General features: G+C 30.8%; 6 protein-coding genes across 6 annotated transcripts in view; 3 read left to right on the top strand and 3 right to left on the bottom strand.

Moving 5' to 3' along the window:
* Window positions 1-2726: 2726 nt before the first annotated feature.
* On the bottom strand, window positions 2727-23420 carry LOC134699309 (phosphatidylinositol transfer protein alpha isoform-like). The gene is made up of 10 exons (XM_063560922.1): window positions 23303-23420; window positions 15589-15619; window positions 13095-13282; window positions 12408-12507; window positions 11757-11834; window positions 11110-11190; window positions 10500-10577; window positions 9641-9736; window positions 8447-8569; window positions 2727-5428 (listed from the first exon to the last, which is right to left on the bottom strand). Exons 1-10 carry the CDS (start codon window positions 23332-23334, stop codon window positions 5375-5377), a joined length of 861 nt encoding a protein of 286 aa, XP_063416992.1. The 5' UTR covers window positions 23335-23420; the 3' UTR covers window positions 2727-5374.
* Window positions 23421-23603: 183 nt separating this feature from the next.
* On the top strand, window positions 23604-47844 carry LOC134699241 (conditioned medium factor receptor 1-like). Its single transcript, XM_063560850.1, has 11 exons — window positions 23604-23763; window positions 29579-29654; window positions 30299-30447; window positions 35788-35924; window positions 36684-36795; window positions 37562-37721; window positions 38457-38636; window positions 43420-43509; window positions 44093-44237; window positions 45280-45395; window positions 46325-47844. Exons 1-11 carry the CDS (start codon window positions 23635-23637, stop codon window positions 46444-46446), a joined length of 1416 nt encoding a protein of 471 aa, XP_063416920.1. The 5' UTR covers window positions 23604-23634; the 3' UTR covers window positions 46447-47844.
* Window positions 47845-49224: 1380 nt separating this feature from the next.
* On the bottom strand, window positions 49225-73771 carry LOC134699298 (vacuolar protein sorting-associated protein 53 homolog). The gene is made up of 20 exons (XM_063560906.1): window positions 73626-73771; window positions 72768-72898; window positions 72288-72441; window positions 71599-71714; window positions 71004-71123; window positions 70569-70647; window positions 69307-69450; window positions 68756-68898; window positions 68209-68347; window positions 66440-66556; window positions 64761-64852; window positions 64220-64462; window positions 63426-63656; window positions 60758-60836; window positions 60002-60150; window positions 59356-59425; window positions 58107-58192; window positions 54930-54981; window positions 54029-54133; window positions 49225-50048 (listed from the first exon to the last, which is right to left on the bottom strand). Exons 1-20 carry the CDS (start codon window positions 73725-73727, stop codon window positions 49881-49883), a joined length of 2520 nt encoding a protein of 839 aa, XP_063416976.1. The 5' UTR covers window positions 73728-73771; the 3' UTR covers window positions 49225-49880.
* Window positions 61598-63353, bottom strand: LOC134699270 (uncharacterized). Its single transcript, XM_063560878.1, has 4 exons — window positions 63318-63353; window positions 62923-63219; window positions 62629-62639; window positions 61598-62252 (listed from the first exon to the last, which is right to left on the bottom strand). Exons 1-4 carry the CDS (start codon window positions 63351-63353, stop codon window positions 61598-61600), a joined length of 999 nt encoding a protein of 332 aa, XP_063416948.1.
* Window positions 73772-73856: 85 nt separating the features above from the next.
* On the top strand, window positions 73857-100471 carry LOC134699299 (probable ATP-dependent RNA helicase DHX37). Its single transcript, XM_063560907.1, has 28 exons — window positions 73857-74112; window positions 76169-76351; window positions 76894-76994; window positions 77449-77854; window positions 78277-78425; window positions 79368-79460; window positions 79751-79847; window positions 80718-80831; window positions 81430-81531; window positions 83380-83463; window positions 83817-83941; window positions 84099-84109; window positions 85903-85978; window positions 86525-86621; window positions 86875-86964; window positions 87654-87761; window positions 88865-88989; window positions 89464-89560; window positions 90294-90359; window positions 90971-91237; window positions 92657-92719; window positions 93513-93669; window positions 94337-94457; window positions 94675-94738; window positions 95513-95627; window positions 96328-96634; window positions 98798-98895; window positions 99886-100471. Exons 1-28 carry the CDS (start codon window positions 73954-73956, stop codon window positions 99963-99965), a joined length of 3555 nt encoding a protein of 1184 aa, XP_063416977.1. The 5' UTR covers window positions 73857-73953; the 3' UTR covers window positions 99966-100471.
* Window positions 100472-104091: 3620 nt separating this feature from the next.
* Window positions 104092-114791, top strand: part of LOC134699258 (uncharacterized) — a 13230-nt gene continuing 2530 nt past the window's right edge. Inside the window, exons 1-2 of the mRNA XM_063560868.1 lie at window positions 104092-104157; window positions 112791-113126. Of these exons, the coding sequence (XP_063416938.1) occupies window positions 112796-113126 (331 nt within the window). The 5' untranslated portion in view covers window positions 104092-104157; window positions 112791-112795. The remainder of the gene's footprint in view (window positions 104158-112790; window positions 113127-114791) is intronic.

Here is a 114791-nt window from a genome sequence, read left to right as displayed (position 1 = left end):
TAAGTATTTCAGGACATTTGATTTATTTTAAGAAATATAGGAATTAAAAACTGCAAGTGCAAACAAATTTAATCATTACATAATCAGGTGATATTTTTTTACGCAAACATCGTGGTGATGTTACTGATAAAAATCACTCCATCAATCCTCCAGCCCTTTCACATATTAAGCAATTGAAAGGGTTAGTAACATCTCAGGATTGGATCTACTTATTATTGCAGAATATTCAATGAATTTACATTCATCCTCTAATTGAATATATTGGATAATCGAATATTTATAGCTGACATTTTGGGTATCCGATTGGCTGGAGTCTACTGTATTCATGTTCGTTATGATATGATCTTTCTAATTTTAATGCCACATTAGAGTTCTGACCCCAATTTCACGGTCCACTGAACATAGAAAATGAAAGTGGGAGTGAGGCATCTGTTTACTGGGGACACCTTCTTGTTATACTATACATAAAACTTCTAAAACAAAATGCTGACTCAGTAGTATTTATTCATCTAGACATAAACAAATATTTTTGACATGATTGTGAAATATGACATGTACAAAATAAATAGCTACAGAAAATATCTCGTTTCACTTAAAATCAGCAATAGTTTTCATGGGGTCTATATAAATATGGTTTGTATTCTGGATCCTGATAGTCCATGAGAATTTCGGACCTTATCAGTCCACCCAGAAAATCATAACACAAAGTGGTGCTCCATTCTGTTAACCAAATCCTTCAACAGCTATAACTTTGAATATGAAAATATTAATTATTTACATTTTATCTGACCTTTGTGTACTCATTTTGTTTTAATTTGTTATGTTGGTTTATGAATTCTTCTAATGGTTTAAACCCAAGGAGGATGCACACAAAAATAATCTTAGATATTTTGAAAAAATAGTTAGAATTTAAAAGATATTTTTCCATAAGTAGAATTCATAAATTGTTATAAACCATTTTCATAAATCTTCTTCTGAAGCTAAGCATATCAGCAGAAACATTTAATGAACTATAAACAAAAAATGCTGAGTACTGTAAAATTCAGAAATTATTGCGAGCATTTATTATTGCGATTTTGTCAATTTCAACTTAAATGCGATTTTAATTTTTACAATTTTGGGAAAAGTCATGCTTTATTCAGTTAAAAAATTACAAAATGCGAGTTTTAATTATTGCGTTTACAACTCGGTCGCATTATTCGCAATAATAAAAACCTCGCAATAATTTCCGAATTTACAGTATATTCCACTTTTGTAAGTTATGCTTCTTTTAGTTTGATATTGGGATGATAAAACATGGAGAAATGTGTAATCTGACATGAACACCAGTAATCAGTTATTTTGAATATAAAATGCACAAAAATATAATGATTTGTTTTTTCATCAAAAGAGGCTTTAACCACGTTAACTGAGAGAACATGTGTATGCAACCTGCAAGTTTTCTTCAGGTTTACATGAAATTAAACTTTGTTATAGTACATCATTTAAATTCCACAAAAACACTGGAATCTGTAGTCTTGGCATTTTATATTTTGTTAAGCTTTCAGTACAATGAAGGTACAGTTGTATGATCATATCTTAAGGAAATCTATCAAGCTTTTATAATTAATATACAAAGTTTTAAATAACAGAATTTTTAGGTAGTGAATAAATAACACTCATATCTTTGTACTTGTATGAAGATAATGGATTATACATAAACTAAAATCTACATCAATTTACAAAACTTCATTGCACAAAATAAATCTTCACGAGTCATCCTTAGAGCTTATACCCGGTAAATAAACTAGTAACGTAATTAGAAAACTGTAGTTGGAAAAAAACAGAAATCCGTCCAAAATTTTGAAATTTATAAAACTGTTTTTACAGGTTTTTAAAAAAGAACATCCCAGAACTTGCCTTAACAAACTAAAATGTGTTCGTCTCAAATTCAACAATTTTGCAGGTTATATGGACTCATGGAGAGATGTATACTGCAACACATAGAGTGTTATATGCAATGTAGATAACAGTTTTTTATTTACCGTCAAGAAAAGATAAATTTGAAGTAAGGCCCTACAGAGTCGAACATCCTTCACATCATTCTTCTCAATTATATGAGTTCCTGACCAAATATCTTTCCATAACAGAGCAGGAGAGTAATATGTAACAAACTTAACAAAGGACGGACAAAATCATTCTAGTGTACAACCCAAGGAGTGGGTGGGTAGTGTTGGGAGTATAATACAAATGTATTTCATTAGCAAGTTTTGGTGCAAACAAGATTTTTCATTTTCAACACGAGTATCTGTGTTGAGGACACAGTTGATACATTTATGAGCACAAGAGCAAATACTATAACATAAACAGATTAATTTTTAACAGACTGTTGTTTTGAAATTAGGTAATGTGGGATATTCTGATGAAACAAACATTTAACTATAGCCAAATGTTAATGTACATTTGATGCAAAAATCATTTTGCCAGTTCTTGTTTTTAAATTAACAAATCATGACAAATAGCAATAAGCAGTATTATTGTTACTAATTACATGTGCAAAACGACAACAGAAAATGATAGTTTATCCATTTTCCTAGTATTTGCCCCTTTTTACAGTGTTTGCCTTTCTAAAACCTTCCATTCCTTCCCCTTTTAAGAACCTGTTTTACGTAGTGATGATTACAATCTCCAAAGAAAGCGAAAAGGGAAATTGATAGGTTTCCTGATATCAAAATAATTAATAAGAATTTGAGAAAATATTTATTACGTCTAAATTCAAAATGGACCAATACAAGCTAAGTTGTATTGGTGATATAAATTTGGTACAGAAACAAGGTTTTAACTGACTTCGTCTTTAAAAATGTGTATACATTAATAGCACTTCTATTAAATAAACAAAGTTATAACAAAGTTTATATTACCCAAGGTCTCTGTTATTTTTTTTACATTTATTAAAAGCACAAAAATCAACAGTATTATGAATATAAATTAGTACAGTAGCACATGTAAACATAAGATTCCTCCAATTTCAAGACAGTATGAATACATGTGAACTACAAAGAACTTTTAAATAATACATTACTACACAAGGCATTGATTCAACGTTTGAAAGCTTTTAACCTCGAAAGCTATCTCTTAAATCTCTTAATTGACAAAATAGAATAGTACTACATTGTATGATATAAAATATTAAATATACAAATTTGTGCTGCACTAAACTAAACATTTCACAGGACCTGCCCAGAACCAAAAACAAAATCATATACTGTTCATCCTGATTCATTTATTTTGAGACATTATATTTGGTAAAAATATCACAATACTCTTATGAACATTGTTAGTCTTTCACTTTTAGTCTGTCAAAGGGAAGTAACTCATGAATTTTATTTTGTTTAAAGGGAAAAAACTCATGAATTTTATTTTATTCAAAGGGAAGAAACTCATGAATTTTATTTTATTCAAAGGGAAGTAAATCATGAATTTATTATTTCATTCAAAGGGCTCATGACTTATGTTTATTCAGAGGGAAGTTATATAACAAATGTGTGTGCTAAGAAGGGTAAGAATTATACCTACATATATAAAAATACAGAAAACAAAAATAAAAATGAAGAGTATATCATATCACAATGAAATTCTAGTAGATACATGGTTTTTATTACGCCAATTCCTTAACAATAATGATACAGCAGTATAAAAATACTTTTACCTAATGTTACACAACCTAAATATTAAATGCATGTTATTGTTTTATTGATAAAGCAATTCTTAACAATTACAACCCTTCAAAATAACCTCTTATTAAAGGGAGAAGAAAATACACTATATTCTACACTGTATACAGGTATATGAACTTTTAAATTTCTAATAAGAGGTAGTGGTTTTGATTAGTTACTTTTTTGTTTAATTCATAATTTTCAGTTAGCCTGAAATTTTGAAATAAGTAGAGAAAATCATTTCATTTCGTAATCTTTTTACAATAAAACTTAATTTAGTTGGTAGCCTTTTGGCGAGCATTACTTTAGTAAATTCTCAATTACTTTTGAGAATTTACAATTATTCAGCCCTAGTTTTTCTGTATTCTATCACAATATGTCTCTTTTTAAATCTGAATTAACAATTCATGACTTATGACAGATTTGAAGTTTGTTATCTTAATAAAAAAACAAAACTCAAGCCTATTCAAAATATATTGTAATTTTGATTTTTATGTTTTTTAAATTAAGAAAGCTGTAAACAAACATAACTTAATACAATCATACATGAATGTAATGAATAAACGTCACTCACTATCACATATATAAAGTCTTTATATATAATATGGCAGTATGATTTAAAATTGATTGTATGATTGACGAGTGCAAAACTGTATATCGGGCTATTATGGTGAGTTATTGATTTCCCACATTTTAGGATTCAAGATAAATTGCTACAATATCCTTCCCATAAATTTAATCTTTTGAGAAGACCAGAATCAGAGACATGAAAAAAAGTTTAAAAAGAACTTTATGATCATGTTTTCACCTTGAAACTTTATTCAAAGGTAATATTTTTTCTCTCTTGAAAATTATAAATCTCATCATTAAATAACTCTTAACATAGTATCATGGTTAACTCTTCCTTGTAAGAAACCTCAAACTGACTCAGTAGGCACAATTGGAATACTTGTAAAGATACACACCTTATCGCTTTTTCGTAATCTGCAACACTATTATGTCATGATGTTAAAACATTATGGGAAAGTCTGTGTTGCAGATTGGAATATCTGGTATATGTTCAAATATATAACAGAACCCCAAAATTATCAAAAGGGTTCCATTAAATTTACATTGCTAATACTTCTTTAAATTTCATGAATTTCTATGGCTATGTAGATAGTTATAAGCAGTAAAGCAATCTATAAATCAACACTAGTTTTTGAAGTTTAAAATAAATACAAATAATGGGATGAGCTTTATTTATGAAGGATTGCTTGTTACAATGAAAAATGTTGTGTTAATAAATGTACAACATATCAAACATACAAAAATCATTCAGCAAAAAATATTTGGGTGTGAGTCCAAAACTTTTTAAAAGGCCAATTTACCGATGATTTCAGATACTGATAATTAGTCTAATAAAATCGGGTAAAATTGAAAGCCCTATAGTGAGAATTACATAATAAAACTGGAGATGTGGAGCTGACGGACAAAGGCAATGTAAACAATAATTAGCAAACATTAACATAAAATACTGGTTTTGTGCATTAAGATAATATCACCATTGTACTTTTAAAGGTGGCTCTGTTCTGTGAAACAAATGAAACAAACATATAAAAACAAAAAAGATTGCTTTCATCATGAGAAATAAAAACAAAGGAATGAGTGTATAAATTAAGTATCTAAGATTCCTGTCATTATTTTTCTTCATCAGTGCCTTTAGTTCCCTTTATACTGCCTTTTCTTCTTGCCTGGAAATTAAAATGAAGTTTAAATAAAGCAAAAGAACTTTCTTCTTACCTAATCTCGCTCTAAAGAGCCTATGTCGATCACCTTGGTCTATGTGCATATTAAACAAAGGACACAAATGGATTCATGACAAAATTGTATTTTGGTGATGGTGATGTGTTTGAAGTTCTTACTTTACTGAACGATTTTGCTTCTTACAATTATATCTATCATGAACTTTGCCCATTAGTAACAGAGAACTATATTTGGTAAAAATTTACATAAATTTACCAAATTAATGAAAATTGTTAAAAATTGACTATAAAGGGCAATAACTCCTTAAGGGGTCAATTGACCATTTAGGTCATGTTGACTTATTTGTAGATCTTACTTTGCTGAACACTATTGCTGTTTACAGTTTATCGCTATCTATAATAGTATTTAAGATAACCAAAAACGGCAAAATTTCTTTAAAAATTACCAATTGGAGGGCAGCAACCCAACAACCAGTTGTCCAATTCATCTGAAAAATTCAGGGCAGATAGATAATGACTTGATTAACAATTTAACTTCTTGTCAGATTTGCTCTAGATGCTTTGGTTTCATAGTTATAAGCAAAAAACTGCATTTTACCCCTATGTTCTATTTTTAGCCGTGGCAGCCATCTTGGTTGAATGGCCAGGTCATCGGACACATTTTTCAAACTAGATACCCCAAAGATGATTGTGGCCTAGTAGTTTCAGTGGAGATTTTGTAAAAGATTACTTAGATTTATGAAAAATGGTTAAAGATTGACTATAAAGGGCAATAACTCCTAAAGGGGTCAACTGACCATTTTGGTCATGTTGAATTATTTGTAGATCTTACTTTGCTGAACATTATTGCTGTTTACAATTTATCTCTATCTATAATAATATTCAAGATAATAACCAAAAACAGCAAAATTTCCTCAAAATTACCAATTCAGGGGCAGCAACCCAACAACCGATTGACCAATTCATCTGAAAATTTCAGGGCAGATAGTTCTTGACCTGATAAACATTTTTATCCCATGTCAGATTTCCTCAAAATGCTTTGGTTTTTGAGTTATAAGCCAAAAACTGCATTTTACCCCTATGTTCTATTTTTAGCGGTGGCGGCCATCTTGGTTGGTTGACCAGGTCACGCCACACATTTTTTAAACTAGATACCCCAAAGATGATAATGGCCAAGTTTGGATTAATTTTGCCAAGTAGTTTCACAAGGGGAAGATTTTTGTAAAAGATTACTTTAATTTACGAAAAATGGTTAAAAATTGACTATAAAGAGCAATAACTCCTAAACGGGTCAACTGACCATTTTGGTCATGTTGACTTATTTGTAGATCTTACTTTGCTGAACATTATTGCTGTTTACAGTTTATCTCTATCTATAATAATATTCAAGATAATAACCAAAAAATGCAAAATTTCCTCAAAATTACCAATTCAGGGGCAGCAACCCAACAACCGATTGACCGATTCATCTGAAAATTTTAAAATGCTTTGGTTTTTGAGTCATAAGCCAAAAACTGCATTTTACCCCTTTGTTCTATTTTTAGCCGTGGCGGCCATCTTGGTTGGTTGACCAGGTCACACCACACATTTTTAAAACTAGATACCCCAAAGATGATTGTGGCCAAGTTTGGATTAATTTGGCCAAGTAGTTTCAGAGGAGAAGATTTTTGTAAAAGATTACTTTAATTAACGAAAAATGGTTAAAAATTGACTATAAAGGGCAATAACTCCTAAACGTGTCAACTGACCATTTTGGTCATGTTGACTTATTTGTAGATCTTACTTTGCTGAACATTATTGCTGTTTACAGTTTATCTCTAACTATAATAATATTCAAGATAATAACCAAAAACAGCAAAATTTCTTCAAAATTACCAATTCAGGGGCAGCAACCCAACAACCGATTGACCGATTCATCTGAAAATTTCAGGGCAGATAGATCTTGACCTGATAAACATTTTTACCCCATGTCAGATTTGCTCTAAATGCTTTGGTTTTTGAGTTATAAGCCAAAAACTGCATTTTACCCCTATGTTCTATTTTTAGCCGTGGCGGCCATCTTGGTTGGTTGACCGGGTCACGCCACACATTTTTAAAACTAGATACCCCAATGATGATTGTGGCCAAGTTTGGTTTGATTTGGCCCAGTAGTTTCAGAGGAGAAGATTTTTGTAAAAGTTAACGACGACGGACAACGACGGACGCCAAGTGATGAGAAAAGCTCACTTGGCCCTTCGGGCCAGGTGAGCTAAAAAGAATACAGTAGAAATGATTTATAGAAGTATCTCCATCAGTATACATGAACACTGTGAAGATAATTTGTGTTATTGGCTATTTTCTTGCCTATAGCTTTGTTTAATACTTACACTGCCAAAAGTGTTGTAGAAAATTAGTTTGGATTGAAAATCACTCAAAATGGTGTCAAGTTGTTAACTGTTGCACTACTGAATAATTTTTGTTTATATATATATATATATATATATATATATCCAACTAATTTTCAATTTTCAGGGTTGTAACTAGAAACGAAACACATTTTTCTATGCTCATTTAAAAATTTTCCATCATCTATTGTGGATTCATTATTGTTCGTTGGATACCAAGTTTTGTAGAATTCATGGTTACCAGGGACCCACAAATTCCAATGTTCAAAGATTTAATAATTTTTTATAGGAATGTTTGCAGCCTTTGGCCAAACCACGAAATCAAATATCATAGAAAATGCAAATTTCACCCAATCAGTAAGGGTTGGTACAGATGAAAATAAGTGAATCCACATTTAATTTTATTTATTTTATTATTTGTACATGTACTTCTATTTTTTTTTTTTTTAATATATCCAAATTAGAGACACTTTCTATCTTCAGGGTTATAACTTGTAACAAAATATATTTCTCTTTGCACATTTTTGAATTTTTCTATCATCTTTTTTATTTTAATTCATCTCTATTTTACCACACTTATCAATTAATTTATGACAGATCTGACAAACAACAAACTTCCTACCTCATCTAATTCGTTCTTTGTTTCTTCTTCTATCCGTCTGATATCTTCCATAGTAAAACCATGCCATTTATCCATCCAACAAAACACTTGTCTATGGAAATTTGTAAATATTCTTTTTTCTTGCTGTAAAAAGAAAGAGACAAAAACTAGTTTCAAATATTGATAAAATGCTTCACTGAGAGCAGCCTGATATGACCGCAGAGGTTGATCCCTGAACAATTGGGTCTATAGCATAACTCTAGAACAGTTAAAGTTAGGTAAAAAAAAATTAAACTTGATCTATTTTTTTGTCATAATAACCATTGCAGATAAGTTTCATTTCATATGGTGAAGGCAAACTTAAATAAGAGAACAGAAACAAAATATTCAGCATTTTTTCCGTTTGTAATGAGCAAAATTTTGGAATGGTAAAAGTAATTCTACACAAATTTAAACTTGATCTGTGTTTTGTGGTAATAAGCATTGTGTTTAAAAATTATAACATTTAGTTGAGGCAAACTAAAGTTGGAGAACCAAAACCAATTTTAGGACGTAGACATACATACAAATAGACCAGGGTAAAAGTTATGCTACAGTGCAAGCATAATAACCTATTTTACTAATATACTAATTAAAACGAAGATGTGGTATGATTGCCAATGAGACAAATATCCACTAAAGACCAAAATGACACAAACATTAACAACTATAGGTCACCGTAAGGCCTTCAACAATGAGCAAAGCCCATACCGCTTAGTCAGCTATAAAAGGCCCTGATAAGACAATGTAAAACAATTCAAACGAGAAAACCAACTGCCTTATGATAGGCCTTGAAACCTCGCAAAACAAGTACCCTTTATCTTTTAGTTATGTATCCAATCATAAGTATACTGACTGTGTACTGTGGATTTATTAATATTCGTTGGATACCAATTTTCGTGGATTTCTTGGATACCGAAGAACCACTAATTTAAATGTTCAACGAATAACAAATTTTTTTAAGGAATGTATGCAGACTTTACAAAAACTACGAATTTAAATATCCACGAATATGCAAGTTTTCCTCAATCCACGAAAATTGGTATCCACGAAAATAAATGAATCCACATCCAATATATTTATATTTACACATAACATCTACCTCAATCCACTAGTTATGGATCAAATAAAACTATACTGACTGTGTCAATAACTATTTAAACATGAAATACTTACAGTTTGTATAAATTTTTCTACTCTGTTTTGTAAACCAAACCATTTAAATTTACAGGAAACCAATTTATAACAACACATCACAGGGTCAGCTTTTTCCTACAAAACAGAAAACAGATTATTCTTTAATCATGTATTCACTATAACTTACCTTAACTTGAAATTTAGAGTTAAGTTATAATGAAAATAGTCTTTTTCCCCCCTATTTGTTATATTTTAACCTTCCTTTACTGTTACATAATATATTTGCTCTTTGTCCTTTTCTTTGCTGCTGCATGATATATTTGAGCTATGACCCAGTTCTTATTTGCTACATGACCATAGAACCTGATTCCATTATATTAGGTCTGAGACCACAATTATTTCGTAGTGCATTTCTTTTAGAACATAAATGAAAATAAAAAAAAAATCACACCTGCGCTTTCTCAAAGAATTTTTTACAGTGTGTTGTACTACTTTTGGGACAAATTATATCAAAATTATAGAAAACTTTATTGTCTCTAACTCAAAATATGGACAATTTTATGTTTGGGGCGTCTTGAAATCTTTTGTCAGCTTCCAGAGTACTAATTTTGAACCTTTTTCAGCTGGACCAAATTACTACTTTCCTTTAATATTCTGGATCCAAATTTTTTAACAGTGTAATTTCACCCCCCTACTTGCAATTTGAGGCATTAAACATGGAGAAATAAATTTGGAAGGGGTATAAAACTTAATGGCAAGTAACCCACTGTCAACACTAGGGACTATATTTGTGAACAATGAAAATCAAGGGACGAAAATTGTGGTCTAAAACCATTATATATATATATATCCCCTTCAAGAAATATAAACATTTCATTATGATTGTATCAAGACTCACCTGCCAATTTCCTACTAAGGGACCTCTACTGGTTTTCTCTGATTTATACTTTGATGGATCCCATTCTAATTTGTAGTCCTGTTAACAGAAGAAAAACATCATATGATATAAACATTACAGATTCAAACTTTCATAAATTATTAAAATTCTTACTCCTTACTTCAAACATTAACTTTTTGCTTGTTTGTTTATAGGTGAGCCTTAAATTCCTCACTTGGTATTGTATATGTAAAAACAAAAAGGTCACAGAAGATTTTCAGCCATCCTTTTTGTGACCCATATCATGACTTGCTTGGCTAGTAATGACTATTAATTATGCAATTGAACAGAGTAACTTCCATTATTTAAAGCAAAAATTTACGCCCGTAACTGTTAAACTCCTGAACTGACAGTTTTACCTCTTAATATATATATCATTTATATTGCAAGTAATCTTGCAAAATCTGGAGATGTTTTTCAATAATTAGTTGAGATAAAAAATTGTCCATGTTTTCAAAGACTTCATTGCTTTTAGAAAATATAAATATGGTATAACCTATAACTTTGTAAAACAAACTGATCGCAACATCAATAAATTTAATCCCATTTCACAGGTATACACAAAACTTACATCATGTTTAATAGGATCATTGGCTATGTCTATAGGTACAACTTTTCTAATTCTCATATCTTCTGGGATTAAACCATGTACCTGAAAGGATAAAAAAAATATCCAACTCATAAAATGAATTTTATTTTAAACATTATTTTAATATTCAAATAAATAATCTGGGACTAACTTCCCAGAAACCAGCTTAAAAATCTTACAAGAGAGTGAGAGGTTAAATATTGTTTGACTATATTTAAATTGACTGGCATTCTTTGTACTTGTTTATATTTGATCCTGTTTTGTCAATATAAACACAGATATGTCATGCTTGGTGGTAGAAAATTAGAAAATTCAACAACCTGATAGATAGCAACAGCAAAAAGGTAGCAGGGCTTTGAAATAGTTGTAAAACTGATTTTGTACTGATAGTTATGCAACTTTATATTAAATATCATTGATAAATCACAAGCAGGTCCTATCAAACTGACTTAAGCAGTAACATTAACATTTTTTTTTTTATTAATTCAGCACTCAGAATTTAAGCTGTAAGATAAGATCATTTATTTTGTTTAAATACATCACCCTGTTTATTAGCAATGAAAACAAAATGAAACTCAATAATGTCACTAATGCATCATGTTTTGGAGAAAAAAGGGACATAACCTTACATTTTCTTTATTGCCTTTATCATCCATGTGCATGGTTTCAATCTTTATATAAAAAGCATCTTTCATGTAATCTGGATTCTGAAAAAGAGAAGAAGGTAATCATAGTTTGAGAATTTGAAAATATGTTTTAGACATGTCATCAATATTTATCAACACTTTAAAATGTTAAACTATTATATCTCATTCTATAACATAAACAATAAAATATTTTCCTTACATTTAAGTGGTGAAGGAGAACACAAAAAGATCAAAACCAGTACATATTGACTTCATATTTGAATTACAGTGCAACCTACCTAATCTGACAACTGACATCCTTCTTTAATGGAAACATTTTCATGTCCCAAAATCTGCCTATCCTTGCAGAAACAAACTGAGTATTCTGACACTCTGCTTAATCCGACATTTTTTTCTGGTACCCCAGTGTATCTGATTAGGCACTGTATTTACAATTGTGATTTTAGGACCTTTTATAGCTGACTAAGATATTAGTTTTGCTCATTGTTGAATTTTGTAAGTTGACCTATGGTTATTAAGATTCTATGGCATTTGGTATATGGTTGAGAGTTGTCTCATTGGCAATCATAGACATACCATATCTTCTTACACTTATTTCGATATATATTAAATGTTGTTACTAAGATTACTTACTGTAATAATAGTTCTACAATAAGGATAAGCATTCCAAGCTTCTTCATGTATCTCCAGAGATCCTTTAGGGGCTATCAAACGTATAAAGGCTGGAACTCGACTGAAACAGACAAAAACAGAACATTGACATTTTGTCATAGATACATTGTATTTCATTACATATTTGTATTTATATTCAAAAAGTTTATTATTGTGGTCTTCTTTTAAATCATTCTTATGAAATCTGCACATCTATAAATCAATAAAATTACATTAAGAAATTCGATAGCTTTCAGGCATTACCAAAAACAATTGTAGAATGAAATTGAAACTAAGAAGGGCATACATCTGTATATTTTTCCAAATATTTCTTCTTTTCCCATTGAAAATATGGAACCTAATATAACTTGTTTTGAACTTTTTCTAATACAATCTTTCCATTGGGGGGCGGGGCTTATCAGGGAAAAATTTAGTTGATAATATCCAGAATCACTGAAGAATTACATGAGCCCCTCTTATGAAATTGTTTTGATCTGCCACGGGTGAGTAAAGTGTGGACAAAGTATTTGTTTTTAATTAGTTCATGAAAAATGCTTATCTTGATAAAGGGTAGATTTTATGTGTAAATCTTCACAATGCCAACACATTCTAAACTTGGTAAGAGGTAGATTTTATTTTGAAACCTGAGCAATACTAACACATTCTTACCTTGATAAGTGGTAGATTTTATGTGTAAACTGTCCAGTGGTATATGTTTTACCATTAGCCTCTAACTTTGACTTAGGTGCGTGATGAGTTTCATCAAAAGGTTCATTGACACGAACTTCAATACCTTCACCTCCTCCTGTCTCGTTTTTACTTGCTTCAGCGACTGACCATAATTGAGCAACTTGATACTGAAATATAAACCAGTTGATTAATTCATTGCATACATTGTATCACTTCAGTTATTAATTTTCCATATACTTGATAAGAAAAAAATTGGACAATATTTGTTGACAATATAGTTGGACAATGTTTAAAATCCATGCACATATGGACCATAATTTGGTATTCGGCCTTAGGTTTCTTTTTGTATCCTTTTTTATAAGTTCTAAAATTTTAACTTTTATTTTGTGGGTTGTGTTGGTGTTAGAATAGTATAAATGGAACAATTGAGTTTTTCGAGAAAAAAATAATACATTTTGATTCACCGTTTACGTGACAGGAAACCAATCTTTATTTTCTTTATTTTGCACAATATAATTCAAAATGCATAAATAAACACCATTACTAGTGTTACTTGCTTCATGTTAATATTTAAAATCTATTTTCAATGTTATATTAAAGTTTTTTTTAAACGTGACAGGAAACCATAAGTATTCGAAAGCATTTTTTTAGTTTTATTTTATTGCAAAATCTGCTTAAAATAATCTGAACAGTATACTTTTTCTTAAAATCCATCTTAAATGTAACAGTATTATAAAACTCCTAAATATGTGCTTGTTTTGAAAACAGTTAGTACAATTTATTCAGAATTTTCCATATTTTCTTCATTGATACAGGATACCATAATCATTGTATATTGATGTTTTGGCCAAAAAAATATATTTATATTTGGTTTTGAAATTCCAGTTATATAAAATTTATTCCAAATCATTGGCAATGTAAAATTCTTTAAATCCAGTAAAGAAAAAAAACTTTTAACTTGGAATTAAAATCTTTAAAATAGGCACCATGCGATATTTGTGACCTGTACACCATCTACATGGTTTCCACATTTTAACCTACTTCAGTGGTCTAAAATCAATAAAGTACTTCCTTTCAAGTCATGCCTGGTAAAAGTTTACTTTTCCTTTGACAATTTTATTGCCTATACCTATAAGCTGTATTGCTTTTGGTTTGAAATAAACTATTAATCAATTGCGTTTCTGAAAAGTGTTTGCAGAACATGAATAAAAAAAAATAATTAAAAATTGTGACAAAGTTACCAACTTTGTACATTCCAAGTGTAACGGTATATTAACATGCATTTTTCATTTCATTATCTTTATTCACCTAAAATATCCAGTAATATTTACTGCTGAGGCAAAAATCAATTCAACGAACATCGGCACCATGATAAGAGACGTAATTTCGATTGAATTTTCCAAGGACCCTTTACATCGTTATTGGGAAACGTAGTGTGTTTAAACGTCGGTCAAATCTGAAATCGATTTTGTCAAGTCATTGGGCATTTATTTTCACACAAGATCGTATGTATAATTATGCACATAGAAAAAATAATAGACCCCCGGCGCAATCTCTTTGAAAATTGTATTTTCCTTTTTTAAACAAGTCGAAACAAGTCTACAGATTATGTTTGCTAACATCCCATTGGAAACAAAAACAATGTTTAGATTTTAGAACTAGTATATCGTATGTCCGGCTGTAATGGCGTGATCACATGTTAGTCACATGTTTCACATATGACCGGAAATAATTAGAATTTAAGGACACAAACAATTTTAATAAATAACTGGACTTCTGTTTCGTGTGAAATGTAACGCATAACGATAATGTCATTTTCTTACTTAATTATTACGAAGATCAAAAACAAGAATGTTAATCATCTCTGATTTACCTGCTTGAACATCTCGCGAGAGTTCATATTTGCATATTGTTTTTAAGAATTCTATTACAAAAAAGCAGATTACATCATCTAAAATTTGCGTTACGAAATCGGACACAAAAATCACGCCACTGTTCTTACATCTGCTACATAAATACTTATAGTTCTCGGCATTTTCTTCTCACTATTCTTATTGGTTGATGTTCTTTGTTATTTGAAAGCAAAAGTTACGAATTTGCCGGTGACGATTATCTATAAATCAGTCAGCGTTATGCTCTTGGGAAGCAAAAAGTAACGCGAGAAACGACACAAAAATACGGTTGTAGAATCTTTGAAATTCGTATATTTCAATTTTTTTTCTAGGGAAGAGTAGCATACACTTGTATTTTGATAAAAATAATGGCATCTTTAGATGTAGTTACAACTTTTCTTACAGTAATTCACATTTTATCAAAACAATAATATGTTATGTATGCTATCTTTGACAAAACATGAAAGTATGGTCATGTTAAGAAACAGCTCTCAGCAAATTGATTTTGATTTTGTTTGATTTTAACTTTCAAAGGATTTAAACAATGCTTTCCATGGTAACAATAACAAACTTGTACTTACCTCATCCACTGTCATAGGAAGTACCACACGACTGAAAGAGAAAGAATTGGAAAGGTGTAAATAATCAGATACATTGTATGGCTTAGTTAATAGACTACTACTACATGTATAAATAAAACCACTGATTTCTCAAAATCTTTTTGATCATTGTGGTCATTTTTAAGACCACCAAGACAAACCAAGATAACAAATATGGTGGTCACAGGGAAAATTTAGTGGTTCTGTATCAAATGTTTACTTCTATATAAATGTATGCGTATGGAAGCACCAATGTACCTAGTTCAAAAGTTTAAACTGAAATCAGATAATAATCCTTACTCCTTAAGAGGTGTCACTCAAGGTAATCTGATAGTTCCTAAGCCAAAAGCTGAACTATTTAAGAAATCCTTTGCTTATTCTGGATCAGTATTATGGAATGGACTACCACACAAAATGCGTAAGGCTCAAAACACTTTTACTTTAAGCAAAGTATCAAGAAGTACCTAACACAATCCTGATAAGAAATGTTTGCTACAATCATGACAATGCATTTGTAATGTATATTTTTTATTTTCATTTGATTTTTTTTTGACTACATGTATACTTCCTAAACAGCATTATATCTTATGTTAATAACAATACATTGAACTACATGACTGTAAATTAACTATGTGTAAATATCTGTTTTGATTGTATTGTAATTTGTATGTGAGGGCCTCAGGGAAGATTAGTTTATTGTAACTAACTGAGTTTAGCCTCTTTAAATAAAGAATTTATTATTATTATTATTATTATAATGTGTATTTGCACATGTATATGTTTGCAGTCAAATTTTTCCACATGTTTATCAAGATAAAGCCAATCTGCACAATAATAATATTCATTGAACTTTATTTTCAACACTATTGGTTATTGTGTGGCAGTCAGTCTTTATAATCTCATTTTAAAATTACTCGTGTAAAAAATTCATACTGGAAACACAAACTCCAGTATTTTAATTGGTTGATTTCTGAGTCAGAGTATCATTATTCCCTCGAAAGATTTTTCACTGTAAGCCCAAAGACCAACAGTTTTTAGGAACACTAAAACCATGTATACATTTTCTTGAATAGAAAAATTGCATTTACAGAATTTACTCTTTTCAACTTGACTGATCCAATAACAAATTTCAACAATTTTGATCTGAAAAATAAAAAAAACTTCTCTGTGATCTTTAAATATAACAGGGACAAACATAATAATATTTTTGAAGAAAAATGAGAAGGTAAAAAAACAAACATTTCATAAGAAAAATGAGAAGATCATAAAATGTTATCTATGTGTTAATTCAGGATAACATTTAAGGAAATTTGGTCCAAAGAGAATATGAGATTATATTTCAGTTGCATTTATATCTAGAATTACACACTTTTAACACTTATATTTGCAGTTGTGTAATATAATATTCAGAAAATTATACATGTTATACTTGAGCAAAGTTTCTGAGAAAGGGTGTATATATTATGCTGTTGTGAAATTGGATTTGGTCAAGTCCAATATGGACCATAATTTGGTATTCGGCCTTTGGTTTCTTTTTGTATCCTTTTTTATAAGTTCTAAAATTTAAACTTTTATTTAGTGGGTTGTGTTGGTGTTAGAATAGTATGAATGGAACAATTGAGTTTTTCGAGAAAAAATTAATACATTTTGATTCACCGTTTACGTGACATGAAACCAAACAGGAAACCAATCTTTATTTTCTTTATTTTGCACAATATAATTCAAAATGCATAAATAAACACCATTACTAGTGTTACTTGCTTCATGTTAATATTTAAAATCTATTTTCAATGTTATATTAAAGTTTTTTTTAAACCTGACAGGAAACCATAAGAAACCGAAAGCATTTTTTTAGTTTTATTTTATTGCAAAATCTGCTTAAATTAATCTGAACAGTATACTTTTTCTTAAAATCCATCTTAAATGTAACAGTATTATAAAACTCCTAAATATGTGCTTGTTTTGAAAACAATTAGTACATTTTATTCAGAATTTTCCATATTTTCTCCATTGATACAGGATACCATAATCGTTGAATCATGATGTTTAAGCAAAAAAAATGTATTTATATTTGGTTTTGATTTTCCAGTTAATATATACAATTTATTCCAAATCATTGGCAATGTAACATTCTTTAAATCCAGTAAAGAAAAATCCTTTAACTTGGAATTAAAATCTTTAAAATAGACACAATGTGATACTTGTGACATGTACACCATCTACAGGGTTTCCACATTTTAACCTACTTTAGTGGGCTAAAATCAATAAAGTACTTCCTTTCAAGTCATGCATGCTAAAAGTTTACTTCTCCTTTGACAAATTTATTGCGTTTCTGATAAGTGTTTGCAGAACATGAATAAAAAATATTAATTAAAAACTGTGACAGGATTCCAACTTTGTACATTCCAAGTGTAACGGTATATTAACATGTATTTTTTATTAAATTATATTTATTCACCTAAAATATCCAGTAATATTTACTGCTGAAGTTAAATCAATCCAACGAGCATTGGTACAATGATAAGAGACGTAATTTCGATAGATTTTTCCAAGGACTCTTCACGTCATTATCGGGAAACGAAGTGTGTTCTAACGTCTGTCAAATATGAAATCGATTTTGTCAAGTCATTGGGCATTTATTTTCACACAGGATCGTATGTAACATTATGCACATAGGAAAAATAACAGACCACCGGCGCAATCACTTTGACAATTGTATTTTCCCCTTTTAAACAAGACGAAACAAGTCTACAGATTATGTTTGCTAACATCCCGTTGGAAACAAAAACAATGTTTAGACTTAGTATTTCGTACATCCGGCCGTAATGGCGTGATCACATGCTAGTCACATGTTTCACGTATGATCGGAAATGGTTAGAATTTAAGGACAAAAACAATTTTAATAAATAATTGGACTTCTGTTTCGTGTGAAATGTAACGCATAACGGCAACGTAATTTTCTTACTTAATTATTACGAAGATCAAAACAAGAATGTAAATCATCTCGGATTTACCTGTTTGAACATCTCGCGAGAGTTCATATTTGCATATTGTTTTTAAGAATTCTATTACAACAAAGCAGATTACATCATCTAAAAATTGCGTTATGAAATCGGACGCAAAAATCACGCCACTGTTCTTACATCTGCTACATAAATACTTATAGTTCTCGGCATTTTCTTCTCACTATTCTTATTGGTCGATGTTCTTTGTTATTTGAAAGCAAAAGTTACGAATTTGCCGGTGACGATTATCTATAAACCAGTCAGCGTTATGCTCTTCGGAAGCAATAAATAACGCGAGAAACGACACAAAAACACGGTTGTAGAATCTTTGATATTCGTATATTTCATTTTTTTTTCTAGGGAAGTGTAGCATACACTTGTATGTTGAAAAAAATAATGGCATCTTTAGATGTAGTTGCAACTTTTCTTACAGTAATTCACATTTTATCACTTTTCTATAGTTATAGGAAACGGAGCCCAATAGCAAATTATGGTCCATATACATGTTAGGATGAAAATGCTTTTGTCAAAGGCTGTATTTGCCTAGATATTCTCAATTCCTTTACCTACTCCATGTAGAAATGTATGTGGTCTACCAAATTATACAGAAGTTAAATGTATAAAATTTGAAAAAAAAACATGTTTCTTTTTAAACTTTCCCCACATTGCTTCTGGTCTACAGTATCAGCATGATCAGGTGACCAAGTGCTTTATTTTATCAACCATCCCTTTCAAATTATCTGTTTTTCTAAATTTGTGTTGCAACGATCACAGAACTTTTCAAATGTGAATGCAGAATTTTGAAATATGCATCATTCATATGTAATGTTCATATAATTACTTTAAATAACCTTGATAATATATATAATACAATTTATCTGATACAATTTTTAATATATTTGGAATATTTTAGATAATGAATATATTAACCCAAGGCTAACTAATCTATGAAGCATGTACAAGTTAACATTGTATTATAGCAATATTAGACTATCTCCTCATGTTATAGGACATAACACATGACCTAGATAGAAAGGTTTATATAATAGGAGGAAGTTTATCATACAAGTACAGTTTTGTGAAGGAATGTAAGTCAGGAAAGTAGGTCAAGCAATCGCAAAGATAAATTAGACATAAAATGTACATCTATGTGTATACTTTAAGGATCTTGAAAGGTATTTGAAATCTGGTTTCAAATCCCCCCAATCCCAAGAAAAAAGTTTCATAGAATTCGACCCATGTGTCTCACTTGTGATTGAAGTTTTCAGTGTAAAAATAGAAAAAAAAACAAAAAAATGAAACCATTTGCCCATAAACTAGTATTGATATTGGCCAAGCTAATTTTCAATTTTCAAAACATTCCATGAAAGTTTAATGAAGTTAGTGTTATGAAAAAAAATGAAATCCCAGACTGTAAAAGTTGAGTTTTATATACATGTACAAACTTGATTATTTCAAGAAATATACTGCTATTGAATTATTGTCTTCACATGCCCTAATTCACAAGGTATGAATTTTTAAGGAAAAAAAATAATATAGCATACAGAATCTGTCACTGAGTTGGTTTTGTATACCTATTACCATGTCTGTTAATGTTACATATTTTTTTTAAATCTTTATCCCATCCCATGATATAAATAGGCTTACAATCATGCACAAATGTATACCACATACTTTGCTTATTATATAAGTGGACACTTTTGACAAATATATTAAGAGAAAAAGATATTAAATACACAACAATGTTTCATTTCTTATTTTTACAATCATAGAAATATTCATTTTAATGTTTTATACAATGACCCCCTATTTCCTAATAGACTTGACAGGTAACCACTAAATACAATGTATGTGAAGCATGTATCTTTACAGGTCACTAACTACATTTTTACTTGAACACCTGAAATCAATTGCACTTTTTGGTGGGGTTCATAATGCTCGATGTAATTTCCCAAGCATGTTTTGAAGACAGTTATTTGTTTTTTTGTCTATTTAAAAAAGAAAGTTTTAACATTTTAAATGATTTGTTAATTCATCTTTGACTTAAGAGTATTGCTTAAAAGTACTCTCCGTCTCATTTTTACATGTTTTAAGACTTGTTAATAAGTTGTTATACATTTGTACTATGAAAATTAGAAATTATTGAATCTGGAATAATTTTGAATTCTGAAAATTTGAGATAGAAATTTTCTTGATTTATCATGTTTATTGATGATTGTTGCTTAATTTCCAGGAGCAAATAATACATAAAAATTCAGTATTGAAAATATAAATCTCACTCACTCAAACAGACAACCTTTTTGTGTTTGGAAAAGGTGGTCCCCAACTTAAAGACCACATTAGCCTCTGAAAAAGGTCCCTTTTTTGTCTTTTATCGATATTTACACTAAACCTTTATTTTAACAAATACAGAATCCACCTTTGGCAATCATGAATATCATCATGATCGTCAAGTCCGCTGCTGGATAACTCGGACTAAAACAAAGTCGGACTATAACAAAATCGGACTATAACTAACTCGGACTATAACAAACTCGGCCTACCATTATTTATATGCAGAAATATATTGAACAAACTCGGACTACAGTACGATTAGAAGATTGTAATAAAAAATATTTATATATTAAAATAATATACGAATTTATGAGATTATAATGAATATTTTTGTAAAAAGAAAATCGTATATAGAAATGATTAATATTTGTTATATGAGTTGAATTAGATGTTTAAATGAGGATAATTAACTTACATTGGAAATATTATTGTGATTTATGATGTTTATTGACAAAAGATATTTTAATGAGTGGCGTGTGCTCGTGTTTTTATTGTGTTTAATCCTTGGTGTTTATGATTATAGAAAATAAACAAAGAGAAATTTGATTGACAGTGAATGGCTTCATAACAATTTCACTAATCTGTAATGGATTCAGCAATTGAAAAGTAATTATATTCAAATGGTCACATCAAACAGATACAATATTTTTAATTAATTGTTTGTTGACATGTACATCTATTGAAATAAAATTTGTAAACCCTTTGTTTTCTTTATTAAATAGTATTACATTGTGCAGATAAATCACACCAAGAGACCACCATACAAAATATGATCAAAAACCAGAAATGCTACAATTCACTGAATTGTCTTATAATAATTAACACAAAATTTATAATAATAAAAAAAAACCTGAAGTCCAGTCATAGCCAATACAAGACAAGACACATTTAATTGGATATTTAGTACCCAATTTCGTGTAATAACAGATAGATTTGTCCTGACTTGGGTGATTAGATAGGTGTCAACAGTACATGTGCCAGTTGTTTGTTTAACCTATGATGATTAAAAAAGGTATCAACGATACACGTGGCATGATGTCATAATCAATTAAGATATGCATATAATAAAAACATATTCTGAGAGGGACATTATTACAAATAATAATACTGAAAAGACAAATCTGTGGAAATTTTCATAAATGAATTTTAAAAAGATTTTTTTTTGTACTTTTATTTTAAAAATATCTTGTTAACGTATTTTTTTTTTATCCCCTTCAAAAAAGTTCAAAAATAAATTATTTAATTAATTGAAGATAAAAATTCATTTAAATTAAGAATTGAAAATTAATTTCGAATAACAACAACAACCAACATTATACTTATATTCTTCTAGTAGTCCGAGTTTGGTATAGTCCGACTTTGTTATAGTCCGATTTTGGGAAGCCGAGTTTCTTATAGGCCGAGTTTGTTATAGTCCGATTTTGTTATAGGCCGAGATATCATGGATTCGTCAAGTCCTGAATGAATTAACATAAATGACCTCTTTTCAAGTCCCATTTAGCTTTTTAAACAAGTAAACAGATTACTAATATGGGGACGAAGTCCCCAATTACGGTAGAAAAATCAATGAAAAAAAAAAAAAAAAAAAATATGGGAAAATTTCCCGAATTTTTCATTGTACTAATGAACTCAAAATCGTTAACTTTGTTTTCAGATCTAGTTCCTGTTCCGGTTTTCCCGCATTTGCGTAGAACTCTGTCTTGTTTGCATGAGACTTGGATTTTTTTTTTTATATTTATCAGTCTAGTAAAACATAAGATTGGATCTCAATACAAATTCAATTTTAATAATTGTTTGATATGAAAAAAAAACGTTACGTTACCTGATGAAAGCGTTTCTTTTGTTTACATCGAATATGACGTCATAACTTAAAGAACGTCACAGCTAATTCCCTAACAACAGAACCAAAATCGGGAACGTTACGTACGGTATTTCGGTTTCTTTTATCAACATGATTGAATTAAGAAAATAATACATACAGACTTCGTCCCCATTCACAGGTTATGCCTGCCTCATATTACTAAATATATATGTGATTTTTAACCTATTTATTGACCCTGCTTTAGAGTACACTTAGTCATCCTTTGAGATTCCATTTGAACTTTTGCTACTGGCATATACAACAGCAATTTCTAGTTAAACTAAAAGCTGTTACAGTTATCTGTGTTAAAAAGATACAAAAGAAAACTATTGAATGAATGGGATTAACATGTTATTGATTTTAGATCAGGAGTTTTGATCAGTAGTGATTGACATAATCTGGTCTTGATCTCCGTCAAAAATACACTTTACCATACATAAAATAACTCAAAATTCTCATGCAGCTTCCAACACCCAAAAGTAAACATTAAACTTACTACTCGCTAATGTTTGGGGACGTAGGAGGCATATTTAAACGTATTTTTATAGCCGGTCTTTCAGAAATGTGTTTCCCTGGGTGGACCGAATGACGTCATGTGCGGACAGCTTTTTCGTTCTGCACTGAAAATATATGAATTTCCGGTCATTGATACTATTTAAATAACACGTAATTTCTCAAATTTTATCATTTCATAATTTATTTAAAAATACAAGTATCAATAAAATTAAAATTTCGTATTTTTGTCTCACTATATTTACAGAAAGTTTAATCAGCAGCTCAAAGTTCACTAAGGTCAGAGGTCAGATTCAATAACAGCATCAGATAAAGATGACACTATTTGAGACGATCTGTGTGATGACAGCAACATTTGCAGCTGTTTACATTTACTTAACAAAAAATTCGAACAGAAAATCGGTTGAAGATTTCCCCATCAGGTTTTCAAATGATAAAAATAAGGTAAAAAGTAAGAATGACTCAGAAGGGGAGACAATTTTGTGCTTTTTTTTCTTCCTAAACACCACTTTTGCTAATGCATCATATTTCTTAAATCTACATATGTTAATAAAAATTCCCATTTTATTTATAAATTTTACATCTCCTTTATGTTTTCTATGTAAAATGTCATCTCATTATTCTTTTAAACTTGCTTTTTCAAACATAATATATTTTAAAGTTTGAAGAAATGTATTTTTTTCATAGATGGAACTTTTTTTTAAAGATAAATAAAAAGGATGAAATTTGAAAAAAATAGGCAGGACAGGAGTTTTGAGTAAAAAAAAAAAAAGGCAGGATGAGCAACTTGGTAAAAAAAAAAGGCAGGATGACAATTTGTGTAAAAAAAGTCAGGATAAACTAGTAAAAAAAAAGGCAGGACAGAGATTACAACTAAAAAAAAAGCAGGACAAAATTATTCATCCTAGCCCCCCCCCTAAAAATCAAATGGTAGCTCCCTAATGAATCAATAGGTGATACACAGTAATTATGGTCTCTTACCTATTGTAAACCTTAGTGTTAATACTCAAAAAAGTAATAAGAAATTAATGAATTATAGGAGACAAATTAAAGTGCCTATAGAAAATCAATCTAACAATCTGCTTTTTGTTCCTCCCAAAGCTGGTCTGGAAGCTGCATGATGTTTTTTGTTGCCTCAAGAGTTGTAGATGTGATGTTTTTAAATTGCCAATCAAATATTGGAATTGTTTTCCTTTTTAACTCTATTTTATACATTTTGTAATAAGTAGGATGAAGGACAAAAAATTAAGTAAAATTCTAAACATTTTTTTTCATTTAAAATTTTATTTTTACACTATTAGTTGTTACTTTATGATATGGAACAAAAATCAACCAAGGAAATCGTTTAGTTTTCACCCGACATGACTATAAAAATATTTAATAGCATTGAAAAAAACAAATTATCTCCCTTTTGGGTAAAAAACGCAATTTTTTTTTGCATTTTAATTGAACTATCATTTTTAACTCATTGGTGACATATTTAAATTTTTCTTTATTTTTTTTCAAATAAGCTGTTCTTAACCCACATAATTGTAAAATTTAAGCTATTTCTGTAATTTAGTTCTTTTTTTATTTCGATATTACCTCTGTCTGGCATGTCTATTTTTCCTATCAGTTCAACAGAAAAAAAGTACTTAAAGCTAAGATGCATGCTTCTGATGCAAGTATATGATAGTTTAGTTCATTAGAAATAGCGAAATCCTATATTTAAAAAAAGTGATTTCTACCCTCCAACCCCCAGTCATAAGAAACGTCAAATTAAAAAAAAAATGGTGTATGTGTGTTTTTTTATAATTCAAGGGATAGTTATCATTATAAAACTTATGTACATATACTTTTTTCTGAAGAAAATTCTATAATTTATTCATATTTAGAAGAAGTTTACTTAATTATGATTGCTTCCTTGCAGGAAGCAATTCCCCTACATATTTTCTGTATGCAAAGTGACCTCAGTGTGACCCATCTCATAAATATTTGGTGATCGCAATACGCATGGATGTCCTTAAAATAAACTATTATCTGAATTTACATGTTAAACACGTGCTCAATTTCCATGCTTTTTTGTTGCTAGTTGACAAACAGGTGACAATCATTAAACTTCAGCTTCAAAACACAAACTTTAATTATCTGCCATAGTTTCACAACAACACTGTCTGATCAAAAAAAAAATTGACGATTTTACGAAATTTATGCAAAAAAAATGAAAAATTCTTGAATAGAAGACTAAGTTTATGATGTTTTTATGCATTGGTTCAAGAATTGGAAGAACATTATTTTTCACTGGTCACTCGTTTCTTATGACTTTAATAATGAACAAAAAATACATAGAGGGGTTTAAAAAAAATTTTGGGTGTCAAAATGTCAAGTGCTACCAGATATAACAAATTTCCTCAAAAATACTGTGAAGAACAAGTTTTTAAATTACTGTAAAGTTATTGTTTTTGGTGCATATCAATGTTTTGCCATCAATTACACATATTAAGCGTGGCGTCTGCTGAGTCAATGCGCAGATAACAAGTAAAATAAAAAAAATACTAAACTTCTGAGGAGTTCAAAATGCAATCATTAGTCCCCTTAAAAATGTCAAATTGTAAAATCAAAAGCTCAAACACAACAAACAAAGGGAAAACCACTATGACTTGTCAACTGATGAACATGTAACTATGTGTATTGGGAACATCTTCTTCACAGTGTGGGAACGGAACTGTACGGTTTTCTAATATTTTGGTCATTCGGGAGACTGTCAAGCGGTGCTCCGACATTCGAAAAATAACAAGTTGCTTGATGGAAACTTTGACGAACTCTTATGTTCCTATATAACGTTTCTGCTTCAAGTTTTGATAGCTAAAACATTCTTTATGTAAATATGAACCAATAAAATAATAAGAAAGATATATGCATCAAAACGTTTTCCTTAGAATGGTGGAGCTCCGTGTAAAACGATCAAAATTGTCACACAACAGCGATCAAAAATGTCAAATAAACATTGAAAAATCATTGTTTGCTACAGGGATTTTCACATGTACCTTTTCTGATATATAGTCTTACCTGTCTGAAAGTTTCAAAGCCATTGTCCCAGTAGAAATCCAAATATATTCATTTTCTCCATGTCGGATATTTTTTTTGACTGTACAATCGCTCGCAAGTTGACTGTAATATCACTCGGAGCCTTCCTGTAAATCACTTGGAGCTTTCCTGTAGAATTGCTTGGCCAAATTTATTAAATACATTGCATATGCATTGCATTGGTTGTTTATTGCTGTCCTATTTGTTCATCTATGGTATATGAATTTTTCAGCACAGGATCGGGATATTGTAACTTGATATGTACCATAGTTTGTTTGAAAAAGTGTGAGGGAATCGACACATACACCAGAGTTCAATATCGACCCTCTGATTGGTTACCAGAAGATTGAAAATGGTCATGTGGTGTATGTTAGATACCTCACACTTTTAGCAAGAAACTACATTGTAACACATTTTCTTTCCTGTGATATCAGTTGAGAACTTTGACACATGTCATTTACCAAATGAAAAAGTGATTGGCTATATGTGTAGATACACCATAGGATGAACTAAATTTCAAAGCAAAGCTTTATCGTGAAATTTAGCCTCTCTTATGGTGTATCTACACATACCCAACACTTTATAATTTGGTATAACAAGGAATTCGAATGTGGAATTGTGGTAGCTAACCACTGACCCAAGAAAAGACACGTTTATGTCAATAAACATGATATTAAAATAGAAGATATGGTATAATTACAAATGAGATGTCTGTTTATTACAAGCTATACATGTAGCTACTGCAGTAGAAAAAGCTCCAGTAAAATTAAATTTTATCAAGGATAGGAGAGGACTTGTTATCTGAAAGACCGAGAAAACACAAAATTCTTCAACATTTTTTTTTTATATCAATGTCACGTTTCAGGAACTTTTTAATATTCCCAACTATAGCATCCGACAAATGAACAAAACAGTTGTTTTTATTTAGAGAAAACAACATTTTATCAAACCACATTTATATTTCAACATAAAAATAAGGAGATGTGATATGATTGTCAAAGTTAAAAAATAAATGGATTTAAGCAATTATAGTCGGCTATAAAAGGTCCCGAAAAGAAAAATAAGAATCAATACCTTTCGAATTTAACTGACAGCCTAATTCATAATAAAACAATTTACGAAAAACATATATGACAGACACGAACCAACGACAACCACTGAACTACGGGCTCTTGACTTAAAACACTGGTACATAAAGAATTTGGCAAGGATAAAAATGTTTGTGTGCGCTCATTTCTCCCCAAAACTATCACAGCACAAGACCAAACTATAAAAATCAGATGAATAATCGGATCATCATACTATCATTGACGATATCAGACCAGGTGCGGATCCCGCCTTTCTACAAAGGGGGATCCAAACCACGGAACAACATAAAAATCGAAAAAAAAATAGGCTTCAACCACCAAAAACTCCCTCTCCCCGCATACCAGATCCGCTAATGCAGGCTGCAGCCATTCAAATAAAACGTTCAAAAATCATTAACACTTTTGAGTGTGTAATTTAGGTTAAAACAAAAATCGAAAACAATACCAAAAATCGTAACAGAAAAAGGAGAGAAAAATCATACCAGATTTTATTGTATTGGATTGCAGTAGTTTTAATAAATATTTAGATAACAAAAGTATCATGGAAAACATAAACTGTTCATGAATGTGGCAGAAGAAGTTGAGCATTATCTACTTAAGAGTTATAATTAGTCATATGCCACTAGAAACTATTACAGCAAAATGCATTGACTAGTTTGCTTGCTAGCTGGACCGTGAAGTCATAAGAAGGTTAAGTAGGTTACCCTCCTTTCGGAGTAGTCTAGTTGGCCAAACGATGAAAAGAAAAGCTCCGAGTGATTGTACAGGAAGGCTCCGAGTGATATTACAGTCAACTTGCGAGTGATTGTACAGTCAAAAAAAATATCCGACATGGAGAAAATGAATATATTTGGATTTCTACTGGGACAATGGCTTTGAAACTTTCAGACAGGTAAGACTATATATCAGAAAAGGTACATGTGAAAATCCCTGTAGCAAACAATGATTTTTCGATGTTTATTTGACATTTTTGATCGCTGTTGTGTGACAATTTTGATCGTTTTACACGGAGCTCCACCATTCTAAGGAAAACGTTTTGATGCATATATCTTTCATATTTACATAAAGAATGTTTTAGCTATCAAAACTTGAAGCAGAAACGTTATATAGGAACATAAGAGTTCGTCAAAGTTTCCATCAAGCAACTTGTTATTTTTCGAATGTCGGAGCACCGCTTGACAGTCTCCCAAATGACCAAATTATTAGAAAACCGTACAGTTCCGTTCCCACACTGTGATCTTATGTGTTTTAAAATTATATTCTACAAATTTACATGTTTTTTTTTTTAATTTTTATTATTTTCAAGATTTACAACAAATACAACACATCAAACATACATACAGTAATATTAGCGATAAATTTGAATATATATTTATTTATGACAATAAACATTGTTGTAAATTCATTTTTTCTATTTATATGAGAAAAAAAAGAAGTAAGAAAATACAGAAGAAAAATATAATTAGAGTTAAATGTTCATGTACCACTGTGTGGCACTTGAGAACTGTAAAAAAAAAAAAAAAATTTTTTATAAAAAATAAAAAAAAATATCCTGTAAGATTTTCAGTACATAATAAATTGTGCTATTAGATACAATAATATTTTATGTTAGTTTTGACAATAAATATAGATTGTAAAAACAAATGACAAATTGAATTATAAAAATAATACTTTAAATGCATTCCACATGGTATCAAAGTGTTTTTGTCTCTTATTTTTGACTGCCATTATTTTTTCTAAATTGTACATATATTTTAACTTTTCTTTAATGGCACTGACTGAAAGATCTTTTGAAAAACATCTACTGTTGTATATATATTGTTTAATGTATAGAAAAATCAAATTATATGGGTCACCTTTTTTAACTTTTGTTACATCTCCAAAAATAAAATTCAACTTATTCAATGGCAGGCTTACCCCACCAGATAAAAACCAATAATCTACATCTTGTAAAAAATTTTGGATAATCTCACAATTCCACAGAATATGTTCAATGGAACATTGAACAAATTTACATGTTGCTCAAAAGACTGTAGAGCTATAAATGCAAATAACCTAGACAAATTAATAAGTGGTTAACTTACATCCCTTCTAATGTTTCACAGAATGAAGAAAAGGATCACTATGATGTAGCTATAGTTGGAGCAGGACCAGCAGGGTCAACATGTGCTTATTTTCTGGGTAAGTTCATTAATTGGAACAGTTTAGACAATGCTGTACTTTTGAATATTTAAATGTTTCCATTAATATAGCTATTTGATTGGTTGCATCACTATAAAAATAAAAGTAATTTTAAAATTTCAAAGTTCTTTTGTCTCTTCTGTGTCAAAATTCAACCTATTAATACTTCTAACCTGACAGTGGCAGTCTGAGTGAGGAAAGACATAAGGTTTATTTAAATCCTTTACTTTTCTGTGAAGTCTGCTGCAGCATATTTTTTGCGTCCTTTATACCAAGGATTTGTATAGTTAAATCCTTGTTTATACTGAAAAAGAATACATTTTGGCACTAAATGTATTTGATATAGCAAGAAACACTATAGTACAGAGTGGTGTTCTGGAGGTTTTCACTAAGAAAAAGAGGGTGGACATTTCATACCTTATATTCATAAGAAAAAAGAAATAGATACTGTAAATTCAGAAATTATTGCATGCATTTATTATTGCGATTTTGTCATTTTAGTCTAAAATGCGATTTGAATTTTTGCGATATTGAGAACAATCCTGTTCAATTCATATAAAAGAAAACATTGCAATAATTTCTGAATTTACAGTTTACAATATGTATATTAAAAACTTTTTTTAAGACATTATTTTGTATTACAGCACAGAAAGGATGGAAAGTGCTGCTACTGGAGAAAAAGAAATTTCCTCGGGATAAATACTGTGGTGATGCTGTGTGTAGAACTGCTATAGAAATACTGATAGAGATGGGAGTTTATCAACATTTGATCAAAGAAAACAAAGCACATGTTGTATGTATGTCATTCAATAGTAGGTCCCGTAAAATATAAGTTCAAAATGGAAGAAATTTTCTGTAATATTATTTTCTTACAAATTTGTTTCTTGTCACTGAATAAAGTGCACAGAAAAATCTGGAGGTCAACACACAGTCTTTAACAACAAATAATTGTGTATACAGTATGTCCAGCTCTAAAGGTGAGACGGAAGTTTTAAAAGATATGCAGATACAGTCATAAATCTGAATGTACAGTAGTTGTCGTTTGTTTATGTAATATATACGTGTTTCTCGTTTCTCGTTTTGTTTATATAGATTAGACCGTTGGTTTTCCCGTTTGAATGGTTTTACACTAGTAATTTTGGGGCCCTTTATAGCTTGTTGTTCGGTGTGAGCCAAGGCTCCGTGTTGAAGGCCGTACTTTAACCTATAATGGTTTAATTTTTAAATTGTTATTTGGATGGAGAGTTGTCTCATTGGCACTCACACCACATCTTCCTATATCTATAAACACTGGTATTAAAGAGATAATAGTAACTGCAATTACGATTATCCCAATATGGCGACGGTAGATATAGGTAAAATCTTTACACTCATTTTTCTTAAATGTAGCATGCTTTTGTCAATAGTTACTCAGCTGCAAGGTTTATCTATACCATTACATCATATTTGAATCGTAACGGTGCACTGGAATCGTCTGAGCGCTTTGAAAATTGCCATTGAAAAATTTGGTATGATAATCGTAACTCTATGGTATTTTTCTTCTTTGATAATCGTAATTTTCTTTGTAGGATAATAGTAACTGAAACATAATAAATGTGTCTTTCAGCATTTCAATGGTATTTTGTGTGCTAAAAATGCAAATGTCAAGTTAAACGATGACATAAACGCATATAAAAATAAAAGAAGAAACTTACAGGTTAATATCTAGGACAAATATACAGTCATGGGACAAAAGTGAGTTCCCAGTAAAAAAAAGTCCTATCATTTCAACTTATATATCTATTTATAACTGACAACAATATGCATAACCTTTTAGTTTAAACATATTTTATTTGCAAAAGTAGCAAAAGGGATTGGACACAAGTTATAACAACATTAGAGACGTCCTCTCCCAATATAAATATAAACAAAGTACATTAGATAATGGCGAAAAAAAACACAACATAGTAGTAATGCATGTAATACATTCTTCAAAAAAAAATTAGAAATAAAAAGAAAAAAGAAAAAAAAATACAATATAATAAGGAATAATAATGAAACAACTAGACTGAAGTGAAAGGTTGTAAAGTAGAAATTTAGGATATTAATTGATTGTTTTAAATCTTTGTGTTATTCTGATATAAGATTGTACGGACTCAAAAATGTCTTTGTTTTGCTGAAAAGAAAGGTCACCGTCAGTCACCAGCTAATAGAAGCTCAATGGATATAGCATAACTTTCTAATTTTGAAAACAGTATTACTCTGGCTTCGTTGTGAAGAGCGCACTCTAAAAAATAGTGTATTATATCCTCAACAGGGTGGCCACAGCTGCATGCGGGACTGGGTTTAATATTAACACGATGTAAATCTGAATTTAAAGAACTGCACATATTTCTGAAACGTGTATGATTGATATTAAGTTTTCTATCCCCACAACTAAAATAGGAAGGTGGCTGTATCAATTTGGACTTCATCTTTCGTTTTAAAATATTTATGTTTTGGACGTACGTATGTCGGAGGGAAGGCTATTCCATTCAATAGTAGTGGATGGGAAAAAGGATTTTCTAGTTATGTCTAGTCTATAACCGGGTACTACATAATTATTACTGTTTTGCAAATCGTAGTTAGATACTTGACCAACAAGCGGGGGCATTAAATCACAGAGAAAATCAGGGGCAGTCCCATAATGTAAAGAATAGAACATATTGAGCTTTCTGGATTTTCTTCTGTCCACAAGCAATTGCCAGCCAGTTTCAAAATATATAGCTTCCCTACTAGCAAACACGGGCAACCCAGTTACTAACCTCCCTGCTTCTAACTGAACATATTCTAAATTGTCGGCTTCTTGTTGAGTACAACCATCCCATAACTCACATGCATATTCCATAACGGGTCTTATAAAAGTTAAATATATACGAGCAAGATAATTTCTATTCAATACATATTTCAATTTTTTAAGAACATTTAATCTCGTGCTTGCACACTTTAAAATATTTTCTATATGTGTATGGAATTTACCATTGGAATCAAAAGTAATCCCTAAGTGTTTATGACAGGAGACAAATTCTACTAATTGGTTTTGAAATTCTATTTCAATATCATCTGGAGAAGTATGGCAGGAGAATATCATAGCCTTTGTCTTATTAGGGTTAAAGTTAATAAGCCAATCTTTAGACCATACTGAAATGTGTTCTAAATCGCTGTTTAAGACCTCCTCTATAGTGTAAGGGTTATTGCTGGAATAAGAAAGAGATGTATCATCAGCAAACAATCGAGTTGGACTTGTCAAATTATCAGCTATGTCATTTACATAAATAAGAAATAGTAGGGGACCTAATACAGAGCCTTGCGGAACTCCTGCATTAGTATTATCAAAAGGCGAATAGGCATTTGAAACAAAAACGCTTTGTTTTCTATTTGAAATATAACTTTTAAACCATTTATACAGATTTCCATCAATACCATACGCTTTTAGTTTTATTTAGAGGCCACTATGCCATACCCTATCAAAAGCTTTCGATGTATCACATAATATAAGAGATGTTATACAGCGATCATCAAGTGACATGCATATCCTATAATAAATTTCTATTAGCTGGTGAACCTTTTGATATATACATGTACCTGTTAAAGATACGGAAAATGAAGCAGCTGTCGAGTCAGCTATTGTGGTAAGTAGATATTTTGAATTGGATTGTGCGTGTTTAAGTCCGTTTTTGTTCGGTTTTTTTAGGGGGAGGGGGAGGATGGATTAGCTATATCCCATATCCCAAAAGTGCAATCCTTTCAATTCATTGCTCAAAATGAAAGTCACGTATACCACATTTTCATATGTCATATATATGTTATGCCTCCAATATCACGTTTATATTAAAATTCTGCGCAAAATGAACAAAAGTTTCCGTCAATAACTTTATAACTGCATTATCGGATTAAACAGTTGATACTTTTATCGGTAGATATGAGTGTTCATATTTCCCTTTTCCTTAATTCAATAAATATAGCCGTCCATTTTTCCCCCTTTGATTCCCTTTTTTCTATTTTATACTGATATAATATATGATTTTAAAAATTAAATTCAAATGTTTTGATCAAATACCCATGTATTTTAGGACGTTTCTTTAAACAGTGTGGATGGTAAAGGATCTAAAATAGTTAAAGTTTATTGTTACTATTGTTTATTGTTACTATTGTTTATTGTTACTTTTGTTTATAGTTACTTTTTTTTTCTTTTTTTTTTTAGCCTTACCTATAGTCTTAATACGAAGCACTTGACTGACTGAAAAAAACACACACAAATATGTATATTGATAAATTACATCAGAAGGCATAACATGTACATCATCACAGTCGAAACTTGTTTAATTACAAAGATTTTTTATAGATTTTACAACAAATATTTTGTGCTTCAGAAAAATGCATGACAATTAGGTTAGGCTAATTTTTGTTTTCATTTAATAGAAAATAACTTATTATATGGCAAGTATGCAAATACAAAAATGTTCCTTGTTTAGTACCTTCAATATTTGTCTCTACAATATCTTCCATGCATATGTATGCATCATACTTTTCATATACCGAGTATTTATGAATTATTGAATTAGTCTGTGTCTAATATTGCGGAATATGCGTTATTGTATTCTCCACTTTGCAGTCATTCTTTGAATAAGTATTTCTTGTAAGATAATTTAAAGCCACATCAACTTCATTTCTTCATTTTCGGGCTTTTGGCCAAACTATAAGAGAACACAAATCCATGTTTGTCAAAGAACTCCACGTTACTTAATTTCATAATACACAAAAAATCCCAACCTTTGTCTATTTTTATATAGCATTAAATGTTTAAAGGATGTCATATTGTTATAATTCAAAATTAAATTTGTGTTGTTTATAGTTATTTTCTGAGATATCGAAATTTCAGTGACAGTCATGAAGTAGCTAAAATGCCAAAAAATATGGTATGATTAACAACGAGACAACTTTCCACAAGAGATCAACATGACTCAGATATTAACAAAAATAGGTCACCGTACGGCCTTCAACAATGAGCAAAGCCCATACCGCATAGACAGCCATAAAAGGCTCCAAAATGAAAATGTAAAACACTTTAGATGAGAAAACTGACGGCATTATTTATTAAAAAACTAAATTTTATGATATACTAGTATGTAGATATAGGAAGATGTGGTGTGAGTGCCAATGAGACATGCAACTCTCCATCCAAATAACAATTTATAAAAAGGTAAACCATTATAGGTCAATGTACGGCCTTCAACACGGAGCCTTGGCTCACACCGAACAACAAGCTATAAAGGGCCCCAAAATTACTAGTGTAAAAAACAATAGCATAACATCACAACATAGAAAAACACACGTTAAAATATCAATTGGCAGACTTAACTCAATCAAAAAACATAAATTAATACACATATGTAGCTGTTTTCCTAAGAACTGTTAATTATATGCATAAAAAGAAATGTCATAAGATGTTGGAACGTTTCGTTAATAATTCATCGACATAACTTCATTATATGCTATCAGATATATGTTTACAGTGTCAATATCAATAAAACACTTTCCAGTTACGATTATCTTTCCATTTTTAAATACCATAATTACGATTATCGTTTTTTCCGAGTTACGATTATCATCCCGAATTTTTCGACGGCAATTTTCAAAGCGCTTAGACAAATCCAGTGCACCTTTACGATTCAAATATGATGTAATGGTATAGATAAACCTTGCAGCTGAGTAACTATTGACAAAAGCATGCTACATTTAAGAAAAATGAGTGTAAAGATTTTACCTATATCTACCGTCGCCATATTGGGATAATCGTAATTGCAGTTACTATTATCTCTTTAATACCAGTGATAAACAGACTGACAGAGTCATCACTCATAGATAGAGCCATGTCAAAAAGAGAAAAAAAATTGACCAAAGAAGTCTACAAAATACAGCATAGAAAACTTAAGTGGGAGTCAAAAGAATCCCATAAAAATCGTTGATGATCTCATGGTGCTCTGGAAGGTTAAGCAGATAACTGCTCCTGCTCTTAATTGCCCTAATCTTACTTGTTCTTAAAACTAATTTCAATTTCCAAAGGTTGTGTAGCTTGATTTATTAGTCAGAATTTATTATGTTTTTTTCTCAGATGGAGCGTAGGGGTTTATGTAGTCCTGGTGGATTAAGCTATGTTTGGGGAAGAAAATTAAAATTTGGAGAAATACCAGTGGCCATTGCTTGTAAAAGAATCTTATTAGATGAGAGTATTGCCATGGCAGCAAAAAGGTAAAGATGTTGAAGCATGTACTATATATGCTTCAAATAAAAAAATAAGCAGTCATTTACATTTATATAATATATTGTTTATTGTTACATCTTTTTGGAAACATAATTGTGGAAACTGTTTATTCATATAGTGACACAAACACTGACACATTCACAGATGTAAATATGAAAATTTAGATTTGATTTTTTTTTTTTAACTGAAAGATTTTTTTTATCAACAGCAAAATTCTAAGTTGCTCTCATTATGAGTTATGATAAAGTTGATTCCACTACAATTACTAACGCCCATAGACTACCTAACTCTTTACAAGTATCACTAATAAAAACCAAATTAGTTCAAAAATTGAATACATGCATGTACCAACATGGCAGTGTCATATGGTGATTGTAATTGCACATTATGATACATAATATCATGCCAACAAAATGTAGTCAGTAATTATACATACAACTAAAATCAAAACATATAATAAAACAAATATAACATCAAATAAATTCACATTAACAAGATAAAAAAAACAAACTTGGGAACACATCTAATTGAGTCTGCCCTGTCGTACTGAATGGTTATATCCCATGAAGTGCAGGAATACAAATAACTGTCCATGGGCAGACAACTAGAAGAAATTAATTTCAATCTAATTCAGTTCCTTCAAACAGTTGAAATTATATTACATGTATTGTAAATTGTATTTATATGCTCTTCATTAATATTTCAAATTTCATACTATTCCAAAAAGAATAAAATGTATTTTTAAGGATGGGTGCAGATTTAAAAGAGAATTGGCCAGTGACAGAAACTAAATTTGATGAAGATACTGGACTATGGACTGTATACAAATATGGTACAACAGACACATTAACATCCAGGGTAAATAATTGTTATATATAGAAGCAGAAATTGGGTAAACATAAATGATAAAGCAAACCAGAAATATAAACCCCAAAAGCCATGACACCTTGTGGTAAATTTATAGTCATTAAATAGACATATAGATTCTACCACTACATCAAGTGCCAGATAGGATACTTATTCACCTGAGACAGTTAAATTTTTAAAAGTTTAAAATTTGACTGCATAGAGTGGATAAATGTCGTATTGCACTGGTATAGGTGGTGGAATCTGTTTCTTAAATGAGATTTAGATGATATGCTGACAACTTTAATCCTTCTTTTCCAACAACCTTCAAAAAGATGTGATCTTTTGGGCGACATCATCAGTCATGGTTGCCTTTTTTCATGATGTTTCAATAGGAATTTCAGAGGGAGGCAAGAAAATTTGATGTCATCATTGAATTTTGAGCAATGAAGATTTGATAAAGTATTGAGATTTTTAGGAAAATCTGCATGTAGATATATTGAATCAGATATCAGAATGTGAGTTCTTATAATTGCACTACTCAACAAGTTTCATTAACCACATCAATAAAATCTTGCAATAATTTCTGAATTTACAGTTCTTGAATTTGAAATGTATATCAAGAATTTTTTTTTAAATACTGTGAAACCTGCATTTATTATTTCAATAACAAAAATTTTGAAAAAATTTAAACTATTTTTATCTATTTTTTTTAGTTACAAATGAAATAACTGAAATTATGCTGTTATAATCCATTTGTCTGTTATCTTATATAAAGGTGTTGGTATGTTCTGATGGTGCCCCTTCAAGACTTGCTACAAAATTAGGTTTAGTGACACGCCCACCAGATAGCACATGTTCCAGAACATATATAGAAGGTGGTACACATAAATTTGATGCTGATGGTGTAGTATTTTATAATAAAGAATTATTGCCAGGTAATTCAAAGACTCCTCCGAAAAATGTCCATATTATTCTAATATGCCTAAATATTTAGCATTTTAGGTGTTTCCAATTAGTTATAATTTTAGCTTACGTTTCATACATCGATTTAAAACTAAATATAGTTTAACTGATCTATGGGTCATCATAGGTCAATAAAGAATCCATTGTCATCACTTTTCATCTTTTTTTTTCTCTGTCATTTTTCCATTGTTCGATTATTTTCATTTTATTTTATCATATTGCATTATCAACTTGGCAAGCTGATTAGCTTCTTTATTGCTACTCACACTATCAGTTTCATTCATAGTTGAGCTCTACTGTTTAAATTTTTAAAATGAAAAAAATTGAATTTTGAATGTTTTCTGACTAAAAATACATCAAAACTTTGTCCATTTTATATTTACATGTATTATTATTTAGAAAAATAAGAAGATGTGGTATTGATAAGACAACTCTCCACAATAGACCAAATGACACAGAAATTAACAACTATAGGTCACTGTAGGGCCTTCAACAATGAGTTAAACCCATACTGCATAGTCAGCTATAAAAGGCTATGAAACTACAAATGTAAAACAATTCAAACGAGAAAACTAACGGCTTGATATTTGTTTTTTTCCCCATTATGCGTCTCTTAAGTTTCTTAGTCATTATTTTATAATATGTATTTTATAAATAGGGAGATTCTTTCCTTTTGATTCTTTAACTATATATTTTTGTTTCTATAGGTTACTCAGCATTATTTAGACATCCTAATGATGTATTGAGCTACTGTGTAAATGTCATTCCTGGTAATCCTAAAGTAGTTCCTGAAAAGTTAGACTATTGGCATAACTGGTTAATGAAAAAAGACCAAAACATTAGCAGAGCTCTTGGGGATAACTTCAAAATGGAAAAAATGAAAACAGGTCAGTTGCACTATACTGTGGATTCATTTATTTTCATGGGTACCAATTTTCGCAGATAAAAAAACCCTGCATTTTCCTGGATATTTTATTTTGTTGCTTTGCCAAAGCCTGCATTCAATCCTATGGAAAATTAGCGATTTGCTCAACATTTAAATTCATAGTTCGCCTGTATCCACAAAATCCATGAAAAATGGTATCACAAAAAATAATGAATCCACAGTACTTGATATTTTCAAAGCTGTATTTATAAAAACAATATTGAAAATAAGTCTCCTTTCCAATTTGTTTGTAAATCAAAGTGCTGGATAGCACCTCTGGAAAGTTTGCAACTGTAGCTGCATGTATTATTCCAAAAAGGTTATAGACGTGTATTATTTCAAATATGTATTTCACCACAGCTTTGATGTTTTAAACTAAACTTTGTCTCGTCAGTAATCATCAAAAATCACTTTTTTATGTTTATCATAAGTTTTTATATTTTCTCAAGATTGCAACCTTAAACTGTCATGACTGTAGATCTAAAATAATGAAATATACATGCAGAAAGCTCTGTCCATTTCTTTAAGTACCCATGCCATGTCAACTTCAAGGGCCTGTGAATTAGTATTTTTTTTTTTATTTTTTTTTTTTTTTTTTTTTTTTTTTTTTTAACACTTGAATATAAATTTATTGCACTAAAGCTGTTAACAATAACCTTACCGCTACAGCTTTAACTGTAAGGTACCCTGACATAGTTAGTATCTATAAGAACAGGGTTTCATATAGATAAGTATTTTTTTTCTTAAATTTTATATTAGTATATTACAATTAAATACAATGTTCAATAATAATGTAATACAATTCAGTACCCTGATCTGAAATAAATGATATATTTTCCTTCTATACATGTAATCAAATTAAATAACGCCCATTTAATACTCTTATCCGAAATTGAAAGTTTGGTGTCAATTATCTCGTTTAAAAATTACATGATTAAAGAGTGTGTGACATCGATTTTCCTGATCGGATGGTTTACTTTGTTTAAAGGTGAGAGAGAGCATGCTTTTTAATGGATGTATGTTGAATTAGGCTACTTTACTTCTTTTTTATTTGGATTTTAAACATTTTAGGTGAGTCTTTTCTTTATTTTTATTTATTTAGTTAAAGTGTTTTAGAAATATCTTCTTTAAGAGTGTTTTATTTTGGAGAAATTAAAGTTTGAAGCACTTGGACTGTAGTATATTCTTGTAGATTGTAGGATCTTAAGTATTCGTCCAGTTCAAATTTAAACAGATTGAATACATTAGTAGATTTATTTCTTTGATCGGATACATAGTATGATTTGTAGATAGCAAATCCTATAAGTGTCAGAATTATATTGAATCCGATATACTCATTATCTGTTATTTTGTAGCCTATTACAATGTCTTTTAAGTTAATGTTTTTGTTAAAATTCATTTGAGATAAGATTTTATTAATGATTTCCCAAAATTCTTTTAGAAATTTACATTCGATAAAAAAGTGTTGATACATGTCTTTGAGTTGACAAAGTTGACAAAACGGACTAGTTACGATTTTCCATTTATAGAGATTTTCTCTATTCGGTAAAATGCAAGTTATTAGTTTCCATCTAAACATTTTAAGTTTATTAAGTTTTAAATGTTGGTGTATAAACTTAAACATATATTTGGTAAAGTCATAATTTATTTCTAATTCATTTTTCCATTTATTTATGCCAATGTTTGGAGAAATTTTTTTTTGAACGAGCAATTGATACACGTTTTTGTTGCTTAAATTTTCAATTTTAATGTTTTCTTTGTTTATATTGATAAATAATCTGTTAAAATTTACTTTTGATTTGATGGATTCTTCTGTAGCTAAAATTTTTAGCCATGAGGTTGGAATTGAGTTTTTTACTTTTGAAATTTCTGCTATCCAATTTTTAGTGTTTCGCAGTTTTCTAAAATTTTATCTTGGGCAATTTTTCCATTATCGTCAATAATATCGTTAATGTAAATAAAATCACTGTGTATCCAGTTATGCATAATAAGCGGCTTGTTTTGAAATTTTATAAATTTATTACCCCAGATAACTTGCTTTCTTATTTCGACAAAGTTTTTCAATTCTGTGATGTTCGTTTCATGAAATAAAATCCAACTTTTTATTATTTCTAAGTAAAATTCTGGAATGTCCTTAGTTATGTAATCTAGTTTTTTTAAAGTTTGGTTGTTTAAATTCATTCTAAAAATGAGGAAATTAGAACCTAATTTACTTAAAAATAATTTTGGTATCAATGTCCAATTTTCTTGTTTTGCCTGTAGCAATCTAGAGACCCATCTTATTTGAAGAGAGGAGAAATAGCTTTTTATGTCGGTCATTTTAAGTGAATTAGTATTTTTCTATTGGTTTAGATCCTTCATATTTGTTTTTAGTAAATTAACACGTTAGTTTTTTTTATGTGTGAATTGTTCCACGTGTTTCATATCGGGGCCTGTTAAAGCTTTCTACATGTATATGGTACAAACATTTCTCATTATTGACGACCTTTATTGTGGCCTATAGTTATTAATACATTTTCATTCTTTGAACTGTTTTGGATAGCATTGGATCTTTGCAAAAAATACTGCATCCTTACTTATAAATAAGACAATTACAGTAACTTAAATCAATACAACTGTAAAGAAAGTGAATTTGTACATAAAAGGCTTTTATCAAAAATAGGGAACATATGTCCATTGGACTCAAATGGTGCCCTCGCTATAGCATTGACGTTATAAACTCATGAACTGTAAATATGACACTACCAAAATGTTTACTTGATCTGAATTATGGGTTAATAAACATTGTGTATTCATTCTAATTATACAGTATTGTGCAATAGAATTGTAAGATCTTGACATTTGTTTTGTGTCAGAAACCAATATGTTATGTCAACAATTTGATCGCAATCCAAATTCAGAGCTGTATCAAGCTTTATTGTTGAGTCCATACTTGTCCCAACTGTTCAGTGTTCGACTTCTGCGGTCGTATAAAGCGGTGCCCTGCAGAGCATCTGGTTTCATTTGTAGTAAAACACAACCCTAGCTAGACCAGTAAAAATAAATGCACAAATTCAAACTTGATCAGTATGTGTGGTAATGAGAATTGTGTATAAGTTTCATAACATTTGGTTAAGACAAACTATACTAGTACTTAGAGAGCAGAAACTTAAATTTCCAGCAACTTTTCTTTTTGTAAAGTAGACTGGTACAAATTACGCAACTAAAATTCAAACGTGACTTGTGACTTGTGATTATAAGCATTGCGTATCAGTTTCATACAATTTGGTTCAGGCAAACTTAAGTCATAGAACAGAAACGAGTTTTGGGATATACACTGAGGTACTTATAAGTAAGGGAAGAATGTACATACTTACAGAAGAACAAGGATAAAACTCAATATGGTGGGGCATAACAACAGCAGTATGACCACATGAATAAAAAGTTTATATACGCTAGACTCATGAAATTTTTTGTTGTAAGCCATTCGTTTGATATATTATGGTAATCATTGCCTCTGTGTTTGGATGACAAAGCAATTGAATTTCTATTTAAATAGGGCATGCTATGCACATGTCTGTAATCTATATAAATTTTGAGGTGAAATGCAGCCATTTAAGCCAAAGGGTAGTACCCGGTACACATCATCATAATTTCATGAACCTTTAATCATTTCTACAGCACTTGTCTTCATACCGTAAGCTATGTTATTCAAGAAGAAGATGCTGAACTGGTTGCTTTTAACATGGATGCTATCTGATACGAATTTGCGATAATACACCAGAGGTGGTACGGTGTAAATTATTGGAAGAAGACTGAAGAAGAATTGACGTTGGGTCAATGATTTTCTGCTGTCAGTTTGATCCACTTTAGCATGCTGAACGAGCGAAGGCCCTTATATCCACAATGGAATGTATTTAAATAACGGAATTAAAAGTTTTCAAGTGATTTTTGGCATCAAAACCTTTCGATCGATGTTTAGATGAAAACGATGCATTTTAAAATTATTCTTTTTTATGAAAGCCGGTACCGTATTTACCTGTACTCGTCCTTTACTGAGACATTAGACATATATAATTATCGAGTACATTTGTATTTTATATTCTATCACCTGTGTTTTGTTGTAACAAACCATTATCACTTGTCAATTACCCGACGGCTTGCACCTCATTTCCCGATTTTTTTCGATACTCTCGGGCTTGTACCACGTTTACGTACGTACATAGTAAACAGGTAAAAGTAGAGCGGAAAATGTTCATTCATGAAATTTCTTGAATGGAACTGACGCAATGTGGCGTAGATTTCTTGTGATTTTCTCTTCAGCGTATGGCAGATCCGCGAAGTAGTGTTTGAGATACTCATTTTCAAATGAAGTTAAATTCATCTGAATCGTCGGTGAACATTCAATTCTTTTTTTATTAAAGCTGTAATCTTTTCAGTCAAATGAGAAGTTACTCAAAATTTTAAAAGAACCAGTTCCAAGAATCAAAATCCAAACACTTGCACTAGTACTAAATTATCTCGGATCAGAATAAATGGCGATAATCTGTCACCATAAATATGAGGCCGATGGCTATGGAAAGTAGCAATAGCAAGCTATAGCAAACTTTCCAAAAAACAACAACAGTAAGATGTTTATATATTATGTATTTGAAGGCTTTTTAATGAATTCATCTTAAATAGCATTTTTGGTAAAATCAATAAGTTTAAAAAAAAACCAATAAACTGAATAATTTATCACATGACCTATATTTTATATTTTATAGCAAGTTTAAGACTAGGTGGAGAAAAATGTACATATGATGATCATGTTCTAGTGGTGGGTGATGCTGCAGGAATGACAGATCCGATGACAGGTAAAGCAACAGTAAATACAATTTCAAAACACTTTGATTCTAGTCTTACTGGCGAGGGTTTTTCCAAAGACAGGTGTAATGTCACATGCTTTTTTGAATTAGTCTTATTTTTGATGGTATAGCTGAATCGGACACAATTAGTAGGTTCTGCTGACTTACACTCATCACCACTGATTGATTGATTGTTGGTGTTTCATGGCACTTTTAACATGCTTAGTTTTATCAGTATCACAGTAGCAAGTTTTTAAAGTTGAAGGAAGGCGGATTAAAGCTACATTTTTTGCTCAAGAAAACTTGTAATCCTAGTCAATTAAGATACAAAAAGTTCAAATACACCTGCCACAAAAGTGGTTCCATGTCACAATTTTTTTTTTTTCACCTTGGGTTTGAAACACACTGGCAACTTAAGTTGTAATCCAAAATTTTCTGACAGTATATTGTCATGTAATAAAAGTTTCTTCATGAATCACAATACAAGTTCCAAATGGAACATGTATTCAAGAATATTATTTCTAATGGAACAAATATAACTATATTTACTAAGTTTTAGAGTAAAATTTATTGAATAACTTTTTGTGTACAGGTGAAGGAATCCACCATGCCATGGAAGGAGGTAAAATAGCAGCCATTTTTCTGGATGAAGCATTGAATCATGGGAATTATGATGCAGAATGTATGAAGATTTTCCATCAGCGATGGATGTCTAAATTTGGAGATGATTTTAAATGGTAATAGTTTATATTCTGAATATCTCCTAGTGGTTTTCACTTTGTTACCATTTTCTTTTATTTTAGTTGCTTAATGCTTAACATACAGATGTAGGTTTCAAAAATCGTTCAAGGTAGTTTATTTAGCTTTATATAAAATCAAGCAAGTTTTTATCCACCTCGAGGAACATTCAAAAATTAAAAAAAACTACTGAATTAAAAAAAAAGATTTGTAAACAAATGTGATCTGCTATTGTAAACACTCTTACTAAATATAAGTTATTTTCAAAACAATGCTGGCTTTTGAATTGTTACAGCTTATCATATGACTTGCCTTACATGTCTATGGTATTCTGTTTCATAATGAACATATTCCACAACTTCTTATAAAATGTCTTTTTCTTTTGGCCATGTTTTATTTTGTCATGAAATGTTACAAATTTCCAATACTGGTACTTTGTATTATGTAACTTTTTTTTTGTAAAAATAGGATGTTGTATTATTGCCAATGAGACACATTTATGTATAATGGTCCAATATCCAAAATCTAACATGATTTGATTCAGCATATCAAAGAACCAAAAGAATTCAATTTGTGATGAAATCAAATAAAGTTCAATTTTGGACCCTTTAGAACTCAATGTTGACCAATTTGATGAAGTGGCCCAAATATCAAAAATCTAAATACATGGTTAGATTCAGCATATCAAAGATCCCCATATATTCAATTTTTGTTGAAATCATACAAAGTTTAATTTTGGACCCCGATTTGGACCAACTTGAAAACTGGGCCCATAATTACACATTCTATTCTAAAGTTATTATTCAGAAACCATCTGTCTTTGACAAAACTGACGACGACATGATACCAATATATGACCAAAATTTTTTAATTTTTTTTTGCAGTTGTTTAAAAAGCCAGACATGAAAAAACATATCAAAATTTGAGAGATGAGAAAACCAAAGGCCTGATTTATGTACTAAACAATTAAATGAAAAAAAATAATATAATAAACAGCAATAAACAACAACCACTGAATAATCAAGCAATGTTTCACTTCAGGTCTATGGTATTCAGTAAGATGATTTACAGATTCCCCATACTCCTTGATGCATCTACAGCTGCACTGCAAAGAAAGGGAGATAAATTTGTTGCCAAATGGGCTGATATAATGACAGGTAATTATAACATTAGTCACCATAAAATTGAGAATGGAAATGGGGAATGTGTCAAAGAGACAACAACCCGACCAAATAAAAAACAACAGCAGAAGGTCACCAACAGGTCTTCAATGTAGTGAGAAATTCCCGCACCCGGAGGCGTCCTTCAGCTGGCCCCTAAACAAATATATACTAGTTCAGTGATAATGAACGCCATACTAATTTCCAAATTGTACACAAGAAACTAATATAAAAATATTACAAGACTAACAAAGGCCAGAGGCTCCTGACTTGGGACAGGCGCAAAAATGCGGCGGGGTTAAACATGTTTGTGAGATCTCAACCCTCCCCCTATACCTCTAACCAATGTAGAAAAATAAACGCATAACAATACGCACATTAAAATTCAGTTCAAGAGAAGTCCGAGTTGATGTCAGAAGATGTAACCAAAGAAAATAAACAAAATGACAATAATACATAAATAACAACAGACTACTAGCAGTTAACTGACATGCCAGCTCCAGACTTCAATTAAACTGACTGAAAGATTATGATTTCATCATATGAACATCAGGCACAATCTTTCCCGTTAGGGGTTTAGTATCATACCATCATAACATCCATACTTATGGTACAATTCTCTCTAAATTTTAGAAATTTGTGAATTTTCACTGAAAAGTACAAATACAAACTTAATCAAGATTATAGTTGATCATATTGCAACAGAATGTCATGTATATGAGATGAATAAAGGTGCTCTTGATCTGAAAATATGCTTTTAATTGGAGATATTGAAAATCTTACAAGTATGAATTATTGTTATCTTATTATTTCCATGTACTGGTATGCCTCCAAATTCTTTATTTACCTATACATGTTTATCTTTACCATATATGTCTTATTTAATCATTTTGAGAAACAATAATTACATAACTTTTTTTTTCCAGGCCGAATTCCAAAGATCTACATGTTTAAACCAGAATTCTCATTTACAGTTATATATGAGTTGGTCCGATTAATATTGCATCGACTCAAAGGATCAAATGGTAAACAGAAGAAAGCAGAATAAATTTGACAACAATAAACAATATCATAAAGAATTTCAATCAGTATTATGAACTTTTTAAAAGTTATTATTGTTTAAGATTGTTTTGACCATTTTGCCCATTATTGCCAAAGAAAAGTGTTCAGAGTATACTTTAATTTTTATATACTATTTATTTATTAATTATGTGCCTTAAAAGGATAAAAGTATTGTTGGATTGTATTTTATGTTTTTTTACAATGATGCTATATAATAAAATTGTTTTGCATTCCATGTATGATTTGTATGTTACCTAGTCAATACTTTTATATTTGAAATCCTATTTTATGTTATTTTGATTGGTCAATATGATTCAGAGATGATTATTTATGTTATTTTTTCAGAGAAAAATATTGCAGTCATTTATTTAAATTTAATTGCTAATTCCATTTTTAGTTAGTAAATGAAAAAACCTCGATGAAGTCACAGGACAAAATTATGTCTATGAGCTGATAGACAAAAAAATTTCAGCCAATCATAAGACGTGTTTTATCCAAAATTAAATTAATATAGAATAACATCCATGTATGATTTGTATGCTGCCTGGTCAATACTCTTACATTATAAATCTATCATATGTAATATTGATTGAAAAATATCATTCAGAGGTGTTATGACATAACATTTTGAGTAATGGATTCCATGTTTGTTATGTATGTTGCCTGGTCAATGCTTTTACATTTAAAATCCTATTTTATGTTATTTTGATTTGTTCATATTATTCAGATATGTTTTATATAAAATAATAGTTTCCTGCATTCCATAACTGATTTGTGTTGCCTCATCAACACTTTTACATTGTAAATCCTTTTTATGTTATTTTAATTGGTCAATATGATTCAGAGATGTTATAAAATAACATTGTTTTGCATTAAATGAATAATTTGTATTATACCTGGTCAATAGTTTTACATTGTAAATCCTATTTTGTGTTATTTGGTTGGTCAGTATATGATTCAGAGATGATTAAGGAATTTAGTGTGTACCTAATTTCAGAGAGAAAATATATTGCAGTCAATCATTTGAATTAAATTGTGAATTCTATTTTTTAGGATTAAATGAAAAAACGTTGATGATGTCAAGGTCACATGACAAACTTATGTCTGAGCTGATAACAAAAAACTTTCAGTCAATCAGAAGACATGCTTTATCCAAAATTAAAGAATAACATTTGTTTGCATTCCATGTATGATTTGTATGATGCCTTGTCAATACTCTTATATTATAAATCCATTTAATGTTATTTCGATTGTACGATGTGATTAAGAGATGTTATGAAATAACATTGTTTTGCATTCCATGTATAACTAGTCAATTCTTTTTCATTGTAAATCTATATTTATATGTTATTTTATCTGGTCGATACAATGCAATTTATTTGATGTTTATTTTACTAGCAAAAATAAAGATTCTTTATTATATTTCTTTCTTTTTTGTGAGTGCATATTATAACTGAGCTTACTACCACTTATGAATTAGAATTTAATTATTTTTTAAAGAGAATACATCAAGGAAACAGCAACCAGACAAAAAAATACTACTAGAAATGACATCTAGAGATTAATCTAGAAATAAACTTCTTAGATAAGCAATAACTATTGTAAACAAGTTTAATGGTACTTGGTTGAGGCAAACTAAATTTCATCAATGTTTCCGTTTATATAAAGACAAAAAAACGGAACAACATTTTCAGTCAAAGACAGTAGATTGCCCTTTGGATCATCAAATAAAATTGAAAATGGAGCAATAAGTTTTATAACATTTGCTTGAGGCAAACTAAAGATAGAGAAACGAAACGAAAAATTCACTCAGCAATTTTTCCATTTATAAAGGGACATAACTCTTAAACAGTAAAGTGATACCACCAATATCAAAACTTGATCTGAGTTTAGTGGTGATAAGCAATGTGTTTAAGTTTCATAACATTTGTTCGGGACAAACTAAAGTTAGAGAATGGAAAACCAACTTCGGGACATACGTTATGACATACTGACAGACAAGGGTAAAACTTAATGCCCCCTCCACTTTGGCAGGGGCATTAATATATTTTACCAAAAAAAGGTGCAAGAGTTTCTCGCTACATTGAAGACCCATTGGTGGCCTTCGGCTGTTGTCTGCTCTATGGTCAGGTTGTTGTCTTTTTGACACATTCCCCATTTCCATTCTCAGTTTTATTGTACTTTCTCTACTAATACAATATTTTCTGTGCTAAAGCTTATTGATCAGTTTAAAATTATGATACATGTATTATCTCATGTACAACTAGACCTCATCTTTTTTTATTTTTGTCTGACATTTCATAGTGGAGGGGAGTTATGTTTTTCTAGTCTGCACTTCCAAAAGTCTGTCCTGTATCTTATCAATAATTATCAAAAATTAAGAAATTTTACCATGAAATTGTAGTCACATCATTTGAAATATATATATATGTTGATTATGATGTCATTTAAAAAATTATTCAAAATTGAGGTTTTCTCTGGTTTCATGGTTTACTGAACATGGAAATGTGACAGTGAGATAGGTATGGTGTTTTATGGACACATGCTCTTGTGTTTTTCCCGTTCGAATGGTTTTACACTCGTAATTTTGGGGCCCTTTATAACTTGTTCGGTGTGAGCTAAGGCTCCGTGTTGAAGGCCATACCTTGACCTCTAATTGTTTACTTTTATTAACTGTTATTTGAATGGAGAGTTGTCTCATTGGCACTCATAGCACATCTATCTATACCTATAAAGTTATTGAAAAAAAAAATAACACAAGAAATATATTTCTATAAGAAATAATTTAGTGATATAATTACAATTCATCATAACAATCTCACAGATCCTAAAGTAAGTTCACCATTACAATACTGGCCGGCAATATAGTCTGTCCTATAAATTAGTTCATTAAAGATAACTTCTATCAAATATACAACTCCCTACACAATGTATAAGTTAGTTCAATAAACATAACGTCAATACTATTCACAAAATTATCAGACAAAGTAAATTACCAGACCTTACTATAATTGATTCAAATAAAACATATTGCACATTTTTATCAAGCACTTTGATTTGTGTATTATCTCTATATGGTTGTGCTTCTTGCAAGAATTATTAATAATATTTTAAAAAGAGTATAATATCTGACAATAATAAGTTTAGAGAATCCATTTGTGAATATAATTGGTAATTTGAAATTTTTTATTAAAAGATTTGCCAAAATTTCCCTTTTAATAGAAAGTTTAAACTAGGATTATAACAAGAAGTTGGGTGTCCCAATTTTTAAAATTTTTACACACTTTAGTTTTCTCGTTTTACAAAAAAAGATAAATGAATGAATATATTCTCTAGCCAGTTTACTCCTTAATGCCATTAGAAAACAACATTCTTTTCATATAAATCACAACTTAAAAATAACCCTAAAATTTGTATCAACTACAATCTCTTTTTAATTAATTTTTCTAGTTTTCTTATTCGACTAGACTCCTGATCGGGAGCTGAAGTGACTGGTGTCTGATCATTAGCACTACCCAGTATAGATGATATCGGTATTCTTGCTCTGTAAATCTCTAATAAGTTACTCTGTTCACCTCGTCGTAATCCCTAAAAGAGAGAAAATAAATTTAAAATGTTAACACTGCATTTACTGTGTCAATTTTTTTTAGTAAGAAATTGCATTTTTTTCTGCAAGTCTATAAAGGTATGTATGCCACATGTACCCACTTTACAAATTTCATAAGTAAATGAAGCTTTTTTAACTTATGAAACATATTTTACGTAACTCAGCAAATAAAACAAGTGAAACTGCGAGCTATTGCTCACTGATGATACCCCCGCCGCAAGTGGATAATATTAATAGTGTAAAAATATGCAAGTGTTCGGTAAACAGGAAGTTGTCGAGTGATGAATCTGAAAACGCATCACACGGTATAGCTGACTTATATAAATCCTGAAACCAAATTTCAGAAATCCTTGTATTGTAGTTCCTGAGAAAAATGTGACGAAAATTTTCAACTTGGCTATCATGTGTAAAATCATACAAGTGTTCGGTAAACAGGAAGTTGTCAAGTGATGAATCTGAAAACGCATCACACGGTAAAGCTGACTTATATAAATCGTGAAACCAAATTTCAGAAATCCTTGTATTGTAGTTCCTGAGAAAAATGTGACAAAAATTTTCAACTTGGCTATCATGTGTAAAATCATACAAGTGTTCGGTAAACAGGAAGTTGTCGAGTGATGAATCTGAAAATGCATCACACAGTAGAGCTGACTTATATAAATCCTGAAACCAAATTTCAGAAATCCTTGTATTGTAGTTCCTGAGAAAAATGTGACGAAAATTTTCAATTTGGCTATCATGTGTAAAATCATACAAGTGTTCGGTAAACAGGAAGTTGTCGAGTGATGAATCTAAAAACGCATCACACGGTAAAGCTGACTTATATAAATCCTGAAACCAAATTTCAGAAATCCTTGTATTGTAGTTCCTGAGAAAAATGTGACGAAAATTTTCAATTTGGCTATCATGTGTAAAATCATACAAGTGTTCGGTAAACAGGAAGTTGTCGAGTGATGAATCTGAAAACGCATCACACGGTAAAGCTGACTTATATAAATCCTGAAACCAAATTTCAGAAATCCTTGTATTGTAGTTCCTGAGAAAAATGTAACGAAAATTTTCAATTTGGCTATCATGTGTAAAATCATACAAGTGTTCGGTAAACAGGAAGTTGTCGAGTGATGAATCTGAAAACGCATCACACGGTAAAGCTGACTTATATAAATCCTGAAACCAAATTTCAGAAATCCTTGTATTGTAGTTCCTGAGAAAAATGTGACGAAAATTTTCAATTTGGCTATCATGTGTAAAATCATACAAGTGTTCGGTAAACAGGAAGTTGTCGAGTGATGAATCTGAAAACGCATCACACAGTAAAGCTGACTTATATAAATCCTGAAACCAAATTTCAGAAATCCTTGTATTGTAGTTCCTGAGAAAAATGTGACGAAAATTTTCAATTTGGCTATCATGTGTAAAATCATACAAGTGTTCGGTAAACAGGAAGTTGTCGAGTGATGAATCTGAAAACGCATCACACGGTAAAGCTGACTTATATAAATCCTGAAACCAAATTTCAGAAATCCTTGTATTGTAGTTCCTGAGAAAAATGTGACAAAAATTTTCAATTTGGCTATCATGTGTAAAATCATACAAGTGTTCGGTAAACAGGAAGTTGTCGAGTGATGAATCTGAAAACGCATCACACGGTAAAGCTGACTTATAAAAATCCTGAAACCAAATTTCAGAAATCCTTGTATTGTAGTTCCTGAGAAAAATATGACGAAAATTTTCAATTTGGCTATCATGTGTAAAATCATACAAGTGTTCGGTAAACAGGAAGTTGTCGAGTGATGAATCTGAAAACGCATCACACGGTAAAGCTGACTTATATAAATCCTGAAACCAAATTTCAGAAATCCTTGTATTGTAGTTCCTGAGAAAAATGTGACGAAAATTTTCAATTTGGCTATCATGTGTAAAATCATACAAGTGTTCGGTAAACAGGAAGTTGTCGAGTGATGAATCTGAAAAAGCATCACACGGTAAAGCTGACTTATATAAATCCTGAAACCAAATTTCAGAAATCCTTGTATTGTAGTTCCTGAGAAAAATGTGACGAAAATTTTCAATTTGGCTATCATGTGTAAAATCATACAAGTGTTCGGTAAACAGGAAGTTGTCGAGTGATGAATCTGAAAACGCATCACACGGTAAAGCTGACTTATATAAATCCTGAAACCAAATTTCAGAAATCCTTGTATTGTAGTTCCTGAGAAAAATGTGACGAAAATTTTCAATTTGGCTATCATGTGTAAAATCATACAAGTGTTCGGTAAACAGGAAGTTGTCGAGTGATGAATCTGAAAACGCATCACACGGTAAAGCTGACTTATATAAATCCTGAAACCAAATTTCAGAAATCCTTGTATTGTAGTTCCTGAGAAAAATGTGACGAAAATTTTCAATTTGGCTATCATGTGTAAAATCATACAAGTGTTCGGTAAACAGGAAGTTGTCGAGTGATGAATCTGAAAACGCATCACACGGTAAAGCTGACTTATATAAATCCTGAAACCAAATTTCAGAAATCCTTGTATTGTAGTTCCTGAGAAAAATGTGACAAAAATTTTCAATTTGGCTATCATGTGTAAAATCATACAAGTGTTCGGTAAACAGGATGTTGTCGAGTGATGAATCTGAAAACGCATCACACGGTAAAGCTGACTTATATAAATCCTGAAACCAAATTTCAGAAATCCTTGTATTGTAGTTCCTGAGAAAAATGTGACGAAAATTTTCAATTTGGCTATCATGTGTAAAATCATACAAGTGTTCGGGAAACAGGAAGTTGTCGAGTGATGAATCTGAAAACGCATCACACGGTAAAGCTGACTTATATAAATCCTGAAACCAAATTTCAGAAATCCTTGTATTGTAGTTCCTGAGAAAAATGTGACAAAAATTTTCAATTTGGCTATCATGTGTAAAATCATACAAGTGTTCGGTAAACAGGAAGTTGTCGAGTGATGAATCTGAAAACGCATCACACGGTAAAGCTGACTTATATAAATCCTGAAACCAAATTTCAGAAATCCTTGTATTGTAGTTCCTGAGAAAAATGTGACAAAAATTTTCAATTTGGCTATCATGTGTAAAATCATACAAGTGTTCGGTAAACAGGAAGTTGTCGAGTGATGAATCTGAAAACGCATCACACGGTAAAGCTGACTTATATAAATCCTGAAACCAAATTTCAGAAATCCTTGTATTGTAGTTCCTGAGAAAAATGTGACAAAAATTTTCAATTTGGCTATCATGTGTAAAATCATACAAGTGTTCGGTAACCTCATGATGTCTTTGTGTCATTGGGTTGCTGCCTTTTTAACATATATCCCTAGTATTCATATGTTATAAACAAAATGATATTAATGCTTGAAACCTTCTTCCTTAAACTAACATAAGGCTAATGTACATGTTATGTGCTCAATGACTCTCTCATTAAGTACAAGTTGCATAATTGAACATTTAACTTCAGCAAGGCATTGAAAAAGTACTTGATGTAAATCATCACTCTTCAACCATTAACTGACTACATGCTTGGGATAACCACCAATCTTCAGCCAATTACTAACATTATATAGCAATGTCTAGTAGGAATGATCATTAACCACTTTCAGCCAGTAACTGACTAAATTAGGCCATTAGTTTTCTCGTTTGAGTTGTTTTACATTGTCATTTCGGGGCCTTTTATAGCTGACTATGTGGTATGGGCTTTGCTCATTGTTGAAGGTCGTACGGTGACCTATAGTTGTTTAAAATTTCTGTGTTATTTTGGTCTCTTGTGGAGAGTTGTCTCATTGACAATCATACCACATCTTCTTTTTATATAACTTAAAACATTTTATGCTACACTATGTTGGGGGTAAACTATAGATTTAGATTGGTAAACTGATAAAATTCACTGACTATTGGTTGTTTATCATCTAGTGGCAATGTTTTATGCATATTTATACCTTACCTTCATTTCTAAAACTTTCTGGAATTCATTAATATCTGAATCACTTAATAATCTGATGTAATTATCTACAAAACCTTGAGGCTGTTCATGTGGTGACATCACAACCTATAATATATAATATCATATTGAAAGGGTTATAAAGGTATCTATACATAAAATTTCATTTTAGTGTCCGTATCAATGATATTAAACATAGACATACTGTAGATTCATTATTATTCGTTGGATACCAATTTTCTTTTTTCGTGGGTACAGGTGAACCACAAATTCAAAAGTTCAATGAATTACACATTATCTATTGGATTTGTGGCAGAGATTGTCAAAAACCACAAAATCAAATATCCATGAAAATAAATAAATACACAGTAACCAATTTCACTGCACCAGACTGCAGTGCAGACATTGTGTGGCTTTCTTTACTATTATTCTAGTTGATACTTTTGTTGGTATCATGGTCTCATGGTAGGTAACTGATACTTTATTTAAACTGTTGGTGTGTTATGCATTGTACACTGGATGTCATATGGATTGAAATTCTTGTAAATTTAGACATTGTTAAGAGGTTTTCATTATTACTTATATTTCTTTTGGGTGATTATCGCAATATTTAGATCTCATTTTCAAATATATGATACATATATCTATCTTTATGCAGCATTTTATCTTTTATTTTGTTATCACAATAAATTATCTATTTTTTCTGTCCATTCTTCCAAAATGGCAATAACAAATACAAGTTAAGTTCACTAAAAAAAAAAATTTTTTCAATATTTTTACAAGGTTGTAAAAGTGTTGATTACATACACATTCTTAATAGAAAGCGCCTTTTTTATATAAAAAAAACTTGGCACCCTTACTCAGAAATACATTAATCATGAACTTGATTTATGTTAAAACTTACCTTAAGAATCATTTCTGCTTTAGTCATACCTTTAACGACAATCTTAGTGTAACTGAAAATATTTAATCCAATACATTTTATATCATCTCTTTTAATTAAATCACAATCCAAAATACCCATCAAAACTATTACATATAAATCAAAGTTATATAAATATTATCTATCTTTAAAATTTGAATTGCTTTATTTATAAATGTGTTGTGACAACACTAGTGGTGTGATCAACAAACTTTTTTAGAATTTTCTTTTTAATATAAATAAGGCCATTAGTTTTCTCGTTTGAATTGGTTTACATTGTCATTCCAGGGCCTTTTATAGCTGACTATGCAGTATGGGCTTTGCTCATTGTTGAAGGCCGTACGGTGACCTATAGTTGTTAATGTCTGTGTCATTTTGGTCTCTAGTGGACAGTTGTCTCATTGGCAATCTTACCAAATCTTTCTTTTTTATATGAGTCTTTCTGAACATATGTATATGAGTATGAGTATGCTGGTAATACATGTAAAAACCAGATGCTCCGCAGGGCGTAGCTTTATACGACCGCAGAGGTTGAACCCTGAACGGTTGGGGCAAGTATGGACACAACATTCAAGCTGGATTCCGCTCTAAATTTGGATTGTGATTAAATAGTTGACACAGCATAGGTTTCTGACACAGAATGAATGTATTCAAATGAACTTAAATTTTTTGTTTTCTCTTAGAGCAATTCACTATGCTGTTGAATATTAATCCTCTCAAAAAAATGTTTGAAGAAATTTTCTTTTTATTTATGAAATTTCAAATGAGAAAAAATTAACCCAATTTTTTATTCACATCCCCCTTTCCCTTATTCCAAAACTAATTTCAATTAAAATATTCTAATGGAGTTTGCAACAATTACTACTCATTTAAATACATGATGTAAACCAGATGCTTCGCAGGACGTAGCTTTATACGACCGCAGAGGTTGAACCCTGAACGGTTGGGGCAAGTATGGACACAACATTCAAGCTGGATTCAGCTCTAAACTTGGATTGTGATTAAATAGTTGACACAGCATAGGTTTCTGACACAGAATGAATGTGTTCTAATGAACTTAAAATTTTTGTTTTCTCTTAGAGCAATTCACTACGCTGTTCAATATTAATCCTCTCAAAAAATGTTTGAAGAAATTTTCTTTTTATTTATGATATTTCAAATGAGAAAAATTGAACCCAATTTTTTAATCACATCCCCCTTTCCCTTATTCCAAAACTAATCTCAATTAAAATATTCTAATGGAGTTTGCAACAATAACTACTCATTTAAATACATCATAAAATATTAAGATGTAAAAAAACTGCTTGTTATCACTGAATGGTAAAGATTATTTAAATTTATCAGTTGGTAGTAAAAAGTGAATATACATTGTATATTGTATATAACAAAGATTTAAGTTGAATCTGGACAAAGAAAGATAACTCCAATTAAAAAAAAATCTTGCAATAAGATATTTCTTGCTTACTATTTTGGACAAAGAAAGATAACTCTAATTAAAAAAAAAATTGCTATTTCACAATATTGTGAAATTAGGTATTTCTTGCCATTGCACAATACTGTGCAATTGAAAAGACTTGCTATTCCACAATACTTATTATAATAATTTTAGATCCTGATTTGGACCAACTTGAAAACTGGGCCCATAATCAAAAATCTAAGTACATGTTTAGATTCAGCATATCAAAGAGGCCCAAGGATTTAATTTTTGTTAAAATCAAACTTAGTTTAATTTTGGACCCTTTGCACTTTAATTTAGACCAATTTTAAAACTGGACCAAAAATTAAGAATCTACATACACAGTTAGATTTGGCATATCAAAGAACCCCAATTATTCAATTTTTGATGAAATCAAACAATGTTTAATTTTGGACCCCCATTTGGGCCAACTTGAAAACTGGGCCAATAATCAAAAATCTAAGTACATTTTTAGATTCAGCATATCAAAGAACCCCAAGGTTTCAATTTTTGTTAAAATCAAACTAAGTTTAATTTTGGACCCTTTGGACCTTAATGTAGACCAATTTGAAAACGGGACCAAAAATTAAGAATCTACATACACAGTTAGATTCGGCATATTAAAGAACCCCAATTATTCAATTTTGATGAAATCAAACAAAGTTTAATTTTGGACCCTTTGGGTCCCTTTTTCCTTAACTGTTGGGACCAAAACTTCTAAAATCAATACCAACCTTCCTTTTATAGTCATAAACCTTGTGTTTAAATTTCATAGATTTCTATTTACTTATACTAACGCTATGGTGCGAAAACCAAGAAAAATGCTTATTTGGGTCCCTTTTTGGCCCTTAATTCCTAAACTGTTGGGACCGAAACTCCCAAAATCAATACCAACCTTCCTTTTGTGGTCATAAACATTGTGTTTAAATTTCATTGATTTCTATTTACTTTAACTAAAGTTATTGTGCGAAAACCAAGAATAATGCTTATTTTGGCCCTTTTTTGGCCCCTAATTCCTAAACTGTTGAAAATAAAACTCCCAAAATCAATCCCAACCTTTATTTTGTGGTTATAAACCTTGTGTCAAAATTTCATAGATTTCTATTAACTTAAACTAAAGTTATAGTGAGAAAACCAAGAAAATGCTTATTTGGGCCCTTTTGGCCCCTAATTCCTAAAATGTTGGGACCAAAACTCCCAAAATCAATACCAGCCTTCCTTTTATGGTCATAAACCTTGTGTTAAAATTTCATAGATTTCTATTCACTTTTACTAAAGTTAGAGTGCGAAAACTAAAAGTATTCGGACGACGACGACGACGACGACGACGACGACGCCAACGTGATAGCAATATACGACGAATTTTTTTTCAAAATTTGCGGTCGTATAAAAACCTTAAAGTCAGACGATACATAAGAACTAGCCTTCACCTGCTGTCTGTTCTTTGGTCAGGTTATTGTCTCTTTGACATATTACCGATTTACATTCTCAATTATATATTTGCATGCTGTTAATTAACTGGTTATTAGAGTACTGGAGTTGTTCAAAGTACTTTGTTTACCAGGTAGTATTGTCATGAGTGAACGAACACAATTTACTAAGATTTTAAAACAATTGTCTATCCATTTTCAGTTTATGTTATTAGTGTAGCATTTAGTATTCTAGACTGTATTATGGCATATACAATAAATATGATATTTTACCTTGCTGGAGCTTTCCTTATGACCTGTGAACCTAGTGATGGAAGATCTAATAAAACTGTTTTCAGGGAATGGGTATCTAGTAATAACTAAAAAAAGACAATGAAACAACTGATTTAAAAATCAAAATAAAGCGTAGTAAGTTTTAACATTATAACACTTCTGTTAATTTATACAAGGCTCATCGTAATGACTATTTTTATTATGTGTTTTTTTTATCTCTTAAGGTGGCTCGTGGGTTCAAAATTTTAGCAAAAAATTAAAACTTTATATTTTCATTACAAATTTTATTTATTACACTATTAGTTGTTACTTTATGATATGGTACAAAAAACAACCCAAAAATTGATTTGGTTTGGCCCCAGATGACTTTAAAAATTAAAAAAGCTCCAAATTATCTCCCTTTGGTGCAAAAATGCCATTTTTTGGCCTTAAATTCTAAATATCTTTTTTTAACTCATTGGTGACCTATATTTTTTATTATTGTTTTCAAATAAGCTGTACATAAACTAAATAATTGTAAAATTTAAGCGATTTCTTATATTAGGTTATTTTTTTTCTTTCGATATTTCCTCTTTTTCTCCTATTAGTTCAACAGAAAAAAAGGACATTAACAAAAATGTATGCTTCTTCCAGAGGCAGATTTTAGCTTAAATGAAGGTGACCCCATTTTTTTATTTCATTTTTCTTTTAAGTATATGATAAAGTTCATTTATGAAAAAATATATCGAAATCCTATATTAGGAAAAAAAAATCATTTATACCCAGGAGCCCCCTTAAAGATTTTTTTTTATAAAAATGTATCATAGACAAATAGATGTATTTAAAATTAAAAAATTGCATGTTTTACATATCACATTACCCATTGGTCAATGTCATGTGTTACGCTATGGTGAAGACAGAAAAAATAAAAACCACATACAAAATATTTAAGGAATGACTGTAATATTTTTTCTGTTTATGAAGCAATAACATTTAAAATGTGGTGAACACTGAATAACAAGCGTAGCGGGTTCTTTTTTAAAGTGTGCACCACATTTTCATGTTATTTCGTATAGACAGAAAAAATGTTACAGTTATTTGTTATAACTTAAATCTAAATTCCATTTTAAACCAGAGTAAACCATAAAAAAAAGGTGATGATGTCACTTTCACATTACTAAATTATGACTTTGAGCTGATAAACAAAGAAAATCCGGCAAATCAGAAGACGTGTTACATCCAAATTTAAATTTATATTTGTACAACAAACCTGTTCAGCTGCCACTGTATTGATAGATTTACATCGGAATAAGTTGTTGATGAATTTTGGAATAAATGTGCTGAAATAGAGAGAAAATGACATATAAGCTACATGCAATGATTATGTTCAACATACTTTAATCCCAAATAACGAGGTATACAATTTCAGTTACACATTTTGACATTATATGCTGTTTAGGATCATCACATGGGATATATACATGTATATGGATTCATAATTTATGTAAACTATTTTTAGAGAACACTGATGAATATGAGCCAATAATTACCTGTTTTTTTATTCAAAAAGGTCAACACTTTAAAATAATACAAATGAAAGTAGAATCAGTCAATGTGACACAGATGCCCCCCCCCCTCCCCCATTGTAAATATGAAAGAGTCAATGTACTAATTCAATTTTAGGATGTACAGACATACTGAAAGATGAGCAGACAGATAAGGTTAAACCTTAATGCCTTTTCTCCAAAGCCATGCAAGCATAAACAATAAATAAATTGTAAGAAAATACAATATTTATTTCAAGCTTTCAAAAAAGAAGGAACAAGACTGACAGAACTTTCCACCAGTTGTGATGTGAGCACTAATAAATTTTACATTTTCCAAAAATAATATATGTTTTACATAATTTGTCTTACTTTACAAACTTTAAACAGAACTGAGTGAAGAATTTTCTAGATGAAGCTAAGTTATCCCTGATGATTGGTATATTTTGTTTCAGATGTGTAGTCACAGCAGACACATATCCACTCTGGTCCCCAACAGCTTCTACTGATGACCATGACATCTGAAAAACAAGTACCAGTACATCTAACAATTCTCTTGATTATTATCACTGGGAATGATAATGGGTAAGTGTTCTGTACTTTGTTTTGTTTAAGATTTTGGTGATTTTAAGGTTAAGGCATTGTGGTAAACGCTAACCATAGTAACAGTAAACCTTTTTCACAAGAAATCAGCTAACCTGTTGATATTTTAAGTTAATAATCAAATGTCCCTAACATTAACAAAATCTATTTAAACATCATTAATCGTGGCTAACACATTGGTTCACATTATTTAATAGTATTTTACCATTTGTTTATGTGTGCATTTGAATATATGTGTTGTTGTTGGTCTTCTATATGTATACAATATTTCTTGTTAGAGGCTGTTTACTGATCATTTACTCTCTCATAGGTCACACAATAATAGTTCAACCCACCATTTTCTTCACAAGAAAATGCCTGTTCCATCAGGAATATAACAGTTTGTATCCATTCCTTTGATGTGTTTGTGCTTTTGATTACTGCCTTTGATTAGGGACTTTCCTTTTGGAATTTTCCATGACTTTCAGTATTTTAGTGATTTAACTTTTCTCTCATAGTTGTTTGAACTGTTTACTATGTATTTACCTTACTCATGGCTGTAAGAGCTGGCTCACAAGCTGTTTCTAAGTCCTGTACAAGTAACTGTATACAACTTGAAATCACACTGAAATAGTATTAAAAATATTTATTAATACTTGTCTGTTACAAATTTAATTGATTTTACCATAGATGCTAACCCCTTTTGACACAATCAGTAACAAACTATCAAATTTTCCGTATTTTTGAAAAGTTTTCAGTAATCATTCATAAACTTGCATCTACCAATAAAAATGACTGACAAGTGGTTGCAAAATGATGTGCACTAAGATTTGGCGTTCAACATGTTGTCTCTAGTATGTATTCCATTCATTAACTGTTCAGATGTTCTCGACTCGTACATTTTCGTCCTCTTTGTCAAGGAGAAGTAGAGAAGTAGAGAAAGGAGAAAGCTATTTCATAAAATGCAAGTTTGCCTCTTCGGAAGTCAGTTAGTTCTCAACAATAGGTTGATAACTCCCGAGAAACCGGAAGCATTACATTGGCGTTTTCTAAATACTGGACCAGGACGGAAAAGTAATGATAAAAATCCGTGTTTTAAGAAATTGAAAGGCGATGATTGGGAATCCGTAACTATTCGACTTTGACCTTAATAGCTTAGTTTGTATCGCAAAATCGGAAAAACTACGGAAAAATCGTAATGGTTGGCATCTATGTTTTACCAATACCAAATAACTTTATCAAAATTAGTTTCATGTAAAAATCAAAGAGAGACTATTCTAACTTTATTTTTATACATTAAAATGAACTTATAAAATTCGAACTAGAACTAGAACAAATTCTTACTTATTTTCTTACAATAAAATGGACCTATAGAGTAACTATAACCTAGAAACCAGAACTAGAACAAGAATCAGAACTAGGACTAGAACTATGATTAGAACTAGGACTAGAACTATGACTCAAACTAGAAATAGAATTAGGATTAGAACTAGGACTAGAACTAGAACAAGAACTATGACTAGAATTAGAATTAGAACTAGAACTATGACTAGAACCAGAACTAGGACAAGAACTAGAATTAGAAGTATGACTAGAACTCAAACTAGGATTATAACTAGGATTATGACTAGGATTAGAACTAGAACAAGAACTAGTATTAGAACTAGGACTAGAACAAAAACTAGGATTAGAACTAGGACTAGAACTAGAACTAGGACTAGAAGTAGGACTAGAATTAGGACAAGGATTAGAACTAGGACTAGAACTAGTATTAGAACTTGGACTAGAACTAGAACAATAATTAGGACAAGAATAAGAACTAGGACTAGGATTAGAACTAGAACTAGGATAAGAACTAGGACACAAACTAAAACAAGAATTAGGGTTAGAACTAGGACTAGAACTATGATTAGAACTAAGACTAGAACAAGAACTGGGATTTAAACTAGGACTAGAATTAGAACAAGAATTAGGATTAGAACTAGGACTAGAATTAGGATTAAAACAAGAACTAGGATTTAAGATGGTATCCACACTTTCACTAAAATTAATAAGGCTCGTTTAATTTTCATGAATTTAAAAAAAGTGTTAACTTTGACCATTTGACAAAAATAAAAAAAATAAAAATTTTTGAACCAACCATTTTATCAGTAAAATTACACTGGTTATATAGCAGTTTGACAAACACTAATTTTGATCATTGAGAAGGTTAATATTTCCTTAATAACACAATGTAATTAAAACGTTTAGCTGATTTTACAGAGTTATCTCCCTTCAGTGTTAGGTACCACCTTAAACTAGGATAAGAACTAGAACTAGGACTAAAGCAAGAACTAGGATTAGAACTAGAACTAGGATTAAAACTTGAATTAGATTAATGACTAGAACTAGAGTTAGAAATAGAACTAGGACTAGACCTTAGATAAAACTAGAACTAGAGTTAAAAATAGAAAATAGAACTAGGACTAGACCTTAGATAAAACTAGAACTAGAGTTAAAAATAGAAAATAGAACTAGGACTAGACCTAAAATTAAACTAGGACTAGAACTAGAATTGGGATTAAAACTAGGACTAGAACTAGAATTAGGACTAGAACGAGAACTTTTACTAAAATAAGAACTAGGACTAGAATGAGAACTAGAATTAGGATTAGAACTAGGACTAAAATGAGAACTAAAATTAGGATTAGAACTAGGACTAGAATAAGAACTAAAATTAGATTAGAACTAGGACTAGAATGAGAACTAGAATTAGGATTAGAACTAGGACTAGAATGAGAACTAGAATTAGGATTAGAACTAGGACTAGAATTAGAACTAGGACTAGAATTAGAACTAGGACTAGAATTAGAACTAGGACTAGAATTAGAACTAGGACTAGAATTAGAACTAGGACTAGAATTAGAACTAGAATAAGGATTAGAATTAAGACTAGAATAAAAAGTAGAACTAGAACATGGACTAGGACTAAAATAAGAAGTAGTACTAGTTAAATTAAGATAATATCTCTTTTAAATAGTGTAATTGAGGTAGATTTTCTTTTTATTATTTTCATATAATTATTGAAAATGGATGTGACATATTGTTTTTGACCTTTATAGTAAACTATAGCTAAATTGGTAGGTAAAAGTAGTGCTAACATTTCCGTTTTTAAAAAGGCAGATAATGTAAGGAAAAGTTTGTGATTGTCTTAATTTTGTTTAAAGTTGCATACTTATGGAATGTGTCTTGTTCTGGATTCAGGTCAATCTGACTGGTTAGACCTGGATCTACTTTCTCTTTCAGTTTCTCCTCCAGCTGTTGTGTAGTTTCCATACAATATTCAGCTGTACATAAGATACTACAAATTCTACATTGCTCTTCCTCTGTAAACTTAGTTATCTCCCCTTCCTTCAGAATACTTTGTAATATACCAGAGGCTGAACTGGTCCCCTCTTTACTTTGTCTAAATGAGACAAAGAAACAAAAAATAATTCAATATCAGTGAAATTCAACATACCACCAATGCTTACAACAAAAATCAAAATCATTTTAGATTACAGAAATAGTGCCTTCAATACTTTGGCTAATGGAAGGGCAAAGATAAAAAAAAATGTTGTCATAATGTATCAGTACCATAACTTCAATCTTGATTTTACAAAACAATTGAATGATTGTCTTGATAATTAAGTGTATCATCATCGTATGACTTGTTACAGCAAAATGCCTTGAGTGTGTAGGTCAAGGTATTTTTTTTGGTTAGCTTGCTTGCTTGCTGAATGGTGAAGTCATTACTAAGTAAGGCATAGTACTCTCGTTCAATAGTACACTAGTCCGACAGATAACCAATGTAACTGTCTGTAGGTCTAAACTACTCCGAGAGTAAACATTACCTATTAAGGATTCACAGTTTACAACAATGCCGTCTGCTTATTTAACTAGAATATAATTTTTGTTTTTTTAGCTTTCAAATTATAAATGTCTGGCATTTGGTTGTGTTGAAGAAAAGACAAATTACATATATCTTACTTTGGTAAAGAATTAAGCAGAACTCTGTTGGAATATTCTTTTAGGTATTTTTGGAATGTCCTTGTTAGGTCTATCATAGGTTGTCCATTACTTAGCTGTGAACACTGCACCATACACTTTTTATAAAATACAAACAAATCGGCACAGCTAGGTAATACATTACTACTGTCCTCAGACTCCATTTGAGGTGTTCCAAACTGTCGGAGATCTTCTAAGAATCTGTTTACTAACTCTGATAGATTCCTATAGATGATAAGAATATGAATTTAAATGAAGATAATAAATGTATTGTTACTAAATTATCTTATTCTAATTTGATTAAATTATAGTAATAACTAATTTGAAAAACTGATGTGTAATTGTATGAAACTTTGAGCTTAAAAATACTTCTACATGAAAAAATACATCCACTTGAAGCTTGATTTTTTTTTCTATCTTAAAACTATGGTTGAAAATAAATTTTTGAGTTTGAAACTGGTTTGCCTTTACTTACATGTAACATCATTTGGTATTTCAATTATCCTTAATTATTATATATTACCTATCTTGTGAATCAATATAGATGTCCAGATGTGTCTCAAAACATTGGGATATAATACCACCAAAAGGAGAGGATGTGTTCTTTTCACTATCCTGTAAAAACAATTGAAAATACATTCAGTTACAGTAATGTTTTGTCATTTTAAAAAAGCAGTTTAGAAACTGTTATTTCAAGGAAAACAATAATTTTCAAGCATTTCATAGTGTATACCCACTTAATAACTTTGAAGATCTGTCAATTTTATTGTGTTATTCTTTTCTTTTTCTACTCATACCATATTTTTAAAACCATAACAATCTGTCTATTCTATCACATTTTTTTTTATAAGTTTTTTAAGTTTTTTTAATCTTTTTATAACCTCAATTAGAGAAAAAACTAGAGGCTCTATGTAAGGACACAGATGGATTCATGACAAAATTGTGTTTTGGTGATGGTGATGTGTTTGTAGATCTTACTTTATTCTTGCTGCTTACAATTATCCCTATCTATAACAGTAGTTACTGTGGAAAATGTTAGTGAAAATCTACAAATTTTATGAAAATTGTTAAAACTTGACTATGAAGGGCAATTACTCCTTAGGGGGTCTAACAGTTTATCTCTCTCTATAATAATATTCAAGATAATAACAAAAAACAGCAAAATTTCCTTAAAATTACCAATTCATGGGCAGCAACCAAACAACCAGTTATCCGATTCATCTGAAAATTGCAAGGCAGATAGATCATGACTTGATCAACAATTTTACTTCCTGTAAGATTTGCTCTTCATGCTTTGGTTTTTGAGTTATAAGCCAAAAACTGCATTTTACCCCCATGTTCTATTTTTAGCCATGGCGGCCATCTTGGATTGTTAGCCGAGTTACCGGACACATTTATTAAACTAGATACCCCACTTATGATTATGGCCAAGTTTGGTTAAATCTGGACCAGCAGTTTCAGAGGAGAAAATTTTTCTAAAAGATTACTAATGTTTACGAAAAATGGTTAAAAATTGCCTAAAAAGGGCAATAACTCCTAAAGAGGTCAACTAACCAATTTGGTCATCTGCCTTATTTGTAGATCCTTAATTTGCTGAACATTATTGCTGTTTACAGTTTATCTCTATCTATAATAATATTCAAGATAATAACCAAAAACAGCAAAATTTCCTTAAAATTACCAATTCAGTGGCAGTAACCTAACAACGGAATGTCCGATTCATCTGAAAATTTCAGGGCAGATAGATCGTGACCTGATAAACAATTTTTTTTCTGTCAGATTTGCTCTAAATGCTTTGGTTTTTGAGAAATAATCCAAAAACTACATTTTACCCCTATGTTCTATTTTTAGCCATGGTGGCCATCTTGGTTGGGTGGCCGGTTCACCGGACCCATTTTCTAAACTAGATACCCCAATAATGATTGTGGCCAAGTTTGGTTCAATTTGGCTCAGTAGTTTAAGAGGAGAAGATTTTTGTAAAAGTTAAAGCAGGACGACGAAGGACACCAAGTGATGAGAAAAGCTCACTTGACCCTTCGGGCCAGGTGAGCTAAAAATGAAAATTTTGTTTGTGCTTTGTACTTTTAAAAAATTTAAAACAAAGTTATTCCATTTGACCACAATTTATTCATATACCAAAATAGTTCATATTTCCCTATACAAGTATATGGTAATATATAACATTATTTCAATATAACAAACCTTGTTGTCATCTGATTGTGTCTTCTCTTCATTTTCCATATCACTTTCAAATGGATTAGAAGATTCCTCCTCAAATGGATTAGATGTTGGTGGAGCAACACTCACTGATTTCTTTCCCTGTTCATCAGAATTTATATTACTTAAATTTTGTGCACATTCATTGCTGAATACATTGCCATGGAAGATATATCATTTAACATTTTTTTCTTACAATGAAAATTAACTGAACACAGGAAAAAAACACCATTCAATTTATTTAAATTAAAGCTTGAACTGAACATGTTATATATGTAAAGAGAGGTTTACACTTCAAACTTATTTCACTCTACAATAGCAAGTGGGATATTTTGGTAATCCTTTTTGCCTGTATATTGTTAAAGATAATATCTTATGCTACTTTGTGTGGTTAGGTTGCTGTCTCAATGACATATATATGTCCCTTAATAGTTGGGGTATATGTTGATGAGACAGTAAAGTATACCAGTTGATTTTGTCAAAAAATTAAATGAATAATCTGTGCAATAAAAATTAAAATAGAATTAAGTATGAAATCTATTCCAATGTGTAACTCAACATTATAATAATCAGAATTCAAATATTAAATAATTCCTTTAATAGTATTGTAACAAAATGGGGGTTCTTTGAAATGGAACTTGTTTTCCCTAAAATTGTGTGATGATGTTGTTAAAACCTTACTGTTTATTGACTGTTTTTATTTTATATTTCTTGTACAACTTTGTGTAAACATTGTTAACTTTTTATTATTCTTAACGTCCATGTTTTGAATTTATATTCGGAACTCCCCTCGATTGTTTATATCAAATGAAGTACATAAACGTTTACCAATCGTTCCGAACATTATTTTGGTAATTACCAATTCCGGTTTTGGTAGTTTAGGTATTTTTCACCACTGGTAAATGGTAAACCATTTAGGTAATATTTTACCATAGTATAAATACAGTGGAGTAAGCCAAAAAGGCTTCAGTACGACTTTACCCTGGGCAAGTGACACACGCTAATTCCAAGCGATTAAGTAATAACCAGACTTTTTCCGTAGAATGTTGGCTTGTTAGTTCCATAACAAGTTGTATTTAGAGAATAACTTCTCGAGAGAAACGTTATCTTTTGACATTGAATTTCCGTAACCATTTGCCGATTACCAAACTGTCTTGTTCGTAAACTTTCTAGGTATTTATGTATTATAGTTCCGCTATCCATTTTCTTTACGATATTCTAATAAAGTAAGGTATTTATTTGTTAAACTAGAATACTGTTACTTAAGTTATTTATTATGTGTACGAATTGCTGATATTTATTGCACGTAAATACAAGTTGATTTTTATTCGACGAGTCTGTTATTCTTACAAAAACCTAAACGGAACCAAACTAAGATCTATCAGAATACCACAACGTACCACAAAACCTATACAGAACCAACTGTAGATCTACCCAAATACCACGATACCAGAGAACCACGTTACCAAAGAAGAGTCTCCAGTTATAACTTTAGTTCATATATTCCATTCTTATAGCAACACACTAAGGGTTCCAATATTTATAGTTAACACCAAAGCCTGACCGCTCGGTTATCGTTACAGTATTAATGCTGAGCAATATGTAGCAAAAATTACAGACATAGCAAATGGGAGGACACAATGATGAATGGTAAAGACAAGGTCATTGCATTGTACCACCCATACTGAATGGGTGTATAAAATTAAAACCTATTCAGTAAAAACTATTGATTACATCAAAAGTGAATATTTTACCTGAAACTCTTGTAATGTAACACCAGTAAATCTTTTGGCCAATAAGGTCTCAAAGTTTGTTGTCCTTTGTATAGCAAACAATAACAGCTTTACATCTATCTCAACCTTCCTCTTTGTCATAATCTTTGAAAGCTCTTTTCTAGAAATAAAAATAAATGAATTGTTAATTTGAATTTTTTTGAGTTTTAAGCAGCAACCTATATGTCATGCTTAATCATGCCCAATACGAAAAATGCTACAGTTGTGACAAGGCCTAATATCCACAATAACATGTTAACAAATCAATGTATAGATTTTTTATTCCTTTCTTTGAATGACCCAAAAACTCTAACCACCATTTTAATTTCTTAGTATATATTGTATTAACTTTAAAAAAAACATCAATTTACAAGCCTGAAATCACTCTTACATACTTTTTTTTTAACAATTAATAGACTTGTGAGACCCTGTTCAAATGAATTCTATTGGTCTGACAAAACTTACTGGCCTGTACCATAGGGCTTGTGGTTAATTGTTTATCATTTGTAGGACTATTATAAAACTTTACCTGGTTAAATCACAAAATTCCACACATATTCTTTCACTAACTTCCCAGTCAGATGGAAACAAATGACCAAACTTTTCTTCAAAGTCCACTAATGTTCTCTTTATCCAGGCATATCTTCTGTCTATCTTATCCAACCAGGCCACCTAAAATAACAATATTCAAAACTATCATCAGTTAAGATTAATACTATGGTAACTAAATATTCAATTCCTCATATCTTTGTCAACTTCTTTTATGAAGTCTTCATTAAATGAATATTCACCAGCTTGTTACTATAGTAACTCTTAAAAAGATTGAAATCTGTTATATTCATGTTTTTCTCTAAGAAACTTATTCAAATATTTAAGTGTATTCATTTTGAATTTGATTAATTTTAAGGTTGATAGTAGATCTTTGCCATCTACTAGTATAATATTTTGAAAACTTTGTGCAATAGCAGTCATGATAATCATTCCAATAGAAAATTGGTTTCTGGTGGAAAATTTTGAAAACCATTAAATGATTTTGATGTCAATTGAGAAGAAAAGCCTGGTCTTGTTTAAAATACCTACATCTTGATTTTCTCCAAATAATACCAGGTATTCTGACAGCTGAAGTTTGACAAACCAGTTCAGGAGATCTTTCTTTACTCTTGGATCTAATACACTAACTACAAGGCAGGCTTCCTTTAACTGTCTCTGATTTCCTGGACCATACTACAATAAACATAAGAAAAAATAAGCATTAATTTAAAATAGATGTAGTCACTACAGCAATTTGGTGTCATTTCTAGTTTATTCGTTTCGTGGTTTCTAACTAAGGGTTAGAAACAGTTGTTTTAAAGTTAAGAAATAATTCATGGAAGCCATAGATTATTGGAAATTTACACATGGCCTGGGCCGTGATATTCGAATTTTATCCTGAGCGTTAGCGAGGGATAAAATCAACGAATATCACGGCCCAGGCCATGTGTAAATTTCCAATAATCTATGGCTTCCATGAGTTATTTCGATTCTAATAGGACAAATACGATCATTAAAAAAACTGAAGCGAGGGTGGGTAAATCTGTGTGTATGGCTGTTCTTTTTTACTCCCTGTTAGATAAAGCTCATCATTTTAATAGATCCGTAGCTTGCACGGATTATTCCGTGAACAACCGCTGAAAAAAAAATGTTTCATTCTCAAAACCATGTTGATTTATATGTTTTTACCCGTGAGCTACCGTCAAATCCAAAGTTGACATTTCGTAACCAATGAGCCGCCATGTTGACTTGCTGAAATCAGTACATATGCGAATAATGCAATAGAATAGAAAATCAAACATAACCTACCTTGATAATCAATTTTAATACAATTGTAAACGACATGTCAATAGTTAACGTAACAGAAAACGTTCAACTCTAGAGTTTTCATTTGTATGACGTCATGTTTTGAAATGACTTAAATGCGCCAAAAACATTAATAGACTTTCGCGGAATTTTATTTAAATTTTATTTTGTTGGTTTCTCCGAGCTCTTATGCATTACTTCTTTTTATTATGCATCCGAATAAGAATAAAAATGATTTTGTCTTTTCTGAATTGCAATTTTTAAAACAATTAAATCGACAAAGGGTTTGCAAATAGGTTTCAATACATGTGGATTTACAAAAAATTAAAAATATGTGGTAACCATCAAGTTGTTGAAATTTTTGAACAAACCTGTAAAAAAAACCTGAACTGTGGATGTAATGAAAAACAGCAGGAACATTTCTCGTTATTTTCTTTTTCAAGATCCAAGTAAAACATTTTCAATAAAAATACATATTTAATTTTGAATACAATACTGGTAAATACCTTAGCTCCAGCCCCCTGAAATGCCTCTTCAAAATCAGATTGTATTTGTGTGCCTAGTTCACCTTGTATCTGCTTTACTCTGTCAATTAAAATCAGTATTTAATTATGGGAAAAAAAGAGATGAGGATCTAGGTCAGCATGAGAATTAAAATCTGAATAAAACTGTTGGTTTGTCACATGCAAACATATATTCAAGTTATATTATAAATAAAAAGTAGATGTGTTCTGAATGCTGATTAGACAAATTTCCATCATAGACTTTATAATGTAGAAGGGAAGTCAATGACCTGCAATAATAAACCCATACTGTAAAATGTTCTCATCCTTTACTTCTGCAGTACTGGATGTTAAGCATGATGATGCAATCATAACGTCTTCCAATTTTATGTACAACGTAAAAATTATCTTAAATTTTATATTTTTATTGTAAATTACCTGTCAGACAGTTGTTTGATCTGAGGAATAGACATGTATCTATCAAAATGTTCCTGGACGTTGAGAACACCCTGTAACAGATTAGCTACTTCTCCATATTGTCTTCTCTTGGTTAGTAACCTGCAATTAATGAACATATATCTTGAATATAACTGAAGCACAAATAAGGAATATAAGGGACCCAACCAAATACCACTTGATAAATAGAAAGAATTTTTTGAGAAAAATATCCACCTGAACAAACTCTTCCTACATCAAAGATTAAGAATGACTGTTGTCCTTTATTGGCCTCAATATTAAAATGCATCAAAATTCCACACACTAAAATTTATGATAAAAGGAACTTATCCTTTATAAATTATCAGTAATTCCGTAATGGGGATGTCCTGTTTGTTGCCTCTTGTGGATACATGAATTTGTGCAGTTATGTCTAAGATTTCAATAAGTCAATTTCACCAAAATTTATTATCACGGTTTTATTACCTAATTGATATAGTTGTGGATATAGCTTTAAAATAGAATGGAGACTGAAATAAATCTGTCTTATAGTAAAACACTGTTAACTTTAACAAATTTTAAGACAAAGAAGACTTACGTTAGAGAATCTACACCTCCTACTAACATATGTAAATGGTTTAGTGTTGTTATTGATGATGTCAAATTCTTCTTTGCATGGTCAAGTTGTTTGATATCTCTTGTAATTTCTTTAACCTAAAATAAAAACAAAATAATAAACTGGTGGTAAAAAAAGTTAAAATATATAACCAGAATAGACAATATGTAGAACACATTTTTATGGAAGGAAAATTATTTACTTTACATAAAGTTTAATCTTTAACATATAGAAGCATGCAGTAAAAATTTTGAACTAAAGGACAAGTTCTCTTAATTGAGAGTATCATTTCATTATTTCCATAAGCAACAAGCAATTATTTGAATATTGAAATATCTGGGAATGTGAGACAAGTTAAAATTTCCATTACAGGCATAGGTATACTGAGTAAAAAAATTGAGCAAAAATATTTTTAATTAAAAAAACATTAAATCAAAAATCAATTTATTGAAATAGCAAAAGTTAAGTTATGTAAAATCTGCAGGTTTCATTGATGGTTTTATTTTCTTTAAAAATACTTTATTTATTGTTACGTATAGTTAAGAGTCATACATGTAGTTTATTTTTTAATATAAAATTGAAAACATCTGTGAAAGATTTTTACTCAGTCTAGTATAAGTTTGTGTGATCAACTCCTTGTAAAGAATTATCTAATAATAAATCCTCCTTACCATTTCTTCTGACTTCTCAGCTTTATCTTTGATATCTTTTATCTTGGCAAACAATTCCTGTATTGCTTTCTGTGCCTCTTCTAATGACTGCCTCCCACTCTCTCCAACATTGGTCTGACCTCTTACAACTAAACGGATATCATCATCAAGGCTCCTAAAACACGGTAAAAGAAATTATTTCTTTAGGGAAAAAAAATGATACACATTTCTTTATAACCTCATACTAACAGACAAAATATATACATCAAGACAAGGATTAGTCAGGTTAACAACTATATTGCACCATATTATAATATGCTCTAAATTCATACACATGTATACAAACCTAAACTTTGAAAAAAGAATACTACAAGCATAAGACTTGAAGTGAGGTGAAAATTTTGCTGTTACAAAGGTCAGATCAGCATTGAATAAAAAAAATTCTGGATCTTATCCAAATTGTGCTGCAGTTATTTTCCTAAAAAAAATTATATTGTATACCTGATTTTATATCTTATCTTGCCAACAACATCATCAATATTAGCCAGGGACTGCTCAGTTGGAAACAGTGTGTTGATGTAGTCTATTGGATTAAAATCGGCTCTGTCTAATGGATCATCACTTGGCAATACCTACAAAACAACAAACACTAACATATTTACATAATGTAAATGACTAATTTTTGTTATTACATTTGTACATGTATTTGTTCATTTTTGTTTTGTTGTCATAATATTCAACAATAGGAAGTAATCTAATGATAGTTTTCATTAATTGTTCTTTATCTTTTTACTGAATTGTAACTGGCTTCACTATCAAACCAGTTGTTGCCTATATTTTACAGCTTTAACATTAATGCTAGCAAGACAAATCTATGTTTGTATCAATGTTTGCTCAAGCCTGGCAATTAAGATAGGCGGGGCTTCAGCTTGTATACATCATACGTAAATTTTATTGGGCGTTATGTTTGAGGTTAAGGACACTAAATTTTAAAACATCACAGGATGAAAAATATAAAGCGCAATCGTATCAATAGACGCCAAAATTTTAATCATAGAAATAGACGCCAAATTTTTTTTTATTTGAAGATATTTATATTAGTGTACGTCCTGAACCTCAAACATAACGTCCAACAAAATCTAAGTATACTGTATGGTGTATACAAGTTGAAGCCCTGCCTATCTTCATAACCATGCTTGAGAAAACATTGATACAAGCAAAGCAAGCAAGCTAAATAAAGATTTGTAAAAGCTGTAACACTGAAAATTCTACATTATTTCTGACAGTTGTTACTGTGACTGTCAAATGATGGTTCATCAAAATGAAACAAGACAGAATTCTGTCAAGTTGCTGTCAGACCTGATCTATTGCTTCCTGGATTTCTGGTGAAAATGTATTGGGAATGGATGCATTCAATAAGTCATCATAAATAAAATCTTCATCATCAGCTACAGCAGCCATCCCAGTGGTTGTGATTTGTCAACAAACTTAAGGGAAGCAACTGCGATTTTACTTCCGTTAAAATGTATGAATATAGACGATCCATTTTTTAGAGAATTTACTAGGAAATTTTTTCATTCTCCTTTTTTCTATGCATCATACATTATTTTAACGACTGCCAATTAATTTCATTTCATTTTAAATAATAAAACCGTATATTTATAGAAATCGAGTGCAGAACTATTTTATGTGCGTACCAAATAAAGGAAAACCGGATAGATGTTGTACGGTCACTAAAACACGTGTAGTGCAATACAATATTAAAATGGGTAAAAGAAAAGGCGGATTTAACTGGAAAGCAAGGCAACACAATAATACAGTTGTAGACCGATCTGGTGAAAAGAAAGTAAGCTTTTTATAAATTTTAGCAGACTAAACAAGAGATGCATATAAAAACAGTTTTACATAGTATAAGGATAATTTGGATATAGATATTCAACTTAAGGTACAGTTAAAGCTTTTTACTTTCTTCTGGAATATGACTACTTTGAAAGATCAGCTTAAAAAATAAAGCTTTTAGAAAAACATTCGTATTTTTGTCTTTTAAAATCCAGTATAAAATTCAAGTAATTTACCATTAGTTTTATTAAGTTATTAAGTTTAAAAAAAATACCATAAAAGATTCGTAATTTTTAATATATTTTTGATGGTACGAGTTTGCAGTGGTACAACTACCCAGTGGTACGAGTTAACTTTTTTGGTACGAGTTAACATTAACATGGTACGAGTTTCCGTTGGTACGAGTTAACTTGCTTCCGACCTAAAGACCCCTTCCTGTATTAAAATTATCTGGATACATATTTTTCTGTTTACCTGCCTGAATGACAGGTTCTTAATCTATGTCAGATTTCTAATACATGAAAAATATGATATCATTTCATTCTAAATCGCTCTCCTATCCATCCTGCCACAAATTGGTGTAAACCAGAAGTCAAAGCCAATTGCCTACATCACCATACATGTAACTCTTGAAATACGCTTCCTCTGTATGAGACCCCAACCATCAAAATCTTGAACAGATTTAGAACAAGTGCTGAGGAGGGCAGCTAGGTTCGTGTTCATTGAATACCAAGATGTATCACCAGGTTTTGTCAGCTCTTTAATTGAGAGACTCAGATGTGAGCCTCTTTAATATCTCTGCTGCCTAGACTGCTTCACCCTGGCCTACAAGATGCACAATAGATTGGTAGATATTGACCCATCAAACTACTACAAACCAGGAGATTCACAGACTAAAGGATGTCACAGCAATACTGGTGCATACACTAACATCCTAATCTAAAAGATGAGTACAGGTACTCCTTCCCAAGGTAAACCAGCTGGGTACGGAACATATTACTGAAAAGCCACAACATAAGCTACACCAGAAGGATTCAATGCCAGCCTTACCATCTTCGAGAGGCCTGGACAGGGACTTTTTGTAGCTAAAACTCCTTAGATCCCAGATGTATATAGTTTAAATTTGTAAATAATAATTACTGTAAATAGTTACTGATGGTTCTGATAATCATAAGGAGGAAAGGCATATTGATTTTACAAGCAAGAGTCATTATACAATCAAGAAGAGTCAGACTCTTTCTAAAAGAAGATGAAGAAAAATCATTGACTGTCCAAAGTTGCTTTTTAATTAATATTTAACAGTTCGAAACAACCCCCCAAATGAAGGGTATCGGACTGTCTCTAAGACAAGGGGTCAATTTACTGAGCACTGTAAAAAAAAAAAATTATCGATTTTTTAACTTTAATAAAAGTGGAAAAATTCATATTTGGAATTAAAAAAGAGGGGTTGAATTTTTTTTTAATGATAATGAAGATATATCTTGCCTAGAATATTAATGAATTCTTGGACATGTTTTGACCATAGCTTATACCAAATATAATGATGTAGACGTATAGTTCTTTGGGAAAAGTTTCTTCAAATAATATAAATACATGTATGTGCTCATTTGTTCTAAAAATAGCCAAAGTCCATTTCTAAACACTGTGTGCAAGTTATACTATATAGGAAGGCCATCAGGATGTCCCTGTAAACATACAATCATTGAAAAGCCCAATAGGTGGTCCTCCTAAATCATGTTTTTATAACTATTGAATCGTTGGTAAAGATATTATCGTCAAACCATTGCAAACAGATAGGTGTTTGATTAATTATCAGTTTGTTGTAAATAAAGTAAGGCGAATTAGTCAGTGCTTTCTTATTACCAGTTATTTGACATGTTTAATAACTTCATTTTAATTGCAACATTTAGAAAATGTTATACAATTTTACAAATGAATGCATTGGTACCAATATTTCATTTATTTGGGCGGAGTATCACCTGTGAACAGTAGCTCAGAGTTTCACTTGTTTTATACATGTCATATAGATGCTTTAAAGTTTTGCCTTTGTTGCTTTTTTATAGATAAAACTTGATCCAGAAATAGAAGCATCAATTAAGGATGATGAAAGCAATATATTGGTTCTTCCTTCAGAAAAACGTAAATCAAAAACTCTCATCCAGACAACAAAGAAAGTTAAACAGCTGTCGAAAAAAGAAAGAAAAAGGTTGCAACAAGTGCTGGAGAGAAAGAAGAAAAAAACTCAAGTAAGTCTGATACAAGTATTAAATTATAAACATGAATTGAAGGATATGTTTTGTTCATATATCAATAACCCAATGACAAAAACCTCAAAGATAACTAGATGCAAGTGTCTGCAGGTCAAGCTCTAAATCTTCGCCAATCTGAAAAAAGTGTGAATACTTATAAAGGGAAAGTCATAGTTTAATGTTTACGATAAAAAATAGCATTCATAAATTCAGAAAGTTCTGATTTATTCAGAACTATTTTGCAATCCCATTCATTTTTTACCAGGAATCAGTGATTTTCAATTATGAATGCGCAGATTATTTCTAAATTTTGAATTTACAGTATACAAAATAAGGACATGTGGTTGCGTAGTGTCTATTATTTATTGTCAACCGTTATTAAACTTTCATAAAATTTTGTAGTTTATTGTCTCCAGATGATGAAGGATTCATACTTCTTTAACATGTTTATTAAATGAAATTATTTGCTTTATTTTTGGGTAAAATTCCAACATACATTTTTTAGTTGATAAAACCTTAATCACATTTCTTAACTGTAGAGAGCTGAATTGTTAGATTCTCTATCTAAAGTTCAAGCCAGTACTGAAGAACTTAAACAGTTTGCCAGTGTAGCAGAGATGCAGACAGGGAAGTTTAAGAGGTAACATAACTGGTTCTAATGTTAGAAATTCACTTTTCATAAAAATACGATTCATGAAACTAAAATTTATCTTTTACATATGCATGATATGTTCAGAAGTCTTTTTGAAGTAAGTATAAAATAAGAACAAACAAGTTGATCATCAAGAGTCCAGAAACAAACATATCTGCTAGTCATGTCCTAAACTGAAGGCTATATGTCCTAAACAAGTAATTGGGATGAAGGTGGAAAAAAAATTGTTTACCAGAAATAATTTTGGTCACAAACATATGTTGTGTCAAATATTCAATCACAATTCAAATTCTGAGCGGTTTTAAGCTTTAATACTGTGTTCATACTTGCCCAACTCTTCAGGTTTGACCTCTGCAGGTAAATCTGGTTTGCTGTCACTCTGACAGCTGCTAGTTATTCATGTATTCATGGTAGAAATTATTGTTTTTAATTTTAAATGCAGGAAGCTGAATGAAAAGAAAATGGATGCTGGTGAAATTAACAGTGTTGCCAAAGGGAAAAAGAAGTCCATACAAATGAACGTTAATGAGTCAGATGATGGCAATGAGTCTGATAGTTCTGTTCATACATCCGATATGTCCACTGATGAAGAAAGTGATTCTGATGAACAAAGTCAAGTCCAAGGTCAAACAGAGGATAGTGGATGTGATATTGAGGACAAAAACAATGTTCCCATGGAAACAGAGACTAATGCAAAAATACAAAATGAAAAGAAAGCTGAAACCTCAGAATTAAAAGAAAAGTCAGTATTGAAAGATAAAAGTACCACAGATAATGACACAAGTAAAGATAAAATGGATAAGAAGCCAGCTGTTAATATACCTGTTCAAAGATTACCTGAAATGCAGGTATTTAGATACATATTTTCTAATGTTCATCCATGACAATTTAGATTTTCCCCAGATGGTTGATAACTTTATTATAATCATTGTGTGGATTGCTTTGATCTCAGTTTTTCATTGGTCAAATTTGATGCTTTCCTCTAAATTTTGTGTTAGTGACATCAAGCTAAAAGACAGCCATGCTGGATTATGACCCACGGTAGGAACATGGTCCTTTCACAGATCTTATAAAAAGAAGGATGAGGTTTATCTTTAGTGAAACTTATTGTTCCATTGTATCTTTTGGTATGGTGTTTTTGTCCAGTGTGATCCCAACACCTCGACTGTTTCATTAAAATATTTAAAGTGCACATCAAGCCTCACGTTTAAAATATGTATATATTTCATTTGTAATAATTGAGACAATTATAAAATTTAAAATTTTACAGGAATCAAGATTGAAATTACCAATCTTGTCAGAGGAACAGTCTGTTATGGAAACCATCAATGATAACATGGTAACAATAATTTGTGGTGAGACAGGATCAGGAAAGACAACTCAGGTTCCACAATTCCTGTATGAAGCTGGATATGCACAGTAAGTAATTTTGTTAAACAGCACTGGAGGAGAAGGGGCTATATCGCAATCACCTTGGTCAATCTATTAAAATATTTTAGTCACTGACATGTAATAGGATTTTGTAACATTTACATAGATATAGGAAGATGTGGTGTGAGTGCCAATGAGACAACTCTCTATACAAATAACAATTTAAAAAGTAAATCATTATAGGTTAAAGTACGGCCTTCAATACGGAGCCTTGGCTCACACTGAACAACAAGCTATAAAGGGTGCCAAAATTACTAGTGTAAAACCATTCAAACGGGAAAACCAACGGTCTAATCTATATAAACAAAACGAGAAACACGTATATATTACATAAACAACCGACAACTACTGTACATCAGATTCCTGACTTAGGACAGGTGCAAACATTTGCAGCGGGATTAAACGTTTTAATTTGATCCAAACCTTCTCCCTTTTTCTGAAACAATAGCATAACATCACAACATAGAAAAACATACGATAAAATATCAATTGGCAGACTTAACTCAATCAAAAAATGTATGATAGCACAATGAACGAATAAATTTGATCTGCGATATCTGAATACAAATGCACAGTTAATTAAATATTAGAGACAAAAATTCATGACAGCATTGATTATCTGAAATTAAACCAAACCTTACTAATAAGCAGAGAATAATATAAAAATGAACCTAGAATCATTAATGTATAGTTTCTTCTCTCATTTGCTAAAATTTTTTGTCAACAATTTATTTTGCTTGTAGATAAAAGTGAGTTGTCACTGTGAGAGAGTGGTCAAGTTAGTTGATTAACAACACAAAATATGTATTTTGATTGAATGTATTGTTGGATTCCTATCTCATTTATGTTTACCTTTCATCAATCTTTGTTTATAAACCAATGCAACAATTTGTTTGTGCATCAGATTACTGAACTTTTGTATTATTCCAGCACTAATGGTATTATAGCTGTGACAGAACCTAGAAGAGTGGCAGCCATTAGTATGTCTAACAGAGTGGCTAAAGAGTTAAATCTAACTGAGAGGTATGTTAGTCACCTATTAATCAAAAGCCTTATTTCTGTAACGAAAATCTATGGATTTGTTTCAAGAGAGGTACATATCTGAAATTAATGTATTAAAAGAAGAAATACAGATTTTATCACTACATGATAGAATGAATACCATTTTTGTCATTGCATGCTATAGATCAATTCTTACAGTTAGCAGGAGACACCATCAAAAAAGTTTTTCCAAACAAGCAGGTTAATTGCTGACTTTGTTGTCTCATGAGGAAAATCACTTATAACATTTATGACACTATTTTATTTTACAGAGAAGTATCATACCAAATTAGATATGAAGGCAATGTAACACCAGACACAAAAATCAAGTTTATGACTGATGGTGTTCTTCTGAAAGAAGTCCAAAAGGTTTGTACACAGAAGACATTTGGCTAAACTGTCACTCCTTATTTCAAGATAGCAATTTTAAAAACTGAAAGGAAATCTGAAAAGTAATAAAAACAGCAATATTCATTATAATTTTGAAAAACAAATGTTGATGGTCTTCAACTATTGTGGGGTAACGGGTTGTTGTCTCTTGGCATATTTCCAAATTCCATTCTCTATTTGTTAATTATCTTTTCTGTAAAACTTGATTGACCTTTAGAACTAATTGTTTTTTTTATTCATTTATAAAGAAGTAAATTTTAATAAACATGATAAAGTTGACAATGGCTATTATCAAAATGACAACTAATGATACATTGAACTTAGAGTATAATATTTTGGTTTACATTACCTTAAATGTTTGTTTATGCTAAGAAAAAACAGCATGATGAAAAGAGGCAATCTAAAACTAGATAAGAAATTCACAAGGAGTAAAAAGATACATATCAACAAACATAACAGAAAACTAAAGCTACATAGAATTCCATCGAAAATAGAGTTTGACTCAATTGTTCATGAACAACTCTTGGTCAATATATTATACAAAAGAGGCCAAAGATACAAATTTGTACATCAAGAAAAACTGACAACACCATATCAAGAAATATATGAAAAGACAAGTTCACAAAACACTTCAATGAAAACAACTCTGAGCCTTTTGAACCCCACCAAAAAAATGGGTGTGATCTCAGATACTCTGGAAAGGTAAACATATCCTGGTCCTCTAGTGTGGAAATGAGTACAGTAGTGATCTGATAATTATAATTCTTTATTAGTTGATATGAAGTCAAGTTTATAAAGAAAAGTTAAAAAAACAAAACAAACAGTAATTATTATTTTTTTATGTTTAAGGACTTTCTATTGACAAAATACAGTGTAGTGATTATTGATGAGGCCCATGAAAGGAGCGTGTATACAGACATTTTGATTGGTCTGTTATCTAGGATTGTACCACTTAGAAATAAGGTAGGATTGATTGGTGTATCATCATTTGAATTAAACTGATTAATTAGAGATTATTATGAAATTGCTTGAAAATTTATCCTATCAGCATATTTGATTTTGTAATTTTGAAATTAAGACAATGTAAGAAACACATATGTTAGTCAAGAGCAAAAAGTTAAATGTATCCATCACTGATAAGCAAATAATAATTCCATTCTGGTAAACCTAAAAAATCGTATTGACAAAAAAAAACATGTTCCTGAAACCCAATCAAGTTATAGACATACAGATATTTGTCAAAACAATAAAATTGAATAATAAAACCAAGAGAGTTCTCAATATAGTAGATTTATTGTTGTTTTGTTGACTTGTATGGCTTGTTATACAGGTGTGAACAAAGCAATTCGTATGTTTGCAACATTGATGAACCAATGGAACTTGAAACACTAAATATGATACCATTTCTACAAATAGGTGATGATTCAGTGTGGCAATACAGAAAAATATGTGCAAACCATGAACTATTATGTGAAATTTACAGATTTACCTAGATGATGGTTGATATCTATAGACATTGTAATTATTTACTGATTTCTCTAATGTTATATCATGATTTCAGCAAGGAAATAGACTGAAGTTAATCATCATGTCTGCAACCTTGAGAGTTGAAGATTTTACAGAAAACAGAAGATTGTTTAAAATAGAACCACCTGTTGTAAAGGTCAGTATTTTCAAGTGAAGGGAACAGTAGAACCTTAAGATTTCAATTTTTACTCCTGTCAGGTTTACAGGTTAACAGGGACTAAACTTAACGCTTGCCCGGGCGCCCGAGGCGACCAGATTTTCGGCTGGGCGAATATATTTAGTCATCATGGTCGCCCAGCTGGCGACTGTAAAAAAATTGAAGTAAATCCCATTTGTACCCTTTCCCCCGCGATATTAACAAAGACTGTTCCCAAAAGGAAACATGTTTGTCTTATCAAAGCGATATAGAAATATAGAGTATTTCCGAAAACCAGTAGGTTATTACTAATAACTGAACCCAGTCGAATAGCTATGTTTTCAATCCGGAGTCACGATGTTGCATATATATATAACGGTAACTTGTTCCTGAATCGCTTTTTACAAAAATATTTAATAAAAAACGAAATTTAAAATCTCGTAAATAAAAATCCCTATATCTAGTTTGATTTCCAATCTTCATTTAAAACTTATTGAAAAATATATTTTGATCAACATTATTAGAGGATGGCTTGGATTGAGATAATATTTAATGTTCAAAGAAAGAGCCATATTGTCTAAAGGTCAACAGGAAGTTGAAAATTTGAAGGGAGATAATTTTGTTAGGAAACAACCTAAAATAAATATTGTCAAATCTTATGATACATTTCTGGTGGCAATAATTCAAATATTATAATGGTTACCACAGAAAACATTTTCAAGACTACAAGTAGGATTTCACAATAAGGCTTCATTAGAAAAACTGTTTTGTTTCATACCAAGAACATACATTTAAAGAAGAATCAAAGAAGTTTGTATTTGAGCATATATATGAAGACTACTTCCTGTTTTACTTTTTGTATGAACGATCCTCCTTACGTAGGAGCACTTAACAAATGTACAAGTTTGTTAACATAAACATCAAAATGATTTGCTTTGCTTCATGGTATGATAATTTGATAAAAAAAATCTGACTGGAACCAATATCAAGAACATATTAATTTCTGAATAAGGTTTAAATACAAATAATGTTCTCCAGCTGAGCCTATAGCTAGCAATATTCAAGGTAATTTATACAAAGTATCCTTACAATACCGGTTCTTGCGCTAAAGTGCCCTTTCAGAAAACTAGCACCCTTCTGCCCTGAGATTTAAGCTGGAACACTGTTAGTAAGTATATACTAAATAATTTTCAGTTTTGTTTTATTTTAGTATAAATATTAGTGGGCTCCTAAAATTTTAAGCGGGCCCCTGCAAAAAATATCTTAGGGGCCCAGCTGGCCCCTAGAGAAAAACAGTTAAGTTTAGTCCCTGGTTAACAATCCAAGTTACATTTTGCTCTAGTGAAAACCTGCTTTTCGAAGTGTATGTCCCTGATGGGTTGCAAATTTGGTTTTCCAAATTTTAGAGATAATATGATTTTATCACAAAAGTTTAAGATACATAATGTTTGTTGATTAAGATTTACTCCCGATACTGGAAGGTAAAATATCACAAAAAGTAGAAGGAACATGAATAAAGCACCATTTATACTGTGAATTCAGAATTATTGCAATGTTTTTAATATTCAGAAAAATGGGACAGGGTTATAATTGCAATAATTAAAACTCGCATTTTGAAATTTTGTATATGAATCAAACAAGAGTTTTCTGAATATCGAAAAAATATTTTAATTGCTTATTTGTCTATAATGGCAAAATCACAATGGTGAATGCATGCAATTATTTCTGAATTTACATTAGCTATTTTCTTATTTTTTTAAAATATATGTAATACAAATATTGAAATATAATTACAGTTACAGTAGTAATATACAATGTTGATATACTAAGTTTTTTTTATTATGACAGGTAGAGTCTAGGCAGTTTCCTGTTACAATACATTTTAACAAGAGAACACCACTGGAAGACTATCTTGGAGAGGCATTCAAAAAGGTAAATCATATTGGAAATTCTAACAATTATTTGGACTCATAAAGGTATCTTGCATAACCTAATATTGACTTTACGGTTCAGCTAGAAAGCAAGCTAACCAAACATGTTACCTTTACCTACACACCCAATGCAATAGGCTGTAAATATTTAATGGTATGTTTAAGAAAAGTGGTTGATCACCAAGGGCTATCTATAAACATGGCTGTTTTTTATTCAAAAAATATTCTGTCTCTTGAGAACACAATTTCATAGTGCTGGTATTTGATAAAGTCCATGTTTTGAATAGATCTGTTCGTAATAAAAGCTCATTTGAGCCTCTAGTTTGTTGATCTTAGTTTCATTTTGTTTTGTAGGTGTGTAAGATCCACAGAACATTACCTGAGGGAGGGATGTTGGTGTTTGTAACTGGGCAACAAGAAGTACACACCTTATGTAAGAAGTTACGTCAAACCTTCCCTTTTGAAGGCAAAAGTGGTAAGTATTAAAATATTCAACTAGACTATCTTTTATTTAAATAGCTTACTGTAAACCAACTTATTTTCGTGGATACTTAATTTCGCCTTTGGTCATTTCTAGACCACTCCGCGGCTATTTAATTTCGCGATTTTCTAATTTACTTGAGGTGGTTGAATAAGAAAAGATCCAAGTGATACATATTCGCGAGGAAGAAGATGTGGTATGAGTGCCAATGAGACAACTCTTCATCCAAGTCTGAATTTATAAAAGTAAGCCATTTAAGGTCAATGTATGATCTTCAATAGGGAGCCTTGGCTTACACTGAATTGCAAGCATTGTATAGATATAAGTGTAACATATTTACTAATCATCCTCTTTATGCGTTCAATTTCATCACATTTAAAATTCATCAGGAAAATGTGTCATCACGATGCTTTTCATATAGTCATACATTTTTGTAAAATAACCCTGGTCCAAAGTTAATGACCATGATGTCCTTGGAAGAAAATGTGTGCCCAAAACATAGCTATTGAGAAAAGAACCTTGTCATAACTCATGATAGGGAGCAAATAATTACATCTGTCAAGGGAGATAATTAGACAGAGTCATCTACGTTTTAGTGAGATATACTGCCTTGCTGTTTAATGCAGGGGAAGGTTTGATGTACAATAAAAATCAGCATGCATAGAGAAACTATTTTGCTGTGTACCATATCAAGTTCCCATATTGTATCATGGAATATACAAAGTAGTAACTAATTAACTTAGTATTCCTATTTACTGGAAACAAGAGGAAAGAGCGTGTTACAATATGTGACTGATACCAACATTTTGAAGTAAAAAAAATCAAATTTGTTCTGGTATTTAATTTATTTCTTGATCACAAGTAGAATCTAGCTAAAACATAAAAATACAAAATATAGTACATACAGTATGTAGTTGATGTATCATGAATAATTAGGGCCCCGCCGAAAAGGCGGGTCGCCCTATAGTGATCAGTCTGTCCGTCCGTCCGTCCGTCCGTCCGTCCGTCCGTCTGTCTGTCTGTCCGTCCGTCTGTCCGTCCGTCTGTCCGTCCGTCCGTAACACTTTCGTGTCCGCTCCATATCTAGAGAACCATAATGATTTCATACTTTATACTTTACATGTATATTAACCACCACCAGAGGGTGTGTCATGATGTATGTACAACTTCCTAGGTCAAAGGTCAACGTCAAAAAAACTTTGGTTTCAGTTGACAACCCTGTGTTCTGTTGTGAAGATTGTGTCCGCTCTATATCTTGAGAACCATTATGATTTCAAATATTATACTTGACATCCATTTTAACCAACACCAGAGGGTGTGTCATGATGTATGTACCACTTCCTAGGTCAAAGGTCTGTCTGTCTGTTGGTCTGTCCATCGCTAACAAATTTGATCCACACTATATTTTGAGAGGACAGCTGTTATTATTTCATACTTTATACCTGACAAACATTTTCAACTTAACATATATATTAAATGTGTCATAATGTATGCATCCTAGGTCAAAGGTCAGTCCGTTGCTCTGTCCATCCGTTCGTTGTTCTTAACAAATTGTGTCCGCTTTACCTCTCGAGAACCGTTAATATTTCATACTTTATACTTGGTGGGTCATAATATATTGAAGGCATAATTCTAAAAATATGTGACAAATATCAATTGGGCAGCATCTTTAAACATTGTTCAAACATCAATCCATATATCCAGAAGTCACCTTAGAGTAGTCAACAATGAGTTCACATCATGCAGTCATATCACTATTATACTATGAAAGTAAGTTGAGAATATTTATCAGTTTTAACTTAAAATCTTAGATTAAAATCACATGTGAGACTATGTAATAACTTCCAAATAATGCTTCATATCAGATTATCCATACAACTTATTTACCCCACATTATTGACAGCGGGGCCCAAAGAGATGGCTCCCATCTCAATGAAATCTAGTTTTTGCTGTTTTCAGAACAGAAGGCAAAGAAGAGTAGGAGAAAAAAGAAAGAAAGCAAGACTGAAATCCTTCCAAAGATAAATTTAGATAAGTAAGTATGGTACCATATCCTCATGTGTAGGATTTCTTATATATATACAGTGTAACAATCTGACACCTGAGTATACCAACATCCTGCTTTAGCTGACACATTTTTATGGTCCCTTAATATGCCTATCAATGCAGAAAAAACCTTGAAAAAAAACAAGATTTTTTCTGGTTCCCCAGTGTGTTGGCTAACACATGTTACACTGTAATGTTTAACTTAACTTTAATCTTATAAAGAGATGCCTTCCTACAGATTTGAAATATGTACTCCTAGCATATAAAAACGTAAAGAGAATTTATATTAGGGCAATGCTTCAATTTATTTGATATATTTTGATGAATATATAGTTTATTAATACAATAATGTTATATATGTTCCCTATTGGAATTTTTAAAAGAAGAATATATAATATTACATTGAGACATAAAATAACTTCCTGCAAACCTTAAATTTACACACTAGAAATACTGTACAACACACACTATAAATGATTTTGTAAGGTCAATTTTTGGCAGTGTTTTATAGGATTTAATTTAATGTTATTTATAGCTATTCCATTGAGCCAGTAGATGAAGAAGCTGAAAGAGAGGCTGATGACTCAGATCAAGAAATAGAGGATCATTTTACGGAGGGTGATGACGAAGATGTACATGCACAGGTACAGTATTAATGAGTTGTCAACACATTATTTTAACCACTTGATGTGAGATTTAAAGATGAGGCTTACTTATCCGAACTTCTATATTAAGGATCAGCAGTTTATTCATTGGGATTCTATTTTTCCTTGAACTAAGGTGGGACATCAAACACGCTTTTTTCTTGTACCATTTATACATTTGCAGCTATGTAAGTTTGTAATAAAGAACTTCTTACTGACAACTTTTTTAATCTGTTTTCAGCTTGGTGAAGATTTACAGACAGGTGGCACCACAGAACCTCTTTATGTTTTACCATTATATTCATTGCTCTCAAAAGAAAAACAGAGCAAGGTAAGTAAAAATAGCAGTTTGTAAAATTAAAATATGTGATGAATTGGTTATAAAAGATCAGGCTTCAACTCTACCAGTAGTACATAAGATTTCATTAGAATTCATCTTCAGAGATAGTAATTGAATCGTGAATTAAACAATTTCCTACTGAACTGGAAAGATTGGTATATTACTACCTTGTTACACATTAGTCATAGCAAATTAGGTAATGAGTTTAAAGATTGAAAGTTAACACTGATTAGGGAAATATAGGCATTTTTATGTTGTGTTAGATAATAGATATTATCTCTTATGCAGCAAAAATACTGAAATCTGATTGGTTAATTACCCCAGCGTAAATAACACCCACCCTGGTTCATCCCCGGATAAATAAAATTTTGCCAAAAATTTCAATTTTTTTTTTTGCTGAAATAGAGAGAGAAAAAAAATAAAATAATAATAATCATAATAAAATGTTAGAAAAAAAAAAAAAATATTTAAAAATATTTTTTTTCCCTGAGCCTCAGGGTGTATGAATTTTCAACAACGGTGTAAAATTCTGTACACCCCTGATTACATCAAGATAACTAATATACTACTGGTAATTATGATTGATAATAAAATGTCTCAGATGTTGTGTTAAATCCAGAAAAAACTCTGAATCAGTTGGTCAATTTTGAGATAGTAAATACTTGATTGTATATTTTTAGGTATTTGACCCTCCTCCAAAAGGTTGCAGACTTTGTGTTGTGGCAACCAATGTAGCAGAAACATCACTTACGATACCTGACATTAAATATGTAGTGGATACAGGAAAGGTAATATTTTATACAAAACACTCTAAAATATATAACCTTGTGAAGTTACAAACTAATGATAATATGGGATGTCAAGTTCTTTATTCTCGTTGTGTGATAATCAAGAATTCACTTAAAAACATATAATTCTTGATTAGATACCTATTTATTAGTGAGAAAAAGAAAATTCATTTTGTTTAATGTAGATTAGTGTTTTATCTATGTGAATAATTCTCAAAAATTGTTAACCATCTTCAGTTAAGACATATACACTGCATCTCTAGACATGCTAGAGCTGTTAACATAATCAGATTAGAAAGTTGTTATTTTTATGCCCCACCTACAATAGGAGAAGGGCATTATGTTTTCTGGTCTGTGAGTCTGGTCGTTCGTCCGTTTGTCTGTCTGCTCATCCATCTGTCCTTCTTCAGGTTTAAAGTTTTTGGTCAAGGTAAATTCTGATTAAGTTAAAGTCCAACACATGTGCCTATGATATTTTTTTTTCAATTATATTGCCAAATTATAGTTTTTGACCCCAATTGCACGGTCCACAGAACATAAAAAAATGATAATGCGAGTGGGGCATCAGTGTTATATGGGCACATTCTTTTTTCAGTTATTAATTCATTGTAAAGATCAGAGAGCACACATTCTAATCATCAAAAAACTATTAGTTTGAGTTGTGTGTTCTATAGACTTTTAAAAGTTATGACAGCTTAATAGATTAAGTAGTTTACCTATTTGGTACTCTAGCTTTCTCAAACAATGAAACATGACGGCCATGATATAGACTAGGTAGCTCAGAGTGGTGTTTAACACCAAGAAACAAACAAGGCAAACATCTATGTTTTTTTGAGGGGTCATTATTTATTAAAAAGTGGTACAAAAAAACATGGAATCAAAAAAATTGAAATATAGGTTTATAAAGTCCTTCTGTTGACATGTGACATCATAATGTGGAATTCAAATTTGTTAAAAAATGTTTATAAAGTCTGCCTCCTTGATTTTGCTGTTGGTCGTTTGCAATATACAGGAGAAAATCTATTATTTTTGAATTTTAATGCATTGTTCATTAAAGTTATATATTTCTCATTAAGTTTCTTTTTTTTGTTTTATTTTCACAGGTAAAGACCAAGTTTTATGATAAAGTGACAGGTGTATCTACCTTTAAAATTACCTGGACTTCTAAAGCTTCAGGTAATCAGAGAGCAGGACGAGCAGGTCGTACGGGACCAGGTCACTGTTACAGGTATGTTATCAATTACTGAATTGTAGTTAAAGCAATGATTTTGATTGTTGGAAAATTAAGAAGTATGGCTAAAAGAGGTCCTTGTAGAAAACTAAAAAAAAAAAATTCTTTATAGAATAGGTCTTATTGACTTAATAGAATCACTCTGTCAAAATATAACAAAATCATGGATTAATATACTGTGAATTCATTTATTTTGGTAGGTATTAATTTTTGTGGATTTAGGAAAACTTACATCTTCATGGGTGTTTGATTTTGTGAATTTGCCAATCTCTATATAAAGCCTTTAGTAAATGTATTTGCTGAACATTTGAATTCGTGGTTCACCTGTACCCACAAAATCCATGAAAATCCAACGAATAATAATGAATCGACAGTATATAGAAATTATCAGCCAATGTGCGCAATCATTCCTAAACAAATTTATGAAAAAAGCCAGATATTTTATATGTAATCTTTTTTATCCCTTTGTAGATTATATTCATCTGCTGTGTATAATGATGATTTTGAGAAGTTTTCATTGGCTGAGATCATTAGACGACCTGTTGATGACCTTGTACTTCAAATGAAGGTCAGTTTACTGGTCAAGTACAATTAATCCTCAGATATTTGCAAATAGATATTTATTATGCTCTAAAAGAAAGTTTTTTGATGAAATATTTTCTTACTGGCAAAGAGTTACCAAATGATAATAACACTTTATAAATTTCTTGGACCTGGCAGGAGATGTATAAATTATTGAGTTAGAGCATTACGACCAAAAGGGACTAAAATAACAAATAGCTTAAACCATCCAAGGTTAACTTTGCCTTACAAGAGTTAACACATTTAGTTTCTAATATTTATAAATTCATTATCATTTATGTGCTATATTATAGCAGCCGACTTTGACACCCCTATTTACCAGTGAAAAGAGGTCATCAGCAATGCTGCTGATCATGTCTTGGGCTGTGGCCTATTGTTTTCTTATGTGTCCAAAAACAAGGGGAGAGAATGAACCAAAACAGATTGATTGTAAATTTTGTACAAGATTGATACAAAAAATACATATATTGTTGAGAGCATTTATTATTGCAATTTTTCAAAATAGACAAAAATACAAGATATGTTATTGTTATTTCATAAAAACATACAGGTCTATGTCTCAGTTATCAGAATATAAATTCCTCTTATTGTGATTCTCACCCAGTCACATTATTTGAATTAATTAATATAAACCTCACAATTATTCGAATTAACAGTACATTTATATCTCTTAATACAGAACTCTACATGAAGTGTCATTCTTCATTTTATTTTTTCAGTACATGAATATAGACAGAATTGTAAACTTTCCTTTTCCAACACCACCTGATGATGAGCAAGTGAAGGTAAATATTGATCAATGGATTTTCTGTTTTTTCCTTAATAATCATTGAAAATATTCATTTCGCACCTAACAGCCTTGACATCATACACATAAATTATAACTAGTTATCAGAAAATGTGGTATGAGTGCCAATGAGACAACTCTCCATCAAAGTCAAAGCTCATATTCATATATACATAGCAGTATACCATTCTTAAGTAAATTGTACAGTCAAATTAAGCTGTATACCACTTACAGTCAAATTAAACGTCTAAAAAAAAAATTGATGACAAATGTTTATATCTTTAATTTTTAAAGATTAATTTTTTGAATTAGACAGTCCATGTTTAGGATTAAATATATGAAAGAAATTTGATATACAGGATCATGTTTTCTTTTTCTATCAATCAAACTTTCTTTTTTTCATTTTGAAATGCTCAGAAGTCTGTGTTTCATGCAAATACTTTTGTTCCGGAAAGTTCTATTTCACAATCAAACAATAAATGCACTAGTGCATTATTAGAATTTATTGCACACTAACTTTTGGTTACGTTCTGTGGGAAATATTATATTGCTATACAATAAATTGTCATCTTGCATTGTTATAATTGATTTTATTTATGATATTTCTAGGCAGCAGAGACCTTACTCGTATCTCTTGGAGCTCTGACAGAACCAATAAAATCTGTCCGTATGAAAGACTTAAAGAAAACACCAATTACAAAAATCACACCACTTGGCAAAGTCATGGCGTGCTTCCCAGTGTCTCCCAGATATGCTAAAATGTTAGCTCTAGGTCATCAACATGACCTTCTGTCATATGTGGTTGCCATAGTAGCAGGGTTATCAGTTCAGGAAGTATTTATAGAGATACAGAAACCACCAGATACAGACCAAGAGGTTAGTAGGTCAAATAGTACAGAATCTTTCTGATAAAAGTTTATAGTGATGTAGAAACAATAAGTTTTTTCTCACAAATTTGCAAAAAGATCTGTCAAATCATGATGTATATTATTGTCGTAAACACAAAGGAGTAGGGGCATTAAGGCCTAGTTTTGGCCCAAGAAAATGAAATGTTTGATAACTATTTCAAATTGGCACATAATGTTTAGAAATGCATAGGGTCAAGAAATATAAATGAAAAACATTCAGATTTTTATCCGATGACGTCATAATTATTTAATGCAAAAATGTTTAATGTTTATGCAAAAACGATGAAAAATACAGAATTTATGCAGTTTTCTGACTTTATTTCCGTTGTGGAAACATCCTGCGCAGCCGAGAAACAACAAAATAATTTAACAAAAGCTTTATTATAACTATTGGCATTATTTCACCAAATATAAAGTTGTTTCTTGGGTGCGCACATACTTTTTCAGTCTAAAATATACTTAAAATTTGATGAAAAAACAAGGAAAAACACGAAATTTAACAAAATATGCAAAAAAGGTTATGATTTGTTACCATGGTAACTTGTTCTATGTCAAATTTGTTTTGTTTTTCTTAGTGCCTTCTACCTTAGACAAGTTTTCAGTAATTAAAGAATATGTATGATAACTTTAAAATTTGCAATATTTTTTGGGCCAAATAAGGGCCTTATTGCCCCTACTCCTTTGTCTCCATGGGATGTTAAAATACAGATGAAGTTTATAACTCTGAGTAAACACTAGGGAAACAGATATGTTTAACAATGAGTTATCTTGTATTTGATTGTTTATTGAATGATCTGGGAAAATGAGATAATCATAAAGATTTGCACAAAATTTATTTTACATTGTGGTAGTGAGTATTATCTGCTCTTTGGTCAGGGTTGTTGTCTCTTTAACATAATGCTCATTTCCATTCTCAATTTTAGCATATTACAATATTATCAAAATGAGTCATTACACAAATAAAAACAGCTAACACAATCATCATTTCTATTTTAAAAATGAAATACATATTTCTCTATTTTTTGTGTTATTTTGACATTCCCTGAGCATTCAATGTGAAAAAATATTTCTCATTACTAGCAAAAAAATCTTCTCAGCTAATGATTGGCCAAAATTTAATTATGATGTTAAATGTTTTTGATTTCTTCTGAGTTACCTATTGTAACTTTTAAAAAAAAGGCAACCATGTATGATGACGTCACATAAAAAGTACACAACTTTCTACAAATGTTTAAAAAGGAAGGAAAAACAAATATAAAAGAAACAGAGTGGATATGAAAATAAGGAGTTCAAAATCTTACCAGAAAAGGAGAAAAAGGTGTAGATCCTAGTGTAAACATTCTTAATGAAGGTTGGTCAAGTTACTTTTGTTATTTTTCCTTTTTAGCAAGATGATTTCAGAAGCCAAATACAGTACATGTCACAAGTGAAAAAATTGTGGGCAGGAACTGTAAGTCATTTACTAAGTTTAAAGTCCACTTTAAGGTTAATAAGATCATTATATGTTGTAATAATAAATAGAATCTTGGATAGATATTCATTTGATGAATGAAGTAAAATTCTTCAAGATTAGAACTTAAAATTACACAGAATAGCCAGCTAAAATTAATCAATTTGAAACCTCCAGGACCAACTGACGACATTCTGATAGTAGGTCTATAAGTAATTGCTTTCATCTTTTGAATGAAGATTAATGTGATGTAAATATTGATTCTATAGAAAGGTGTCCCATATTAAGAGAACTTTCCATGGATACACCATCCCAGGCACTAACCATGTTAAAATAGTAAAGATGTGAGCATTTTCAAACTTTTGTTCTAACAATCAGAAGTTCTGTAAAAAAAAAAGGTTTGCAACAGACTGACAAACAATCAGTGGCAGCAGTGTGTATGAACTTTCTGTAATTGTTTTTTTTCTGTATACACACATTATGAATTGACAGAAACTTGTTGAGAGAAAAAATGTAAAAAAGAAATGAAGTCCAAAAATCTGACAGTATAATTTTAATTAGGGACATGTCATGACACAGACAGACATTAATATTGCTGAATATGTATGGTTTGAAAAAACCCAAACTTTTTGTATTACTTGCACAGGCCAACACTTTAGGATATATTACCATGTAAAGAAACCAAAGATTTGACAACTAATTCATAGGGAGACCTACTATCTACAAAAAGACAAAAATCCCAGGTACATATAGCAAAGAAATAAGAACAGATTTAAAACATTGATATTTTTAGGGCAATTCTATGTTGCTTGGAGACTTAATGGTATTACTTAAAGCCATTGGTTCAGCTGAATACCAGGGATGTACCATTGAGTTCTGCCAGAAACATGGACTACGATATAAAGCTATGAAAGAAGTCAGGAAATTAAGAGCACAGCTAACAAATACAGGTAGGAGAATTGTAGTTTATTCAATTGGTGATGTGAGTTTTACCAGATTCTTTTAGAATTTTCTCAAATCATTTTGAACAGATTTTCATTTTTCCAAATTCAGTATTTTTTGCTCCTGTCACATAAAGTGGTGCTTTACTATTAAAGTACTTGTATCTATGAGTACCAGTTCTAGTTTTTAGAAAATTTCTAATGTATGGATTCTTGGCTTCTGTTTCACATGTTAAATAATGTGTAGTCAAATCATCTTGCAGTTTTCAACCTAGTGACATAAACATTCTAGATTATTTGTATTCATGATGGTTATAAACACTTCATGTTTACTCATTTAAAAGAGTTTTGCAGATTTATTTGATGCTTTCAACTCAGCCAATGATCAGCCACATTTTTTATAAAGAGTAATTTATTTCTCTACTAGTTTACAAATGAGAGCTTTTAAACATTTTCATAGAAAAGTGTCTGTTTCATTATAACATACATGTGACCCAGGGAAGGAAACTTAATTAACCACAATGGGTGGGTGAGACAACACTTCTCATATGTATGCAGGCCTCTAAAACTTTTATGAGTGGTTACCTTATTACACTATGTATGTCTTAAATTGATGGAAAGCCTAATGTATACTCTAGCAATATAACAAACATTTTTTTTTAATATATATTTGCAGTTAATATGGTGATACCAGATGCCAATATTTGTTTGGACCCTAAACTGAAACCCCCATCAGATATCCAGGCCAAATTAATTCGACAGATTATACTTGCTGGACTAGCAGATCATGTTGCTAGGTAACACATTGAATTTAGTTTTGGTCTCCACTAGAAGTCTGTTTGTAATAGCATTATTTGATCTTTTTATCATAATTATACCACATCTTTTAAAATTAATTGAATAAAATTGGTCAAAACCATCAATTCAAATAAAAAAAAAATTCAATCTACAAAAATTGGTACCATAGAAATTAAATGAATATTCAGTATTTTAATTTAAACTTCACCATTACAGAAGATTCCCTGATCCTCCTCCGGATGCAGATGAAACTTTAAAGAAAAGGAAACATGCCTATCAGGTCAGTTGATGGTATTTAAATTGAGGAAATTTCATTTTGTTATATTAGCTTTTTTGCTCCCAAAGGAAATAATATAAATCTAAAGTGATTAACAAGCATTTACATATAAATTAAATACCTATATTATATCCAGCCAAATGGAAAGACTTATAATGGTCAGCTTTATATGGATTACTTTCAAGCATTGGGATTCTGAAAATTTGATAACTTTCAGAAAAATTTGTTTCGACAGTTATAATTAGAATTTTGAATAATGTTTTGTTGTTGGAGCCATTTTTTAAATGATTGGGATTAAGTAAAAAGTAAGATAACAAAAATACCGAACTCTATAGAAATTTAGAAAGTCCCTTATCAAATGGAAAAATCAAAAGATAAAACATATTAAACAAATGGAAAAAACTGTCATATTCCTGACTTGGTAGAGGCATTTCCTTATGTAAAAATGGTGGATTAAACCTAGTTTTTATGCTAGCTAAACCTCTCACTTGTATGTCAGTCACATTAAATTCCATTATTTTTTAAAGCAAATTGTGAACAAAACAAACATTATATGTTAAAATAGCAAATTAGGGGTACCACTTACAGAAAAAAGGTAAATTACAAATCACACGCTTTCATTTTGAAGACGTAAAAAGGTTCCTGATGTGAATTCTACCTTGAAACACTACATTCTTAAAATGTGGACATTTTGTATGAGAAAATCTATCTAGGCTGTATCAATGATAGTGTAAATGATTTTAAAATATCTGAACTAATGATTATTTTGTGTTACAGTGTACAGAATTAGATGAACCAGTATTTATTCACCCTTTCTCAGTATTATACAAACAGAAACCAGAATTTATTGTTTACCAACATATAGAAGAAACCTCAAAACTATACATGAAAGGTATTGTCATATTATTAATGAAAGAATATTTTGAATATACATCAATTTGACTAAAAAAACAAAAAAGAAAGATATTTTAGGCCAGCCTACAGCCTAGCTGCAGAACAGTAGGGGACCATAGAGCTACGCATTTTCTTATATGAAATGTTTGGATTTGCAATTCAGGTTCAAGTCACACATGTTTTTGAACACAAAATGCATTGCCTATTGCCCTTGCAGAGCCTAATAACATAATATGATTTGTTCCGTTAGATATTTTTCTATGATATGATGTACTTTTTAATATTCATTTCCTTGATGCTGATATCAAATTATTTCTATTTGAATACATATTAGCCTATTCTGTTCATTCATTTTGAATCTTGTCTTTCCATCATTAAAACAAGTATAGAATTCTGAACATTTTAAAATTGGAAAAATCTGTAGGTCCACAAATTGTACAAAATATATAAATCCACTGTATGTTTCAAAACCAATTAAATTTAGGGGTTTCTTTTATGATAGCATTTAAATCTGGAAGGCTTTTATTAAATAGAGGAGAAAAATACCAACAGGGCATTAAACTCATAAGTTGAAAATAAACTTGACAATGCCATGGCTAAAAAAGAAAATGACGAACAACAGTTCGCAAAAGTTGCAAAACACATCACAAAATAAGCTGTTAAATTAAACTTTTACTAATTTTTGCTAATGTTTCCAGGTATCAGTGCCATTGAATCAGAATGGTTACCAGTTTATGCTCCAAGTTTTTGTACTTTGTCCAAACCACAAGAAGATCCTCCACCATTTTATGACAAATCAAAAGACCAGATAAGATGTCACATGACTAGCATGTTTAGTAGGTGTTGCTGGGAAGTCCCCAGTGTTGATTTAGAATACCCAGCTAATTTAGATAAATATCGGTGGTTTGCCAGATTTCTGCTTGAAGGAGCTGTTGTTCCAGGAATGAAGAAATATGTTACTATGTTGCTGTCCTCGCCATCAACTATGGTCAAATCTTGGGCAAAGTAAGTTTCTTAAAATCAACCTTTTCAAACATCAATTATGCTTTTGTATAAAGAGAGTTGTAATACATCTGCAAAATGAAATAAAAATTACGTCAATGACAATAACATATAAACACTGGAATTTTTTAGAAAAAATATGTTTAATAGGTCATGATATAAGCAATGATTAATTTATTTTATCAAAAGAATAATCTCGCAAGGATTTATTTTGTTTATGCATATTTTCTGAAACCAAATGTTTTCCTCAAGCCAGTAGAATTGCTGTTATTTTCATATATTAAACTTATGTTTTATATGCACCCATCACACAGTTTAAGGATACATTTGATTTTCAGTTCTAAAATGGTTCAAATTTATTACTTAAGAATGAAAAATATAGATACAGTCGACTCTCAAATTTATTACTTAAAAATGAAAAATATAGATACAGTCAACTCTCGTTATGTACAATTCAGCCGGACCAGAGAAATATTTCGAGATACACGTAGTTCGACTCGAGCAAACACCGGAAGTTCGACAATCTAAGGGACACAACTCTTGCTTAGCTTGGTAAAGCTAAAATAAATCCAGGTGAATATGGCAAGGGGATGGATATTCTAGTATCAGATTGATGTATTTGCATGTCAGTCTTTTTTATTTATAATGACATTACTTTTACTTATTCAATGTTTCAATTAAACAATTGCTATAGCTTTTCCAAGAGAGTAATTTCCAACCGATAGTTTCGTAATTCAGGTCGGGTATACCTTACAAAATAGTTTATTCTCGGACACAAGAGATTTAAGAAAATTTTGATTTCTATTCATTTTGTTTTATCTCACTCTTTCTTTTTAAAAGAAGATATAACAAAATTGAAGACGCCGTTTGAGTAGTTTTTAGGTGATCATCAATGGAAGCCATAATCCTCACTTTATATACACCCAAGCTCATTAGTGTAAATCACAAATTAATTGTTTTGTGCACATTTTAAATACTTTTTCATGAACATTAACAATGTATCACTAATTATTTATAAAATTCTATAAAAGATAATCTTAGGTAAACATTCATGGAAATAGCATGTCATAAATCAATACAGTGGTCAGTGACCGGAAATTTAATTACACGTGTATTGTCAGATTAACTCTTCAATCCATTTAAATCCCGGAGGTTATGGTTTGACATATGTGTATTAGTTCGAGATAAAAAATGAATTTTGAATGCTTTTGTTAATCTTGGGACCGTAAATTTAGTATGACTCAACCGAAATTTGGACTCATCCCATTTCGACTCATCAGGAGTCGAATTACATACTTTTGTATGGAATCAAGATCGGGACCACGTGAAAACTTCGACTCATCTGAAAGTTCGAGTCAAACGAGTTCGAGACAACGAGAGTTAACTGTACAATATATCATAGATTTAACAGTTGAGTCCCTTAAAAACTATTTCTTATGAGCTAGATATTACCTTTAATTTTGAAATTTGGCAAATGGACTGTGAAAGCAGACTTGATAAGGACAATATCTACCAGAGACTAGGTCCCTGCTTAGTTTTATTATCTCCATGTATTTATGAATTACAGGCTTGAGCAACTTCTGCCTGCCCTTTCTTATAGTGAAACTTTTACATGGAAGCCTAATGCCTTCTGAACCAGTTGATACCAAGTTTGATTTATAGGTTCTCTTCGATATGTTTTGGTTTGATTGGTAATAACAACAACAACAATACTTTATTTTAAGAGGGTTACACAGTTAGCTATATAACTAATCTTCCCCAAGGCCATCATCATGAAAAATCAAACAAAATGCAAACATATACATTGCATACATTAGTATAAAAGGTCAAGTATGATAAAAATGTTCAATACAACTTGATAAAATGTGATGAAAAAATAAATATGATGACATGATCAGTTTTTAATATTATTTATTCAGCTAGGTTGATTTCAATAAATGATCTGTTATTTTGTATTTGAAAGAATTATATTTCTAAAGGTTTTGCATATTGGCAAATTATTCCACAAGAATGGTCCAGAATTAATCATACATGGTTTACTTTTACAAGTTGTGACTTGGATGTAGAGTTGTCTCATTGGCACCCTTACCACATCTAGATCTTCTTATATCTATGCAATGTATGTTGAATATCTTTATGCATATACATGTATTACATTCTTTTCAGATTGCAACCAAGAACAGAAAAATTATTGAAGGAGCTAGTAGCAGCTGGTGTAGATAGTAAAGAATCTTTGTTAAAAGCTTGGCAGAAAGATCCAAAATGTAAGTTCTACAACAAATTTTGATATGTTAAGGTTACACACTATTTTTATTGATGAAATCAAGTATTTTTGATGTTGTTGAATTAAGTATAATCAATGGATTTTTCTGTATTCATTTAATATAAATCCTTTGTGGGTTAAAGATAAACAGAAGGGAAAGAATCTTGGTTATTTTTTTTCACGTCAAGGTCACAACTGTTTAATAAGACTGAGATATATAAATGTGATGTGCAATTCATTTGAAAGAACAATTTTATAAGGCATGAGCCTAAAGACCTTGCCTGGTCAAGGGAAAACCTGTTTACATTTCCTTTACTTGGGTACTCAGAAAGTTTTTTTCTATATATATGATGATCTAGAGACAATTATTTTGATACTTTCAATTCAAATAAATTGACTTTTATTTTGCATTAATATCAATGGGTGTGATGGGAAAACATTCAGTGTAGTATGGGGAGCATAAGTTGACTTGGAATATCTGTATTGATGATGAAGGATTTTGTAACCTGAATTAAATCACCATATCGATGTCCGTTTTCATTATGCCCACATTTTGACTTCATTCTGTTTGCTTTATTTAGCATTCATATTTAAAAAAGAATTATTTTTGTTAATTGTGCAGTTTAGTTACAACTAACATTTCTGGGTAAAATATAACTCATCAATGAATTCTGAATTTCATTATGGGTATCAACGACCTATATTACTATGCAATGGCTATATTGCTACAACCTTGTCTTTGTCTTTAAGTTCATTAATCAAATAATATGGTCAATCTATTTTCACAAGGTGTTTCATATTTTATCAGCATCTTGTGTACCACTTTTCTAATCAGTCAGACACTTTTTTTTTATTAATAATTACAATTACAAGTGGGGTATGCTTAGCACATCTAAACTTTATTCCAAAATTTTGAACTGTTCTGTGTTATGTTAGTTAAATTGGAATTCTTTCAAAACAACAATAATTTTCAGATAATATTTTTTTTCAGATCTGCTCAACACATTTTGCCAATGGGTACCTCAGTCTAAACATACAGAAATTGAAATGACCTGGCCACCAGTAAAGTGATTCTATCTATAATTCAAAGGAATTAAAATAACCTCCAGACTACAGGACCTGAGAGATCAACTTTCATCCTGCAGATAACATTGATAATGTTCAGTACATTTATGAAAGGGAAAAACCATGAGGTTAAGAAATGTCCTATGGTCAAGCAACAGAACAAACTGAAGTAGTCTACATTGATAACATGAGAGTTTATTTGACCAAGTGATTGTGTTATCTAGTTGTGTATCCAGTCTGTGATAAAACATTCATCTCTTTATTCAATACATTGTTATGTTTGCCAATAATGAGGGTTTGGAAGGCGGTTTTCAAAAAAGGGAATAATGGACCAATAATATAGAAAAATGAGGAAAAAATAAAGAATAGAAAAAAGAAGCCTTAAAAACTATTAGGGTGCTAAATTCTAATAGAGAATACCTTACACTATTTGTAAAGGATAAAGACCCAAAATTGCCTTAAAAGTTAGTAATACAGACATGGAGATTCCCCATCCAGACCCTTGATGATGTTATTTGTTAATAAACACTTTAAAAATGCATTCAAATAAAATATAAATTATTTTTCGACATTGTTGATTTAGATTTGATTTATTTATTATCCAAGCTATGTATAGATGTTAGATTACATTCATAATCTTGTGTATATAGGCATGTGAATATGTAGTATGATTTCCAACAAGACAACCCTATACCAGTGTGTTTGTTTTTATTGTTTAACAAGCGAAGACATCTATATTACTTATGTTATAGTAATAGTGCAGTTGGAATTGCCATGATGTCACAGCTGCAAAAGTTCAAATTCCTGCTGATTTCAAAAAAATGTGGGAAGCACAGAAATATGTGGTATATCTATCTGAATACTCCTGATTGGTTGATATTAATGGTGACGGTAGCACATATATTTGTGGTATATCTGGGACAACATCCCTAATGCGCCTTGAAATGAGGAACTCAAAAGTCATGTGTAAAGAAAAAATCTCTGTGTAGTGCAATTGGACATGTTTCAACTTATTTTTACAACTGACTGAACTTAACCATTTGTGGTGATTAGATAAGTAGAGGAACATAGAATAAATGTGTAAAAACTATGGAGCTATTAAAGGTGTTCAAAGTCTTAAATTTTCAAAGAAATTATTGTGTTAAAAAAAGGATATTTTACCACAAGGAGACGCATCACAAAAGGATGTTTCGGGATATGCTAATTTACGGAAAAAGTCATTTCACTTCATACCCCAAACATTTAACCACATATGTGAAAATGTCACAGCTTCGAAACGAGCTATCATACATATCCAAGTTTACGATATAAACTGAGCTACAGGAAAAACTTTACCATTAACACCTATGTTAAAACAAAAAAAAGATTTTGACTCTTCTATCTGAACATTTCTGATAAGTTTATATTTATGCAGAGGAAGCACAGAAATTTGTGGTATATCTATCTGAATAATACGGATTGGTTGATATTCATGCTGAGGGTAGCACCTACATTTGTGGTATAACTATCTGAATATTCCTGATTATTTGATATTCCTGGTGAGGGTAGTTCATACATTTGTGGTATAACTATCTGAATATTCCTGGTTAGTTGATATTCCTGCTGAGGGTAGCACATACATTTGTGGTATAACTATCTGAATATTCCTGATTAGTTGAAATTCCTGCTGAGGGTAGCACATACATTTGTGGTATTACTATCTGAATATTCCTGATTAGTTGATATTCCTGCTGAGGGTAGCACATACATTTGTGGGATAACTATCTGAATATTCCTGATTAGTTGGTATTCCTGCTGAGGGTAGCACATACATTTGTGGTATAACTATCTGAATATTCCTGATTAGTTGATATTCCTGCTGAGGGTAGCACCTACATTTGTGGTATAACTATCTGAATATTCCTGATTAGTTGATATTCCGGCTGAGGGTAGCACCTACATTTGTGGTATAACTATCTGAATATTCCTCATTAGATGATATTCCTGCTGAGGGTAGCACCTACATTTATGGTATAACTATCTGAATATTCCTGATTAGTTGATATTCCGGCTGAGGGTAGCACCTACATTTGTGGTATAACTATCTGAATATTCCTGATTAGTTGATATTCCTGCTGAGGGTAGCACATACATTTGTGGTATAACTATCTGAATAATACGGATTGGTTGATATTCATGCTGAGGGTAGCACCTACATTTGTGGTATTACTATCTGAATATTCCTGATTAGTTGATATTCCTGCTGAGGGTAGCACATACATTTGTGGTATAACTATCTGAATAATACGGATTGGTTGATATTCATGCTGAGGGTAGCACCTACATTTGTGGTATAACTATCTGAATATTCCTGATTAGTTGATATTCCTGCTGAGGGTAGCACATACATTTGTGGTATAACTATCTGAATATTCCTGATTAGTTGATATTCCGGCTGAGGGTAGCACATACATTTGTGGTATAACTATCTGAATATTCCTGATTAGTTGATATTCCTACTGAGGGCAACACAGAAATTTTCATTTTATCTATCTGGACATCTTACATCTTTTGACCAACATACACTTAGTTGTGTAAATATTTGGAATTGAGTTATTAGTAGATCTCAAACTGACTTCACCGTGGTTAGGTCTTGAATTCCTTTTAAGTACTAAATTCTAGCGTTTTACACTGAGGACAAATAATGATTAATAGAATTGATTTAATACCTTGAAAATGATATCATCAAAACAAGTCCTTTGTGTACAATCCTTGTAGAAGGAAGTTTTTGCATCCTTTTTTTTCTTTTCTTTTCACGAAGTCTATTATTTCTTTCCTACTTTCATCTCGGCCTTATCACTTCCTTCACATTGTTCCTACATGTTTAACTTATTTGAATATATATGTAACTGATAGGACTACTGAATAGTAAACATTTCACGAAAGCAGTAGTCAGAACACTCATGAAGAAATACTCAATATTATAATTAGGAATTATATTCCGTGACACCGAACAAATTGAATTAATTTAGAATCCGCTACTCTTCTTTTATCTTAAATGAAGGAACGGAATCGGTCGAGATGTATCTCAGATAAGATTGACTGAGTTTGATTCTCATTGTGACTGATAATGGAAAGATGGAAAAGATTGCTGAGGCGGATCCTGGGGAGGGGGGCGGACCCCCTTTCATGGGAAAAATTTGGTTGATTATATAGGTAATCATTGAAGCATGACTGAAGCGGTCCCCCTTTTAGGTCAGTCAGCACCCCCCTCCCCCTTAAGACAAGTTCTGTATTTTCTTTTACAGTTAGTTGTAGTGTAAATTACCCATTAAATTTCTCTTACATTGTTTTCCATTTAAAATACTGGGGTCCATCATAGGTTATACTATAGTTATGTTTCAAATTATGATTCACATACGTTATATGTCAAATTTCTTGTGTGTAAATTTATAAAAACTATTTAGAATCAGATATCCTCATTACAAGTACTTACAATTTTGTATCAGGAACCTCTTCACTCTTTGTTAAAGTAACTTTTAGTAAGCCCATTGAAAGAGGTAAGATATACATAGAAGAACATGTTTGTTTTAATGTATTTTCTTTTATAGTTGTAGTTTAAGTCACGCCATCTGTTTTCTCATTTGAATAGTGTCACATTTTGTAATACTGGGGTCCTAAATAGATTTCTAAAACATGTTAAGGTAGTGTATGGACTGACCTCATTGTTGGTTACCTATTATACATACTATAGTTGTCCTTTTCTCTATAGATAGTTGACAAACTTACAATAATTCCAAATATCAGTATGCTTATAATTTCCGTCTTCGATTGTATATCTTAATTTAAATAAATAAATAAAAAAAAAATTGGAAAAAGAATCTTTCATAAAACATTTTTAGATGAAAATAAATTGCCAGGAACAACAAAACAAGTGATACTTATGTTATATTATGACCACAATGAATTGTATGTATAAGAATTATGATAAGAGCTAGGTCACTAACGTTCTGCTTCAATTTCCCTGTATGTACATAAATACAACATTTTTTTTAATTTGTCTAAGTGACTTTCCATCCTGTTTTATTCTCAGGATAAGTACAGTTTTTCTATAAGGAAGTTGATTTCTACTTATTTAAGCTTCTTTTGACTGCTTCTTTTATTTAATCGAATAAAATTGTGAAGCAACACGTTCATATTCAGTGGACCAGTGAAAAAGGTAAGATAATCAGCTTTGTTAATCCTTTCATATCAGGACACATTACTCTCGACAAAACTGGACTCGCTCCGTTCGGAGTTGTTGCGATTCAATTAGTTGTTTGATTATTTGATCTGCGGTCTGCGGAATTTGAATATCGGTAACTTGCTGTGGTCGTAATTCGTCAGATTAGAAATATACGCTTAGGTTAACATCTAGTATATACTTTAAGATCATATGAAAAATTATTCTTTCAAAAACATACGATTCCCCAACATTAATATCATATTTGGAGACATACATATTTTTACTATTTTGCTTCTTTAGACTACAACTTTTACTTGTCCCAATCTTTCAGCTGTGTTAAGCAATACTTGTTGTACGAGTTGGTTGACCGTTATGGAATAACCGTTTCACAGATGATATTGGATATGTTCCTTATGTCGTATTTACAATCCTGATCCCTTTCAACGAAAGAGACCTACCGAATTAGACTATTTACCGGACTTGTAATAACATAAGCAACACGACGGGTGCCGCATGTAGATCTGCTCACCCTACCGGAGCAACTGAGATCACCCTTAGTTTTTGGTGGGACTCGTGTTACGCAGTCTTTAGTTTTCATGTTATGTCTTTTGAACTACTATTTGTCTTTCGACTTTACCTCTAGTATCATGAGTATCTTTCGCCCCTCTTTTTTTTTTTTAGAATATCCTCTTCCTACTTACTGTACTTAACTGATATCAATAGGCTTTTAGTTGTTCTTCAACACTTTGCACCAACATCTTTTTATTCTATATAGCTTATAAACTATATATGCATTCCCCTTGCAAATATTACTTTTCTAAACGACACTTTGTTAAAGACCTAACGCTAAACAAGTGTGATTTGGAATTCGAGCAGGTATATCCCCCCCCCCCTTTTTTTTCCCTGTATGTGTTACATTTAACATGTGTAAGTGCTGTGTTTCTGTTGTGTCGTAGTTCTCTTATATTTGAGGTATTTCCTTCAGTTTTAGTATGTAACCCGGATTTGTTTTCTTCTCAATCGAATTGTGAATTTGGAACAGCGGTATACTATTGTTGCCTTCATTTAAATGGAGTTGATTTATTTCACGGGTAACAATTTTCGTAGATTGTACGATCAACAGTAATAATTATATGCTGTAGAATATAATGGAGAAGCTATGCAGATAACTTTTATAAATACAAAACAAAAAAATATTGCCTTACTTCGTTTAAAATACTAACAACGGGAACACGGGTGTGTAAATAATTTAAATTCCTTTAAAGTATATAAATACTGTAACACTAAGTAGTGTTATACCGTATGTTTTATATCAAGTACCATACAATCCTTTAATAAGGAAGTTTTATCAATTTACTTTTTTTTACTATAAATAATTCATGGATAGTTTCAAGTTATTAAAAAATAAAACGACCGTGAAATATGCACTCATTTTAGTAAAAACATAATGGATTAATAAGAAAGTGAGAGGTTAAGCTAGCTATACAACCAAATTTAAACAACTATTTTCTTTAAAAAAACATTCGCTCCAGTCAGAAATATGACAGTTATTATCCATTCTGTTCGTTGGTATATAAAGTTTTACGTTTAAATTGGTCTTTTATATAGAATTTACCTTCTCAATTCTATACATTTCCTTTTTTGATTTACCTTCGAGGTCGGTATTTTTTTTAAGGGAAGTCACTTAAAACAGATGCAATACATTTTTCACGTGTGTTAAATATTCAAACAAATGACTTCCAAGATAACAGTGAATATAAAAAGGTTAGAACGAGGCAAACAGTATTTCTGTAGTGAATTTTGTAAGAAATTATGAATATTAACCCACAAAGAATATGTATTGTTTCTGCGGAATTAAATCGGTTAACTGAAATACAGTAATTATATTGCATTTATGGGGGAAAAATCCGTCTTTGACATGTATATGAATTTATTGCTAAGACTAATATCTTAAAATTTCAAACATTAAAACTTTTATTGTTTCATGTTGATGGTAACATTGATAGACTGATAGCTTATCAAACACACTTGTACGAGAGTTAACTACCGCCTTCATGTATGCATAATTATAACTTAATGACTGTTGTCACTTTTTATCTGTCAGGACGACCAAGTTTTCCCATATATTCCCCCCTATTATTTTTTTCAACTTTCAGGATGGTTGTAAAAAGTTACAAATCTTCCCTCTGGACTACTTGGGAGTTGTTTCATTGGTAGTCATACCAGATCTGCCTTTTAACAAAATACGAGAGTCACACGGTCACTGTCAGACAGTGAACCAAAAAGAAAACGTCGAATGAAGGAAGACATAAATTATGTTACACTATTAACTATTCACTATTTTCATTTGATAAAATAGCAAAACCCGTCACTTTAACAGAAAAATCTAATTTAAATTATATTAGATAAAATCTGAGCAACATAACTATAGTTATCGATCACTTAAATTTACTTAAAGGCACATCGCGGCCTTTTATAGCTGACTATATGCGGTATGGGCTTTGCTCATTGTTGAAGGCCGTACGGTGACCTATAATGTCATTTTGGTCTTTTGTGGATAGTTGTCTCATTGGCAATCATACCACATCTTTTTATACATCAGCTTTATAGCAGTTTCAAAATGAATTATTTGCATTGATTCACCGATAAGATTTCTTCTATAACTTCTGGGTGATGAATGCATAGAAAAAATTTGAAGTCATGGATCTATTGTATTTTATTTTATAGTTATACTATAAATATCGCAAGATTTTCTCTATTGCAGTATTTCACATTTTGTGATACTGATGTCCTTCATAGCTACTATCGAATGTATAGCCTTATACGTGGATTTTGCGCATTGTTGGTTACCGATTACAGATTTTGTCCTTTTCCGTTTGGATAGTTGCCACATTTACTTTTATGCCAAACATATCTATTTGGTCGAGACTTCAACTTAAGTCGAAAAACGTGACATAGCGATCCTACATTCTATCGGCGTCGGCGTCGTCGGCGACGGCGTCTATAAATATTCACTCTGTGGTCCAAATGTTTGAAATTTTAATATTTTTCTTGAAATATCCTTGATTTCTACCAAACTTGGACAGAAGCTTGTTTATGTTCATAAGATAGTATGCAGAAGTAAATTTTGTAAAAATGAAATTCTTTTTTTGTCGAGCCTTCGACTTTAGTTGAAAAAGCGAGACTAAGCAATCCTACATTTCGTCGTCGTCGGTGTCGTCGGTGTCGTCGTCGTCGTCGTCGTCGGTGGCGGCGTCCACAAATATTCACTCTGTGGTTAAAGTTTTTGAAATTTGAATAACTTTCTCAAACGATCCTGGATTTCTCGAATACTTGGACAGAAGATTGTTTATCATCAAAAAATAGTATCCAGAAGTAAATTTTGTAAGAATAGAATTCCATTTTTTCCGTATTTTACTTATAAATGGACTTAGATTTTCTGCCAGGAAACAATACATTCACTCTGTGGTTAACCTTTTTAAAATTTTAATAGCTTTCGTAAACTATTTTGGATTTGTACCAAACTTGGACAGAAGCTTGTTTATGATCAAAAGCTAGTATCTTGAAGGAAATTTTGTAAAAAAATAAATCGATTTTTTTTTGTACTTTACTTTTAAATTGACTTAGATTTGCTGCGAAACAACACATTCACTCTGTGATTTAACTTTTTAAAATTTTAACAACTTTCTTTTACTATTTTGGATTTGTACCAAATTTGGAAAGAAGCTTATTTATGATCAAAAGCTTGTTTCTAGAAGGAACTTTTGATTTTCTTCTTGTTAACATTACATTCAGTGTGCAGTTAAATTTTTTAAACATTTATTACATAAACTATCCTCGATTTTTACCAAACTTTGACAGAAGCTTCTTACAATCAAAAGATAGTATCAACAGAAATATTTTATTGATTTATTTCCTCATTTTTCTTAAGCTTGCGATTTACAGAAAGAGTAGGCAAGACACTGGGTTCCGCGGAACCCTTACGATTTTTTTCCGTATTTTACTTATAAATGGACTCTGTTTTTCTGCCAGGAACCATTACATTCACTCTGTGGTTAAAGTTTTTAAAATTTAAATAACTTTCTTTGACTATCCTGGAGTAGTACGTAACTTGGTCAGAAGCTTGTTTATGATCAGAAGTTAGTATCCAGAAGTAAATTTTGTAAAATAAAATTCCATTTTCCCCGTATTTCTTATAAAAAGTATTTCTTCCAGTTAACGTTACATACAGTCTGCAGTTAAAGTTTTTAAAACACTTTTGAGATTCCTAAACTAGCCTGGATTTTTACCAAACATGGACAGAAGCTTCTTATAATCAAAAGATATTGTCGAGAGGAATAGTTTTATTGATTTTTTTTCATCATTTTTGTTGAGTGTGTGATTAACAGCAAAAGTAGGCGAGACACGGGGTTCCGCGGAACCCTTACATATTTTTATATTTTGATTGTTGATCATATATATATTTTAAAAGAAAGCACTCAATTGTTTAACGTGTCTTACAACAAACATTTTTATATGGCAAAACTTTGTTTGGAACCAAAAGATAAGAAAAACTGATGTCTTCTGATGACCTCTGGGAAATTAAAAAAAGAGTGGAGTACCGAATTCTGATTCACTAACGTTGTGTTTCAAGTTCCGTGTATGTTCATTGATATAAATGTATAAATTTTACTAAGTGTCAAGTATTTACAATGTTTTATAAGGAAGCTCAACTCTCTTTGTTTCAGCTTCCTTTAACTTATGTTTTTAATCGTTCAAGTTACATTGTGAAGATTAACCTTTTCTTACGTCCTTTAAAAAATGAAATAACACTAGCTTTTTGTGTTTTTCGTATATGTTTTTTAACATTTTGTACCACAAATGGCTTTTTATATTGCTAATTCACCATCTATGCGTTCCATTTGCATATATAACATTCTAAAGGACATTTTGTCTCTCGAAATATGCTCGTCTGAAATTCGGACATATTTATTATCTCCTGTTTTCCCCTATCAGTAGTTGATATCTCTAGATTATGTAAATAATTAAAATTGATCGAGATTTCAAACTAAAATCACTTAAATTAAGTTTAGATTGACTTTTAAGTATATATATTCTAGTGTCTATCGCTTATGACAAGCAAAGTTCGACCGTATTGTTTTTATAAGGAGAAAATGCTATATAATTAGAAGTAGTACTATACTATCCTTTAATTAGGAAGTTTTCTTTTCTTTTTAAAATGTTCTTTTACTTTCAATAATTCATGGAAAATTGTCAGTATTTCAATAAATATATCGACCATGAAAGATGAAAGTTTTTAGTAAATATTTATTGAATGGCTATTATCTATTTTGAATTTATAGAACCATTAAACTAATTTTTGACTCTTCACATTGAATAGTCCGCGGATTATGTAAAATGTGAAGTGTCAAAAATTAGTTTTATGGTTCAATAAAATCAAAATAAATTATTGCCATTTTTTTTAATAAATAAATTTCTATCAAAAATAAGGCTCAAAGAACTTTTTATATTATTTATATTTACAATAACAACGTACACACATGTTGGCGTATGAATATATGAGTTGGCGTGTCGCCATCAAAATTAACAACATTGAAAATAAAACTAATAATTTTAACCAATCAAAAGACAGTAACTTCACCAAATTTATTTATAATGGATTAATAAACAACTGTCATACAAGTCTTAGGTTTAACAAGCTATAACAATGCCTGTCCCAAGTCAGAAATTAGACGGTTGATTTCTATTCGTTTTGTTGGTTAATAAAGTCTTACGTTTGATTCAGTTTTAGTATGTAACCCATATTTTTTTTTTTTCTCAATCGATTTATGAATTTCGAACAGTGGTATAGTACTGTTGCCTTCATTTAAATAGAATTCATTTATTTCACGGGTACAATTTTCGTGGACTAGGAAAACTTACATTTTAGAGGATGTCCTATTGTGTGATTTTGTCGATAGCAACATGTATAAAATTTGGCTGCCTTTAAAACACTTCATTGATTGAACACAGTTTATTTGTGTATCGTATGTCTTACGATCAACATTAATAATTATATGCTGTAGAATATAATGAAGAAGCCCATGCAGATAACTTTTATATGCATAACAACAAAAATATTGCCTTACTTCGTTTAATATTTATCAAAAGTATCAGGATTATTCTAACAACGGGAAAATGGGTGTGTTAATACTTAGAATTTCAAGTATATAAATACTAACTTACACTTAGTGCAAGTAGTGTTCGACCGTATATGTTTTATTTAAAGTATCATACAATCCCTTGATAAGGAAGTTTTCTCTCTTTATCAACTGTTTTGTACTATAAATAATTCATGGATAGTTTCAAGAAATTAAAAAAAAAAGTGAAATATGTCCTTATTTTAGTAAAAAAAAATGGATAAGAAAAGAAGTGAGAGGTTGAGCTAGCTATCAAAACAAATGTAAACAACTATTTTCTTTTAAAGATATGTATGCTTGTTCCAGTCAGAAATATGACAGTTGTTATCCATTCGTTTCGTTGATATTTAAAGTTTTACGTTTAAATTTGTCTTTATATAGACTTTACTTTCTTAATTCTATATACTTCCTTTTTTGATTTACCTTTGAGTTCGATATTTTTGTTTTTTAGTGGACATCCAAATATCACTTTAAACAGATGCAATACATTTAACATGTGTGTTAAATATTCAATCAAATGACTTCCAAGATAACAGTGAATATAAAAAGTTTAAAACGAGGCCTACAGGATTTCTGTAGTGAATTTTATAAGAAATTATGAATATTAACCGACTAAAAATATGTAGTGTTTCTGAAATAAAGTAATTATATTGCATTTATCGAAGGGAAAACCTCCGTTTTTACTTTTATATGAATTTATTGATAAGACTTGTATCTTAAACTTTCAAGCATTAAAACTTTTATTGTTTAATGTTGATGGACAGATAGCCAGACTTATAGCTTATCAAACACACTTTTATGACAGTTAACTACCGCGTTAATCTATGCATAATTATAACTTAATGACTATTGTCACTTTAATTTCTCTGTAGGATTCACGACGACCATGTTACACATTTTCCCATATTTTTTGTCTCTTATTATTTTATTATTTTTTAATTTAAAACCACTTTCAAGAATGGTTCTGTGCTACTTAGGAGTTACCTCAATGGCAGTCATACTAGATCTGTTTTCAACAATTTATGAAACGGCCACTGTCACATGGTGAACCAATCAGCATAAGTCTAATGAAGGAACGTATAGATAATGTTACAATATCCACTATGCACTTTTTTATTTGATAAAATTGCACAAACTTAAACTTGAACAGTAAATTCCAATTTGAATTACCAATAGAATTTTAGAAAGATAACCATAGTTACCGATGATGTATGTAAATGGAGAAGAACATCAACTTTAGAATCGATTCAAAACGAATAGGTTGAATTGGTTCAACGATAGGATTATCACTCAAATACTGGGATCTATTGTATTTTCTTTCATATTTATTGTATAAATAACGCATGATTTTCTCTATTGACTTGTTTCACATTTTGTAATACCGGGGTCCTTCAAAGCTACTGCAGAATGTATTCCTTATGTTTGGATTTCACCCATTGTTAGTTACCCATTACAATTCAAAGTATTGTCCTTTCCCCTTGTGAATAGTTGCCAAGATTACTATCATGCGAAATATCTCCTTTTCTTTATTTCGTCCTTTGATTGTTTATTGTCGGACATCAAAGTTTTTGTAGATCGAATCAGTCAATCAAATGGTTTACCTTTGTTTCAGTTTCAAGGTTGACATTCTTTTCCTTTTATTAGCTGATCACACCTAGTTCATGCATAACCCATCCCTAGTGAAGAGGCTCATCGAAGTTTAAATGAATACGGATTTCATGAGGTCGAATTCTTCATTTGCAAGTGAATAATTAATTAGTTTCTTTGCTTATTTCGACAAAATTGAACCATATTGCTAAAAGCGTTTTTTTTACTTCATTATTTCACTTTCATTAATGATTGAAAAAAAACCCCAATGATAATTAATTTTTGTTTCTATATCTCGGAGCTGGTTCCCCATGAATACAGCTATTTATCCTTAATTATATTAAAACTGATCGAAATTCCTTGTATAACGTAACTGCCCCGGTTAACTTTGATATGCCCCGACATCAGTACTTCAAATTAAGAAACATTCATTTATATCAGAACCTTAAACTCCATGAATATTTAACTTGTTGATACTATTATGTCCATTAAAGCTATGAAACGTTATTACAGATATTTATTACAATTAACTTTAGCACAGATCATGTAACTAAAATAAATGAACCAAGTATAACACATAGACTCCTTATAAATTTACTGATAATCGGTAACTTATTTTAAATTTTTGTTTTATAGGCAATACTATTATGTCCATTAAAGGTATGAAACGTTATTACAGATATGTATTACAATTAACTTTAGCACAGATCATGTAACTAAAATAAATGAACCAAGTATAACACATAGACTCCTTATAAGTTTACTGATAATAGGAAAATCATTTAAAATTTTCGTTTTATAAGCAATATGGAAGTGTTAATTCATTGCATAAATGAATTATGTTATCATATATTTTTACAGGCATCATGAGCGGAACTTCCAGAAAGCAAGAAAATTGTGATGTTCAAAATTTTTTTGGAATGAAGAAAGTCACGGATTGGGAAATATACGGTGTCAAACGTTTTCCGTACCGTGGTCAGCGTAACTATACGCCATGTCTTTACCAATCTTTTGATGGAGGGATGGTTATCTCTAATGACGTTTTCGGACTGACAATCAGACAATTTGAACGAATATACAAAGCTTGTTTAGATAGAAGGAAAAAACACAAACAGTGGATACTAAACCTTAGATATCCTGACAAGTCTTCAAATGAATATCTGGAGTACTTACAGGACGGCACAGAATGCGACAAAGGTAATATTGTTGTTATGTCTAAAACCCTAGATGACAATAGGTTTTTACTTATGTGATTTAATACAAATATGATAAAAAAAAGTCTTTAAAGGAACAATTTTATGATGAGAATAAATAAAACCTTCTGCCCAAGTAAGTTGGCTAAAATTCAATGTTTCCGTTTGTTATTGTTTATCTAATTTGCTTTTTAAATTAGTATGGTGTACATACTAGTATATTATGCCGTTTGTTTTCTTTGAATTATCTAAATTTGTCATTTTGGGGTCTTTTATAGCTTGATTTGTGGTATTGGTTTTGTGTTACTCTGAAGGGGCTATGGTGACATTAAGCTGCTAAATTCTACGTCATGTTGTCAATCGTGAAGAGTTATCACACTTAAACTCATTCCACACCTTATTTTCTTTTATATCGACAACACAATGGGCCAAAAACAAATTGACAACTTTACAACACCATGATAAAAAAAGGGAAACGACAAACAGACAACACCATGATCAAAGAGAGAAACTACCAAGATACAAGAAGTTCATAAAATATGTTACACAAAACTAATGACGGAGAAATAAAAACTCTATCGAAAACCAGGATACAGTCATGTGCACTAATATGTAACAGTTGTATGTCTTATATAGGCTCTGATTTAAGCGACAAGACAAATTAGTAATAATTTACATTCCGTTATTTACAATGGAAGACTTGTATACGGGATGAACTTAATTGATATATGAATAATGTTTTGATGTTTAAAGTTCGTTTTCATTGTTGAAATGTTTTTCTGTATTATTACTAAACTTAACTTAATTAGATGTGCTCAAACCCAATATTTCAAAGTAAAAATACGCAAAATTTATATATGACTTCGGGAAGAAAACACTTATGTATTAAACACTTCAAAAGCTGATAAATAGCAAATTTAATTATTATGGATCGACGTATCTTTTTTACATGCATGAACATACGGATTTTGTGTTATCAAAATTTGTGGCTACATCATTTTGGAAATTGTTTAAAAGTAAGGAATGTTTCTCCCTCATGCAAAGTTCTGATTCTTTGCCCCTTTTGGCTATCCTTTTTTGTCCTTTCTTGTTTTAAGCTCTTCATGTTTTAAGCTCTTCATGTTTTAATAAGCTATGGATTTCAAAATATTTTGGCCTCGAGCATAACTGATATGACTGAAGAGACATTGATTAGGGAAATGTGCATCTGGTGCAGAAAAATTGGTACCGTTTATATTATTACTACCTGTAACTAGATATCTCTCCTGTTGGACTAATAGTACCCGAGGGTATTACCAGCTTAGTAGCCAGTACTTTGGTACTAGCGTGAAAATATGGACTTCTGTTATTAAAATTTGCTGTCACAAACATTTTGAAAATTATTTAAGATAAAAAAAAAATGTACTCTCTCAGGCAAAACTCTGATTCCTTGACCAGTTTTGGATATACTTTTATGTACTTTTGGTTAAAAAGCTCTTCATGTTTTTATTAAGCTTTAGATTTTACAAAAAAAGGCCTCGAGCATCACTGAAGATACATTAGTTGTCGAAATGCATATTTGGTGCAGAAAAATTGATACCGTTTATAAGATTACTACCAAAAGGTCAATGGCTCTGCTTGTTGACTAAAAGTATCCGACGATCATCCAGCGGATTTCTGTGTTATTAAA

This window comes from Mytilus trossulus, unplaced genomic scaffold, assembly GCF_036588685.1.
Source record: "Mytilus trossulus isolate FHL-02 unplaced genomic scaffold, PNRI_Mtr1.1.1.hap1 h1tg000050l__unscaffolded, whole genome shotgun sequence".
Lineage (NCBI taxonomy): Eukaryota > Metazoa > Mollusca > Bivalvia > Mytilida > Mytilidae > Mytilus > Mytilus trossulus.
This window is presented reverse-complemented; position numbering and strand designations above follow the sequence as displayed.

What these genes read in the sequence shown, in the direction of transcription:
- LOC134699309 (XM_063560922.1), bottom strand. Translation starts at nt 23,334, where the DNA reads ATGCCTCCTACGTCCCCAAACATTAGCGAGTA. An exon ending in TCCCCAAACATTAGCGAGTA is followed by an intron (nt 15,620 to 23,302) that starts GTAAGTTTAATG and finishes TTTCTCTTTCAG; the next exon opens with TCGTGTGGTACTTCCTATGA. An exon ending in ATTGTAGAACTATTATTACA is followed by an intron (nt 11,835 to 12,407) that starts GTAAGTAATCTT and finishes TCTCTTTTTCAG; the next exon opens with AATCCAGATTACATGAAAGA.
- LOC134699270 (XM_063560878.1), bottom strand. Translation starts at nt 63,353, where the DNA reads ATGTTAGCACTACTTTTACCTACCAATTTAGCTATA. An exon ending in TACCTACCAATTTAGCTATA is followed by an intron (nt 63,220 to 63,317) that starts GTTTACTATAAA and finishes ACTATTTAAAAG; the next exon opens with AGATATTATCTTAATTTAAC.
- LOC134699241 (XM_063560850.1), top strand. Translation starts at nt 23,635, where the DNA reads ATGACACTATTTGAGACGATCTGTGTGATGACAGCAACATTTGCAGCT. An exon ending in AACATGTGCTTATTTTCTGG is followed by an intron (nt 29,655 to 30,298) that starts GTAAGTTCATTA and finishes TTTGTATTACAG; the next exon opens with CACAGAAAGGATGGAAAGTG. An exon ending in ATGGGCTGATATAATGACAG is followed by an intron (nt 45,396 to 46,324) that starts GTAATTATAACA and finishes TTTTTTTTCCAG; the next exon opens with GCCGAATTCCAAAGATCTAC.
- LOC134699298 (XM_063560906.1), bottom strand. Translation starts at nt 73,727, where the DNA reads ATGGCTGCTGTAGCTGATGATGAAGATTTTATTTATGATGACTTATTG. An exon ending in TCCAGGAAGCAATAGATCAG is followed by an intron (nt 72,899 to 73,625) that starts GTCTGACAGCAA and finishes GTTGTTTTGTAG; the next exon opens with GTATTGCCAAGTGATGATCC. An exon ending in CTGAGAAGTCAGAAGAAATG is followed by an intron (nt 71,715 to 72,287) that starts GTAAGGAGGATT and finishes TTTTTATTTTAG; the next exon opens with GTTAAAGAAATTACAAGAGA.
- LOC134699299 (XM_063560907.1), top strand. Translation starts at nt 73,954, where the DNA reads ATGTGCGTACCAAATAAAGGAAAACCGGATAGATGTTGTACGGTCACT. An exon ending in CAGACAGGGAAGTTTAAGAG is followed by an intron (nt 76,995 to 77,448) that starts GTAACATAACTG and finishes TTTTAAATGCAG; the next exon opens with GAAGCTGAATGAAAAGAAAA. An exon ending in TTGTACCACTTAGAAATAAG is followed by an intron (nt 80,832 to 81,429) that starts GTAGGATTGATT and finishes TCATGATTTCAG; the next exon opens with CAAGGAAATAGACTGAAGTT.